This window comes from Trachurus japonicus, chromosome 11 (genome assembly GCF_045865225.1).
Source record: "Trachurus japonicus isolate A0001 chromosome 11, Traja_1.0".
NCBI lineage: Eukaryota > Metazoa > Chordata > Actinopteri > Carangiformes > Carangidae > Trachurus > Trachurus japonicus.
This window is the reverse complement of record NC_140917.1, coordinates 11,647,687-11,790,482: the sequence shown is the minus strand read 5'-3', so window position 1 is coordinate 11,790,482 and position 142,796 is coordinate 11,647,687. Positions and strand designations below refer to the sequence as shown.

Below are 142,796 nucleotides of genomic sequence, written 5' to 3'. Positions count from 1 at the left end.
CTTTCAAACTGAATCAAACTCAGCTAAATATGATAAAACAGAAATTACATCATTCAGGAGACGTGACGGTTTGTAGTCATGATTTATGGGACAAATACTGGGATTTCAAGTATTTTGGTTGGTATTTGCTGTGTATGGATATGTATATTCATGTGTATATGTGTAGGTGGTATGTATGCATGTACTGTATATGTATATATTTACATGTATGATTTAAAGGTTTAAAGGTTAGGGCATCTACAAGTTAGCTTCAGCCTCATGCACCTTTTTTTGTTTTTTTTCTGATAGTGTTCTTGGGCTTCCAATACAACTGATAAATGTTGCTGATCGAAATAAACTCAAACACTCAGGTGTGTGTGTGTGTGTGTTACCTTGCGTAGTTTGGGCAGCGACGGCAGTTTAGCCAGCGAGCTCAGACCCACGTTGACCATACTGAGGAACTCCAGCTCGGTGAACGCGTCCGTCAGACCCTCGACCTCGCCGTCCGCTGAGCGACTGTTGTCCAGCACCAGCTCCGCGATCTGCGAGGACGACAGAGCGAGCAGGAGGGGATGATGGGAAAAAAATTAATGAATGGACAGAATTACATTTCAATTTATGTATTCAAGCGTGTGTGATATGTTTTTTTTTTCTTTTCCACTTATGTAACTGAGCAGGTCCTGCTGCACCTCAGTGTGCAGACCCGTACTGTGTAACCAGTAAAGCTGACCTTGACCTAGAAGAGCTTTAACCTGTTGTTCCTCCAACGGCCACCAGATGATAATGATGAAGTCAATCAATAGGAAACTAATCGTTGAAAAAAAAAGGTCAAAACTCCTCTGATCTGATCTAACATCGGATGTTTTCAGGTTTTAAGATCAAATCTGGACGGAAAATGTGATTTTTTAAAGTGAATTTTTACCGCTTTTTTATTTTAACTAACCCTAAACAACTAATTTATTAATTCATAGAAAATAATTCATCCATTGTAGAAAAGCGATCTATTAAAATTATAAATATTTCTGATTCTCAGATGTTACATCACAATAAACTGACTGACCACAGTGAATAAATACTAGAAGTTATATTTAACAAGCTCTCTGACCTTTTAATAATCCAGAACAATCCAGAAAATAATCAACAGATTAATTGATAATGAACATAACCAATTCCTGTTTGCATTATCAATTAATAAATCCATATGATTTTTCTCAATAGTTGCTTATAAAGTGTCTTTTTCAGGTTTCCAACGGACCAAAATAGATTAATTTATTGTGATATAGGCTATAACACTGGTTTTAATCTGAATATTCACTTTTTTTCTTTTTTTTTTAACACAAAACATATGTGATAATACATAATTGCCAAATGATGAATAAATCATTGCAGGAGTTGTTCATTGCAGGGTGTCTGGTGTGAGATGCAGGTCTGTGGAGGACTTTGTTCAGACTGGTGGCTGCTTGTATTTCCCACAGTTCCTCTGGTTCCTGAGCTTATATAACCAGCAGAGTGTTATAGAGTGTATCAGAGCTTCAGGCCAACGGCTCCACCATTACTACACTGTGTATGTGTATGTGTGTGTGTGTGTGTGCGTGTGCTGGGGGTTTAACCTACTATAATCTACACACTGCTGTGACTGTGTGTGTGTGTGAGTGTGTGTTGGAGGGGGTTGGGGGGTGTTCCTCTGAGCCTCTACACACACACATACACACCATCTGCTCACACACCCTCCTCTTCCCTCCCTTCATAAAACATGACACCAGTAAGTTGTCTGCTGCTGAGTGAGTTTGTGAGTCTTTGTTGAAGTGAATGAAGTCGTGAGCAGGAGTGTGTGTTATTTAACTGAAGCCGGTTGGTCGGTTGGTTGGCAGTCCGGTTATATAACTCAATCACACACTTAAACACATACACACACACACAGTGGCGCTCTGCTGCTTTATAAGAAGACGAAGACGAGCAAGAAGAAGGTGGGGGACGAAAGAATCCGAACAACGCCGATGGAACCCTGAGTGTTCGAATCGCTACTGCGTTCCATCGTGTATGATTATGAATGAAAAGTGGACGGACGGTTGAACGGCGGCGAAAGGAGGAGGAGGAGGCCGATGTGTAAATTTTAAAAAAAAGAAAGAAAGAAAAAGAGAGAGAGAGAGGGAGGACATGATGAGATGTGGATCAGTTATCGTCCATTTTGATAAACATCCACACACACGCAGTTGTTTCTTCTCCTCCGCATGGTTACACTGAACGGCGGTAATCTGCCCTGGGTCGGGTAACGCCATTTTGAATCGTTACGTTACGACGCTGTTATATCCGTTATACACTTATAACGTATAACCCACCCACCCCCCCTCTCTCTCTCCGCGAGAACCAGGAGGTCAATGCGGTACAATAGCAGCCGACTCGCGCGGCGTCTGTTACGGTTCGTTTGGTTTGAATTTCAACGGTCAAAGTCAATGCAGAAAACAACCGTCGATAACGGCTGTGCGGCAGCAGCAGCTCCGCGGCGTCGAGTGAGTCGACTCCCGATAGCTAAACTAATCCGCTTCTGGTAACGGTAAGTCGGACGGTAACGCGTTACTACTACGGGAGAGCTCGAGCTCCCCCCACACTCAAAATGTCTGTGACCGACCTCCGCGCGCCCCGCGTTCACCACCGAGCACCAAAAACAAAACATCAACAACAACAAAAAACACCACAGCCAAAGAAAAAGACGACATATTTTCGCTCCTGAAGTCGATCTAACGACGCGCGGTTCAATAAAATGTCGGTTTGTACGATATTTCCGTCGAAGTTTAAGCCGTTGGCGACTTAAAATGTCCGCTCACAGAGAACCGAGTACCCGCCGCCGCCGACGTCGTTGTTGTTGAGGTCGATACGCAGTGTTGCTCCGCGGCGAGCCTCCGAAAACTCCCGCTCTGTCTGGGTATCAGTTAAATAATCGCATGTTTTAGTTCAAGTTATTTTATCGGTGCCTCGTATTCTCTGTTAAATTCTCCTCCGAGTTGCACCGAGCGAGCGGTCGGTGGCTGATTAAAAGTTTAACTTGCACCACGTCGTTATCCGTGAAGGTGTTTCGGATGAACCATCATAAAATACGCTTGAATGGGACGTAATAACTAAACCGCATGGGCGTTTTAGAAGAGGAAATGCGATAATTTGATGGTAGTAAACTCGTTCTGATATAATTTGAGTTGAGCCTCTCTCCGGGAGAGAGAGAAGGGATTTCACCGGAGAGGTGGTGGTGGTGGAGGAGGAGAAGGAGGAGGGGGCGGACGGACGGACAGGACTGAGCCGCGAGATGCTTCCACATCCATCCGGGATCGGTGCACTCTCGGTCGGGCTGCAGGCGGCGGTTAACCAGCCCCATAACCCGGTCTAATAACGCACCGACGGTCCCTCAGTTAAAGTTTCCGTTCAGAGTGCTATCGGTGGCGGACTCCCATGTGATGAGCGAGGCGGAGCAGCCAGCCTCAGCCGGGGCTCAGGCTCCGGTCGCACATCACCTCCCGGGCTATTTCAGGCAACAATTAAAATGTTATTAAAACCAAATAATAAGACTCACCTCCGCCGGGTTCCTGCTTCGCAGCTCTAGAGTGACCCTCTTCTTCATGTCCATGTTGGAAGTTATTTTTTCTTACGGGATGATTTTAAAAAAAAAGCGTCGGTAAACACTTGAGAAAGTCCCGGGGATCAGAGCGGGGGCTACTCTCCTCTGACGGCCACAGTTTGCCTACTGATCCTCCATGATACCTCCCGCCCTGCCCCCTCCGCCGAGGCCCCGCCCCCCGCCGCACGGGGTTGGCCGCGTGTCGCTGCGCCGCCGCTGATTGGACGACAGCCCCGTCAATCAGGACTGAGCGGCGATAATCCACGAGCTGGGCGGGAATATCCCAAAAGCCACTGGCAGCAGGGCGGACAAAGCCTCATGGGAGCTGTAGTTATTAAAACACCACCAAGCAACATAATCGTTACACACGTCTCATTAACGGGGGCTGTTAATATGTCTAAAGAAAACGATGTTTATGTCGTTTCCCCTCTCTCTTGATTGATAAGTGTTTCAGCCTACTGTTCCCCCAAATGTGCTCACTAGCCCCACCCCCCTCTCCATTTACAGCTCTTTTTTTTTTTTTTTACGGATGATTATTATCTTTACTGTCAATGAGATCTTCTTGATTGAACCATCAATCCCCCGTTCTGGAAAATACCCTACCACCACTGTAGGAAAGTGTTAACACGCATATCATCTTATTGCGTATATGCATCAAACGTGGTTGTTTAAATTGAATTATCAGCCAATCAATAACAGTAAATGTTGGTACATGTCAAACTAGGTTTGAGGTCATTTACAAAGTGTCTCCATTACAGAGCTGATCCACCAGAGAGCAGTGACAAGATGAGTTTTACATTGGAAAATGTCTGACTCACTTTGTATCTGGGTCAAACATCAAGTCTTTATATTCTGGCTGGTTGATGGCTGAGTCTGATCAATCATCGGAATGACTGCTGATTGATTTTCTCTGAACCAACTAATCCATTGATTGATGAACCAATTAAACTCTAATAAACAGCTGTCAGTATTTACAAGCAGCATCTCACAACAGGCTTAACTCATCTCTTGGTTATGAACTGTCTGTTTATCAAAGTGATGCATGAATATTTTATACATTTTGTGTGTGATAAAAAAACAAACATGTCTTCATTTTTGTTTTTCATTTTAAAAGTAGATAATTCACCTCTGCTCATTTTGCAATTGTCTCTCTAAACAAATAAGAAACTATGCGAGACTTAAAGTCTTTAACCCTGGAGGTGACAGTTTGTCCATTTAGTAGCATGTTGCTGTGGAGCTTTCTCTCACTGGTTGAGTTATATATTTTTAACTAAGAAACTGTGGCTAAAAGGATATTAAAAGGTGGTAAAAAAAAAAAAAGTAGTTGATAAAACAATCATTTTTAAGTTATTTCACACATATGCAACACCTTCTCCAGTGTGATTACTGTTGACTTTAAGTTGGTAAATGAAACGACTTAAGGTGTGGTTCTTGGCATTAGTTTGGCTCCTGAATGCCTCATGTAGCGTTCAGGTGTCACGGTGGGGGAAGCAAAAACACAACAGAGATGATCTTATTCAAAAAAACAAGTGTTTATATTTCAGATTACCAATGCAGGCAGCCATCATCATAATCATCAGCATCATCATCATCATCATCATCATTATTATGTTGAAGCATTCAGGTACAGTTAAAAAAATACAACTTTATATGTACATAGAAAAAGGTTGGCTTCGCTGAGCTTATAAAAATAACTATCATACTCAACTCAAATGACAGACTCACTGATCAGAGGAAGAAAGGGCAGGACAGACGTCTGAGAGGATACAGGGCGGTCTGAAGAGAAACATGGCGATCAGTAATAATCCATAACTGATTTTTGTTTTTTTTATATACTGTGGGACTTGACAGGATTGAACCAGGGCAGGAAAAACATGGCCAACAACAGTGGCGGTTTTAGATGTTTTTTTGTTTTGTTTTTATCTCCAACTACAGACTGTGTCGACTTCAAACTGTTTGTTCGTTCACTCTGAAGTTTTCCAACCGAGTTCCTTCCTTCTGTCGATTTCAGCGCGAGTTCTGCTTTTAATGTTTTAGAGCAAAAGAAAATTTTGAATTTGTTGGTTCTGAAAGGTAAAGTAAAAAAAAATAAAAATACAGCTGAGATGAGTTTGGTTCACATTTAACTTTACATTAATATTTTCTGCAGTTAAATAAAGCTTCTGTTTCTATCATGGTTAAATATGCGACGGGTTCAGCTTGGACTGAAATGTCAGAACAGTTTCATCCAGTGACAGAAAGAATTTAAATTTATGATCTTTGCTTATGCGACTATTTTAAGGAAATAACAAACAACACAACCATTGTCCAGATTTCACTTAGTTCTTTGAAAGTGAACTGAATCATTTCAGGTTTAGAGAATTAATAATAATCAAGAAGAAAATCACACTGGAGCTGCAACAATTAGTTGATTATTGAGTCTATTAGTCAAAGAGAGAAAACTGATTGGCAAATAACTCGATTGTCAAAAACACACCTAGGTTGCCATTGGTTTTTATGGCTTTATAGGTGTCACTAGTAGCATCATTATTAGTATTATGAGCAAAAATAAGAAAACTGCTGCAGTTTCTCTTAACATGAACATTTGAAGGTTTTCTTGAACTAAATGACACTGTGTCACATCAGGTCATTGATCCGCTCAGCTCTTAAAACGTTCACAGTGATACTTTGACCTGCTCGTACAAACTGAAATCTGCACAGAAGGAAAAGAGGAAATCAGAGGAACTGACGTGTGAAATATTCAACAGGATCTACAATAAACACAACACATAATTAAAGAGCTAAAAACACACAGAGTCCAATTTTAAAAACCAAACATGGTCCTGAAAGATAAAATCAGCTCTGCAGAGGAAAATGTGTTTTATCAGCACTTGGGAATTTAAGCATCATGATAACACGGTTATTAATTATCAATTGAAAGAGTTGGTAATCAAACAGTTAAGTCTTGAGCTGAGTGGAGCTGGAACCAATTCAACCAATTTATCAGTACCACACTCATCACAGAGTAATTGTTTGTAACCCACAACACAAACATTCAGTTTCCACCTTCTCAAATATGAACATTTGGATTTTTCCTCTTCTATGATGTCATTGTTATTGTCATTATTAACATTATTATATCTTTGGGTTGTGAACTGGTGGTCAAACATGCGGAAACTTCCAACTGTGGCAAACAGTGGTGGGTTTTTCTTCCATGTTATAGACTAAACTAGCAATATGTAATAAAACAACTGATGGATTATTCAATGATGAAAATAAGTCTCAGTTCTAGTTTACTCCCGTCAGCCACGTTTTAGACCCGAAGATGGAAAACAAAGCCGGTTTTAAAGAATAATCATAATTAGTGAATGACCGGTTCCCATGATGGATCTGGTTCTGTTCAGACTTGATCAAACTTGAACCCAGAGACGGGTTTTTTTTCTACATCACACGCTAGTCGGCTCATTGAGGAGTGGATGGAAACACACAGGACATTAGACACAGAAACTGTGTCCGAAAACCCATTTCCTTTAGAAAAAACTGCTCCAACCGTCACCATTTGGCTTCACCACTTGATAGGGGAATTAATATCGAAGCAAATGGGGAAAATTGAGTTTGTTTGTCCTGACACATGATGCATGTTAAGAGCCACGTGTGAAAACGAACGCCACCCCCCCTCCTCACAAAACAAAAACAATACGAGTCCAAGAACAAAAAAGCAAAAAGCAGGGAAACAGTTCAGAGTGAGTTACTGTAGTGTCCAGAAACCTTTCACAGCTCTCAGTCGTTGTCCGTGCTATTCTGAGGAAGCAAAATGGTGCAAAGCTACAGCAAAGGTCTCAGGAACTGGTTTTTTTTTTTCTTTTTCTTTTTAAATGGCAGCATGGTCCCAAATTTATCAGTAAGTACAGTTACGAAGGCGTTAGACAGAAAGCTATGTTAGTTCAATGATTTACCTGGTGAGACTGAAAATAAGTGAAACACAAATGGCTCCATTTGTGTCCAAAACATAATTAAAACAAAGTGAAACTCTCCTCCTGATAACGTTTCACTTGTTTTTGTAAACCAGCTGCCTTCAGTTCTTGTCACCCTGCATTTGCTTTGAGACCAGTTGGGGAAGCAAAAATGGTGCGTAAAGTGTTGCTATGGAGACGGACAGGGCTGCAGAACGAGGACTGACTTCCTAGATGACGACGTGTCATGATTTTTTTTGGTTTGGGATCACTGATTACGATTAAAACAAATAACAAAAAAAAGAAGAAAAAAAAAGAAACGCAAGGTCCCAACTTCTCCTGAGTTTTGTCATTTCGTTCATCCTGCTTCATTGACGCCGTTCTGCATCCTGATTCACTCCGGAGAACTTGTGGGGAAACTCAAAACGCTGTATGACTGCATCTCCCATTGTGTTTATGTGTTTGCGTGTGGTCTGTTTCTCTTGGGGGAAGTCGTTCTTGTTTGTCCTCTTTGACATACAGTGATCAATCAAATCTTTCAAAAAGATTCAAAAATGGTGTGTAACTAAAATCCTCCATCGTGGTCTTTCTTTCTTTCTATTTTGCTCCTGTTTATCGTTTTTAAAGGGAAGCCACTTGGTCTTCCTCTCTGAAGTGTGTGTCCAATCATTCGAGGATTCAAAACAATACACAGCTAAACTCCACTATCATGTTTGGTTAGTCGTCAACCCTTTTCTTTCTCCCTCCAACCTCTTTCCTGGGAGGGGAGAGTCTCCTCTCTCTGACATGTCGGCGTCCAATCGTTCAAAGATTCATGATTCAGATCCATCGTTGTGTTTGTGTTCAGGCCTCTTGTCAGTCTCGCCATTTTTTTTGTGTGTGTGTGGGGGGGAAAAACCATTTTGTGTTGTTACGAAATCATTCAGGGATTCAAAATGGCGCACGACTGAACTCCATCATCTTGTTTCTATTTAGTCTGTTTTTCAGTCTGTCGTTCTTTGTCCTGCTGTTTCAGGTGAAGCCATTTTGTCTCTCCTCTCCTCTCCTCTCGGCCGTATCGAATCTTTTCAGGGATTCAAAATGTTGTGAACTCGTCCCACAGCAACACAGCTCCTCTCCACTCCATCGCTCTCTCTTTAAACGGGACGCAAAACTGCGAGTCAAACCAACCTTCTCCTGTTATGACGTGTCTTTTCGTTGTGTCACCCCCCCTCTCCTCAGGTTTCCTCCTCCTCTTCCTCCTCCTCCTCCTCTCCCTCTCTGTTAGGAGCTGACCTCCGTCGCCTCTCCGCCCGTCTCCACTAGCGTCACCTGACCCTCCTCCCCCTCCATGATGATGCCTCCCTCCTGCAGCACCACCATCTCTCCCTCCTCCTCCACCACGCCGGCGGCCCCCTCCTCCTCGTCCTCCTCTCCCCCCACCACCTCCTCGGGGCTGGCCGCGGCGTTGGCGGCGTTGCTGGCGGCCGCGGCGGCGATGCTGGAGCTGTTGGCCTGACTCATGGCCTCCAGTTTGATGCGATACTCTTCTGCCTCCTGCTCCTTGCGCATCAGCTGCTGCCGGTACTCCTGTGCCTTCCTGTTGGCCTCCTGCAGCTGCCTCTGCAACAACTCCTGCAGGAGGAGAAGGAGGAGGAGGAGGAGCAGAGGGTCATGTCACAGTCAAGACAGCAATGAAGAGTCAAACAGGTTTGTTGCACAACCGTTCACACTGGAGCTGTAACAACTAGTTGGCGAGCTGACAGAAAATAAATCAGCAGCTTATTAACTGTGACAATGTCGTGGTTTCGTTCGTCTTTAACAACAGGAAAGAAACTGGGATTCAGACTTTTGGTCCAACAAGACGTGTAGACAATCACATTTAATTAAGTTTTATAGACAAAACTGTTAGAGCCAGATTTTGTGCTATTTGATTTATATTTTAAGATGAAAAGCACTTCCACAGATTATTGCAGAGTGCTTATTTAGACTAGTAAGGACCGCAGTTTTCTTTATTGGTGAAGGGGTATAATGTGACATATACTGTAGGTGTTTTGGTTAATTAAATGAAGCTATGGAGCTGAGAGAAAGCACTAGTTTTTAACCGTGTTTGCACCAGATTATTGTTCTTGTCAGCTTTACTGCACAGTTTCCATCTTGTAATAGAAAGAACGTTTTTTAGTTAACCATTCAAACGAAGAACACGGACATAGTAGACATGCATAGTCTTTTTTTTTTTTTTAAGCACGTGTCAGCTACATGCTCGGGCTTTACAGCTTTAGTGAGCATTTGCAGAAAAATAGACGGAGCCACACTAAATTAATTAGCATACCCAACGTATACTAGACTAGACTTTGGCGCTGCTTTCAGACATATCACGGTTACTTGTCTTCACTTTCATGTCTGGCTGCTGCCTGTTCTTGTAGTTGAATCTTGTTGTTATTCAAAATTTCAAGTTTGAGCAGATTTGAGACGACACCCGAGGGAAACACAACACGTACGGTGTCGGTGTTACATACATGAAATTGCTCCACTTGTCGGTGGAGCCCCCAGGTCACAAACTGGCAGGTGAGTGTGCAGATCTGAGTTACTTTATGTAAAACTCTTACGTTTCTACAGACTTGCGGCTCAGATACTCATACTGATGTGATTGTCCTCCCAGGACGGCGTTCATGTCCGGTGTCCTCCCATTAACACAACACCAGTTTACAGATGTTTCAATAGGGAATACCATGGATTTAACTGACGGCACAGTTTTAGGGCTCCCTCTGCTGGATCACGGCGCAAACTACTTGAAACAGTCCAGTGTGATTATACAGCGGCATCATGCAAAAGTTTGGGCACCACTGGTCAAACATTTCTGTTAATGTGAACAGTTAAGCAAGTAGAAGATGAAATAATCTCCAAAAGGTTCAACATGAAACACTCTTTTGCAAATAATCCAAGCAATATCAGTGTATTATTTATGTTTTCTACAGTTTTAGAGTGAAAAGGGGAAACAAAGCAGCAGCCTGCAAAAGAATGAGAAACCCCGGAGACTTGAGCTCTCAGATAACTTTGACCAAGGTATCAGACAAGAGGTTTACTATTTACACACTGTGGTAGTTTCCAAGGGGCGGGGCTACTAGGTACTAAAACTATGCAGGGTGGCCAAACCTTTGCTGTGGGCCCTTTTCCTTTTCTGACATTTTGAAAATGTAAAAGATGAAAAATATGTAAAAATATATTGATTAAAATATTTTTTTTAAAAAAAGGGAATGTGCCCAAACTTCTGCATGCCACTATAGACTAAATCTGAACGGATCATTACTGTGTGAATCCCAGGTTCACCCATGTCTGAATGTTTAACGGGATAGTTCAACATTTTGACAAATTGGCCCATTGCCATAATCCCTATAGTCTTAGCAGTAGGTTCGTTACCTTTAATTGTCGGTGCAAGCTATTTTTAGAACGGCAGAGCAGAGCCGCAAGCTGCTCAGAGCTACACTACAGAGACTAACGGGATTTCTTGGTTTGCCAAAATGTTGAATTATCCCTTTAACTCTCGAATAAAGCAACAGTTCAGTTTCTATATAATTGTAATAATCATTTTCTCCACTCACCGTCTCTCCTGTGTCGTTGTGGTTGTTGGTCACCTCCAGCTTCCTCTTCCTGGAGGGAGGAGGCTGCGGATCCTCTGTCACCACCTCCTCCGTCACCGTGTTGGCCGGCACCGCCAGCACTGAAAACAAACAAACAAACAAATAGATTCAGTATCAAAACAACAGATCTGACTCAGAAGAAGTTGGACTGGATGAAGGTTATTCTGTCGTACTCTGCTGTCCGTGCTGCATTGTGACGAAGAACGGCTGTGACATCCCTCCGGTGGTCTGCAGGTTGCCGTGTTGGTCTGTTACTATGGTGATTACTCTTTGACCCCCCTCGTTGACGACAGCAGCGTGCTGGATGTTGGAGTCCAGAGCGCTGGCCGCCATCGCCTCCTCTGAATCTCCTGAAACACAAACATCAAAAGATTTGAATTTTGAATTCCCACATGGCGTGTGGACTCGGTGTCGGATTTTAAATATATAAATAGATTTTTTAATTTTTATTGAAACAAAACATAAACAACATACAAGTGCGCTCTTTATTCACAAAGATATAAAAAAAGGAAGAAAAACAGACCACCATCCAAACCAAAATGACTTCGCTCATGACTGTCCTTACCCCAAAAGTAAAAGAAAAGACATCAGAAAAAGAAAAAAAGGGTCTAACTGTTGCATCAGTCATCATCATCTCTTAGTTTTACTTTACACCTTCTGTTTGAACTCTTTTATCCCATCTTTTCTTATATTATTGTATCTTATCTATTTTTATCATGTCTGTTTTATTTATTTTATCTAATCATCTGCATCCTGCATTTTAATTTGAGTCCTCCTGGTCTCAATTTGTTGTTGGGTTCTCATATCGCTTGGGTGTTGATGGTTTTATGGCATTTGTGACTTGTCTCTTACATGTTGTTTTGTGAAGCACTTTGTAACTTGTGATTTTAATAAAGTTATTATTATTATTATTATTATTATTATTATTATTATTATTATGTTTAACAGTTGGTAAAAGCTGTGTGTGTGTGTCTGTCTGTCTGTATGTGTGTGTTACCTGTGTTGGCCTTGTTGAGCAGCTCCGCCAGGTTGACCACGCCCCCCTGGATGCCAGGAATTCCCTGGATGATGAACTGCGGCTGGTTGGTGGTGGTGCTTGTCTCCACGTTCATGCTGACCTGGTTCATGTTCACCTGGTTCATATTCACCTGGTTCTGCATCCCCTCCTACACACACACACACACACACACACACACACACACACACACACACACACAGTTTTAATTACTCCCCTATAACATTAACTGATTATACTCAAACAGTAACAGTCCAGATGTTTCCACAGCTGTCAGCACGCCGTGTCTCACCTGCAGCTGCAGCATCAGCTCGGTGTTCTGGATGTCGACGGCGATGTCGAACGGCGTCTTGTCGAACTTGCTGAGCGCGTGCACGTCGGCTCCGTGTTTGATGAGGCACTCGGCCACGCCGTGGTGCCCGTGCTGAGCCGCCCAGTGCAGAGCCGTCATCTTCAGCATGTCTTTGGCGTTGATGTCTGCACCGCTCTGGAAAAGTATCAAATACAGACGCAACGATGAAAAATTAGAAAATGTGAAATCTATCTTTGGGTTTTGACAAAAAACAGTCCGGTGTGATTATACAGCGGCATCAAGCAAAAGTTTGGGCACCACTGGTCAAACATTTCTGTTAATGTGTGTAACAGTTAAGCAAGTGGAAGACAAAATGATCTCCAAAAGGCAAAGGGTTTAACATGAAACACTCTTCTGCAAATAATCTAATCAATATCAGTGTATTATTTTTGTTTTCTACAGCCTGCAAAAGAATGAGAAACCCAGGAGACATTTTGAAAATGTAAAAGATGACAATTAAAAAATATTGTTTAAAATGTAAAGGGAATGTGCACAACATTCTTCTGCATGCCACTATAGACGAAATCTGAACGGATCATTACTGTGCGAATCCCAGGTTCACCCATGTCTGAATGTTTAACGGGATAGTTCAACATTTTGACAAATTGGCCCATTGCCATAATCCCTATAGTCATAGCAGTAGGTTCGTTACCTTTATTTGTCGGTGCAAGCTATTTTTAGAACGGCGGAGCAGAGCCGTGAGCTGCTCAGAGCTACGCTACGGAGGCTAATGGGATTTCTTGGTTTCTTTGAGTTTTGACTTATTAGCCTGACAGAATAAAAATTAAAAACAAGTAAACTGGTCCTGTTTTAAAGTTGAGTATCTTCTCACCCGGACCAGCAGCTCGACGATGACAGTGTGTCCCTCAGCGGCGGCCATATGCAGCGGGGTCCGGTCCACTTTGGTGCGGGCATCTCTGCTGACGCCGGCTCTCAGCAGGACGTCTGCAGTGGAGTAATGACCGTGCTGAGCGGCCAGGTGGAGCGGGGACGTACCCAACTGCAGAGCACACAGACACCATCTTTACTATTAGCAGGGAAACATATGTTGTGACTGTGGAAAAAAAAAATCTATTCCCCGCAGGAAGCTCTGCATGTAAGAGACAATAAAAGGTCTGTGATGATTTACTTTCATGCAATAAAAACCAATGCGCAATGCAATCAAATGCTTCTCAGAAATCATCTCGGGGAAATTAAACTTCCTCTCACATGGTGAAGCAGCATTTAGCTGTTATGCTGCACACAACTGGAACAAACTACCAGCAGAACTGAAATCAGCCCCAACTGTGAGCACTTTTAAATCCAGGTTAAAATTTTCATGTGCTTATAGCTGAGCTCTTTTTAATAACTTTAAACTTTATCTATTTTCTTTTCTTTTACTTTTTATTCTTCTTTGCTCCAGCTTTTAACTCTGTGTTTTTTGTTTTTAATGCTGTTCTTCTTAAAAATAATGTTTTGTCTTTATGTAAAGCACACTGAGTTGCTTTGGTATGAAATGCGCTATATAAATGAAGATGCCTTGCCTTGCCTCGGCATTCAACAAGTGAGATACTTTGTTGTTTCCTTTATATAGTATATTGTTGCCTAAACTGTAAACATATTTAATAGTTTGAAAAAAAAAATTGGCAAGGGATTTTGTTTCTTTGGTGACGTCTGCATCAGATCATTCAAATAAAAATCATGGTTCATGATGAAACAGATGTAGAAGAGCAGAGCGAATGTTCGTTTCTCACCCAGTCGGTGGTGAAAGGAGCTCCATTGGCCATCAGGTTTCTGACCTCATCGTCCTGACCTTTACGAGCCGCCTCCAGCAGACGCTTCCCCAGGTCCACCAACGACATCTGACGCACACAAGACGGACACAGGCGTAAATGTTTGGTCACGTGATATCGTCGTCATATCAGTGTGTCCACCAGCTCCCATTCATTCATTCACTTTCAAGGGGATTTAAAAATGAACCAAAATGTGTTGTTTGCTGTATTGTACTAAACACTTTTACAATTTACACAAACATTCACATAAGACACAATGTTTGTTTGTTCGTTTGTGAGATTAACTTGTTTATTTTAAATGATAATTTTAACATTGAGCTGAGGCACAACAGTTGAGGAAAACCTATTTTATCATATTTGGGTTTTTTTTAAGTGACATTAATGCCTAAACATATCTCAGTGTAAAAATACACAAGTCTAAATGCAGTGAAAGAAGATGCTTGTGGCATTTTCATGACAAAATAAGTAACTGGCTGATGGAGAAAACATGTTAAAATAATTGTTGGATGCACATACAGGTTACAAAATCACAAATGTTAACAGTTACACTCGCAGAATAAAAATATCTGAAATCAAAGTTAATATTTCCATTATAAACTACTGTTATTTCCTGTGAGGATGCTACTTTATTTCTATTAGGGAGATTTACAAATCAGACATGTCTACAGTACCTCTGCAACAATTTGTAAATGTTTTTAACTGATTAATTGATATGTGTTTGGACAGAAGAATAAATCAATTTCTTTTCAAGTGAAGATAACAAATATTTCTTTTGACAAACTAATGAAATCAAAGATGATTGGATGCTTCTCTGTGTTGTACTTTACAGTAAAATCAATACTAAATTCATTTTCTCTGTTCTCTGCCATTTTGTAATCCAAAGATAAGTAAATAAAGAAAATACTCCTTATAATCTGCCTGTTGATTTTTGTTTATACTCTGATGATAAGTTATTATAATTTGCAGATGTTTTTAAAGCTGCAGCAGTAAAATGCCCCAAAACAATGGGGATGTGTCCGATAATGGACTCAAAGTTGAGTGTTGAGTGTTTTGGGCGCTAACGTCATTAGCATCCATGAGACACAAAACTAAACTAAACAATAACCACATGAATAATAATTAAATGGTGGCTGATTTTAAAACATGGGGGAATGGGCACGAGTGGGCGGTCGGTTCTTTTTTAATTATAATAGTTATTATTATTATTACTGGAAACAATAGTCTTCTTTTAGCGGGGGAGTGGGCAAAAAGAGCTAGGCAAAGTTAGCCCGTCGTCGGGCCGTCCGATAATGGAAACTGGCTTCCACCCGGCGCCTGTGATTGCGAAACAGCGGAGAAGGACGAAGATTTTCTCTCCGCGGCCGAGGAGCCATTTTACGCGCCTTCATGAACAGAAAGAGTCCGCCATGTGCCACGTTACCCCCGTGTCCCCCTCTCCTCTCTCTGCCCAGTTATTTTTTATTTTTAACCACCGCCACCGTTAAACACCGTAACCTCCTCCCTGCCTAAAAACATTTACAGTAACACCGACAGGAAACCGTTTGATATTAAGTTGTTGGTTTTCCGGGGGAAGTCAGAGAGAAATTTCCTATTTTACACACGGAGAAAAAACTACTTCCACATCCGGTTAACTAGCTTTCTTCAGCGCGCGTCGTCAAACGGCTTTACCGGAGACCCGTTCGGCTAAACATCCCCCTGATGCTTTTACTAATTTCTACCCGTGTTTAACGTGTAAAAACGTAAGATTAATATTGTTTTTATGTCCCGGTCAGGACGGCCGGGCCAGATACTTACCGCGTCCAGGTTTGTGAGGAGCCAGCCAGCGCTCCTCTCTGCTACTGTTAGCACGCTAGCCGCCGGCTAGCCAAACAAACAAACAGCCCCGCTGTGCGGACGTTTTATGCGGGCTAGAGTCGCCGCGGTGAGTAGAAACAGTTCAGCACTGTGCACACTTTTCATTCACAAGGCGCACAAATCGTGGGCTTTAGGCGCCACTGCAGCTTGTCGGGCTCCTCCGGACTTGTTTACTGCAGAAAGTTACCGAGAGGCGGCCGGTCCACACCCGGATGTGTCAGGGCTGGCTCTTCAAAATAAAAGCGTAAAGCGTTTTTTTAAACGTAAAAGTAGGCGAGGATTACTGTTAAACCGCATTGAAATTACACAACTCAGTGGAACAACGTTTATTGTATATATATCGTGGCTACTTAATAAGTTATGTCGCATTTTTTCGGCTCTACATACACAGCCCGCAGATACTTTGTCAGTTGGTGTTTTATGTTGCAAGTCACGACCGGAAGTGTGGTCGTCACTGCGTGGGATTGACGCTAGTTTGTAGCAGCTAGTCGTGTTAGCCGTTAGCCTGCGTGCATGCAGACTGTTAGCAAGTTAAACCGAAGCGGCTTTTACCTTCCTCCTTCGTGGATTCCCGCGATTTCACGTCTCCCGACGTAAATCAGACCCTGACAGGCGTTCACCTGCCAGTGAGGGGGTTTTAAAAACAGATATTTTTGTATTTTATCTGGTTACAAATATGGCGGCCCCGCGACACCGGAGGTGGAAGCCAGAGTGAGCGTTAACCTCCCTGTGGGCGGGCTCTGTGGCGGCGCCGAGGAACTGACCCCGGATCGGTTCAAACGACCGAGCTGCGGTCAGGCTGAGACACTGATGGACAGACCGCTGACCTCAGATCAACCGGAGAACAGCGCACTCCTGCCCGCAGAGCTCAGGCCTCGGGGTTGATCAGAAACAAGAATGGTAGGAATTGGTTGTTTGAAACTCCAACTGGTATAAAGCTAAAACTTAAAAAGGATATAATTCGCCTATATGATGACAAAAGGCTTAAGGGCAAATCCCTTTTTTTGGTGAATCTTTTAATTTTGTACGGGAAATCCTACATTCACAAATGTAAATGAATGGTCTTCAAAAAGACCAAAGATTCAGAGATACATAAGAGAGAAATCCGCTGCTACATTCAAACACTATGAAAGACAGAAAAGCTGTAAAAACATTAGACATTTACAAATCATAAAAAACCTCTGTATGATTACTTGAAAATGCAACCCCTGTTTTTAATTCAGTTGTGTAAATAGAAGTGTGTGTATACATATTTTGTTTGGTTGTGGTTTGGTTTATTTGTAGCCTATAAAATATAAAACAAACACTGTAAATGTATCAAACAGCTGAATTTCTATCAATATAATGAAACACAAATGTTAATCCTGAAATAAAGTCACTACTCCTTGAATTGTTGTTAGATCGAAGATTAGATTTAACTTTGCGTCAACTAGCCTACATAATATATAGTATGACTGTAAACATAAGCTGTATAATAAGCAGAAAACTTCCTGGTTACATCCATCTCTGTGAATCTGGTGTAGAATCAGTATGTACTATTAATCTTGATTAATTATATTGATGTGTGCAAGACTGCTCATTGTTATTTTTACCTTTTACGATGCAGATTGCTGGATGAAACAAAATGGGCTGTACATCTCATATTTGGTAATGTACTATATTTGAGATACAGCCCCATATAGTACTATGCATATTAAGCTAATGTGAGAGGGTTTAATTTAATGTTAACATGTGTAACTGCTGCATGGAATTTATTATTTTATTTTTCTAATTTATGTGGGCAAAAAGTGAGTAACGCCTGAAGAAGATCACAGAATGTGAATCTGTTTTAAATATCACAACAAACTCTTGTATTGTTCTGATTCATGCAATGTATGTATATGGTGTATTTCAACACAAATAAAAACTATTTATCCACCTATCAACTTTCCACTTGTCTTTATTCTAGAAAAAAACTAAAATAATGTTGATACATTTTCCTGGAAAGAAATGTGTAGGTATTCAAGCTCTAACTGTAACTTCAATGAAACAAGTGTTTTGATCAGAAAAAAGGACATTTTATTGTTGACTGGGTGTGCAGAACATTTCTGACAGGACATATTGATCCACAGAGTGTTTCTGACTTGTTGTGGCTCCAGTTTGAGGCCTGCTCATAGTGAAACAATAAAACAGCAGCATGAGAAATAAATACATCAATGATACAAGATTATGACAACAACTGTCAGCTCAGGGGGGAAAAAAAGGCACAAACAATAACAACCTCTGTCTCAACACTTCAATGATTCCTTCTGGTCTAATAAATCATATTCATTCATGCGACACAAAGGGACGGTTCTGTTTAAACTTAAATAATCTGATGAAAACTGGATGAATAATAACGAGATGCATTATATTCACCAAGAAAAGCCTTGTTTGACAACTGATCTGATAATTGAGAGCAAAGGTTTAGTGGTGGTTGTCTATCATCGGGCTTTTTGTCTGTCTGGTTGAGACGTTACTGCCTCTTGAGTGATGATGAATGGATTTATTATTATTATTTAGCTCAGAAGGGTGTGTTTGTTTCTACAGCTGGGGACAGATTAAAGAAATAAACCCCACAGTTACGTAATGATCCACCAGAACATCTTCGCTGCTCCTCCTCATACATTCTTCAGGTGTGTTGAACCCTGCAGGAGGAAGAGCCGGCGACATTCGTTCCTTCATTTAATGCTCTGATGGTGGTGCAAAATTTCATTCCTCAATGGTGTTCAACCACCTTTAATACCCTAAAGGCTCACTACAACCCCTCTGTGGGACTACCTTCATAATGAAAACAACCTAAAGGACCTCTAGATCCAGAGCCGTCCTATTATTGACCACATCCTAAAACAATCCTGAAAACCATCTTCAAGTTCTTGTTGTTTCCTGTAATCTGTCACCCAAACATTCACATAAATAGGCCTACTAATGTCGTTTTCAGTTGTGTAAACAGATGTGAACTCTTACAGCTTTATCTTGTTTTTGTTCACCTATAGGACCATTTAGAAACTGAATCTCAGTCTCAGCAGTGTAGCCGATCGTCAATATAACGACTCATGTAGGCTACATGATATTAAAACGAGCTGGTTTCCTCATATCTCAGTTTTCTGTCTCTCCTCCTTACATCACATGACGAGTCTCCAGATTTTCTGTGGTGAATGTAACACACCTCTGTGCAACACAATGAACGTGGTGTTTCTAACGTTTTGTCCACACATGGGGACAAACTGGACGGTTTATATCAGTTCAAATTCTCAGTGGGATCAGGATCTGGACTCTTATTAAAACGGAGAATCGTATCGTCTCAGACTACAGCCTTCAGATTTAATTCACAACGTTCACACGGGACGAGTCGGTCTTTGTGTGTTTTTTTTTTAAGGAAAAAACTAGTTCAGGATCAGAGAGTGTGTGTGTCTGCGTGTGTCTAATGTGAACCAGGACCAGTCTCTGTGGACCTCGTGTCCTGTGGGGACTGTTAGCGTGAAAATGTGTCCAGGGAGGGGGAAAAAAGCGAATCAGGCAGGATGGAGAGGAGGAGGAGGAGGAAGAGGCCTGCAGAGACTGATCCAGGGTCAGAGCTCAGGTGAGGCTGATCTCAGAGCAGCAGGTTGAGGTCGGCCAGCAGAGCGTCCACGTCGGCGATGGGAGTTTTCCAGTAGTTGAAGGAGGAGAACTCAGACAGCTCCTGGGAATAAAGAAAGAGACACAGTTCACGTCAGACCACCACCTGGGCCACAGCTCCCTCTGCTGGCCGAAGGACAACGTGTCTTAGTTGCTGCCTGTTACCCCTGACTACTACTTATTAGGCTTTGCACCAATCGGATCGGCCGATTTTTTTCTCATTTTATGCAATTTGTGAGATCGGCTGTAAGTCCGGTCGCTTTTCCGCTGTTTTGCTAACCCTCCTCTCGGCCGTGTGCATTTGTTTACAACAAAGCCGGCGAGAAATCAATCAATAGAGCGGTAGACAACGTTATATATCATAAAAGATGTTACAACTTGTGCAGTTTAATCTGTCATAAACAAGAGATTTCAGGTTATGGGGCACGTTTGTGTCCTTTACAATTACTCCAAAGCTGTTAAATTAAGGTAAAAATGTAGCAGAGTTAAGCTACATCCTGCGTAGTTCCTCTTTAATTCACCGATCCGATCAATGACGTCATTGTCGCGTTGAAACTTTTTGCAGTGTGTTTTATCTGTCTTTATTTAGCCTAATCCAAAGAAGTTCCTCGGCACCGACATGTTTGTTTGCTAGAGATGATGTTGCTAGCTAATGATTCAAGATTCAAAAAAACTTTATTCATTCGTCACATAATGACAGGGCTCAAACCATAAACACCACAAAATACATAAAACACACATTTAAACCCATGAGACGTGTTTGTTTGGCTTTAAACCAACAAACAAAGTGAAATAGACATGTCTCATTGTTGATACTCAGTAAATAATACATAAGTATATACAATAAATAAAGAAGTTATTTAAATAGACATTTTTCTCCCTCATGGGATCATTTATCGGTTTATTTAAACTCACTAATCGGCCTACTACTCATCGTCCTCTCACCTCGTCATCTTGACCCCTCAGTTTGGACATCTTGTCTTTTCCTTTGTAGCCGCTGGTCGGCTGACTGCCGCCCAGACCCAGGTCCTCCAGCTCGGACAGGTCGAGGGCAGGGATTGGCTGCCTCCAGAAGAGGAAGGAGTCGTATTGGCTGTTTGATTTCTCCATCATCTTTCACTCTGAAATGAAAACAGACGTTTAAAACAAGAGTTTTTTCTGGATGATCCAACGATCCAAACTGGAAACAATCCACCACCAACTGATCCATTTTTAGATTTGTCAAAATGACGGACTGCCGCCTCCTTGTTGACGGACGAGTCAAATGTCAACAGTTAGTAAACAATGTGGCGTTCACTGTTAGAAAACTGCAAAACCATAAAATAATCAGCCTGTAGGAGCTGAAACACAGTTTTTTTTGTTTTTTAATTTCCTCTAATGAATCAATCTTGTTTATTTTCCGTCAGCCAACTGTAAATAATTAATCAAAATTTCAGCTCCAATGTCTAAGTTTTTCTTTTTCCTGGGTCTTTCAGGTTATTTAGGCCCTGAACACGAAGCCCCAGGTTTTCTTTACCCTGCAGGTGAACTGAAGGGCCTCAAACTTAGTACAATAACTACATTAAACTATTTATTGTGCAGATCTTTCACAAGAGAAGTATCTATAAAAGTAAATCAGTTATGACACCGAGAGTCTGCACACAAAAACCAGTCATGAGTCTAAATCTGTATATTTTTCTATGGGCTCTTCTCGGTCTTTATACGTCGATCACTGACCTGAGTGCAGCTGAAGTCTGAGTCTGACTGACTTTAACCTTTAGTCTCTGAGTCTCGGCGCTGAGCGGAAGCAGCTTCGGTTTATTTTAAAGCTTGTTTTGGTTTTATTTTTAGTGTCTGCTGCTCCAACAGGCTATTTACAGGTCAGAGTAGGATGACAGTGGAGGAACTGAGGAAACCCGTCAGATATATATATTTTTGAGCTTTTTTGTTTTGTTTTACCATTTTTAGAAAAACTGGTTCCCTTTACCCAGATTGGTCTAAATTAAACCCTGTAGCATTTATAGCATTTAACATTTAACCTAAGATTTACAGTGAAGATGAAAAATTCTGAATATTGATTTTTCTGGTGTTTCTTTAAAAAGAAATATATTCCTGAAATAATTCAATTTAGTTCATTTGATAGGGACAATACATGTTAACATAGTAATTCTTCCACTTATTACAAACAAGTCAATGTGACTGATGTTCTGCATACAGAGATAGCTAATGCTAGTTTCCAACTCCCGTCCCTAGTTAGGCTTTTAGTAAAAGAAAGAAAAGTAAGAAAAAATACATCAAAATTACATACCATTACAATAAAATGTACAAAACATCTAAAATCATTCCAAGTCATGACCCATTAAAAGTGCATATACAGCTGTGATTTTGTTTCAGCTTGACTTTAACATTTTAATCCAGTTTATCTGTTGATTTTATATGTAGATGCTCTGCTGCAGATATAAAAACCAGAGAGTTAAATTAAAAGCTCCCATCAGCCTGACTGAGCTGTGTCCATGTAGAGAAACCTATTCACAGCTGAGCCTTTCCACTTATGACATGACACAGCCTTTTATAGCGCTGCAGGCTCCCATGGACCCTGAAGGCCTCTCAGCTGTTTTAAAAGGGGCAGTTTTTTCATGAATTAACCATGACTCATCCATCAGACTGACTCGGGGCGGGGCCGAGTGGTGCTGCATGCTTTGTTGTGACATCACAGAGTTACACTGGTCCTGACGGCTCATTTTAAAGCTCAGTTTCTGAAAACAGGCTGCGATTATTCATCTGGACTGAGCACTTTTATATTCCACAGTATTAATACAAAACCTTGACCTGCTTTATAATTAAAAATACACATAGAAATCTAAGTTTATACAACGTGGGGCCTTTAAATGATCAGCTGATTGATGTCAGACTGTGTCAGTGTTCACTGTTATAAGGGTGAGGATGAAGCAGGTGGTTTGATAAAAATAATAGTCTGGTTCCACTGTCGCTTCACCGACCTGTGATTATTATAACTGACGGACACCTGAGACTGTGTCAGTGAGTTTAGGTCGGAGCCTCCTCCTTCCTGGGTCAAGATCCGGTGTCACTCCTGGAACTGGAGCTTTATTTGTTGACATGTTTTTTTGTTTGTTTGTTTACTTGAACTGAGTGTTCAGTCATTTATTAGTCAAGAAAACAGCATCTGGTTTTGTTTATGTCATTGGAACTGAAGCAGCTGCAGACAGATGTTGTTTATAGCCTATTGTATAGACATTATATGGTGTTTTAACTTGATTGATGTTGGAGCAGCCTTTTTTCTTTTCTTTTTTTTAATCTAGGCTATGTTACATTAATTTACATTTCTGACTGGGTTTGAAGAGAATGAGTTCCTGCTGATATGTGAACCACACATGGGCCTGCATGCTGAGTCACTTCACATTTATTTATTGTGTCAGTCAGATGCTGAAGATTTTTTACTGTGAGTCTAAAAACTGAATCTGGGTCATCGCGCCTCAACGGACTGAAATAAACCTCGACACGTCGCTGACTCAGCAGCTTCTCACTGAGGAAATCACCTGCCACCAAACTCCATTCACATTTCATTTTATCCATTTTTTTTGTGCCTAATTCGGGGTTTATTGATCCTGACTGAGGCGTTGGCTCGAGCCTCAGATCTGATGACGACGAGACGAGACGACATGTAGCTACGCGACAGGAAAATTTCGGGACAAAAGCATCACTTTTATTACATTTTTTAAAGTCATCACGTGAGGATTGTTTTTTATATGGATAGGCCGATCGTTGTGTAATTGAAGGATTAATCTGCACATTTGCGTTTGAGGCGTTGTCCCGGTTTTCAGGCTCGCGGGAGGAGGAGGAGGAGGAGGAGGAGGAGGGGGTAGTAGCCTACTGATGATTGCACCGGTTACATCCACCGATTAAATCCACATTAACACGCTCCGTTTCTGACATGCATCTCATCACATTACAGCAAACACTCATGCTTTTTCATCTTTGTTTGTTGAGCATCATCATTTGTCGAGTTTGTATTAATTGCGCAGCCGGATTCATCCTCCTCCATCACCGGCCGGCACCGTCACGACCGACTAGACACTGGACACATCACCGTTAAACGCGGAGAGAAACAAAACGAGAAAATGTCAGGTGTAAATCAGGCGGTTTATTTGTTTTATCTTTACCTGTCCGTGTCTCCGTGTCTCCTCTGTGGTTCTTGTGTCTTTTGTTCTCTGGTTCTGGTCGCAGACGGATCAGGTGCCGCCTCTCTGCTGCTGCTGCTGCTGCAGGTTAAATGGTCTCAGCAGCTGCGTCAACGCACCCACATACACACAGGACACTTCCTGTTGGGCGTTGCAAAATAAAAGGACATTAAAAGAAAAATGATTAGGCTGTAGAATTAATCCCCCAGAGGGAAAATTGTTATGCAATGCAACACTGCTCGATTTCACGTGTACAAATATGATGAGGATGAGTATAAAAAGCAAAGACCCATATTCAAAATATAAAACATATTTTGTAGAAAGAAGTACTAGATTTAAAAACGTTTTGTTATTGTTCTCTGGATAAATTGATATTCACAATTAGCAACAATAACCAATGTAAAAAAAAAAGAAAAGAAGAAGCTATAGCAATAAAAACTCAATACTGGCACAGAAAAAGACAGAAATAGCCTATAGTTTGAGTAAAAAATACAATAATGGGAGTTATGGAGAAATCTGAGTAGGAGCTACTCAATAGAAAAGAAAATAGCAATGAAATAACAATGGGAAAAAAAATGTTATACAGAATATTGAAATAATGAAGGCAGTAGTCAATTGAATTATGTAATCAGTACCAAGATTACAGTTGTATGTGTACATTTACATGACTCATGTATGTTCTCTGATGTGATTTTTTATTATGAGTTCATATTTCTCCCACTTTTAGCATTAGTAATAATTGGTGTTCCCCTGGTTCATCACTGCCCACTGTAAATCAAAAACCGGTCTGTTTTGACCCATATACAGGACCTTTTTTTTTTTTTTTTTACATAACAAACACATACATTTTATTTTGAAATGTATCTTCCGGTATGGCCCTGTTCACGCTAGAAACTTGATGGTACCGGCTGCTGGCTGACAAGACACACACACACACACACACACACACACACACACACACACACACACACACACACACACACACACCATTGTCAGCACCGTTATGGTTTCTCAGGCTCTATAAAATTGCTGATTTGTTTACAACTGAGCCAAATGGTCATAAATCAATAAATCAGGTAATATGATAATAAAATACAAGTCAGTGAGGCTGTTTGGGAGAAGAAGAAAAAAGTTTAAAATTGAGGTGGTGGAAACTAACTAAACATGAATTTGCACCACTACAGCTTCAGGCACTGTTTATTTTTCTCATTCAGGTTTTACATAAAGAGATTATCATGGGCTTACAGCGCATTGTGTCCTTATAAAATCTGTGTTTATATAACAGGCATCAGTGTGCCAAGTTACAAATTATCCATCATTTCATTATTTCATGTGTTTGTCTTTCCCAGTGGAACAATAGTAGAATAAAATATCTAAATGTAAGTGATGCACCAGCTAATTCCTGTTAGGTCCTATAATTAATAAAGTAAATGATCTATTGTGTGTTTCTGTCAGATGTGAGGAGTCGTCTCCATCAGCAGGAGGAGCTGTTGGCCCGAGGAACCGGAGGAAGAAGGAAGGAGAACAAGTGAGCTCCTTTAGAAAAAAGGGGAGGATGGGTTTCCTGGTTGGAGCCACACCTCAGAGAGAGAGAGAGCAGAGAGAGAGAAAGAGAGACATTAACAGAGAAGTCAGAGCTGGTTAATGATCTCAGTGTGCAGTTTTCAGCCTCTCAGTCGCTGCGTTCGCTGCTGTCTGGTCGTCTCTCTGGTGAGTCTGCTGCTTCTTTTCTCTTAAACCTTCCTCACAGATTGGATCCACATGCAGGAAAACAGAAAAAAAAAAAATAAATGAATGAGAAACCTCAGTCCAGACACTGAGATCTGAGGTGGATTCAGCTGAAAACCTGTTGAAATGTTTCACGTCCAGATGTCAGCTGAAGTCAGAGAGCTCAATGACAGACTCAGGGTCTAACCTCCCTCCTCACTGGAGCATTTTTTTCTTTTCTTTCCTTTTTTTCCTGTAACGCTGATTGAATGTTCACAGATAAATGATTCAGAGGTGATTTTCATTGACCGGCTTTATGATGTGATTGAGTGTCTGTGCAGAAACCGAGGAGTGTTCAGGAATTTTTTTTTCCAGAAGAGGACGAGCAGTGTCCACATACTTATGGCCATAGGTAGCTATAGTCAGAGCTGAGACTAGCTGTCATTTTCACAATGAACTGATCAATGTTTTTGGTTTTACAGACAAAACAAGTAGGGAATTCATACATTTTATATGAGCACTGGTCTGGTCTGGTTGGTCTTGTCTAGTGTTGGGAGTCTTGTTTCCCTCAGGGTTCAGACTGGTTCAGGGTCTGTCTTTGAAGTGGTCATTTTGATATTTGACTTAAGATGATCTGAATTTCCTCTGTGTCAGATAAGTTTTACCTTTTGGGTCAAGAACAGAGACAGAGGACTGATCCAGGACTTGTGGTTTGCTTGGTGCACTGGAGTCAGAGTTACTACAGGAATTTAAACTCACTAATTTACAGCCTCAGTTAGCTTTCATAAAAGTCTCTCTGAGATTTTATGCTCTGTTTTATCGTCACAATCATCAAGCTGTGGTAACATTAGCATGAAAGCAGCTAACTAACATTAGATTTAGTGTCAGACTGTTGTTGATAGTGGGGTTCCCCAATAATCCAGGAGCTATTGGGGAATCCCAATGTTGAAACTTTGTGGAAAATGAATGAAATTAAATTCCCAATAGACCTCAGAGTCAGTTCACATTAAGCTCACATTTGTTATATGAAGCTGTCATGCCTGGTTGCCATAACTAACAAACCAACAGCCCAACATAGCCCCAATTAGAAAGTTGTATTTTTAGCTAATTTACTTTTTATCAGTGTTATAGATACGTTTTCTCTTTTTAGATTAACACAAATGTTAAAAGCAGGACCAAACAAAACAAAAAAAGCAAGAAAAAAATGCAGCAAATTGAATTTTCAGCCACAATTATCACAAATGCTGAATTGGCTAAGCAATGCTAACAATAGCTATAAAGCTAATCTGAATTTTCGACATGCCCCATCGATATCGAATTATTATAAATGTTGAATGTTTATTTCTTGACATGTTGACACGTTAAGCTAACAGACGTATAGGCCTATAACACTGGGACAAAAGCTACTAACAGCAATGAAGGCTACTGATACTAACAAGCTAGCTAGTGTGAATTTTCATGGGTTTATCAAGTAGGCTACAACATGTTTTGTTTTGTTTTTACCTTAACTTCTTAACTTATAGTTCACAAACCAGGGACTTTGGGTGCTAATGAGCTTCTTTTGACGTGGGCCCATTTACTCATGTTTCACTTTCTAATATTCTGTGGTTAACATCAGAGCTGACCTGTGGTGGTTTGCAGGTCAAAGGTCAAGATGTCACAGGGTTCAGGTAAACGCTGCTGCTGTTCTGCTGTTCTGCTGTAGCTGAGAAATGTTTCAGGAAAATCCTGAGCCAAAAATATCTCTCTGGTTCGTTCCCCTCGCTGCCCGGTGTTTACAGCATCTGTGACGTTGTCGGTTTGGTTTCTGGGGTTTTTCAGTGAGAAGATCTGGATCTGGAGCCAAGTTACAGGTCTGGAGTCAGTTTGGAGGAGCGAGCTGCTGAGTGTGGCGAAGGGGGTGGGAGGGGGAAAAAACACTGCACAGCTCTGTTCCCTCTCGCTGTTTTCAGTTGGATTTATGTGACCGTTACACTGCGTTCAAGGGGAAATTACGGGTAAACCCCCCTCATGATTTTCACAATAAAGTTGTATGATTGGACATTGTAAAGATCAGAGCGTTGCGAGTAAGAATTATTATTATATTGATTCATTTTTCGGCCATGTGTTGAGATTTGTGTTCTTTTATTGGACCAGAAACTCATCAGAAACTATTCAGTTTACTGTCGAGCGAAAAAACCACATCCTGTCATTTGAGAAGCTTTTGCAGCCGATTCATTTTCTTAACTAATCGATTAATTAAGCTTTTGCCTCAGTAATTTGCCGTGTTTTGGTTTGGACTGCATGTTTAGTGTATGTTGACTCAAAACTAGACCATAAATTTTCTTATTTCGACACTTTTTCCACTGTTTTTCAGCCTCTTTGACCTCCTTGTTTTGGTTTGTTTGTGTGAGTCTCAAGTAAATGGATGAGTCAGAGCACAGAAATGAGGACATTTTTTAAGAGGCTGCCCATGCAGTTGCACGTGAAACAGCAGATCACACGACAAGGCGCAGACAGACAGACAGACAGACAGACAGACAGACGGTGTGAAATGTGGAATAAAGAGACCATCAGACTCAAGAGTGACCCAGTTGTGACTTTGACCTCCTCGGAGATAACCCACTTTACTGCTGCTGCTGCTGCTGCTGGTTTAATTACAGTGTGTGAGTGTGTTGAACATCTTTTCTGGGTCTTGAGGGCCTCGATCGTCCAGAACGTGCTGCCAAGTTATTGTTAGTTGATTTCTGCTTCTGGATTATCTCTGTCAGTGTTCATCTGTGGCCGTCCTGCTGGTTGAATCCCTCCTGCAGGTGTTTTTTTTTTGTTTTATTTTATTTTTGGGAGGACTTTATTGTTCCAGAGGTTTTTATTCAGTCTTGTGTTGGAGTTGTGCTGTTGTCATGGAGAAGTGAACCCGTTGAACCGCGAATCGTTTTTGAGTTTTTTTTTTTTTTTTTACAGTTGCTTTGCTGTGCTGTACTTTTATGGCTATCTCAAATTTTCCAGATTTCGAAGTCCTCAGAGTTTTTTTTTTCCCTGCAGACGTTTTTCGGAGGAAGAGGAAGTGATTCAGAGCAGCAGCGACTCGTTCATGGCACCGTGTGGAGGCTGGACTCTGACCTCAGTGTTTGTTAGTGTGGATTTAACCTTCAGCCTCTGTGAACACACATACGGGGAAACATGATCAGCTGCCAAACTCTGCACACTTTACACTCATAATACAAGATAATACAATTACACTATTAAACCCTGTAATCCAGGTTTCTGTTGCTGAAATTAGCTGATTAGTTAACGCACTGTAAAGTTATCTTTAGTTAATTATCAGCCTCTGCACTTGAAATACTGGGCGGATGGATACACTGTTGAGAATAACAAAAAAATTACACAGCTTCATTTGTGCAGAAACTTTACAAGAATCAGATAAAGACATGCAAAATCACTGATAAGAAAAAAGAGAACAAACATTAAGAAAACTACTTGATTGTTATAATTGACTGTATGTTACCGGGCGGATTTGGTCCATACACTGAGCCAAACTAACCACGTCCTGTCTTGACTCACTTTAACCAAAAATACAAAAAAGCAGCATGTGGTCTCTGGTTTTTTAAGGTTTTTTTTTTCTTTTTCTTTTCTTTTCTCGAGACTCTGCTCAGGTCTCTGGGGTCTCTGATGGAGAAGTAAAACCAGTCAACTTTAAGGTGTGTTGGGTTTTAAATTTTCTGTGCGAGGCCCAGGATGTGAAAGTCTTCGTTGTGTTGGAGGAGGAGAGGCCGTTAAGTCAACGGTTAACCAGACGGAAAGTTTTTCCTTTAAATGTCTGAATGAAAAGAGCTCATTGTGGAGCTGCTCTCTCTCTCCGCTGACCCACTGGGCCTGATAGTCTCTCTATCGCTCTGACCTACTCTCTTACTCTCACCACCTACTCAGCCGTGTTATTTATCATGTTTTCAACAGTGAGACTGATACAGGATGAAGTCTGGAGTGTTTGTTTGTGTGGTTGGTTGGTTGGTTGGTTTGACGTTGGTTTGACAGCTGTCAATCAAACGATACCAAATAAAACACAGGCTCAATAAAGTATAATTATAAACCATGGCGACAGAAATATTAGAGAAGTAAAAGCATTTTTTAACAGATTTTAATTCAGCTCCTCATTAAGAAGTGGCTGTTCACACACTTTTCACACTTTACACGATGACTTGGTGCACAAAAACTAAATGTTTGACACTGTGGAGACTTGTTTTCTTCTTCTGGGCAGATGTTTACAGGTGTGTGAGGAGTCACTTTGTTCATCTGATGTGTTTAAAGGGATAGTTCACCCAAAATTCAAATTTCACTCATTATCTCGTTGTGAATGGGGCTCACTTTTCTTCGTCCAAAAAGACACACCAAAAAACATCCAAATACCTCCATACTGCTCGTCTGTAATGTCCCTCTTGTATTGAAGCCCCGACATGAGAAATTGTTCCGCCGGTCAATGCAAATCACGCGAGATTTTCACTGACACAGGAAGAGCAGTGAACTGAGACAATGGGAGCTTCCGCTACAAACAAGCTTAAAATATAAAGTTATTTAATTTCTTTCGGAACAATTCTCATGTCGGGGCTTCAATACAAGAGGGACATTACAGACGAGCAGCATGGAGGTATTTGGATGTTTTTTGGTGTGTCTTTTTGGACGAAGAAAAGTGAGCCCCATTCACAACCATTATATGGACAAATACTGCTGCACGGAGCCCCGCTGTAACTCAGAGAAGGCACGGAGGACTCTGAAACTTCTCACAGCTTTTAGTCGACATGAGGGTGAGTAGATAATGAGTGAAACTTGAATTTTGGGTGAACTATCCCTTTAAATAAAGGTTTTTTACTTCTCTTCTCCTCTCAGCTGATTGAACTGTCATCATGTGACTCTCTCTAGTCTGAAACCTCCGGGCCACCGTCCGTCCGTCTGTCCGTCTGAGCTCCACGTTCACTATCTGTGACAGAAACAGTCGCGTTGTTGTTCCCAGGTCTGATGAAGAAGACTCAGCTGATCATCACACCGCCGCCTCGCCAACACGTTCTCTCTCTGTTCTTACTTCTCTCTGTTCCTCTCGGTGTTCGCAGCTGTTTTCCTCTCTGCCGCTGCTGACGTGTTGTTTACGCCCGGACTCATGCGATCAAACCTGGAGCTTCAAAGACCTGGACAAAAAAAGGGCCGTAATAAATCAGCACCGTGTTAAGATGATTTGATCAAACCATGATCACTTCAGTTCAGTGTGCAGGACACTCTGTACCCTCCGTAACGAGGACCCGTCTAAGTGGATGGCCATTAAAGGGATAGTTCACCCAAAATTTAAAATTCACTTATTATCTACTCACCCTCATGTCGACTAAGAGCTGTGAGAAGTTTCAGGGTCCTCCGTGCCTTCTCGGAGTTACAGCGGGGCTCCGTGCAGCACTGCATGTCCATATGACGGTTGCGAACGGTGCTCACTTTTCTTCGTCCAAAAAGACACACCAAAAAACATACTGCTCGTCTGTAATGTCCCTCTTGTATTGAAGCCCCGACATGAGAAATTGTTCCTGAAAAAATTAAATAAGTCTATATTTTAAGCTTGTTTGTAGCGGAAGCTCCCAGTGTCTCAGTTCACTGCTCTTCCTGTGTCAGTGCAAATCTTGTGTGATTTGCACTGACCGGCGGAACAGTTTCTCCTGTTGGGGCTTCAATACAAGAGGGACATTACAGACGAGCAGTATGGAGGTATTTGGATGTTTTTTGGTGTGTCTTTTTGGACGAAGAAAAGTGAGCCCCATTCACAACCATTATATGGACAAATACTGCTGCACGGACCCCCTGTAACTCAGAGAAGGCACGGAGGACTCTGAAACTTCTCCCAGCCCTTAGTCGACATGAGGGTGAGTAGATAATGAGTGAAATTTGAATTTTGGGTGAACTATCCCTTTAATTAAGCAGCAGAGGAACAGTGATGCAGTGTGGTGTGATGTTTGGGGCCTGATTAAGACGATCCGTGGCGTTGACCCTCGCATGAGTCACTGTCAGTGAATCGCACAACAACAGAGACTGACTGACCCAATTTTGATGAACTCTTTCACTGCTGAACTTCCTCCAAACTTTATTTTTTCCTCCGATTAACAGACTCTCAGTTTCACTTCCTGAATTCAGACTAATAACTAACGAGACAATTTGCAGATAGAGAGGAGGGACCAGCAGGGAGGACCCGTTTGAGTTCAGTGGTGCAGGTTTATAGCTTTATCTTTAGGGTTTAGTGTAGGGTTGTGGTGCTGGGGTGGGGTTGGTTGTGGTGGTTAATGTGAGAGCGTATCATATGTCGATGTGTCCTCACAGCCTCACAGCTATAGAAACACCAGTGTGTGGTTCACAGTTCGTCGTCCTCACACTGACATCATGGGACAAATATTCTACACTCTCTCTCTCTTTCTCTCTCGCTCTCTTTCTCACACACACACACACACACACACACACACACACACACAGTCATGAGGTTCGAATAGAGTCAGGAAACTGCTGCAGGGAAGACGAGGGTCTAACACCCCTGACAGCGCCACCTACAGACCGAGCCGATCAACAAACCGGCAAAGGCGCTCACTCTAGATCCAGTTTTAAAGGGATAGTTCAACATTTTGGCAAACTGGCCCATTGACATAATCCCTATAGTCATAGCAGTAGGTACGAGACAGAGTCTGCCCTCATTTCTGTGAATTTGCCTCTTAAAACAACTCTGTCTCGTAATGTTCTGTTATTATCTCATAGCGTGGTGAACGTGCAGGTCACAACTTGTCCACCAGAGCGTTTTGGAGTTGTTGGATTGTGTATTTGATGAGTTTGATGAGGGAAACCAAGAAATCCCATTAGCCTCCGTAGTGTAGCGCTGAGCAGCTCGCCGCTCTGCTCTGTCACACTAAAAATAGCTTGCACCGACAATTAAAGGTAATGAACCTACTGCTATGACTATAGGGATTATGTAAATGGGCCAGTTTGCCAAAATGTTGAACTATCCCTTTAAAGGTTCAAGGTTTTTGTTTTTTTACCAGACCCAGGAGCTGTCGGTCTGCAGCAGCGTGTGGATATAAACATGATCCACCTCCACGGTCCAGACTGCGGAGTCCAGACTGTGGTTTCAGTCCTGAACGCTGCCGTGGAAACAAAAGATGGAGGCCGACCTCCATCATGATCGTGTCTCAGGAGAGTTTTACTGTTGAAACGACAAAAGCATCGATGCGAGGCTGTTGTCTCTGTGCATATATGAATTTGAATCAATCAAGAATGAGTTGTGTTATGTCTTGATGTTTTTTGTGTAGGACCCACTCGTAAACGAGTTGTTACAACTCAAGGGGCTTATCCTACTATAAATAAACAACTTCAAGGAAGAAAGAACAACATTTGATATGACTTTAAATCTAAACAGGGGTGTCAAACGTTCGGCCCGCGGACCAAAACCGGCCCACCAGAGGGTCCAGTCCGGCCCGCAGGATGAAGTAGCCAAGTGTGAAAATTACATAGAAGACAGAAGAGGCATAATAGTGTTGAAAGAAATTTCAACTTCTGTTCATGTTTTGTAAAAGGACAGCTCAGTGTTTTTCAACCTTGGGGTCGGGACCCCACGCGGGGTCGCCTGGAATTCAAATGGGGTCGCCTAAAATGTCTAGTAATCGATTAAAAAAATTACCGATGAAAATATTTTTTCAACTAATTATTATCCTTTTTAAATTTTACACCACACACAATCTTAAACAACTGTATGTATACTTTCACTTTCTCGAATATAAATCGAGTTCAAATGAAATGAAGCATGAAAATATCTGAGCTGGTGCATCTTGATTGACGGTCGCCAGAAATATGGGATGTCAAAATGGGGTCACGAGCCAAAAAAGGTTGGAAACCACTTGGATAGCTCATTAAATGTAAACATCTTAATAATGTACTCATATTTCTTTGCACTAAAACAAAGGTAAACATTAGGAGTTCTCGCTATTTATAGGTTAATATGCTGTTGTTTTACTGGTCCCGTCCACTGGAGATGAAAGTGCGCTGTATGTGGCCACTGAACTAAAAAGGTCCGAACCATTCTCTTATGTCAACTGATTACACAACTTATTGACAAACAGACTCCTCCTCAGTGAAGCTTCACTGCTCAGACAGGGTGGCGAGGACACACTGATCATCACTCATCTGTAGACGTCTCAGATGTGTCTCGTGACCTCCTCGGAGGGGTCCAGACTAGAGTAGACCCCCCAGGACAGGTCAGGTGGTCTGGTCTGGATTCCTTCAGTGGGACTGAGCGTCATTCTGATTAACGGACAGGCTGAAGTCCATGTTTGTCTCAGACTTTCTCTTTTGACTTTATAAACTGATTTTATATGAGTTTTATCACTTATAAAACTACATATCAATCCTTTATAACAGAAGAAGGGTTACATCGGCCCACTTTAGATGTTAGATATTAACTCTAAACAGCTGTAAATCATTTACACCACAGATGAAAACGATCCGTTGGTCGTGGATTAGTTATTGAGAAAAATCCAAGTTGCTTATCTCCGCTTTATATAACATGATTCCACAAATTAATTCGGACAACATTCATATTTCTGGTGTCTTCTTATCAGTCCTCCGGTGGCCTTTGAGTCCAAATGACAACAAACCAGATCAGGATCAGGATTAAAGGACAGGAGCTGTGTCACCATGGGCAACAGGTTAATAAACCCTTTTTTATCTCCGTAGCGAGAAGTGAAAGTTTCCTCTGCGGCTCATTCAGGATCAAACCTGCAGATTAAAGAAGTTATACTCCGGTTAAGTTCAGGCTGGTTCAGACTGAGTCCAGCTCCAACGGGGAAGTGCTGCTGATCCCGTCGTCCTCGCTCAGCTGAGACGCAGATGAGTGGATATCGGAGCCTGCAGGGCTGAATTCCTCTCTGCTGATAAGTGTTGGATGTAAAGCATGAAGCTACATGTTTCTGAGACTCTGGCCTCTCGCATTCTTTCTTTATCACATCTGCTGAAATGAGTTGGACAGACTCCAGAGGTTTTTGCTCCAGCACCAGCACCAGAACAGACTCAAAATAGAAACACAGGCAGGAGCTTAACCCCCTCATGTCAACGGGAAACGCTGTGGAGTGGACGATGCCATCATTCTGGCAGTCCACGACTCCACGCTCAGCTTTCCCTGCTTATAGAAGAAGAAGACGAAGAAGAATTTGGCAGCTGCAGAGGTTTGGGAGGAAAAACAGACGCAATGGAAAACTGACAGAAACAATCAAAGCACATAAACGTGGCGGCAGCGGTGGCGCTGATCGGTTTGGAGCTGCAGAAAACGTAAAAAAAACCCAACGACGACAACATGCTCCAATTGGAAGCAACTTTGGAAAAAATGATAATCTACATCTGAGGTGATGTTGTGCACCAAAATATCTGAAGGATCCTCCTCAACTATAGAGAACATGAGGCACAAAACAAACACCGAGGAACCTGTGGCATCTTAAACGCATCAAGAATGTGACGAGGAAGAAGGAAGAAGAAAGTGATGCGTTCAAGAATCTGAGCCATGTACACTGCAAAAATATTTGTCTTATTTCTAGTCAAAATGTTATTTCTAATCAAAACAAATCTCATTATACTTAAAATAAGACTCAACACATTAAAAAGTAGCTTGTTTTTAGACACTTTTTTTTACTTCTTTCAAGCCTATTTTCACATGAAATAAGTAGAAAAATCTGATAGTGGATCAAGTTTTTCTTTCTTATTACAAACACAAAAAACTTGCTTTCACTGGCAGATTTTTCTATTTATCTCAAGTGAAAATTTGTTTGAAACAAATGCTAATTATCTAAAAACAAGTTCATTTTTAAGGTGATGATTCTTATTTTGAGTGAAAAGAGTTTAGTTTTTACTAGAAATTTGACATTTTGGCAAGAAATAAGACAAATATTCTTGGAAAGATTTTGAGTTTTTGCAGTGTAGCTGTAAAACACACTACACCGCACTCACAGAGGTGCTTTCGGTTCCTCACCAGAGCTGCTATCTCGTCCATCTTAATGTCCAATTTCGTCACATTGGTGCCCGTGATGATATATTTAGTTAGGGTGGAGTTTAGAGAAGTTACATCTAAGACAACAGAAGCAGCAGAAAGAAACAAAGGAGCTGTTTAGCTCCAGTCTCCTGATTGTTTTATTCCAGTGGTCAGTTCTTAGTCTTTCCCTCTGTAAACATCTCACTGTACGGGGTCAAAGGTCAGCTGCATATGTGTGTGTGTGTGCGTCTTAAACTAAACATTTCCTGCTTGAGCCAACAGTTGTTGTTTAGTCTGACGCCTCAGGATCAGCTCAGTTCAGTTTGTTTCATCTGGAAACAACAAGAACAAAACATCCAGAAACACTCTTTAATTTCAGCTTTACAAGCCTGAGAGAGAGAGAGAGTGTATGTGTGTGTGTGTTCATATGTGTGTGTGTGTGTGGTGCTTCCTGTGCTGTGTTTGGACCACACCCAGTGTTTAGTCATACTTAATGTGTTCACTGTGTTGACGTCTCAGAGCTTCGGTTCCCATGCTGCTCAGAAAGTGAAGCTGTTCCCGTTCTTTTCTATCTTTGTGAGGACACGAGCTCAAGAGTTCTGAGGAACTTTTCTACGTCCTCAGAAAACGTCGGACTTTTCTTGGAAAATTAGGATGTTTTAGTAAGGGAGGACATATTTGGAAATGTTTATGTAGTGATCTCAGTTTTTTTGGGGGGGAAAACGACACTTGTACAGTAGACGGTTGGGATGCTCTTAAAGACTTTTGGTGTCTTTAGAAAGTGACAGGACACTTTTACTAAATGTGGAAACATGCTGTTTGTGGAAAAGTTTTCAGAAAGTCAGGATGTTTTAAAATTTGGCGATTCCTTTGTGAAGGGAAGATGTTTTAATGGATGTATAAACAGTTCAGGACGTTTTTAGAAAGCGGCAACAGGTTAATTTTAGCAAGTTGGGACACCGTTTGGAAAGTGACAATATTCTTTTTTCCTTTTCCCCAAAATGGTGGGATTTAGTTGCAAACTGTGACTTATTGGGACATTTGTGCCCTGTGAGGATATCTTGTCTGGGCAACACTTTGGTTTGGTTTGATTGGATCAAGTACGTAATTTGATTTAGTAATCAAGATTTCAGGAATTCTTCAAGAAAGTCCACCTCTGCTCATAAATCCAACGCTGGTTCATCTATTTCTGAAGAATTTTGTATTTTCCCGACAGTTTTCTCATGGAAACTTTTCAAGAAATAACAGGACGTATTAAACTAAACTGGTAGAAAACAAAATAACTCTCGGACATGTGCTATCCATTAGTTGATAAATGATCAAATAAATAGTTCAGAGAACATATTGTTTTGTGGTTTGTGTTTCCAGTGAAGTTTGAGTAGTCGAGAGATTTTGAGATTACGATTTTCAGTTGCGAGTGAAACTTCACGTATCAAAAACACTTTTGCTTGATTGCGAAAGATAACGTTTCACAACCAGCAGCAGGTTTCTTAATATGATAAATCACTTCCTTCTTATTCCTGTGAAGAAATGAGGCGTTTTCTTAAATAAACTGAGAAATAAGGGAAGCTGTGCAATCTTAAAAATCACAGAACAATATCATGCAAATCTAAATTTGATGAAATTTAATTTAATTCTTCTCTGTCTCCACAGATCAGACCTGGACCAATATTGGATTTGTTGTTTTTCATCTGGCTGCAGAAAAACCATCAGTGGATTCAACAGATCTGGGAGTTGGTCTTTTTTTTTTTTTTTTTTTTTGTTCCTCAAATTATTTCTGAGGATTCAGTAAATTAAACATTTTGATCCTTTTGGGTCAAGACTTGCGGATACTTTTGACTTTATTTGATATTTTCTCGGATCCAAACTCTCCTGGAGTCCAGTGTCCAGTCTGAGTCCAGCGGGGCAGTTTCAGGGTTTTGGTCGTCTGAGTGACAGTGTTGGTGCAGTTGTTCGTCTGAATGCCCCAGGATTACCCTCAGGCTGCAGTTCCTCCCCCGGCCTGCAGGGCAGCAGCAGAGAGCGGCGGCTGGCAGCTGGACAGACGAAGTGTCGGCATGAGTGACTTCTGGCACAAGATGGGCTGCTGCGTGGTGGCCAAACCCCCACCGGTGAGACACACACACACACACGAACATGACGAAATGACGACCACATGATGAAAACCACCTCATATGTCAGAAACATCCATCTTTAGGAGACAATCATCGTTTAGCTACTTTTGGGGACCTGAGAGATCCCATCATGTTTTTCCATTTTTTCCAGTTTTCTCATGTTTCTATCCCTTCAGAGTACTTTGCATTTCGGAAGTTTACCTTAACTCAAAGTATAATCTAAATTTCGCCTGAATTTAAGGAGGAACTATACAAGTCCGGTCACTTTTTCCACTGTTTTGCTAACCCTCCTCCTGGCCATGTGCATTTGTTTACAACGAAGCCGACAAGTAATCAATCAATAGAGTGGTGGATAACGTTAAATATCATATATGATGTTACGACGTGTATATTTGTGTAGTTTAATCTGTCATAAACAAGAGATTACGGGTTACGGGGCGCGTTTGTGTCGCAGTGCTGCAGAAATTAGAAAAACTAGGGACGGGAGTTAGAAAACTAGCATTAGCTATAATCTCTGTATGCAGAACATCAGTCACATTGACTTGTTTGTAACGAGTGGATGTGTTACTATGTTAACCTGCATTGTCCCTATCAAATAAACTAAATTAAATTAAGATTAAAATGAGAACTGGGACACCGGGTCGGAGGCTCTGATCTTGCAAAGTTGGTTTTCAGCCAAGAGACGCTAGGTGGAAGGCAGAAAGCCATTTATTAAACCATCACAATTACTCCAAAGCTGTTTAGGTAAAGATGTAGCGTCAGACATAGCAAGCAGGCAATGGGGCTGTACATACTTTGTACATACATCTCTGGCCAAAACAAAACAAAAAGTATCACTTAAACTGGGGAAGGACACGCTTCAGAAAGGCACCTAATTTATAAATAACTTTTTGTTTTATCTGACTGTTGTAACAAAATTAGTTTAAACATAGAAATACAAATCCTGCATAGTTCCTCTTTAACCCGGCTTTGAAACGTCAGTGGTGCTTACTTTTTTTTTTATATTGTTTTCCTGCAACGTAAGCAAAACTAGTACATAAAATACGCACTTTAACTTTACTCAGGAGTAAACAGGTGGTAGGACTTCCTGCTTCACCGTGAACTCTGACCTCCTGCAGCACAACACCCTCTTCCTTTTCTGGCAGCGGAGTTCCTTTTTTTTTTGCGGGGAAGGTGGGAGGGGTTAGGGTCAGTCCTTCAAATTAAAACGCAGCAGGATTACATAATCTATCTGTGTCCCATAAACGGGGAGAGATAAAATAAATCAGTCAAGTTTATATCTGTATATTGGAAAAGAAAGTTTCCAAACACAAACACCACTGTGGGTAGATAAAGGTTTATCTTATCTTACATAAATAGTTCATTCACACACGTAAAAGCTCTAAAAAACTTGAATATACCAAATATGTAGGATTATATAAGAAGAATCATTAGGACATAGAGCTGCTTTTATTCGTCTGGTGTCAAAATATTCATGTTGATCAAATGGATTCAAGACTCTCAAAGCAAAAATGTTGAAATGTTGTGGTTTCAAAGATGAAAGGATTTTATACTTAACTCCGTCACAAGTCACGGTTAATCTGAGCTCTGAGGAACTAGTTTTGTTAACGGTTAATCAATTAACGGGGAGAATAATCAGAGGATTAATCAGTGTGTGGACACGGAGAGCGTTCAGACTGACGAGGGGAAGTTCTGCCGCTGTGTTTCTGCAGCACAAGACTCCCTCCCTCCCTCCTTCCTCTGTCTGTATTTTTAGAGGTTTCTGTTTGTTCTATTGTGGCACTGCAACAATACACTTTTAATAAACACACACACACACATACACACATGCACACACGCCGATGCCAGTAGTGACTTCACTCTCAGGGAAGTTGAACTGAGCTTCCTTTGTGAAGCTCGTCTGTGAAACTCAGCAGGTTCAGACAGAGGAAAATAATTAAAAAAAGACTTTCCATACATATAAGTGTAAATGCCATGTTGGTGATGTAACCGCGCTGCTTTCTTTCTTTCTTTCTCTCTCTCCTTCCTTTGCGTTGGACACCTGACTGTGTCCGTTTTTAGTTAAAAACACCGTAAAGCGTTTATTTAATGAATCAAAGATGGAGGATCTAGTTAAAGTTTATGTCTGCAGATGATATTTGAGTTTGAAAAACCTCATCTCATTAAACTAACGGTCTTCATCTGTAAACGCCGGTGGACACACACACACACACACACACACACACTCTTCTCATTTTCCTGGATCTGTGATGTCATCGCCCAACCTCTCTTATTTTGAAATACCAGCCTGTTCGCCAGCTTTAATGATGATGATGATGATTCACTTATTACATGTTGATGATGTTGATGATGGTGGTGGTGGTGGTGCAGATCCGCTGTTTATCAGCTCAACACACTCGTTGCCAGGGGAGATTTTATTCTCCAGTGTTTGTTCAGTAAACGAGCAGCAGCAGCAGCAGCATGAGTGTTACATCACAAAACTGCTCTCAGATCAGTTTGGAGTCTCAGTCAGTCGTGTTACATCATGAACCACAGAGAGAAACAGGACGTTCACTTCGGTCCTGGAAATCCTGGAAGGTCAGGGAATTTTTTTTTTTCAAACCGAGAGAGAGAGAGAGAGAGAGAAGTCGGTGACTCTGATGAATCCTCTGGAAGAGTTTGGGGCTTTTTTCAGTCGGCGCTCAGGTCACATGATGGAGGGAAAAACACAAACAGCAGAAACAAGGAACAGAGAAGGAAACAAAACAGCTGCATGACACAGAAAACAGAGACATTACAAAAAGATATGATATCTATCTATCTATCTATCTATCTATCTATCTATCTATCTATCTATCTATCTATCTATCTATCTATCTATCTATCTATCTATCTATCTATCTATCTATCTATCTATCTATCTATCTATCTATCTATCTATCTATCTATCTATCTATCTATCTATCTATCTATCTATAGTCCAGGGGCCACAAGCGCAATTTGATCTCAAGTGGGCCGAACCAGTAAAATAATAGCATGATAACCTATAAATTAAAAGAACTTTGAATTTTTCCCTTTGTTTTAGTGCATTATTAAGACATTTACAGTTAATGAACTATCCTTTTACAAAACATATTTCGAGCAACCTGACACTTCTTGCTAAAAACACTTGCAATTTCAACAATGTCTTCTGTCTTCTATGTAATTTTCACACTTGGCAAATTCATCCTGAGGTCTGCACGTTTGACACCCCTGAACTATCTAGTGAGATAATAAATTTCCCTTCCGGGGATCAATAAAGTCATTATTATTCTTATCTTATTAACTCTAATATTGACTGTAAAATCAGTAATCACAGATTCAACAGAAGAGTAATCAATGACTAATACATTATTTAAGTTTTTTTTTTTTTTAAAGTATATTTGTTTGACAGTGTAGTTGAGAGAGATAGCCTCTGCCTGCTCTACCCACTGTGTCACACGGTGCCCCTTAAGTTAGTTTCATACGCCCCACGTCACAGACAACAGGGAGAACGTGACTGGATTTAGTTTCTGTAGGTCACCTCGACCTCTCTGTAACATCTGGAAGGAACTGTGTCACATCTGGCACCAGGAAAAAAAAAACCCTGAGAAAACCTGGGGAACCCCTTTTCTTGCTGTTTTTCATAAGAACTATGTTTTTAACTCAGCAGGTTGGTGGAGCAACACGACCACGAGTCAGGACTGTGAGATGTCACAGGCCAAACGCTTTAAGTAAATGATTAAATGATCAACGAATTAACTGAGAATGAAAATCCAGAGCCACCGTCCTGAACTCGTGACCTTTGACCCCTGACTGTTGCCACTTTCCCGTCGTTGCCGTGATAACACATCAGCCGTTGTGATTCAGCAGCAGCTGCTCGACCGCGGGATGCCAACACGTGAGAGTGTGTGAGGGCCAGTCTGGTGTGTGATGACGTGGAGGCTCCAGATGTTTATTGAACACACACACATGTGGATTGTTATTCATCGTTCAGAGCAACATATGAACTTGTTTATGGACGGTTATTGTCCACATTAGGATTTAATTACAAAACTTTTCACCATGAACTTCATTGTCAGAGATCTTTGGAGGAATGAGTGTGATGACTCAAAAGAGCAAACAGCAGAATGATCTTAAAGGGATAGTTAAACATTTTGACAAATTGGCCATAATTCCTATAGTCATAGCAGTAGGTTCGATACCTTTAATTAGGCAAATTCATACGTTACCTGGGGCACTTTTTCGGCAAGCAGTCTCTGCATTTGCCTCTAAAACAACTCTGTCTCGTATTATCTCATAGCGTGGTGAATGTGCAGGTCACAACTTGTCCACCAGAGCGTTTTGGAGTTGTTGGATTGTGAATTTGATGAGTTTGATGAGGGAAACCAAGAAATCCCATAAGCCTCCGTAGCGTAGCTCGGAGCAGCTCATGGCTCTGCTCCGCCGTTCTAAAAATAGCTTGCATCGATAATTAAAGGTAACAAACCTACTGCTATGACTATAAGGATTATGGCAATGGGCCAATTTGCCAAAATGTTGAACTATCCCTCTAATAAGTTGGTAATAGTGGGATCTGCAGTTCCTCTGCAGTTTCTCTGTCAAACACAGCTTTAACAGCAATAAGCATCTTATCTTTTATTAGGACAAAAAAAAGATGCATACAGATAAAACTGCACTATATTAGAGAAATGAAGTCGGACACAACTTTCCTTCACGTCTGAAACAAAACCTCAGGGTATGTCGAGGAGAGGCTGAACCCTTCATGCTTTAGTCACACCATTTGTTATTGGGTTGTTCCTCTGACTCACTGTGTGGACTTTCAGGTGACTTTTGCCTCAGTGTGACAATCAGCTGATGGTAACGTAGCTACTGCAGCCTGGGGCAATGAGTATAGACTGCACACTGCTGAATAAATGAACTAATTAGGCAGCGCAATTCATTTGTAAAGCCCATTTTTACAAACAATCTGCCTCAGAGGGATTCACACATAGCATCATTACAACATCCAACATTAGTCGCCATTACTAAACTGATGTTCACACCTAATGCAGCCAGTATCAAGCAGAGAGTTGTTACAATATTTGCTAAATATCACAGTTTGTTGGTCACTTTTTTTCTTTTTTGGGTGAGATTTTAACCGTATAGATGAGTTGCAATTATTGGTCCATTTATAGAAGCAACGTCTGTTTGTAAATCTGGTATCTGGATTTCACTGTAATGTGAACATCAGGGGTGCTGCAATGCATCATGGGGCAATTCAGTATGTCCACTACGTTCAAAGCACATGTACAGAAATTCTTGCAAATTAGTGTTGTGACGTTCATGAACGAACCGATTCTTTTCAACGGCTCGTTAACATGAACGATGGGAAGCTGCAGCGGTCTTAATATTTACAATGAATCCATCTCAGACTTAAAATCTAGTCCACACATGTCAAATGAGGTTCTAATTTCAGAACAATTCAAACTCAGATATTGGTGGGATATCTAATTTTGTATTATTTTGTTCCAAATCTCACCCCCTGCCAGTGATTATTTCCAAGATAAAATGAGTTACCACCAGGCTGGTTTCTTAAAACTTCATAAATATAAAAATGAGTCAGTTTTTTGAACGGTTCTTTGAAAGGAACGGCTCACCAAGATCCGGCTCCCCTTAAAAAGCCATAAATCCCATCTCAATCAAGTATAGGGTACATCAGGTTATTTCTCGTGGATATGAAAAATTCACTTACTGTGCATGCTGAACACGCTAGATACTTATTTTAATATCACACTTTATTTGAATAATATGTTCGTAGGCGGCCCTGAACGCAGCATGTGTCTGTTTCTACATGAATTCCTGCTCCTGACTATTAATCACCTTGATTTATGTGATGAGTCAACACTCAAGAGATCATAAATTCATAGGTATAAGTCGATAAGTATCTGTCGATAAATATCTATACTGACATTGAATCTCAAACTGTGACGGGGTCTTCTTACGGACACACAACACAGACAGATTATTGTGTAACAGCTCTGGTTTCACAACAAGACGCTGACGAACGCAAATTATGAAAAACGAGACGCTGACAGCCAAAAGGCACGTACACGTACGTCCTCCTGATGTTACAGCTCTGAGTAAGAAGAAACCTGGACCTGGTTTTGGAGTCGGAGGAGCCAGATTAAGCAGATCACAGCGTGTGAAATCAACGTGTCAGACTCAGTAAATCAAAATCTCTTTGCTCTTCTGCTCATCAAACACTGGATTTCTTGTGCTGTGCATGTGTCCGGCCCTCTTCGTTCAGTTCCCTCTGCTGCCCGTTGTTGCATAAGAGCTCTGAATAATCCAGAGGAAAATAATAATCCTCTTATGCACCAGATGAAGTGGTCGTGATTCTGGCTGAGATGTGTTCTGGATCAGCTTGTTTCCACACATCATGATTAACTCTGGGAGCAGCAGAGTGGGTTTTTAATGAGCTGCTCGCTGGGCGTTCGACAGAGGAGCGTCCCTGAACACAGCAGCACACAGTGTCCCTGAATGCAGCACTACCAGCCATCTGTGTGTGATCAGATGACACACACAAAATGATGCATAACTTCACCCGCTCCTTTTCTGCTGCTGAGTCACGAGTTCATGTTTTTTTGGACGTGTCTGAGGCTTTTATTCTGAAAGCTCTAAATCTCTAAGTACTGCTACTGTTGCTGCTGCAAGTATATGAGAATACTAAAGGAGCTAATGTTACTGCTGATACTTCTGTTGCATTTACTGAAACTACATACATCTAACACTACTAACAACTTGCTGCAACTCTTAACACTACATCTTCTACTGTGTCTGTCTGCTGTTATGTTTGTTTTACTTGAACTACACTGTACAAACATAATACACAAAACTAAATATTACAAAACAGACGAGATGAGTAGGAAAACTAAAGTTGTAAAGTATTTAACAATAAAAGAAAAAACAAAACAAATGCAAAAAAACAAAAATAGGACTGACAAAGACAAAAAGAACAAGAACGTATATGAAAATAAAAAGTAAATATAATTTAACTTCATATTGTTGACAAATTAATGTAGGAAAAGTAGAAACAAAATGTTAAACACAAACTTTAAGCTTCATGAAGTTGTCATCAACACCTATTTTATCCTGTTAATGATTAATCCAGGGTTAAAATCTCAACGGAAAACAGAAAATTAAAAGAAAAAAATGGGGGGAAAAAAGCAATAACCACATGTTTTTTCATACTTTTCTTATGCTATAACTTTTCTTTTCACTTTCACGTATTAATTTAAACTTTTTCATTTCTCTTTTCAGTTCCGTTTATTTTCCACTTTACTTTTATTTTCCGTTTGTTATTTAACAATATCATTGTTTCATTTCAGTATTTGAGTTTATTTGGTATTTTCTGTTTTTCATTTCCCGTTAACTCTTTTAATTCTCATTCTGCGTGAACTACGTCTCTATAATAACGACATCGAAACACCATCAATACGTGTTAAATGATGCCGTCATGTTGTGGTTTTATCAGCGCCTCGCTGTTAAGTGAAGGTGTGAACTGATGCCAGGGCGTTAACTCTCCTCCTCCTCCTCCTCCTCCTCCTCCCTCAGCTGCAGGTTTCTGTTCGTTCTCGTTTTTGTTTCTTTAATGTTGCGTCACATGTTTGTCTCCGCGGCTCTGACTGACTCTGATTCACCAACATGTCAGAAGCTGAGTTGAGATGATGCGAGTGTCAGACTATGTGGACGTGTAGAGGCACATCGGACGATCTGAGGCTCGACACGGTTTAGGGTCAGGGGAACATGCAGAGCTACAAACCCCCAGACCCCCAGACCCTCAGACCCTCAGACCCTCAGACCCCCCCCCAGACCTCCCACTTCTCCTCTCTGTTTCGTTCCCTCCACCGTGGAGTAGGTTCTAGGTTACCCAAGGGTAAACTAGTTTTGCAGTCGAGAGTTGAACAAGCAACAGAAAACGAACAACCAGAATCAGAACAGGACATTGAAAAGAACACATACACATAAAACAAGAAACAAATTAGACTCGACAGAAAGTGCTGCAATTCATGAAATAAATATAGAAATAGACTAGAGTAAATTCATATCAGTGGTTGAGACGCAGCAGTCGATGTGCTGATCATCATTTCACTCAACAGGTGGCAGATGTGTTCACGAAGGATTAACGATAGTAAATAAATAAACTGAATGTGAATGTTTGGCTTTGGTGGAATCAGAGTTCAAATGACACACACACGGTCCTGTCTGTGTTTCACCTGCCTACATGCTCACCTGTGTGTGTTTCTCTGTGTGTGTGTGTCTGTGTGTGTTTAGAAGAAGAAGAGGAGGAAGATTGATCGCACGATGATCGGAGAGCCGACAAACTTCATCCACCTCACACACATCGGATCTGGAGAGATGGCAGACGGCCTGCAGCCGGTGAGACACACACACACACACACACACACAGACACACACACACACACCTGTCTGTTAACCTGCTGTCTGTACTGTGACTGAATACTGTGTGTGTGACGGTTGACAGTGGAGAGATGAAAGGAAATGATGGGGAACAGTTTGAGTAGACGACCACAGGCTTCAGGCTGCAGCCACTAAAACTGTAAAGCAACAGATGTACAGCTGCATGTCGACACACAAAGCTCCGTTGATGTGAACTGCAGTCCTCTGTGTGTGTGTGTGTGTGTGTGTGTGTGTGTGTGTGTGTGTGTGTGTGTGTGTGTGTGTGTGTGACAGGAAGTGGCACACAGTGCGGCATCCTTCCTGCTTCTATTTTAGCTCCATTGCCTCACATCTCATCTGTTAGAGTTGGTTACAGTCTGAATCCACAGAGCTTCAGCTACACACACACACACACACACACACACACACACACACACACACACACACACACACACACACACACACACACACACACACACACGCTGACTGAACATACCGTGGATTAGGCTATAACAATGCACATGAACATAAACATTAGAACACATAATAAAATAATGCTGCGTTAGAGACGACTTGCAACTCTTTCTCAGTTGAAAACTCCGACTTCAAAGCGTTCGGGACGCACAACGCCAGAATAACCGAATAACCGACAACATGATAGACAAACGTTGCATTCAAAGTGCCTCACATAAGGCATAAAAACATTACAAAGGGCACAAAAACAATTCTTAAAAGAACGTTTTAATGTATTTTGCCATTTTAAATGCATTTTAATTGATGTTTTAGCGTTGAAGATTGTTTTTGACAACTAATTCTGTGAGAAGTCGGGGTAGATTTGTTTCTCCAGCTTCGCCAAGTCAGAGTTCAGACTTTAGGTGGCGTTTGATTGCGCTTTTTCAAGTCGGAGGTCGGAAATGTCCGAGTGTAACCGGTGTAACCTCTGTGTTGTGTTGTAGAGAAGTAAACCACCGTGCTGTTGTCTCAAACATCTTTATTATCTGACGGAGATGACAAAAAAATAATAAACAACTTATCCTCCTGGACACCAGCCGAGCCCCTACAAGAATGAACATAACATGAATATAATGCAAAACATTAAATGAAGGCCGAATAAAACGTAAAAGAACCCGGAGCAAAAGAAAACGCTCACCTGTCCCACAAGAAAAAAGAGAGAGTTTGGGCGGGACATGGCCATTTTATACCAAGACAGGGGGTTACCCCAGAAAGAACGCAGGGGCACACAGGACAAAACAAAAGCACCGTCCGAGGAGGAATATCCGTCGGGTAACTCAAATGAAAACAATTTTGTGTGATTATATATATGGGTACGGTACGGTATGACGCATAAGCCCTGTTACACGAGTTCCGACTTGCCTCGAATGCAGCATAACCTCTGACCTTTGATGATGTCAGAGGTCAGTGGTCAGATACATTGTTCCTCTTCCTCCTTTCTTCCTCACTTGACAATTCGTCAGTGTCTTTTATGAATTTTGATTCTATCTAATGTTCGTTCTTTGTGTGTGTGTGTGTGTTGGTTACAGTCGGGGTCGGTTCAGGAGCAGATGAGGTCCAAAGGGCCGAACATGAACGGCAGGAACAGCCTGTTATAGCTGGTAAAGACACACACACACACACACTTGAAATATTTATTCATGCCCACATAAAAAAAAAGTACAAGCGTTCTTGAACAAGGGACATAAATACTGCCAGTGCAGTTGACAACAGGAGTCGGTCAGATACAAAGCGTCTGGGTGGATGAACACAGTTACATATAAAACATCGTCTCCTCCAGACTGAGCGGCTTCCAATAATAGCCGATACTGAGCAGTACCTCGCTGACTGTTTAGCTCTTCTTTTAGGGAGGCCGGCCACCTGAAGGCCCCTCACAACCAACTTATGCACATGCCTCAGACTACCAAATATAAAAACTAAAAGTTAAAATTTGTAGCCTATAGCTGAGAGATGGTCTGCTTCAGCTGCTGAAGGCTGTACTCAAAGGTACAGCCGACCTCCAGAATGAACACCTCTCTGTGATTTTCATTAACAACAACAACAACATCAGGAGTATTAGCTGTTACATTAGCCTTCGTCTTGTGTCAGCTTTCCGCAACCATTTATGGTGCTCGCGTCAGTTTTGACCCGAGTCTTAAATCAGCTGTAAAACACACTAAAACAATTATTTATCATCCCATTTGTTTCTCATCTCTTGGTTACATTGTTCGGCTTCCTTATCCATGAAAAAGTTGGTTTTGCACTTATGATTTCAGTTTGAACTCTCATTATTGTTCTTATTGTTATAACCCGGTCAAAAGTGACCCGAACACCACAAATGTCATAATTTTAACCAGAGCATTTTAGAATTTTGTGAAAAAAGAAAAGTTTGTTTTCTTTTGTATAAATTGAGGTTCCTGACAAAAAAGCCTTGATGCTATAAACAAATTTATGTGGTACTTGTATGCATTTAAAACCTGAAAACGGGTCACTGGTGACCCGAACACCAGAGAAGGGTTAGAGAACAATGAAACATTATTACACAGGCTGAACATGCAGAATGCTCATACAGCACGATGGAGGACCTGAAAACAGTGACCAAACCCTGATCCTATGTGTTTCTGTTTTGTTTTTTCAGGGGTGACTCACATCAGCTCGGACCTCCTGACCGACCTCCTCTCTCCTCTGAACCTCTGACTCTTCTGTCCAGTATCTCACCCCCCCCTCCTCCTCCTCCTCACCCACCCACCCCCCACCGGAGGCCTCCGCCCCCTCCTGCCCTGCTGAAGTGTCCTTGAGCAAAGCACTGTCCCAAGCTGAGAGGGAGGGGGGTTGCTGTCCTGTCCTCACCTGAAGAGATCTCAGACAAACAAACAAACAACCCCCCCCCCCCCCTTCCTCGCCCCCTCCCCCTCCCAGAGGATCATCACTTTATCCAGGATGTCAAGGATGTCACTGCGCGTTTGTCTCTTCTCGTGCAAGAAGCAGAAGAATTAAAAGAAGAAAAAAAGAAAGAAAGAAAAGAACTGAGATTTAAAATGAGAAGTCGCATGCAAAAGCTCAAAATCTTTCCAAGAATATTTGTCTTATTTCTTGTCAAAATGTCTAATTTCTAGTCAAAACTAAACTCTTTTCACTCAAAATAAGAATCATCACCTAGAAATGAACTTGTTTTTAGATCATTTTCATTTGTTTAAAACTAATTTTCAAGTAAAAAAGTCTGCCAGTGAAAGCAGAAAGAAAAACTTGATCCACTATCAGGTTTTTCTACTTATTTCAAGTGAAAAATATGCTTGAAAGAAGTAAAAAGTGTCTAAAAAACAAACTACTTTTTTAATGCGTTGAATCTAATTTTAAGTATAATGACATTTGTTTTGACTAGAAATGACATTTTGACTAGAAATACGACAAATATTCTTGGTAAGATTTGGGGTTTTTGCAGTGCGCGATGTTTTAAAACAAAACGAGCCACATCTCAGGTCCAGTGAACCAGCAGCGAGGACTACATCCCCCAGAATCCCTTTCTGTTCAGGATATCTGCGAAATGACAGAATGTCTGTATTTTAAGAAAAAGAAAATTCCCAGATTACTACAACCACCCCCCCACCACCCCTCCAATAATCCCTCGTTTTAACCCACACGCTGGTGCAAAGTGCCCCCCTGCAGAGCTGCGCTGGAGTTTCTTCTGTGGACTTCAATTCCCAGGATGCCTCACTCTCTCTCTCTCTGTGCCCAGCTCCACTGCTGCTGGTGCTGAATGATTTAAGACTCTTGTTTTAGGAGATGGGAAAGTCCCGCAAATTCCTGCCTACACTGGACCGGACTGTGTGTGTGTGTGTGTGTGTTGTGTACATGTGTGTGTGGGAGCGAGTCTACGTCATATGGTCTTAATAATCCACCAGTTTAAATATAAATGCTGACTTCACTGAACTCTCAGAGGGGCCCGGACACACAGTTCAAAACTTCCTTAGGAAAACGACTAATGCTTTTTTTGTTTAAGTTGTTAAAGTCTGCTTTTGTGCAAATTAAGGTTTTATATTATGTCAGACTACTTCGACTGCAGCGTGCGTGGGGACAGCAGCGGGATGTTTGAGTTGTGTTTAGTTCAGTCCCCCCCCCCCCCTCTCCTAAAAGTGACACAGATGTTTTTAATTGTGGGTCCATGACGACATTTTAAACCTTTTTGTGTGTGTAAAACATCCTTTGGCTGCATCTGGTGAGAAGATTTATTAGTATTTAACTTGCTTTATATTTTCAGTATTTTAACAAAGACATTGTTTTGAATTTTCTGCTGTTGTTTTTTTCTTTTATTTCTTTTTTTTTTTTGTGTGATTTGCTGTAATGATTTCTCCTGATTTCACTGTTTTACCATTTTGTGTCCCGGCTACAACTGAACAACAGAAGCGAAGGGATGCAAAATGGTGAAGTGACGTCTGCAGGTCGTAGCTACACCGTCGGGGGCAGGGTTCATGTTCGGGGGTTGACGGTTTAGTCCGCATGTTATAGATTCATAGATTAAATGTGTTTTTAATATATTCTTGGTTAAAAATGAGCTCATGTTTGCAGCAGTGAGAGAAAACGTTTGGAAACGCTGCTGACTGAAGAGCTTTTTTTAAAATTCAGCTGCCATTTGGACAAAAAAACTGATGTAAACCTCAATTTAATGCAAAAAAAACCCCTAAATTCAAGCACTTTCTAAAAAAAAAAAGAAAGAGTAACTTAAATCCAGGTTTAAGATTTTAACATCACCGTGTGTCCTCCAACAGAACCCGACCCCTCAACCACAAATATTCACCCTTTATTTATTTGCATTGTGTGACAGTTGAACATGATGGTCTGTGTGTTTCAAAGCCTTTTCTAGCCTACTCTCTCTGACTAATTAACTAGCTAATTAACCAACTAACCAACTAACTGTAACTCAAGTTAATTTATTTCACTTTTAAAAGTTTTCAGCCTAAAACAAAACAGGATCAGACTTAAAAAATGTAAAAAAAAAAAAAAAATCCTCTTCAAAGCATTAAACCGGCACAATGTGCAGACACATGACTGAGAACATGATGTATGTTGTCGTTTGTAAAAGGAAATATGATCGGCGTGGGTCGACGGAAAAGAACTAGTGACACAATTCAAGGAAGTATTGATCAGTATTGACTGATCGGTAGTTACCGTAACCGTGTTTGTTGTTGCAAAACCAACATAAAAGGCCAAAGCAGAGCATAATAATGTGATGACATCTTTGTACACTCAGACTGTGCGGGGGGATCTCACTCAGCTGTTGTCTGGCGGTTGCTGTGGAAACCACTGAGTCACGGTGTTCCCCTCGCCGCCATGGTGACCGGCTACTTCCTCCCTGTGGCTGAGACTAAAGAAAGGGGCCAAAAACGTCTATTTAAGGAAAATCTGAGCTGCTCCTCTCAGTTTCCTCAGCTCAGGACAGTGTGGTGCGTTCACTGGACTCCTCGGAGCGTGGGAGGATTCACACTTCCTCTCCAACAAACTCCTCCGTCTAACACAGTTTTATCCGTTAACTCCTCCACGGTCCAACTTAGACCTGAATCTGCTGGTTAATTGCACTGTGTAGGAGCTGTAGATATACCACAACAACCTGAAACGCTGACTTTGTATCATGTGTCAGATCATGATCGATCAGCTGACTTAATTTACAGGCCGCCAATTACGTGATAAAGTCCCATTCTTTGTATAAATGCTGTAATGATGTAATTGTTGTAATAATTGTTTGATTTAATGTGGACCCCAGGAAGAATAGTCTTTATCTCTATGAAGACTAATGGGGATCCAAAGGATAGCCTACAATACAATAATCAATAATGTCAAGAAATAGCCAAGAAATGACGGTTAATTGCGTCGTAATGTCTGGAAATAGCTTAGAAATAACGGTCAATTTCATAGTAATGTTGAAAAATAGGCCTATAGCCAAGACATAACATTTGATTGCGTAGAAATAGCCCAGAAATAATTGATTGTAATTGACAATTGCAAAGACTTGGTGGAGAAAAATTCTGGCCTTTCCCAAAAAAATCAAAGCTAATCTTTTGCCTTTAAGAAAAACATGACATTACTATGAAACTGACTGTTATTTTTAGGCTATTTCTTGACATTACTACGCAATTACTTGTTATTTCTTGATATTATCATGGAATTAGCGGCTTATACTGTAAATTAAAGGGTCACCAACATGTTTAATCAGATTGTTTGGCTGCTCTGTAACAGCTACACACCTAGTGGTCGGACTCAGCGAGCTGCGCTACTAAAACACGACTGAACGGACAGCGCTACATTGACGTCACACATGATGTGTTCAAGTCAGTGCAATCCTGACGGCAAAACATCACTCAGAGCTTTTTACCTGTGCCACCTCAGACCTGCAGGTACAGGACTGTGACCCCCCTCCACTGGTCTCTTTTTCTCTTTTAACCTTTTAACCTTTAAAGTGTTTCAGTTTGTTATGTCTAACAACAGTTCATCTGCAAAAAGAAACAAAACACACAACCTCTCCATGACCTGTGCAAATACTGTAGAGTGAGAATTTAAAATATGTCGGCATTGGGAGGGAGGCGCGTCCATCAGATAGCTAGGCTACACTCTGGGCAGAAAATTCATTATCTGCTCATTCAGGCGTTTGAACTCAGTGACCACCGGCGGGGAAACAACCCGGCGTAGAGAGAATATCAGGGACTTTACTACAGCTTTAGTAAAATCCCCATTGTTGTTTTAAAACTGTGTCACATGGAGTTTGTCACTTCACATCCAAAGCAGCGTCAGTCAGTCAGTCAGTCAGTCAGTCAGTCAGTCAGTCAGTCAGTCAGTCAGTCAGTCAGGTGTGGGGGCGCAGTCTCTCCTCAGCCTTCAGGTTTGTTGTCGAAACCTCCTGACTCGTTTCCACTCTGATTCTTGGAAACTCAGACCTGTTCTCAGGATCAGTCATCGGCTGCCAAAGTCTGGCTCCTTATTTTTTGTTTTTTTTTGTTTATCGCAACCATAGTTCCTCTCTTCCTCTTCCTCTTCCCCTTCATCTCCTCCTCCTCCTCCTCCTCCTCCCTGCTTACAGTTTCAACAACACTGGAGAGCACTTTCCCCTCAGTCTCGCCTTCAGGCAGAAACAACACAACAAGATCTAGTGTTTTTCTACTTTGGCGAAATCAAGCTTTTTTCTTTATCGGTTTTATTTTTTAAATGCCTTTTTGTTGTCGTTCATCAAAGATGTTGTTGATGATTTTATTGAGTTGTTTGTATTATTGTACAATCTCTTTTCTGAACATGTGTTGCGTAGTTAGTATTGTATGAGTGCATCTATTATTAATAAGAGTATTGATCACAAAGCATTTCTGTGACTTTTGGCACCTTGAGCCTTCGTGGCTCCTGTTGATCACATCTGCAGGAGCAACAAATAAATAAAAAAAAAAAAGTCAACCAAGACGTTTTTATTTTTAGCAAAACGTTCTTTTCTTCTTCTTTTTCTTCTTGCTTTAAATAGACTTTAATCTGATTTGAACCAAACAACGACCTCCACAGCCCCAGTGTCGTCGAGTCTGTGGAGCTGCAGTAATGTAATAATATGTGTTGTTGTGTGAGGACGTGTGATGTGTGATTGACGGGCGCCTCAGCCTGTGGAGGCGGTTGTGGTCGTAATATAATTATTATTATTAACCTCCTGCTGTTTTAATGATAATCTGCCAACAGGCGAGATTTGAGAAACATAATGAACACAAACCTGATCCTGTTTTAGTTTCTTTTGGAGATGATTAACGCTAATGGTTTTCAATAGCATCAACAGTGGCCAATGGAAAAAAAAAATATTACAGCCATGTGAAAGACGACACATCCTGAGAAAAAAAAGTATGAGTATGAAGATTTTTGTGGAGACCGGATGTTGCGCACAAGATATTAGTATTAGATTTCCATCTTATGAACACAAGTTATAACAACACGTGTTAACACGAAGGAAAATAAATCGCCCTTTAGGACTGAGATTAAAGCAGATTTAGTTTTAGCACATCTAAATCCCGAATTTCCTCTCAGCTACTTTTTAACCTTTTTTTTTTTCATTACAAAAATGTACTCATAACTCAATTGTTTTTCACATGACCTTAAAATGTATTTTTCATTCAATACCAACAGCATCTTCTGTGACAACTTGAGTTAAAAAAATGACATGAATGTGTGATTTCTGAAAATATATTTTCTGGTGTTTGTCTTGTGTTTGGTTTTTTTTGTTATGTAACTTCCTCCTCCGCAGAAACAGAAATACAGATCGACTTTATTCCTCCTTGTTATGTAACATGTGTCTCATGGCGGCTGAATAAATCTGCTGTTTTCTCTCCAAAATGTGTCTGTATTCATCATGACCATTTACCTTAAAATAGACCCAGTGTGTTGAAGCATGTGGATGCTATCAGCGGTTCTGCCAGCACCAGAATTAAGTCATAATATTTCACAAATTAAGTTGCAGTGTTTCAAAAACAAAGTCCTACTGTTTCAAGAATAAAATCGCAATGTTGGACGAATAAAGTTGTAATAGATTTCAAGAATGAATTTATGATGTTTCAAGAATAAAATTGGTAATGGTTCAAGAACAAATTCAAAATGTTTCACATATAAATTTGCGGTGTTTCTACAACAAAATTGTAATGTTTCAGGAATAAAGTTGCGGTGTTTTATGAATAAAATCACAATGTTGGAGGGATAAAGTTATAATATTTCAAGAATAAATGATGACTTTTCCAGAAAGAAGTAATGGTTCAAGAACAAATACATAATGTTTCAAAAATGAAGCTGCTGTGTTTCTGGAATAGTAGTTATATTCAAGAACAAAATTGTAATGTTTTATGAATAAAATTGTAATGTTTCAAGAACAATCTCATAATTTGCTAAAGTGAAGTCGCAGTGTTTCAAGGGTAAAGTTGTACTGTTCAAGAATAGATTCATGAGAGAACAAAGTCACATTTTTTTAATGTAGAAACTCTTTGTTTCAAGAATGAAGCTGCATAATGTTAATAATGTTATGAGAGTCACAGTGTTCCATGAATTAAGTTGTGGTGTTTTGTGATTATTTATGACGTATTTCAATAATAATATTGTTATGTTTGAAGAACAAAGTTGTAATGTTTCATGACTAAAGTTGCAGTGTTAGAAGAATGAAATTCAGAGATAGCCTAATAATGTTTCCACAATAAAGGAAATGGTCACTATGATATAACACAAAATAATAAAAGTAAATGTATAATTAGCCAGATAAAACACCATGTGATGAGGATGACAGACAGTTCACTGGACCATCTTATATCACAGTGTGTTCAGTGTGTTCAGTGTGTGTGTGTGTGCGTGTGTCTGTGTGTGTGAGAGGGAAACATGTAGGCTAGAGAAGTAACATGTATGACCCGGTTCACATGTTCGCATGTGTTTCCCCTCCTACACTTCATCATCCTACACATCATGTGTTATTACAAGCAGCTGCACGGACGGAGACCACGGAGCTGAAATAATAATGGTGTGTGTGTGTGTGTGTGCGTGTGTGTGCGCGCGTGTGCATGCATGTGTGTTGCCATGGAAACCCCCAGTCCAGTACTGAGGGGGAGGAAACAACACAAGTGGAAAAATTAAAGACGTGGTCGGTCGCTGGTGGCTTGTTTTAAACTGAGTGTGTGGGAATGGCTTGTGTGTGTGTATGTGTGTGTCTCTGTGTGTGTGTGTGTGTGTGTGTGTGTGTGTGTGTGTGTGTGTGTGTGTGTGTGTGTGTTCTTGCATAACTAATGATGTGGGGACATTCTGTGGTGAGACTTGGAGTTTAGTCAGGGTTTAGCATCTAAGTCAGTGTAATGTCCCTGAAGTGATGGAAACATGAATGTGTGTGTGTCTGTGTGTGTGTGTGTGTGTGTGTGTGTGTGTGTGTGTGTGTGTGTATGTGTGTGTGTTCTTGCATAACTAATGATGTGGGGACATTCTGTGGTGAGACTTGGAGTTTAGTCAGGGTTTAGCATCTAAGTCAGTGTAATGTCCCTGAAGTGATGGAAACATGAATGTGTGTGTGTCTGTGTGTCTGTGTGTGTGTGTGTGTGTGTGTGTGTGTGTAGGCTATGTGTGTTTCTATTTTAAAACATAAACAACAACTGTATAAACAGAAGTGACTGGCAGCAGGTCGATGAGTCACTAGATGACGAGGCGACAGGTTCCCTCAAATCACTGCAGGCTAACGTCACGGCGGCTAACTAACATGCTAACAGGGTGACCGAATGGAAAATTAAAGAGTTGGATCATAAAGCAGAACAAACATCAGAGACACCAACTGATGATGTGATGAGGTCACATCACAGAAACAGTTCAACGCTAAAGTCGTTCCTGTTGTTTTTATGTTTACACTCTCACTGCAAAAAACTCAAAATCTTACCAAGAATATGTGTCGTATTTCTAGTCAAAATGTAGTTTTCTAGTCAAAACAAATCTCATTATACAATATGACTCAACACATTAAAAAGTAGCTTGTTTTTAACACTTTTTTTTTCTCACTTCTTTCAAGCATATTTTCACTTGAAATAGCCTAAGTAGAAAAATCTGATAGTGGATCAAGTTTTTCTTTCTTATTACAAGCACAAAAAACTTGCTTTCATTGGCGGATTTTTCTACTTAGGCCTATCTCTAGTGAAAATTTGTTTGAAACAAGTGAAACTGATCTATTTTTAGGTGATGATTCTTGAGTGAAAAGAGTTTAGTTTTGACTAGAAATTAGACATTTTGACAAGAGATAATAGCCTATTCTTGGAAAGATTTTGAGTTTTTGCAGTGCTCTTCTTAGCATAGCCTAAATTCTGGAAGTGGATGGAATTTAATGTCTTCATTTGTCTTTGTACACAAGTTGAAGAAGTGTATTTGTGTGTGTGTGTGTGTGTGTGTGTGTGTGTGTGTGTGTGTGTGTGTGTGTGTGTGTGTGTGTGTGTTGGGGGATTTTAGGGTTATGTCACCTCTTCATAGACTTGTAGTTCTCGAGACCGGTCTTGGTCTCGAGACCGGTCTCGAGACCGCTTTTTCGTGGTCTTGGTCTTGTCACGGCCTCGACAGTCTTTGGTCTCGGTCTTGTCTCGGTCTCGGGTCTCTCGGTCTCGCAATGTCTCGGACTGGCAGCGCGGTCTCGAAGGGAATGTAACCTATCCAGGCAGGCAAGGACAGTTTTTTTTTTAAATACAGATTTATACGCCCCCTTCAAGTACCAATCACATACATTTTGTGACACAGACGGCGGCGCTTGTCCTCTCACGCTTCCCCTCCCTCCTCCTCCCCCCTCCCCCCTCTGAAGCCTCTGAAGCACGGTCAAGATCTATGAAGGAGGACGCAAAATGTCGGCGAATTCGTCAGTCATCAGGTTCGGTTTTACAGACCATAAAGAGTTTGTTTGCCACACAACTAACAATTGTTATTTTGTTAGATGACTTTAGGACTATAGTCATGTCAGTCCTTAACAGCACTCAAGAGTCAATCCTCAAAGAGTGTAGTACGGTGTGGTCATGCAATTGCTACACATATTAGATTTTTAGTCAATTGATGAAAACATTTATAGTGAGTTCACACACAAGACATGTACTGTCACTGTATTATTGTGCCTGTAGTTGAAATAATACATTTCTCATACTAAGCAGCTGAACCCAATATGGTGCTTATGTTCTACAACTCATGCAAAATGGCAAAAACAACTTTTTTTTTGGTCTCGGTCTCGGTCTCGGTCTCGAGCTGAACTGGTCTTGGTCTTGACTTGGTCTGTCTTGGTCTTGGTCTTGGTAGTGTCTTGGTCTTGATACTGTCTGGTCTTGGTAGTGTCTTGGTCTCGGTTTAGGCGGTCTTGACTACAAGTCTACCTCTCCACAGACACAACAACATGACAATAGGCCTACTGGTTTGATGGTTGGTGTGTCAACAGCTGAGCATCATCATCATCACATGACGACACATTATCATCACCCACCCGCCCCCTCGTTCACACACACACACACACACACACACACACACACACACACACACACACACACCACAGACACACAGACACACACAGACAGTTTCAGTCTCCTGACAGAAGCTGCGGTGTTGGAGGAACAGTCGGATGATTCAGACCAGTCTCAGGTCCAGGATGTGGTTATAGCTTAGTTTAGCTTAGCTTAGCTTAGCACCCAGTCTGGGTTGGTTTCAGGGTCGATCCGGAAACCAACGGCTTGACAAAGAAATCTCCACAGTCACTGCGTAGTGTTAGCTGTAGGCTATTGTTGTTTCTGGTTGTTATAGTAACTACAAGAAACACTTAGGGCCTACACACACACAGTAAAAGAAAACAAAAACAGCCGACACACTGCAAAAACCCCAAATCTTTCCAATTTGTCTTATTTCTTGTCAAAATGTCTAATCTCTACACAATGCAACCATTTCCACTTAAATTTTTTTTAAGACTCATCACCTAAAAATGATCATTTTCACTTGTTTCAAACAAATTTTCACCTAAAATAAGTAGAAAAATCTGCCAGTGGAAGCAAGTTTTTTGTGCTTGTAATAAGAAAAACTTGCTCCACTATCAGATTTTTCTAGGTTAGGCTATTTCAGTGAAAATATGCTTGAAAGAGGTAAAAAAGTGTCTATAAATAAGCGACTTTTAAAGTGATTAGTCTTATTTTAAGTAGCTAGGCTATAATGAGATTGCTTCAACTAGAAATAAAAGACAAATGTTCTTGGTAAGAGTTTTAGTTTTTGCAGTGCAGGGTCCTATCACAGAAATACAACTTTAATCGCAATTCAATGATACATTTATCCCAGAGTCAGAGAGCCAGAGAAAGAAATTCAAAACCACACACACACATTCAAGCAGGCTGATAGTTACATACTGCAAGTAAATCAAACACACAAGACCCAGGGTGAAAAACAGGCTGAGGTGAGCTGACACACACACATACGCGCGCGCACACATACATAGGCTACACACACACACACACACACACACACACACACACACACACTGGTCTGTGTTCCTGTTTGTTGAGTTTCCTCAGCAGCTACCTCACTTCCTTCCTGTCAGGCTCCATTTCCTGACCAGCCGCTGGGTTTATACAGACCAGTCTGTCTGTCTCACACACACACACACACACACACACACACACACACACACACACACACACACACACACACACACACACACACACACACACACCGCAGACCATTTTCCTGTTCTGGTGTAAGAAATGACCACAGTGTTCCCTGTCACACACACATAATAAATGTCTTCACAGGTAACAACAAGTCTGTTCTGGTCTCTCATTGGCTGTTAGTCTGACGGCCGCCACCGCCACGTGACTGACGATTTCTATTTCTTCTGTCAACGATCAACAACAAACAAACACTTCAAACAGAACAAACAAACCGTGCATATGTGTGTGTGTGTGTGTGTGTGTGTGTGTGTGTGTGTGTGTTGGACCACTCTGTGCTGGTTTTAGTCCAAACAACATCCAGATGTGGATATAAATATAGGCTATATATATATAAAAAACAGTGATTCTGAGTCTGTCGTCTTCTCCTTTTGTCCTTTACAGATGTTCCTGTGGACAAAAGACCAAACACATCTGTCGTCTTGTCTTGTTGCTGCTGTGTGTGTGGACCAACACACGATCGCACATACCTGAGTGAGTCTCCTGTACCCGGCACCGGAGGCACCGCTCAGCCTCCTATCACCTGTTCATGACACCGAGCCTGTTTGCCTTCCTCCTCCTCCTCCTCCTCCTCCTCCTCCTCCTCAACTGGTTCAAAAGGTCATGTACATAAAGATGTGTCTCCATGGAAACACAACTCCATTCCTTACTTCAGCATTTTTCCTTCTTTCTTTCTTTTTTTTTTTTGGTAAAATCTGAAACTTTCCGCCCCCGTGCAGGAAGAACTGGACAAACTGGATGGAAACAATCAATCACAGTTTATCTCTGACTTCAGGTCGCCTCACACGGGAGAAAAGAAAAAACAAAACACAAACACACCAGATAAAGATGAAAATAACAGTGCATTGTGATTTTTTATTTTTATTTATTTTAATTCAGCACCAAAAACATGAACAAATACATCTGTTCTGATGCAAGGCACTGATCCCAGGCAGCGGCTGCTGGTTCAGCTGCTGGAAATACTGAAAGTGCAGAGTGAGTAAAAAACCTTCACCAGTTTCTCAAAAAACTTCAGATTGATTTCAAAACATTCCACATGAAAAAACATTTAGCAAAAAAACTAAACAGAAATAAAAACAAACACTTTTCACCTTTTGTATGTGTAAAAAAAGAAAAAAAGTTGACATGTCCAGAAAAAACTAAACCAGAAACCTGCAGAGTAAAGTAGATTTTTGTACGGTTTGTTCAGTTTTAAAGATGGTAATCATTTTTTATCCTGTTAAAACACGAGTTTGGCAAAAATAGAAATTAATAATACAATATAATACAATAATATTGAAATATTAATTTCACGATATCTTAGGTAACTTTTACCTTCCCTGAACAAATTATTTGAGAGTGAGACTGAAATGTTTGATCTAATGTTTAAGGTAAGACAGAAATGATGATGAAATCTATACTGAAATATTAATTTGTGATCACAATATAATAACTTTTTCCCTGAACTAATTATTTGAAAATGGGACTGAAATGTTTGATCTAATTTTTAAAGTAAAGCATAAATGATGATGATGATGATGATAAAATGTATTATGTATGAAAATAAAATTAATGGAAATGTTTTTTGTGTGATTACTTTTGGACAGGATTCTCCCTGATTACAGTAAAACTTAAAGTGCTGTAACACTGTTTACAAAGTGACCTGTGGGTGAAAAGAAAGAAAGCAGCCACGTTGTGATGGCGTCTCGCTGCTCTGCAGAGATCTGCTCACTGACACGGCAGCGGCAGCAGCAGCAGCATTAGTCCTTAAACACTGACTGGGTGTCACCGAGCAGGACACTGGTGGATCTCCACCTGCTGGATGTGGAGCGGAGCAGGTAGATAAGATGTAAAAAGGCCCAAGAAGAACTCCCAGTGGTTTGTGCATGTGTTTCTGAAGGATGCAAGTCCTCCTTTCAGCGGTTTCACCTGGATAAGGTCTGGTCGTACCTGCGCAAAGCAACAGAAATGATGAAATATTGAATTACAGGCTTATTTTGAACACGTTACACTGTCTCTTTGGGTTATTTTGTGTTGTGCGCTGACGACAGAAGAAGATGTTGAGGTGTCGAGAGGTTTAAACACTCACTCTTTGACACAGTCTGGTATCTGCACGTGCTCAGTGGGGATGAGATGAGACAGATACTCGAGGCTGTCGACAAACTGGAGCTTCCTGCTGAACTTAGAGCTGAGGAGGAGGAGGAGGATGGGGATGAGACAATTTAATTTAACTGGGTTTTGTTCGAAGGTTTTGTTTTGGTTTAGTTAGTTTGATTTGTTGGTTTTTAAGTCAGGCATGTCCATAGTCCGGCCCGGGGGCCAATTGCGGGCCATGTTCAAATTCCCACTGGCCCACAGCCTCTGTCATAAAATCAATAATATGCGGCCGCCAGCACATACAAAAAAAAAAACACGTTAAAAAAAAAGCTATTTTATATTTCACCAGAAGATGGCAACAGACCTGCAGCCCCACGCTAGCCGCGCGACCCTTGACCCTTTCCAGCCCATTTCTAAAATATAATATAATATAATATAATATAGGTATATAATATGCAATGTTTCAAATGAACCTAGACATGTTTAAGCTTCCTGAACGTTTTTTCTTTCCAGACCGACCTTTTCTTCATTTTATGTGGTCTTCAAATATGAAAAGCAGAGTGATGATTTTGGTAAAAACTTGTTTAAAATGTATTTATATTCTATGTGAGGAAATTAAAAGAATTCCATTTGCAATTTAAAAAAATGTATTAAATAGTTCATTTGCATTTAATGTTAATGGTTCAAAGGCTGTCAGGCTGAATGGTCGGCCCCCCACACATTATCACCTCACCAAATCTGGCCCTCTTTACAAAAAGTTTGGACACCCCTGGTTTAAATTAACTGGTTTGTTTTTCAAAATGAGATGTACGTGTTCAGGAAGGTCTCACGGTTCTGACTATATAAAATTTCTGCTCATGTCAGGTACAGATTTGTCGCATAGTGAGGGAGTTCAAGGGGTTCGTATAGCCCTTTCTCCCATACATTTCTATGTGTCCCTTTGTAAACAATAAGCATGTCAAAAATCACCATGGCATGACAGACAGACAGATGTAACATAATGTAAAGGTCTTTATTTTGTAACATTGGGAAGGCCCACCTCTAAAAAGGCGACATGTACATTGTGTACTGCTCTAAACATGAAGGGTGGCAGTAGTGAAAGAAATGTTGCTGATTGTTATTTTATAATTATAAGTGTGTAACACTGAAACATGCATGTTTCTCATGACAGGCAGCTATTATAATGTACATGGCTCTCTTTATGCTGACACAATCAGATTGTGTGAGTCAGGACATCTATACTGTTGGTATGTGACCTATGACAGAGTGAAACTTGGAAAAGACCTGCTCAGGGTGGTGGAGCAGGTCTGTTCCAAGATCTAGCCACATGTCTGTAAGAAGATATTATATCATCACATACAGTTTATACATCCTCTTTAAGAAGATATTTATACCAAATATGCACAGTCAAATATATTCATTTATTTATTTCTGTCAGCTATTTAACACATTTCCGTTTCAGATGCATCCAAATCTGAAAGGATGCAGTAAACTAACTCTCCCTTTGTTACAGGGACCCACCTCATTTAAAAAAAAAGGAGGTTTAGTTTTCTAGTTCAAGTGGCTGGTTTATTTAGCTGTTTTTGGGGGGTTTATCTGGGTTAAAGCAGAAGTAAGCGATCCGGTCGTTTTGGCTATGGAGTTAGCAGTCCCCGCCCTCGTCCCTACGTCACCACATTCACACGCATCCCTTGGCTGCACACACAGAGAGGACCGCCCCTTTATGCCGTTCTCTCTCCTCATTGGATAAAGGTTGTAGGATACAAGGAAAGTTTTCTCCTCGGCACGGCTTACAGCAGAGCAGAGTGACTGACAGACCCGTGTTTCAGACCAAACACTCTATGTAAGTGATTGCTGTCGGAAGATACAACTATTTAAGACTTATATTAACACAAATATTCCGCTTACTTCTGCTTTAATTTGCTGGTTTATTTACTTTACTTTATTTTCAGTAGCAGATAAAGTGAGTGATGAACTGACCTGATGAAGGGTTTGATGATAGTGATGAGGGCTTTGATGTACCAGGTGGGGTGAACCACGTAGAAACCCTTCAGGTTCTTCCTCAGTCTGCACAAACACAAACAGGTAAAAGTCAACCTCCTCATCGGTCTCTGCTAAAAAAAAACAACCCACTAAGAGTTGCTCCAGGTAGAAATCAGTGTGCACACAGAGGCCTCACAGATAACTGGGTCTGTCTTAAAGAATAAAGTCCAAGTTCAGACCCGGAGTTCAAACCGTGCAAAGTCAAAAGGTGGAGTCCAACCTTTCAAGGACAGGAGGACGACTGTGGACAACGGCAGCAGCTCGGCTCCAACGCACCTGTACATGACTGTACCTGACTGCACCTGAATGTATCTGGTCATTCCTGTCTGTGCTGTAACTGAATAATCAAGCTCAAAGTTCAAGGTAACTGACATTAAGTCTCAACCTGTGCCTTTGTTTGTTAATGCATTTCTTCAGTGAGAAAGAAAGAAAGAAAAAAAAAGAACAAATAAAACTGAGTGTAGCCTGATAAGGAAAAGGAAAGGCCTGCTGAGCGAAATGGAGACAGTTGATTGAAAACAGGATGTTAAGTAAATCACAGCTGGATTGTATAAAATTCACCAGAAACATCATCAAAATGGACATTTATTGTGACTTATAAAGATGTTCCAGCACACTGTGTTCAGAGCATGCAGCTAAAGTGACTCATTAAGGAAAGAGAAGCTGCAGAATAAAGATTTGTGTTTGAACAGTGAAGCTCTGATGCCACACGGTGGACACAGACCCAAACAACACTGATGTATAAAACAAAGCCAGACTGCATCAAGATGTGTGATATGTCCTTATACAATTTATGTTTAAAAAAATCAGTATCAAGTACGTATCAAGTAATCTGATACTGAGATGATCGTACCTCCTGTTGATGGTGGTGTAACACTCTTTGAGCCAGCCGATCCCTGGGAGTTTGTCGTTCTGACCTCCAGCGCACAGATAAACTATCACATAGTTTTCTGCAACCATCAGATCCAGAGTCCCGACTACATACCTGCAGACGGACAGGTGGACAGAGACGTTGGCACGTTAACATGTTGCACTTTGACTTCAGTCTCACAGAGGAGCTGACATGACTGCAGTTAGTTTTTTTTTTTTTATATATATAGAATTAATACTTAAAGGGGTAGTTTTACATTTTGGCAAATTGGCCCATTGCCATAATCCTATAGTTTTAGCAGTAGGTTTGTTACCTTTAATTGTCAGTGCAAGCTGTTTTTAGAACGGCGGAGCAGAGCCGCGAGCTGCTCAGAGCTATGCTACGGAGGCTCATGAAATTTCTTGGTTTCCCTCATCAAACTCATCAAATACACAATCCAACAACTCCAAAACGCTCCGGTGGACAAGTTGTGACCTGCACATTCACCACGCTATGAGATAATAACTGAAGGTTACGAGACAGAGTTGTTTTAGAGGCAAATTCATGCAAAACTGCTAAAGTGTGTTTCCATTGGGGGCAGTTTTTCAGCAAGCAGTCTCTGCATTTACCTCTAAAACAACTCTGTCTCATAACGTTCTGTTATTATCCCTTAGCGTGGTGAATGTGCAGGTCACAACTTGTCGTAACATCGTATACGATATATAACGTTATCTATCGCCCTGTCGATTGATTTCCCGCCGGCTTTGTTGTAAACAAATGCACATCGCCAAGAGGAGGGTCAGCAACACAGCGGATAAGCAACCGGACTTGCATAGTTGCCCTTTAAAGATTTTGATTTTAAACCATCACTGTGAGGACGCTTTACATTGGGAGGACATTGCGAATGTTTTTACCTGAACAGATTGTCCATCACATATTGGTAATTCTCCAAACTGTTCTGCGGCAGGTAACAGGAGGAAAACACGATGATGTCATTCATGCCGTCACCATAGTAACCTGAGAAGTGACAGGGAGAGGAAAAGCAGGTGTTAAAGATGAGACCAGGTAAAGCACCACGCTACAGTAACTACAGCGCTGTCGTACCTCCGTGGGACAGAACCCGTAGATACGGCTCCAGGACGCTCATGTTGACCCGGCACTCCTGTGGGGGTTCACCGGTGGAGAAAGAGCGCCACCTTGTGCCCAGATTGTCCACCATGTCCTCCCTCTCCAGAGCTCCGAGACTGCTGTGGTCCGGCCCCGGGGCAGAGGAGGTCTGACCGTCAGACCTCGGTCCGATGGGTCTGCGGCGGAAGGTCGCCACGCCGAGACGCCGCAAGTCATCTGCAAAACAGGTTCAAGTTAAAGCGATAGTTCACCCAAGATTGAAATTTCACTCATTATCTACTCACCCTCATGTTGACTAAGGGCTGGGAGAAGTTTCAGAGTCCTCCGTGGCTTCTCTGAGTTACAGGGGGTCTCGGCGTAGCAGTGCATGTCCATATAACGGTTGCAAATGGATACCAACTGTCTTCGTAACAAAAAGACACACCAAAAAACATCCAAATACCTCCATGCTGCTCGTATGTAATGTCCGTCTTGTATTGAAGCCCCGAAATGCGAAATTGTCCCGAAAAAAATTAAATAAGTCTATATTTCAAGCTTGTTTTGTAGCGGAAGCTTCTTGAAGCTCCTCTTCCCGGTTTGTCCAAATTTGACGAGCAGCATGGAGGTATTTGGATGTTTTTTGGTGTGTCTTTTTGTTACGAAGACAGTTGGTATCCATTTGCAACCGTTATATGGACATGCACTGCTACGCCGAGACCCCCTGTGACTCAGAGAAGCCACGGATGACTCTGAAACTTCTCCCAGCCCTTAGTCGACATGAGGGTGAGTAGATAATGAGTGAAATTTCAATTTTGGGTGAACTATCCCTTTAAATATCGTGCCCCGCACCCATTGCTCGACCTCTGACCTCTTACCTTCCACGTCCAGGTCGTACATGGGGAAGTGCAGCGATTCGGTGTCCGATGGCGTTTCTATAGCATCAAGGTCGAAATCGAGCCCCGTGTCATCATCGTCTTCAGGAGCAGGGGAGAGGAAGGCGGAGGGGAAGTCGTCAGAGATGGTCGACTCGCTGCGACCTGAGGATCGTCAACATCAACAGTTGATTAACTTTTAACTGGTTCTCTGTGTAAGAGTGAGTTCCTTGATAAATCTCCAATAGGACCTGAGGCGTTCCACCAGGACCACTTTTAGGGCCACTTCTTTTTAAAGGGACAACAAGGAGTTTGTATTTGGTTATAAAAAAGTCTCATATTAATGTGGATGAATCTACGTTACCCACACTTGTTAGGCTCCATTTTTGATAAATATATATCGTTTTGTCTTGATTGTTATTTTGTTATTATTGTTAGTGGTGGAAATGGTGGGCAAGCCGACCCTGCCCGGCGGGTCATGGTAATAACGCCGCCGAATCGCCGTTTATGGTCGGAACTACGACGGTATCTGATTGTCTTTGAACCTCTGACTTTCATTTTTGATGAATGAAAACATTGAAAACGGTCCAAGAATTTCACCGTGCGCGCGGAGGCTCATGGGAAATGTAGTGTGAAAACACTTTGCTTTCCAAAACTCCTCGTTGTCCCTTTAATCTACATGTGTTTACCCTCTTTGATGTCACAGTTATGCTGATGATACTCAACTTTATGAAGGAAGTTTGATCTTGAAACATCAAGTTTTGGCTCAGAGGTCGAGGTCTTATTTGTCTGAATTGTATAAACCGTTATTACCTAAAGACAGACTGAGAGTTGGAGCCACCAGGACTTTCTTCTTCATTGGCCGTGGCCCTGATAAGGCCAGACTGCTGGGAGGATCTGCAGACAGGAAGTGAGGACACGCACAAAACGTTATTGTACCATATAATATTTTTTCTCGATGTAGAGAAGTGACATAAATAAAACCGCTTCTGTTTTGTTGGTTGCTGGTCTGACAGTAATTATACCAATTATGCTGTAATTACAAAAATTATTTATCAGAAAAAAAAACTTGGTGTTCTGGTTGTACCTGGTCTTTCTCTGGTCGGGGTCGATGAGCTCTGCTGAGACTCGACTTCGTCTGTTGAGACAAGACAAAGACTGGAGATCAGAGAAGGAGAAGACAAGAAAAGGAAGAAGACCAAGAGGAAGAAGAAGAGGTTACCTGGTTCAAAAGCAAACACCTGCTCACCATCTTCTGCTGCAGAGAAGACGAGAGGAGGTGATGAGGACAGACAGACTTTAATCTGAGCAAGAGACGATGATGACGGACGACTTTTCTCACCTTCCTCATCTTCTGCTGTGTTTTTTTCCAGTGGCTCCTCTTCATCTTAAAAACAAAACAAAACAAAAAATCTCAAAGTGAACAAAGACAACAGGACCTCTTTGACACACAAAAAACAACATTTTCCCTTTTCCTGTTTACCTGCTGACTCAGCACCTGTTTCTGTCATGGCAACACTGTTTCCTTTCAGAAATTCACCTGTTTCCTCCTCGCCTGAGGGTGAAGATAAGAAATATTTAGAAACGACCGTTAGATAAATTGTACATTTGAGTTTTAAAGTCAAGGTTGCATGTGTTGTGATCTATGAGGATAAAAACCTTAGATATAATAACATGGACTCAAGACCAATAATATCACAATTTAAATCCTAAAAAAACAAAACTCACTTAAATGATTTTAAAGTCGGATGGCCCTCACTATCTACTAGGTGTGATCGACATTGGATTTTATTTATTTTTAAAGCTCTTACTGGTCTCTTACCATCTTATATTAACTCACTAGTATCTTTTAATGCAGTTCTCCATCATACACGCTCAAAAGACTGGCTCACACTGCAGGTTCTCTCTGTTAACACCGAACTTGGAAAGACCAGTTTCTCTTACTGTGCACCTACAACCTGGAACACTCTGCAAAATCATTTGAAACTTACCTCACTTTTATCAAAAGGACAATTTAAAACCATAACTACATCTTATTTTACCTCTAACTGCTCCTGCTTTTAACTATGTTTCAATTTATCCTAGTCACCTTTAAATTCTGGCATTCTGTTATGTTTTTGTATGTTTCAAATGTCTTGTCTTTTGTCCTTATATGTTTTGTGTTTCATCTCGGCTATATTGTAAATGAGGTTACTCCTCAATATATCTCCGGGTTTAAAAAAAGGTTATAAAAAAAAAAGAAGAAAAAAAAAGATAATATCCTGGGTCTTTAGACAACACCGTAATACCTGTTTGATCATCAGTGACTGAAGTATTACTAACAGCCTCAGTAGTGTTAGCAATGGACGCAGTATCAGTAGTACCAGTACCATCACAAGCACCAGTTGTATTAGTAGTGTCCGGGGGATCTGCGTCAGTAGTAGTTGGATCAGTATCGCCAGGTGGATCAATAGTATCAGTTGGATCGGTAGTAGCAGTAGTAGCAGTAGTATCTGCAGTATCTGTAGTTTCCATGCTGTTAGTCCTGATACTGTTAGTGGTGTTGATGTTCTCGGGGTCTTCAGCTGCCAGTAACGACCTGTTCACAGGAAAACATGGATATTTTAAAATCACACAGACTGGAGACATGAGAATAATTCAAGATTGTATTATGTCAGAAGAATTGATTTGATGTAGCAAGCGTCTACTTTTTTTTCTTTCATTTATTAGTTGATTTGTAATGGGACTCTGCATATTCATGAACATACAAAAAGTAATAATTTGTTATAAATATGCCAGATTTGACTCAAGAGCTAATTTCATAATTAATTATCACAATCTCTGTTTGCAGACAACTCTTTGCTTTTTCTCCAAGACTCCACTCGAGGTAACAGGTAGCCTTTACTTCCACATGCAATGCACTCTGATCTTTACTCATGTAAACAAAACCTTTCCACCTCCACCGATCTATAAGCTGAAACACTGTGCGACCGTTGAAGTGGTTTAATGTCAGTTTGCCCCAGGGCAACTGTGGCTACACACATACAGTAGCTTACCACCACCGATGTGAATGTGGTTTGAATGAATAATGGTTACTGTACGCGCTTTGGGTATTGGATATCAATACAAAAGCGATATATAAATGTAATCCATCATTATTATTATTACTAATAATGTGTTTTATGTGACCTGGGGGTGTCGTCCTCTTGTTCTTCCTCTCTGGACTCCATGTTGTTTCTGTTGCTGCTGCTGCTGGTGATGATGATGAAGATAAAAACATGATCAGAAGTTCATAATTAAAAGTTGCACATGTGTTTGTTAGTAGTAACCAGATCAGATGGTTTAATTGTCAGCAGAGCATGGGGTGGATTATTGACCAATTACTAAGACCCTTGCATTTTGTTATAGACACATTATAACAACCACAAATGGATCCAAACTCAACAAACCTAACAGAAATTTGATGAATCATTTTCTCTTGCATAAAAACCAGGACGAACTAACATATGATCTGACTCCACCCAAAACAGAAAGGACACACTGTGGACAACATTGCCTCTTCTTGATATGGGAGTTTATGAAGACTACACCTGAATTTACTGAACAAAAAGGTGCTATGAAAGAATCTAGATCTAATCAGTCCATTAAAAACAAAAAACACTGTTGGAGAATTATTTAACAAGATATCCGTTTGTCTGGCACTTGTTAAATGAAGCTGGAGAAGTCACCATTTGCTTTCCATACAGTCAAGAGGTTTAGTGTCTGAGACGGTTATAAACAAAGAGTGCACTAAACCAGTGTGAGTGAACGAAGTGCCACCATACTGTTGGCTACCGGTGTATGAACTTGACTTGATCTGATCGAGTCGTATCAAACTGCTGAAGCAAACTTTATTTAAACAGCCTGTTATCTTAAAGAAACAGTTCACAGAGGCATGTGAGGGGGAGAAGGTCGAACTACAAAATAAAGAGACAAACCAAAGAGGAAGTCGACAGAGACAGAAAGAGAGAAAATAAAACAAAAACTTACAACAGCAGGTGAAGGAAGGAGGTCGGTCGACGCTCTCTCTCTCACAACAGAGACAACAGAGTCACACTAGCAGCCAGGTCAGGTGAGACAGGTGAGACGGGTTCAGGACAAACAGTCAAGATCAGTGAGAAACCTGCTGCCGCTCACCTGGAGACTCACCTGATGACATCACGGAGGCTTTTTTATGAGTTTACAACTGGACTCTGACACCTCAGCTGCCTCTCTGCACCTCACCTCTCTCTCCTTCACCACCTCACCTCTACTTCTCTTTAACTGTCTGCACTGCCTCACCTCCCTCTCCCTCTCTCTCTCTGTACTTTCAACCTACCTGACGGAGGTGTGGCAGCAGGTTGCAGCAACGAGGGCCTGGCCCCCCCGTTGCCGTCGCAACCGTTGACTGTGCAAGCAAATGGTTGCAAGGGTGGAAAGAAACTGCAGCGTGCTTGTTCCTACCTGCACGAAATGATACAACTCACGTGTGTTTGTGCTATGAGGTTTTTTCTTTGGGCGTGTGTCAAAGTGGTTAATAGAATAGAACAGACCTGCAACTGCCACCAGGATAGAAAATGAATGGTTGAATAAATAAATGTAAAAAAAAAAAAATGTAAACATGTATTTGTTGTCATGTGTGTCTTGATGGTGTCTTTATGTGTCTATATATATGTAAAAAGGGGGATGGAAATCTATAAGTTATATATCAACTATATTTGTCGAAGGGCCAGAATTTTTCTCAACAGACACCCCGAGGGCCGGAAGGCCTAGATTGAAATTAAATTCACCTTTTTGCTTAATAATTTGATTGTTTATATTTTATATTTTTATTTCTCTTGTGCACATCATTTTTATTTATACACATCTTTGGTGTTTTGTATGATATATAATTACAAATCTTGACATATATATATCCTATGCTTTGTCCATCCCTTTTTCAGGCCAGGTGTTGTTGTTTTCTAACTGTGCTGTTGCTGTATTGGTATGTTGGTGTCTGTAGTTTGTTTTGTCTGGTTGCTGTGGTCTGATTTGAAATAAACTAGAAAAGAAATAATAATGATGATAAATGCCAATGACAACAACAGGTGGGATAATGAAAAAAAATGTGGGCGCAGAGCAGCAGTAATGTAGTTTCACAGCTTTTACTTTACACCAGAGAAACTCCACAGGATGAACATCAGCATCTCTAAAAGTTTTTATTTTATTTTTTTTTATTCATTTTATTGCCTTTCATGTCACTATGAAAAGAAAAACTAGAGAGAAAAAAAAACTCATGACAGCCTCCATCATGTCACTGTTTTATTTTGCAAAACAAAGTAGGCTACTTCTGGAGAATTCTTTTATTACCAATGCATGCTGGGAAGTGTGTGGGAATAAGCGAACAGTGTTAAATAATACTGTGTAGACATTACAGTACAACCACACACCAGAATGATACAACTTTAAACCACCAGGGGGCGACATGGTGCAGCGAGAGACACAATCCCAGACCATCAGACGATGACGGTGCCGTCGTATACACACGACATACGGTGTCATGCCTCCACAGCTTCTTTTCAATGTATGAAAAATTACAGAGGAAATATATTTTTAACATGACTTTTCTTTGATGCAGGGTGACGAGGGGTTAAATCATCTGGGGGCGTCTGATCAGATGGAGCTGAAACACTTGTAATAAAATCTTACAATCAATGAGAGAGCCGTCTGTCTGGCAGCGGGTGAAGGTCAGTGTGGAGCAGAGTGTAATACAACCTGACCTCAGACTGAAGACTCTGATGCTGAGGATGATGGAGGAGGTTTTTACTGAGGCCAGAACAGAAACAGCTTCACCGATCAAACAGGACGACCGTCTTTAAAAATGAATGAAATGAATGAATGAAACTACAGAGTTTTATTAATTTGTCTCAGCTGAAGAAGAGCTCATCAGTATGTCTGCTACATTAAGTCTTTGACCCACAGATTATTATTGTTGCTGGCGTGTGATTAAAATCAAAACCAATAGTTGATCAATAGGTTGTTAAAGAGGAACTATGCAAGTCCAGTCGCTTTCCTGCTGTTTTGCTAACCCTCCTTCCGGCCATGTGCATTTGTTTGCAAGGAAGCCGATGCAAAAACCCTCCATGGAGCGGTGGATAACGTTATTTATCATATGCGATGTGATATTTGTGTAATCTTATCTGTCATTAACAACAGGTTACGGGTTACAGGGAGTGTTTGTGTTGCGACGCTGGTCTTGCAAGGTTTTCGGCCAAGAGACGCTATAGCTGGAAGGCAGAGAGCCTCCATTCTCCCTCGTAAAAAGTTACAACTCATTCATTTAACCATCACAATTACTCTGAACCTGTTAAATTAAAGGGATAGTTCAACATGATGGCAAATTGGCCCATTGCCATAATCCCTATAGTTTTAGGAGTAAGTTCGTTACCTTTAATTGTCAGTGCAAGCTATGTTTAGAACGGTGGAGCAGAGCCACGAGCTGCTCAGAGCTACGCTACGGAGGCTAATGGGATTTCTTGGTTTCCCTCATCAAACTCATCAAATACACAATCCAACAACTCCAAAACGCTCTGGTGGACAAGTTGTGACCTGGACATTCATCACGCTATGAGATAATAACATAACGTTATGAGACAGAGTGGTTTTAGAGGGAAATTCATGCAAAACCACTGATGCGCGTTCCTGTCTGGGGCAGTTTTTCGGCAAGCAGTCTCTGCATTTACCTCGAAAACAACTCTGTCTCGTATCGTTCCGTTATTCTCTCATAGCGTGGTGAATTAAAGGACAATTAAAGGTAACAAACCTACCCCTAAGACTATAGGGATTATGGCAATGAGCCAATTTGGCAAAATGTTGAACTATCCCTAAAAAGGTAAATATGTAGCACAGTTTAGCTAAAAATGCATCATAATTCCTCTTTAACTAAACTACAAGTTTTAACCAGCAGGTGGCGTCTTTAGAGTTTATCCTCTGGGCACCAGGAAAGTCTGTTGAGATACTTCAGTCTGGACTCTGGAGTCAAATCCTTGAACAAACTTTTTGTGTTTCCACCCTCCTCCTCCTCCTCCTCCTCTCTAGTTTCCCCTCCCCACCTGCTCCTCCTCCGCTCTTCCCATCCTGCTGAACTTCTCCAGCAGAGCTTCCTGGTTGAAGCTGCCGTCCAGCGGGCAGCCGTCCACCAAACTGTTCATCGGCGGCGGCGGCGGCATCATCATCCTGCTGCCGTACTCCTCCTCCACATTCCCATAATCCTCCGCTCCCAGCTGCAGCCGCCGCCGGTGGTGGCGGCAGGCGGAGAGGACGTAGGGCGGCCGGTCGTTGTCGGGGAGATCGGCCGACTCTTTGGTGACGGGAAACGTGTCGTAGATCATCACGTCTGATTGGTCAAACTGGTCCTCCAGCTCCTCGCCGCCTGCCCCACAATGCACCTCTCTGTGCCACCAGCCGGACAGGATGTTCGTGAGCACAGGGAGCACGTTTCTACGAGAAGCCAGAGCGTTGCCCTGGTGATAAGCCAGGATGTCCTTATATGGGCTGCCGGCAGGAGACAGGCAGAGGGCGGGGCTACAAGTGTTCAAGAGGGCGTGGCTAATCTGGAGGGCGGAGCAGGAGAAAGCAACCTTTAAACAACTTCTTTGTCATTTCATTAATACTAATAAAAGGTAATTGGCAATTTAATCCTAATATGATCCACATTTTAAATCTAATCCTAATCCTAACCCCAGCCACCACACCTACCTCCTGCCTGTACGTTAGGGTGGAGCTGTAGACGGCCACCTGCCTCACAGGCTCCTCCGATTGGTCCCTGAAGGATATCGTCATGGCAACCAGAGCATCCAAATGATGCGATTGGCAAAAGTGGCAAAGCTCGTGCTGCAGGTTCTTCCTCCGCAGGAACGACTGCAGGCACAGACGAAGCCGTCACAACACAAAACTCCCAGAATTTTAGAAATTTAAACAAATTATTCAAATTAGTCAATGATGGAGTTGATATTTACGTCGAGACTCATGTAGACGACGCTAACAGCTGCTTTCAGGTTGCCACTGGCAACCGTCCTCATGTTGTTCAGGAGGAGCTGCTCTGTAGTGAAACCTGACACACACACGCAAACAAACAAACAAACAAACAATGACACTATTATTTCATAAAACATGATTCTTACGGCGTGTTCACACCGAATTTTTCACGCGATAAGATTACATACAAAGTCAATGTACAGACGCGAATGGACACGAATTTGTGGCAGCGGCGCGAATGACGCGAATGAAGCGAAAACGCGAAATTCGCCCGTTCGCTCGGGTTCAAAATATTGAACTCAAGTGAAATATTCGCACGAATGCCGCGAGTAAAAACAAATATTCCAGTGGGCAAACTCGAGCGAGTAGAGCGAGGCGAATATTTTACTCGCGTCCGGTGTGAACGCACCGTTAAAGCCGTTAAAACCACTAGTGGTAACATCATCACATGTTGTAACTGCAGGTACCATCTCTAAGATACCAGCCGACAGCGCCCCCTGTGAGTTTTACCTGACACGTCAAACTTTGCTGTGTTGAGAGCGGTGTGAAGAGCGCCCCTCTGTGGCAGGTCGGGGAACTGCGTCTGCAGCAGGTGGATCATCTGGACGTCTTTCACTGTCACTTTACCGACTGCAGGAGACAGATTCACACAGTCCACCACCATCACACCTGCAGCGAGGACACACAGGAGACACATTCAGTACGTTTACATGACACTTGAAAAACCGAATTATTGCCTTAATCCGACTGTAACTGGACAACTGAAGTGCATGTAAACGCGTTAGTCCTACTAATATCGGATGTATACGCCTTAATTGGAGTTTAACTGGACAACGCATGTGCGGTGCGCCTGCTCTACACCCTGCGCACTGGCGTAAGACCCTGGAACAAAAACATCCAAGAAAGCCGGTCGCAGAAGCGTTGTGGCGTTCTCGTCTGCCTCTGGAAATCATCATGACCAGCCACGAGGGATGGTGTGCACCTTATCTGCACAATAAGTAATGCGCACATTACGTTTGAGATGAACAAAGCTGCATGATTAACCATCTCGCTGTTGTTCAAAAACGCCGGTCTGCCACCGCCTGGCTAATAGGTCAACCGGTAAACGGGCCGTCTTAACTCGCTGGAACGACGCATTACGCCACCTGGTGTTGAGGAGGAGGACACGTTCCCGTCAGTTGTTCGATTTTCTCAGTTACATGTAAACTGGCACAAGGACAGAAGTCCGATTAGACGCCAAAATCGAATTTGTGACACGTCAGCGAGGACAGACAGGAGACACATTCACACCTCGGTCTGCGAGTCTGTGAGTCTCACCGTACAGCAGCAGAGCCAGCTGTTGGTCCAGGATCTCCGGGGCGCTGGACAGAATCCGCTCCAGCACTAACGCGGTGGTGGACATCGCCATCTCCATGGTGACAGGACAGGAGAAGGAGGCGGTCCTCTCCGGCTGGCGGTGGTCGACGACCTCCACGACCGCCGCCTCCAGGTGTCTGTCGCCGCTGAGGAACCAACAGGACAACAGCTTCAGATTAGCGTGAATGTGACCAGGAATCTTTGTGTCTGGATATTAAGGGATAATTTCCGTTTTTTACAACCTGGACCTTATTTCTAGCATAAAATACGATCATTTTACTCACCCAGACAACTTTGGTGTCATTTAGAGTCGCTTTGACGAAAATTAGCCCCAGTGGAGCGGCGCGTTGTATAATACGAGAACACGGAGCACCCAATGCAGCCTCTAAATAACACATTATCCGCTGCAAAACTCGTTCATTTCACCAATATTTTGTTATGATACACTACACTGTAAGAAAAAGCTGTGAATTTACAGCAGAATTATCATGTTGTATTTTTTGCATTGTGGGAAATTTAACCGAAACTACACATGTGAAGCCGGATCTGTTCCTCTCTTTGTCGACCCTTCATCCACCCCCATCTAGCAAATTATTTGGTGAGTAGCAGTTTTATTTCATTTGTAAATTGGTACAAAGTAAATTGGCAGTGTTTTCAGTTTGTTTTCATCAGCCTATTGCAAATGTGCATGTCATGACAGAATGATTCGGTAGCTAGCTAAATTTTCACAGATGATAGATGAAGTGAATTCATGAAGCATTCATATAATGCCTTAATGGTGTAACACACCACAACATAAGAGGTCTGTTCATTCTGAGGTATTCCAGATTTTAAATTTTAGCTCAGAAATTTAGTGCTTTAGTACTTTTTCTAGTCAGTATAAGACCACTGTTGTTGCTGTTGTTGTTACCATGTTTGCTGAGTTCTTTGAGCATCATTTACGGTACAGTTTTTGACATATTTCTTTGACATTACACATAGGCCTACTGAAGACTATTTGCTGCTGCGCTACTGATCACAGTAAGTATTTGTGAGTTGTTGTTCATATTGCACGGTGCTTCCTGTTTGTTGAATCATGGTCAAGTTTGCAATAATCTTTTCTTTGTCAGGTATATGCACCTCAGTTGCCTATGTGGGGTACATGAAAAGTCACAGCAATATTAGACCTGTAGTGTTGTCTGCCTGATTGCAAATTGCAAAAATGTGCAGGTGAAAGCAGTGAGCACATCTTAATTTACCAGGGCAATTCTTGGTCAAGTTTCAGGTAAACAACAGGAAACTTCAGCGCTGGATGGTCAGCATCGAGGGCCATGTCGTATGTGAGGGAATCCAACCCACCTTATTTTCCACCTTTTCCCACTGTCTGATGAGACACTATTAATTGCAGGTGCTTCATAAACCCTGAGAGGCACCAAAGGCTGGATGGGGCACCAGCACCACAAGCAAAAGGATGACAGCAGTCAAACCACATGTACTGTATCCACATGCTGAAAGACTCATGGAATTTCAGCAGGACTTCATTTAGGTGAGATTATTCAATCCCATAACACACACAGACCATCTTGTCTCATTGCTTTAATTCAATTTATGACTTATCTATTGCTCAATTGTCTGTAACTCAAATACAGTACAAAACTGTAGTTTTTAGTAACAGTAACAAATATGTAATTTTACAGTAGCATAATGGTAACCCAGCTGCCAGTTGTTTACTGTTTTTATAATAAAAAAACAGTCCCATATATCAACATCCGGCGCCTGTAGATTGACTACTAACCTCTGACCTGGATGATAATGTGTTATTTAGAGGCTGCATTGCGTGCCCCGTGTTCTCGCATTATACGGATATACGCGCCGCTCCACTGGGGCTAATTTCGTCAAAACGACTCCAAATGACACCAAAGTTGTCTGGGTGAGTAAAATGATCGTATTTTATGCTAGAAATAAGGTCCAGGTTGTAAAAAAAAGAAATTATCCTTTAACGACGTTCTCATGGTGTCTCTCTGAACCTCGGCAGGACGCTCTGGTCCACCAGCGTCAGCCTCAGCCTCCTGTCGCCATGGAGACGAGCCAGGTCCACCTCATCTCTGAACACCAGGGTCTCCGTGGCGACGCCGGCCTCTCTCAGCAGCAGCAGGACGTCGGCGCGCAGCTGGAGCCGCGACCGTGGGACGTTGAGGACCGGAAGAACCGGAGAACCGGAGGACGCCTGAGAGCGAGAAGAGACAAAGTGAAAGAATAGAAGAGAATAGAAAAATACTTTATTCATTCCCCTGGAGGGAAATGCAAGTCGTCCAGCAACAACACGTGACAAAATAGACAAAAACACACAAACACACAGCAATGAATAACCTAAAATCATATAAATATCATGAGAGTAAAAGAAGGAGGAAAAAGAAACTGTTGTCTGAACTTCGGGAATCGCTGCTCTCTCACCTTGGACAGGAAGTAGGCCATCGCCAGCGACGACACCACAGAATCCAGGTCACATGACTCACTGCTCAGGATGATGTGGACCCCCTGGTTACCATGGAAACCGGCCTGAGGGGAGGAGGAGAGTTTTTTTTGTTTGTGTGTGTGTGTTTTTTTAAAAAGTATTTTTGGGGCTTTTTGCCTTTAAAGGTTCAGTGTGTAATTATTGACAAGGTTTATTGGCAAAATCTGAATATACTACCCATGAATATATTTGTGTAAGTAATCGCAATAAAATAAAATATGTTTGGTTTTCGTAGCCTTTTATAATTATTCTTTTATATATACATATTGCTTTAGAGAGTGTCGCCATCTTACGCCGCCATGTTGCACGTTTTGCGTTCATAAATAAACCAAAGAAGAAGAAGGCAGAAGGAAACAAGAAGGAGAAGAAAAAAGCAGACATATCGACGGGAGGGGTGAGCGCAAGCGAGTGAGTGAGCGCTGCAAACTAGAATCTGAATGCTATAGATGTCACAGTTTTCCAGCCATTTTACACACTGGGCCTTTAATTGAAAGGACCGTTTAGAGTTGGGGTGTCAAACATGCGGCCTGCGGGCCAAAACCGGCCCGCCAGAGGGTCCAATCCGGCCCACAGGATAAATTTGCCAAGTGTGAAAATTACAAAGAAGACAGAAGAGGCATAATATTGTTGATGTATTTTTCTCAAGAAATTCCAGTTTGTTAAAAATATTTATTTCATTATCACTGTGATTGGTCTCATTGTGCTTGTCTAAAAATAATAATAATCATAGTAAAATGTATTTATAACGCACTTTTGCAAGTGTTCGAAAACTCTTACATAAGGAAAATTATAATACAGAACAATGTACAATTACTGATTCATTTTTACTTAACTTTTTGGTGACCCTTTAATTTACAGGTCGTTAAGTATGGGATAATGTCAAGAAGTAGCCAAGAAATAACAAGTAATTGCATAGTAATGTCAAGAAAAGCCTAGAAATAATGGTCAATTTCATTGTAATGTCATGTTTTTCATAAAGGCAAAAGACTACACATGCTTTTATTTTTTGGGAAAGGCCAGAATTTTTCTCCACCAAGTACAGTAACTGGCCGTCATTTCTAGGCTTTTTCTCTGCAATCAGTCGTTTCATTACTATGAAACTGACCATTATTTCTTTGCTACTTCTAGACATTATGATGCAATTACTTATTATTTCTTGACAGTATCACGTAATTAGCGGCCTGCAAATTAAAGGGTTACCAACTTTTCTTTAGGAGCATGTTCTCAGCACCAGCTGTTTTTAAATTGTCTCTATGAATGAATGAATGAATGAATGAATGAATAGGGGTTGACTGATTGAACTGAACTGAGTGTGAATGTGATCTAATGTTCGTGTTCAGACCGTCAGACCTTTAGACCAAACAGAGCAACGCTCACGTCAGTGTCACATATCAAATCCAAATATTTGAATTTCTGATTTTGGGTTCTTCCGTCTGAAGTTCACTGAGCTCGAGCAAACTGAAACAGCTGACACGTTTAAAACCGTGACGTCTTTTCATCACCTGAGCCGGCAGCAGCGTTCGACTTTCACATCGGGACGTGTGGCCTGTGATAGGCCGAGACGCCTGTCAATCAAGACGTGCCCTTCTTTAATCTTTAATGAAACAGAATATTGGACGGTCTCTCTCCACACAGAGCGGCTGATTAAATCTGCTTCTCCTCTGTGTGTGTGTGTGTGTGTCGGTCAATATTTGCCGTGTCCTGAATCCTCAGGTGAACAAACACGTCTGTGAGTCTCTCAGCTTTTAAACTCATGGAAACCAGAGTGAGCTGAAGAAATAATGAACATGAACATCAGCTTTGGTTTTTTTTGTCCAGTCTGTCTGACTCATCACCAGGGTTGTGGGTGTGTGATCGTTAGCTGAAAGTAAACAAACCTCAGACTCTGTGAAGCTGGTTTCAAAACTAGATCATGTGAAAAATAATCTCTGTATTATGTAATTTTCTGTTTTTAATTTCAACCCAGTTTGACTCAGCTCTGTGGGTTCAGGTCTAGAGACTTTGCAGGTCTTGGACATCATGTGACCCACCTATGATCAATAACTGAAGATATTCATTGGCTTCCTCACTTCTGAGTCTATCCAGGTCGTCCCCCTCCTGATGCGGATCAATGGAGTTTATTTACATTTACAGGAGCCATGGTAACAAGCAGGACACACACTCACACTCACATACACACACTCACACTGATAGTGCGCCTCAGGTTTATGATTAGCTCACATTAGCAGCAGCTGACTCCTCCGGACAACAACAGTCACACTCACAGGTTTTTTCGTTCACTGAAGGATTTAAAGAAAAAAAGAAAAGTCTAAATAAAGAAAAACTTTATCTCACTGTCTAACTGTGTTTTCCAGATAATTTCCTGGAAACGTTCCTCCTAATGTCCTAAAGATGTTCATTACTGAGATGTTTCCATGAGACACAGTTTGGCCCCGATCAGAAGGGAAATGTTTGTCTGACGCCTGTTTATCAAATATACTGCTTTTCACCTTCCTCCTCAGTTACAGTTACTGTTTTTCTTAATAAACTTTCTGCATTTCACTTCAGACCAAACTGTATCGACCTTTCTAGCAATTATCCTTTTGATTTACAGCTAAGTAACTCATCTTTGGGAGCATATAATGTAGCTAATAAAAATGCATAGAAATAAGAGTCATGACATTTAGTGAATGAAATAACTTGGATGCTGCAGTTTAATATGTGAATTTAAAATGTGACAAACTAAGAACAAAACCCTGAGGAACTCCACGAGTAACTACTGAGAGGAGGGTGTCGTCTGCTGGATGTGGAGGGAAGTTTAGGCCTCAACTGATGATCAATAATTCAGATTTTCTGCTGCCTCTGAGTCGAAGAGAGAATAAAGTAAAGCCAGTTTTAGTTGCAGCAGTTTGAGCTCATTTTGAGACTTTTCTCCCTCTGTACAGTGATAAAGTTGTTTCCTTCAGCTGCTCATGATTATCCGCCTGTTTTTTTTTAAAATGGTTTGTTTATCTAAAGAAGAAGTGGGATCGTTTTTTCAGCCCAAGAAGGAATTATGGGTAGTTATTCATTCCTTGATTCAATCAGAAGAACTCAAAATCACCAAATTTGGAGATTTCGTGCGACTCTGAAGTCAAAGCAAAGAGATTGGATGTTGGAAAAGAGCATTATGATAAACATATACAAACAAATCCACTTGTCTACTTAACCCCCTAACCAAAAGTAAGGACTGGTCAAACCTGGTCTTCACTATGTAGCCTGCAACTACACACACACATGCACATGCACACACACAGACAGGTTTGTGTTGACAGACCTTTGCTGCAGCTCTGCTCGTCACCAGCAGCTCGTCCATGTCGTCCAGCGTCTGTCAGTCAGATCAGACTCAGCTGACTGCTGCTCTCTCAACACTATAACACATCCACTGTCCCACCGTCACACCCCCACTGTTCAAACCCTCACCGCTTCCTGTCTCACCTATCAAAATAAAACCAACACACTCACTCACTCTCCCCTTCTATATAATAACAGGAGCTGAGCTTTCACTCTTCTCTCTGGCAGACAAAACAGACAACCAGGAAACACAAAAGCCCCATAATAATCACCTTAATAATTTATGTGTGCATGGTCTGGTTTTTAAACCTGAGGTGTGTTTTGGTTGTTACTCCTTTGTTGTTGTGTTTTTATCCAGCTGTTTAATCTTTTTATATTTCATGTTTGTGATGTAATGATAAGACCTGTGTACCAACCTTCATTATCAATACACCTGCCAGGTATTTTCTTTAATAACAATTGGTTGCTATACAAATAGAAAAATGTTACTGCCATCATTATTTCTAAAAGCTTTTTTTTAAATCTATTTCATTTTTTTTTTTTAACAATAATGTTTATTTTCATATAAAAACTGAGAAGAGATATGAGAATCCGAAACTTGAAAATGTTGGTATTTTTATTAAAGTTTTAAACAATAAAGCAGACATCAAACATGCTGCCATTAATTGCCTATCAATACACTAATCAATTTATCTATTTAAAGGTAAAGTTTTGTTTTTTGGTGAAAACAGCGATGAGATGTTTCCTTTCTGACACCGCCCGTCCCGGGTGGGCGGGGACTTCAACCATCCCTTCACTTGACAACAAACTTACCTCATTTGTTAATCTCATCTCATGACATCCAGAGTGTTAACATCACGCAGATACATTTATCAACCTTATTTAGGGCGTATCAATGATCGATAATCAGATTTTCTTTACGGGAGGACTGGTGGCGCCACCCGCCGGAGCTGCTCTATGAAACAAACCCAACACACCTGGCTGTGTCAGAAGGTACACGGAGTGAAAAGGTAAAAAGTCTTGTGTGCAACGTATTTGAGCCGTGGTAGTTTTAACCTCATATGACGTGAAGCTAGAAACTAAACCAAACAGAAGAAGCTTGGACAGAGACAGGTAAATAAATGAATGAATAACTAAATAAGAGTGTGTGAAGTAAAGTCAAGTGCTGCACCTGATATAAATGTCTTGAACCGACGCCAAATTACCATTCAAATTATACTGTGATTGTGCGTGTACGGCTGGAATATTTAATTTCCTAACAAATTAATTTCTTATTTACATTGTCTAAATAAAACTCTGTGCATGTCATGGTCTTTTTTTTCTTCTTCTTTTTTAAAAACTACAGCTATCGGGACATTAGAAAAAGTACATATTTAGTTTAAACATACACTATTCTGACATTATTTGTAGGCCGGATTCACATCTTTATTGTAATTAAGTGCTTAAAACAGTAAATACGCTATTAGATGGGTATAATTGTGCTGATAAGTTGCATTAATCTTATTCACATAGTATTTAAACGGAGTTCTGCATTGTCATTATGGAAGAGCGGGGCTAGCCGTGTGCTAGCAAACTTTCTTTACGTAAACGTATAAACATAATATAGACCGCAGTGTCAACTCAAGGCTCTAATTGTGTTTCTTTTACAGTATATTATATGTACCGTGATGGTATAAAGTTATAAACTTCTACAGTAATTACATTTAACAACAACAATCAAACTTTAGCGGCGGCTAACAGCTAACGCAGCCTTTTAAAGTTGGGCGGAAGTGACGTCACGTGGTGCTGTTTTGCTGCGTTCGGGAACTCGGAACTTTGAAATTCAAACTTAAACGCGTTCGAGACGCTCCACGCCAGAACCAAAAACATGGCGGACTGGGACAAACTTTGCATTCAGGCAATACAAACATTACAAAGAGCACAAAAACAGAAACGTTTTAATGTATTTTGGCATTTGGCAACGGATTCTCGAAAAAGTTAGGGTAGATCTTTTTTCTCTGACTTTGCAGAGTGGGAGCTCCAACTCGGCCCAAGGCATAAGTGAACTAAGCACCTGCCTAGGGCCCGATGACCACTTGGGGCCCCAAAGAGCAATTAACTTTTCAAAGCTATAGTGCGTAACTTCTGTGTAGAAAAAATCTGTGTAATTACTAGGGATGTGAACGTGTAGGTACTACGTGTAAACTGTGCAATGCTTTCCGTTTAAACGTGTACACGGTAGCAGCGTCCATTTCCGTCACATACGAGGACCGCAATTTCACACCATACAACAATCACAGCTTAATAAAAACGTATTTCACACAAAAATATGCATTAAAACCTCAACAAATAAATTAAAATGTCTAAATTCTAACCGTTTAAGACGAGGGCTGCCATGTTTTGATGTTGTCGTGGCGTCAAGTCGGAAAGTCGGAGCTCTGATATGATACCCGAGTTTCTGACCTGTAATTTCCGAGTTCGACGCCGTTCAATTCATTTTTTACAACTCGGAGCTCGTTTTTTTCCGGCTTCGGAGTTGTCTTGAACGCAGGTTTAGTCGCGTGTAAATCAACCGAAGGCCGCACTTTTACATTTAAAGCAGAAGTAAGCGATCCGGTCGTTTTCGCTAATGCTGCGTTCCAGACAGGCTTTTGAAATCGTAAATTACAGCTTCAAGTCACAACTTACGACTTTGTAGCGTTCCAGGCAACCCACTCGTGTTTTTCCGACCTGTTTTACCTGTGAAAAGTGCACTATAACGGCCACTCGTAACTTCCGACCCGTGAACTTGTACCAGATCAAACTGGTACAACTTCACAGTTCGGAAAAACAGGAGTTACGAGTTGCCTTGAACGCACCATAACAGTCCTCGTCCCTACTTCTCCCTTGGCTGCACACACAGCCCTGCATGCCGTTCTCTCTCCTCATTGGATAAAAACTGTAGGATACGATAAATGTTTTCTCCTCGGCTCAGAGCAGAGCAGAGTGACTGACAGACCCGTGTTTCAGACCAAACACTCTATGTAAGTGATTGCTGTCGGAAGATATAACTATTTAAGACTTATATTAACACAAATATATCACTTACTTCTGCTTTAAAGTAGGAGCGTAAATGATCTATAATCAGAATTATTGGCAGTAATAGAGGGCCCCAAAATAACATTTTTGCTTTTGATGGCGTTTAGTTCCATTGCACTTTCTCAACCAGGAGGTCGGAGTGTTCCGAGTTTCGAATTCCGAGTTGTCTCGAACGCAGCATTGAAGTTCGGCGGAAGTGACGTCACGCGGCGCTGCTTGTGGGCGGGGCCTGTGAGCGGAGAGGAATGTAAACAGCTAGCACGCCCGTTCACCCCGATCACAGCAGCAGCAGCAGCAGCAACAGCCGCAGCACAGTTAGCTCGGTCCAACCCAGACCAGAGCAGCGTGTCGTCGCCGCCGCTTCTCTTCGTGGAGGGATGTGGATGTCTTGGTCGGTGCCTCGTCACGGACAGACTTGACTTGACTCGGTGTCTCTGCGTGAAACCACAACAACAACAACTTAGCCTGAGTTAGCTTAGCCTCGGCTCGGCTAGAAAGCAGCTTAACGCGGAGCCGTGAGTCGAAGGTTTTTTTTTTTTTTTTTAAGGGTTTTTCTGTCCGGTTTCTCTGCTGAGCTGCGGGTGCGACAGGCCGGAGACCACCGACCGCAGTGAGTACACACAGTCACGTGTGTGTGTGTGTGTAGTTTCAGGGCGGTGAATCAGTGGTTTGTTGTGTCGTGGTGTTGTGTTGTGTGACTGAGCAGCGTTACGGGAAACTTAAGCACTTGTTTATCTAGGAGTTCACTCTCTCCTCCTCTTACTCAACCTCACAGCCTGCTGAACTCACACAGCCACATGTTCACACTTATTACACTCCCTGCTGCTGTAGCCACACAGTAATAATAGATAAAATATAAATAAATACCTGGCCTTGCTCTCCCAGCTGTGTGTGGTTTCAGCCCCCAGGAGGAGGAGGAGGAGGAGGATCAGGTGTGGCAAGGTCACCTGTGTACAGCATCAACACCCAGTGTATGTGGCTGGAGGACAGCAGCAGGCAGGCGGGCAGGGTAGCTGCTACCTCACGTGGATCTCTGAACAGGCCTGTGTCTGTGGCCCCCGGGGAGCAAACTCCTGAACCAAAGCCTCTGTGTGAAGTCAAAGTCACTGAAAAGACACAAAATGACCACATAAAGATGAGAAAAAAACAACCAGATAGGGAGAGAGTCTTGGCTGTGTCCTTGAAGGTCACTGTTTCTTTATTAGACCCATGATCCCCTCAGTATTTTACACTATTTTTATTCTATTTTATTGTTATGGTATTCTTTTTATTGTATGTTTCAACTCCTGGTGGGATTAATTCAGTTGTAATATGTTGATTGATTCTTTCTTGATTGATCGAATCCTTCCTTAGAAATATAAAACCCAGTCGTCTGTAAACGGGTGTAAAATAATCAGATGTGTCTTGACTTGTGTATAAGAGTCGAGCTCACTGCCTGTGTGTGTGTGTTTACAAACCGCCATCACGTGTTTCAGAGAAGTTTGAACCTGAGTATTGATCTGTACCCAAGTTTTATTTCCTCCTGTGTGAGATTAGTTTGACATAATGTGTGTGTGTGTGTGTGTGTTTTTTTAAAGATGAGTCACAAGATTTTAGCCTTTGGAGGCACAGACAGGTTTTTAATCTGGGATCTGTTCAGTCAGTCGATGACGGCGGTTAACGTTGGCGTCGGACCTGTTCTGTCAGAGTGAACTTATTGCATAGATACCGGCGCCGGGCTCTGAAATGTTTCACCAGTTTTATCTGACTTGTCTATTTTTTGAATGAAATGTCATATCGTTAATTGGAGTCATGCACAGTTGATGATGATGATGCCTTAGTGATGTCATCAGGATTGGAGAGGACAAACCTCTTAACGGTCTGTCCCCAGGCAGGCGATAATGAAAGATACCATCCAGGTGCATTGTGGGAAATGTAGGATCTTGTCCTCTGCTGCTCAGTTTCACCGAACAGAAATATACATTTTCCCTCCTCTGACGGCGCCGGTAACAGTTCCAGCTGTTAGAGACAGATGTTGGGAGACTCCTCCACTCAGAATGAGCTGATTTGAAGTTTGTAAACCGACAATTTAGGGTTTTATTCTTTCATTTATTGTATCTAGTTTTTACTTTTTTGTGTATTTTATCTGACAGACTGTGAGACGGTGGCAAACTTATATCCAGCTGTGAAATCAAAGCTTTCTCTAGTTTTGTAGGTCTTATTGCTCGTCGTTCACCATTCAGTGACTGGTGTGACTGCTTTGTCATCGTTTTTTGACTCGTATTTTATTTTTTTTTTACAGCTCAAATGATACATTGATCGCCATTTTGATAATCTATTAATCATTTTTAGTCATTTATGAAGCAGAGATAGTCAAATACTGCAGCGCTACACCCTGTGCAGTGTGATCTGGTGATGAGATCTGTTGTCCAGCAGCATCTTTTAACGTCTGATCCCTCTTGTCTCCTCCTCCTCAGGTGTAACGGGACGTCTGTGGCTGTTTAGACGACAAACTGAAATAATCCTCAAACTTAATCTGACAGTCTCGTCGACTCTGCCGCCGCCAACACAGACGGTTTCTCTTCATATTTTCTGTCTGGAACATCTGTTCATTTTTTTTTTTTTAAAGGATTTGACCTCCGCTGGAAACTGGTGTGTTTGTTTTCGTGTAAATCCTGAGCCGGCGGCGTCCTGGGGGCCATGTTAAAGCTGCAGCTGCGGCCTGTCAGCTCCTGCCTCACACCTTCATCGTAAAACGGCGCCAGTGAAGTTTGCGAGCTCGTGACAGACGGGAGCGGACGTCCCGACGCTGATGACGGCCGCGGCGTTCGTCCTGTGAAGCGTTGGACCTCCTTTCTCCAGCTCCGACCAGAGGATCAGCTGATGATGGCCGAGTCCAGCTCGAAGCCGGCGGCGGCGGCCGACCTGCTGATCGAACCCGCCCCGACTACGGAAACCGTCACCAAAGAATTGATAGTGACCACGGCAACAGAGGGGCCGGGGTCGGACGCCGGAGCGAAGGTCCAGAGCAGCAGCAGCAACGGGGACGCCGGCGGGCCTCTGCCGGGCAAAGATGTGAAGGAGGAGCCCACGCCGCCTCCAACCGAGTCCTCGCTGCTGTCGTCTGAGAACGGGACGTCGACCGCGGTCGCCACGGACAAACCCGTGTCGTCGCTGCTCAGACACATCGAGACGGAGGGAGGGAAGAACAGAGCAGGAGACCAAGGTGAGGAGAGACCAGGCGTCTGTTTGACGTGGACAGGTACATGTACATATGCAAACAGTTGTTTTAGAGGTAAATTCATGCAAAACCGCTGATGTACGTTGCCTTCAGGGGCAGTTTTTCAGCAAGCAGTCTCTGAATTTACCTCTAAAACAACTCTGTCTGGTAACGTTGTGTTATTATCTCATAGCGTGGTGAATGTGCAGGTCACAACTTGTCCTCCAGAGCGTTTTGGAGTTGTTGGATTGTGTATTTGATGAGTTTGATGAGAAGAAATCCCATTAGCCTCCGTAGCGTAGCTCTGAGCAGCTCGCGACTCTGCTCCGCCATTCTAAAAATAGCTTGCACCGACAATTATAGGTAACGAACCTACTGCTATGACTATAGGGATTATGGCAATGGGCCAGTTTGTCAAAATGTTGAACTATCCCTTTAATAGATAGATAGATATTGATCCCGTAGGAAGTTCAATTTCTCAGCTGCATCACATCTCACACAGTGCATAAAGTTCATAAAAACAGTGAAAAAGAAAGATAACAATAAATATTCATAGAGAGGTGGCACCAATAAATATTATAAGATTAAAAAAATGCAAATATGTTAGGAAATTGTTGATGTGTGACATGGTTTCTAGTCTCAGTGTGATGTTGAGTCAGGTAATAATGCATTATAATATTTATGTGATGTTACGTAGGAAACCCACAGAAACCAGTGACGGTGACAACGACCTCATGACCCGACCAGCCTCTATAACCTGAAAGACCCGTTTACATCAGTGGCTAAAACAACAACTCTGTCTGTACGTGACTAAAGACCGGTCATAAACATGTCCCTGACGGTCTGGATGTTGATGTGAGGTCAGTTTATAGATCAGCCCAGAGGGAGGCAGGGAGGTGTTGGTGTGACACAGCGACTGTAACTACAGTGTTAAAAGGTGTTGGTCGGAGTTGGAGTTCCAGTTGGAGATGTTGGTTCAGAGGCTTCGCTGTGTCGCGGCTGGTTAACATTCAGGAAGTGGAGAGACTGGAGCAGGGAAACGGGAGACGCCTTCAATCAGCCTTTGTTGTTCTGGGATGTGATTGGCTGCGGGCCAGGAGCGTGAGAGACGGCAGAGACTCCGCTTATTAACACGGTGTTCAGATATGATCACTGATCACGATGTTCGCGGTGTGATGTGAACGGTTTTATAGAGCAGGGGTTCTCAACTAGTCTCACTCTGGGACCCACATTTTCCCATGGTTATTAAGTCGCGACCCACTTTTATAGAATTCAAACCAAGATGTTTTTATTTTTAAAGCCTTTAAAAACTCATTTTGCTCTTCATTGAGCAAAGTGCATTTCAGAGCACATGAATGAAACTGAGGAGGACCATGACAACTGCATGTACGGAAGTGAATAAAAAAATATCAAACTGCACAAAATGGAGACCAACAAAATGATATATTTGACTTCTAATGCATCTCCGCATTCAGAGCATGTTCACAAAAGTGAATAAATATCAAATTGCACAAAATAAAGACCCACAAAACAAGATTCACTGCATTCAGGCCACATTAATAAGAAACTGATATCTTTGCATTCAGAGCAAATAATAAGAAAGTGAGGAGGAATGGACCATTACAACTGCATGTGTTCACGTGACGTGTGCCTTTCAATATACGTTATTTTTCAAAATAAAAGACATGTCCAACATCAGATGTGCATTAAATATTTACTTTTTTGACCAGTTGTCCGCGACCCATCCAGAACGGGTCCGCAACCCACTTTTGGGTCCCGACCCACCAGTTGAGAACCACTGTTATAGAGCCGGCGCATATTCTCATTTGCCCAGGTCATAGTATTTCAAAGGAGGTTGAATCGAAAGCAACTGGACTTAGTTATTTGTCTAGGAAGACGTTTCACCAGTCATCCAAGAGGCTTCATCAGCTCATGTAGCATCTGACCAGGCTGGGACTGGTCCAACTATCTGGTGTGGAGACTCACTATTTAGCCTCTTGTGTGGGCGTTCACAAGGGGGATGATGTCACTGTTATAGAGGACTCTGGTCTCTTCTGGTCTCTGCAGGTCTGGAGCTGGACGTGGAGGACAGCTCGTCTGTGGCCACGGCCGGCGGTTCGGAGGACCAGCGGGAGTCCACAGACTCGGCGTCGTTCTCCATCCCGAGCCTGGAGCTGTCGGACGGGGCCACGGCCACAGGAAACTCCCTGGACGTGGACGACGGCCTGTCCTCCACCTACTCCGCTCTGGGCGCCGAGGGCGGCTCTCTGTCCACCGACGTCCCCAGTCTGAAGGACGATGAGACGCCGGGGGCCGTAGGTGAGACGTCCTCTGCTGGTTTTTGACCTGATGTGACCTTTGGCTCCAATGCCGAGGTTATGGAAACAGTTACTCACACACAAATGAGAGTGTGTGTGTGTGTGTGTGTGTGTGTGTGTGTAGCTGCACAAAGTGAAGTCGGTGTTTAATGTGTCGGTTCAGTCTGTCTCCAGGAAGTTTGGTGTGAGGAGGAGGAAGCAGAACTTCAGAGTAATGTGCTGACACATTGACAGACAGAAACACAAACACACACACACACACACGGCAGTGACGTCAACGTTACTCACAGATTCTTCAGTGCAGCTGCAGAAAACATGGCTCAGTTTGACAAACAAGACTTACTGTAATCTGAGTTCACAGGGTCATGGATGTTTGTTTTTTTCATTTACTTTTTTATTTGTTTTCTTTTCGTAACATACCAGCTTGGCACAAAACACATGACATGACATAACATAACATAACATAACATAACAGTAAAACAACATAATCATGCATAAAAATACAAAGATTCTGCTTGAAACTAGGGGAAAACATTTTCTATTAAAGGGTTTGACTTTATCTTTGCCTTTATGTGAAGTGAGGTCTTACAATCGACACATAGCTGAGCCATTTTGACCAGTTCTCTTCAAAAATATCAGTTCCTTAGTTTCAATGCAATTCTCTCCACAGCATATTATATATTTGTAAATGATATCAATCCACTCATTTGTTGTTGGCTTGTCTTTTCTTAAGCCATTTTCTGGTCAAAGCCTTTTTACACCCCACTAACAACACACTCCAAAGGTATTTGTCCAGCTTTGTACATTCAAGACCATCCAGATCACACAGGTACACGACTTTGAGATTTAAAAACATTTTCCTTTAAAAAATAACTTTCAGGACCCCGAGAACCTCTCTCCATAATGGACGGTTGTTTTTGTAAGGAAACATGTCGGTGTCTTTTCACTTGAACAAACTGTTACCTGAAAGTCATCTAAGCACTAATATCCATTAATATCCATATTTCTGATTCTCTCACTGACACATCGGCCCTTGTTGATGTAACGAAGACAAATAAAACAGAGGTTTGTTGTCTGCTGTGTACGATGCGTCCTCGACCTGGCTCTAACCTCTATAACACACAGATCTCAGTTTGTCGCCTGAAGACGGAGCCAAACAAAAGCCGACATGATGCCTCCCTGTGTGTGTGTGTGTGTGTGTGTGTGTTTAGAGCATGGTGGCGTTCAGGCGTAACAACGATTCGTTGTAAAAAAAAAAAAAAGTGACAGTTGACTTCCTCCTCCGCCGGAACCACAACAATGGCCTCCTCATACTGCGTCTCCCTGTGGCAGAGTGAAGTCACGGCGCTCCTCCCTGTGTAAAAGGAGTTTGTGTACTTTGTGTTGAGTAAAGAGTAAAAATAACAGACTGTCTGTAGCTCCGCTGTGACTCATTGCTCGTTTACAGGCGTTAGTCTGATTAGTTTAAGCAGAAGATGGTGACAGTGACGGTGAGCAGAGGTGAATCACAGGCACAAGGTGGCTCGGTGAGATTAGAGAAAATTACAGGACCGAGGAACAGAAAACAGTGTTTCTGAAAACCGAGAAGTCAGAGGGAGGAAGACGAAGACAAAGAGTTTTTTGCTCTCATTGTGTTGATCAAAACTTTAACTTAATCGGTTCCTGAAACGAGCCACGTCACAGCAGCACGGAGAAAAACACAATGCTTTATTGAATTAGAGAGTAAGAGTCACATAAACATAATGAATATGTGCAGTAATATGATGTAGAAATAGTGAACAGGATTATAGGGGTTTCACACCAGCAGGGCTCCGTGCCGGCTCCGGTTCCTGAGCCCAAGTTTGAACCGGCCGGCGCATTCGCATTCAAACCAAAAAATAAAAGGTTCAGAACCTGAAAAGTCGATTCTCAAGGGAAAATAGTTGTTTTTTCCTTGGGAACTGTGACATCATCAATGGGCGTGTCCTATTCTGTGAAGTTGAGCAGGAAGGAGGAGAAGGCAGCGACTGACAACCTGGAGAAAAATTTGCAGTGGTCTGATGAAGAAACGAAATGTCTGGTGGTGATTTGGGCGTCCGGCGGGTCATGGGAATAACGCCACTGGATTGCTAGTTGGCATCGTTTATGGTCGGAACTATGACGGTATCTGATCGTCTTCGAACCTCCGACTTTCATTCTTGATTAATGAAAACATTCTTGGCAAATGTTTTCGCTTTCGTCCGTCTTGCGCCTGTCCAAGAATTTCACTGTGTGCGCGGAGGCTCATGAAACTCCTCGTAGTCACTTTGATAAAGTAATTATTATCTTTGAACTCTGCGGAGAGATGAAGGCTGGGTTCACTCCAACACCAGACCAAACAATTAATAAACTAAACTGAAGACGCATTACAGAGACGGCAAAAAACATTTGAGTAACACAGAGTAACGTCCTCCCACTTTGCTGCTGGTTCACCAGAAGCGCCGAGGTTCAGTCGCCCCTGTTGAAGTGTGTGTGTGACTGTAGTCTTCCTCTGGTCCACAGGGGGCGCTGTAGCTGCAGCCGCTCCTGCTCTCGTTGCTGCCGCTGCCGCTCCCTCCACCTCCGGTGCCGCCGCCTCCTCAGCGGCTGCAGCGGCTCAGGAGCCGCGGCCGTCCATGCCGGCGTATTACCTGGTGAAGTGGATCACCTGGAAGGAGAAGAAGACGCCCATCATCACTCAGAGCGAGAACGGACCCTGCCCCCTGCTGGCCATCATGAACACACTGTTCCTGCGCTGGAAGGTAACACACACACGCGCACACACACACGTATCACAGTGTTTTAAGTTCAGCCTCAGATGTGATGAGTCACCAGCAGCGTCATCATCAACTCTGAGTCTCTTTAATTACACTGATTATTGACTAAAGCCCCGTTCAGACACAAGGAACATCACAAAGCAGTGGGTGGGCGGAAGTGTGTGTGTGTGTGTCTATGTGTGTCTGTGTGTCTGTGTGTGTCTTCACTGTAACTTAACTCCTGACTCATGACGTCGTGACCCTGGTGTAACAACAGGATGTTTCCTGTAACAGACTCAGATGATAAAAACAATGAAAGTAATGAAATTAAACATTGTGCAGGAGAGGTGGAAGAATATGTTAAACCTCCATGTAATTTGTAGTAACTGTGTGTGTGTGTGTTTGTTCAGGCGAAGCTTCCTGCTCAGACCGAAGTGGTCACCACCGAGGACCTGATGGCTCACCTGGGTAAGATTCAGATTCACCTGATGGCTCACCTGGGTAAGATTCAGATTCAGATTCAGAATTACTTTATTCATCCCCGGAGGGAAACTTTTCTTTGTTACAAACTCCTGAATCAACACAAAGTGAGATTTACATGGATAAATTCATAAAAATGTTATTACCGTACTAGGGCTGCCCCCGACCAAAGATTTTCTTGGTCGACCTTGGTCTTGGTCTTGTCTTAGTCCTCATTCATGGTGATTAGTCGACTAACAGTGATACGTGCTTTCACGTCGGAGTCTCCAAACCAGAAACGTCTGTAACAACACCGGAGGAAGTCGCTTTTGACCAAAAAAAAGGGGGGACCTGCCGTGTTATAAAAACCTTTTGACAGCGAGTGAGTGTCACGACTTCCTGTATCTGGCCCTTCAAATTAAAAGCCCTATAGCCTTTCATATACAGTTCAGTCATATTGATTTTGACTTAATTTTGACAAGACGCGGCTGCTCTAGTTATTACTAAAATAAAAGCAGAATAAGAACAGAATAACAGAATAAAATACGACCTCACATGTACAGAGGTGTCAGCCAATCAGATGCTGTGTTTACCTGTCTGCTGGTTCAGACCGGTTCAGACCGGTTCAGACCGACTTGTCCGTCTGTCGCTGGTTCAACTCATCAACAACACGATGACATCACTTCCTGTGTCCTCTGGCGTCTGGTCCTCTATCTTTAGTGTCTGTACAGTAGCTCTCATGTTTTATTCATCGTGATCTTTATTGTTATTAACCAGCTCAGGCGTTGCTATGGAGACGGAGCTGTCAGATGTTTATTTGACACGATGACAATAGAGTGACACAGCGACGTGTGTGTTTGTTTGTTGTTGTGTAGGAGAGTGTGTGCTGTCCGTCACACCCAGAGAGAAAGCTGACGGGATGGAGCTCAACTTCCAGCAGGTATATGCACACACACACACTCACACACGCACACACACACACACACACACTCACACACGCACACACACACACACACACACTCACACACGCACACAGGAAACTTCTTTCTGCTTTCGACTTTCAAAATAAAGCTCGGACTCAAAATATGAAACATGTTCATCTGCAGAATGAAAAATCTTCAGTGAGCTTCGGTTTGTCAAACATGAACTCAACACTGACTGAAGAAAGAAGTAACTTTGGATCCATGAATGACCTGTCACCCTCTGTCTGTGTGTGTGTGTGTGTGTGTGTGTGTAGAACATGAGCGATGCCATGGCCGTCCTCCCTAAACTCTCCACAGGTCTGGATGTGAACGTACGTTTCACCGGAGTCACAGACTTTGAATACACACCCGAGTGCATCGCCTTCGACCTGCTGGACATCCCACTGTACCACGGCTGGCTGGTCGACCCACAGGTAACACACGCTACCCTGTGTGTGTGTGTGTGAAAATAATCTCTAGATTTTGATTTTTAAAACAATTTTCGTATTTTCCAGACTATAAGTCGTGCTTTTTTAAAGTAGTTTGGCTGTTCACGCCACCTATATTTCGAAGCGAAGATGCGCTTCAGACAAGACAGCTTCCAAAGTGGCAAATATTTTTAGCCACTTTGGTTGCTCATTACTAGGGATGGGTATTGATAAGAATTTAGCGATTCCGATTCCATTATCGATATTGCTTATCGATTCGATTCCTTATCGATTCTCATTGGGTGAGGGAATAAAAGAGAAATGGGTTTGTTTGCCTTAATGCAGTGGTTCCCAACCTTTTTTGGCTCATGACCCCTTTTGACATCACAAATTTCTGGTGACCCTCATTCAAGATGAGCAAGCTCAGATATTTGTATATGCTGCATTTTATTTGATCTTGATTTATATTCAAGAAAGTGGAATGTATAAAGAATATAGTTGTTTAACTCTTTCACTGCCAAAGACGAGTTATCTCGTCTTAGCGAATCCAAGCGTAGTCTGCCAAAGACGAGATAACTCGTCTTAGCGTTTTTTTAATGGCAACGCCATGCTGAATGTCTTGCCCTACTCCTCTGTGAAGATCAGACTTGTATCATCAAAATAAAGTGCAGAAAAACACATTTGGATTGAGAGATGTAAAAAATATAGCGTATCCCCCCCCCCCTCACGGAGCGGTGCGGGTGTCTGACTGCAGCGGCGCCGCTCCGTGACACTCTGGCCGCCGATGAGAGCTTAGGGGGCGGCGGCGAGGCTCATGGCGGCTCGGCAGCTCGTTGAAGCTCCGTGCAACTCCGTGATACAAAGCACAAACGTTAGTAACAACAACCCCGTCGATCGCTCGTCGTTAGTCGTCAAGAGCGTTTGGAAAGTCGCCAGATTTTGCGAGAAATCACTCAGATAGCAGCTTGAAAACCCCGCGATCTAGTGTGGATGAGGAACGGACGGCGCCGGCGAACGTGACGAGAGGTAAACGTGGTGGGAGTGTCTGTACTCTGTTGTGAGCGCACATGTCTGTGGCTGTGAGTTCAGGGGGCGTCAGCCAGAGCTGTCGGCTGTGTGTGTGTAGATGTGTGTGAGACAGAGAGAGTGAGTGAGACCGCTGCCTGCTGACCAGAGGAAGCTGGATCTGATCTAAAGCGCCGTGTTTCGGCTACAAAAACCTGTCGAACTGATCCGCGCGCGCACACACAGACACACACAGACACGCACACACAGACACACACACACACACACACACACACACACACGTATGCACACACGTATGCACACGCACACGTCACGTACGCACACACACTAAAAAAAAGGAAAGAAAAAGTTGTAACTCAAAGAAAAGAAAGAAAAAAGGCTGCAGAAGTGTGTGTCAGTAGCTAAATATTTTGTCTTTTGTCATCAAAAGTCATTTGTCAGTGTTGATTTAGTTGTTGTTTACAAGAGAACAACTGTACAGATGTTGAGGCGTCACTAAAGCAAAATATAAAGGAGCCAATTGTACTGGTTCACCTGAAAATGACAGCCGACACAAAAACCTCTTTTTCTCAAGATTTTGGTGCCAAAATGGCATTTTGGGCTAAACTAACCTATATTCAACCGCCAATTTCACAAGACTGGAACAAGATAGAAACAAACAGGTTTTTTTGCTGGAAACTAGAGACCCTCTTCTTTCCTTTGATGGGTTGAATGTGTATGTAGTAACAGTACATAATATTATGGTGGGTCTACGGAAATCAGTCAAAAAGCTGGAAAATGCCTGGCAAGCTGGAGGAAGCTGCTGTGAGAATGGCTGGCAGTCAAAGAGTTAAGATTGTGAAAAATAATTAGTTTATTTAAAAAAAAAAATGTAATCAATTACTAGACATTTAAGGCGATCCCATTTGAATTCCAGGTGACCCCACATGGGGTCCCAACCCCAAGGTTGAAAACACTGCATTAATGGCTCTAACATTAAAAAAGTTGACAGGACCGACCTGCCTGGACAGGTTAACACTAGACCACTGTGGCTGTGGGGCAGCTGTGCTCACAGGAGGAATTTAACAATGTTTCCATTACATGGTTTTTATGTATTCTTCGTTCTCACTAGTTATTGTTTTCATAACGTTCGTTTTTATGCGGAGTGAGTGAGCGAGCGAGCGAAAGAGAGAGAGCGCGCCAGAGAAAAGACACAGGGCGCACCGTTCACGTGGCTACGACGAAACCTGAAAGGAAGTGGTTATAATAAAGAGAGAAAAACACAAAGAATAGACATGTAGCCTGTTCAGGAGACGTTGTCCTGTCCTCACGACGTGAGGGAGGGAGGACCGGAGGGTGGCTCTGGCTCACAGGTTTAGTGATGAGGAAACGTCACTGTCAGCTGCATCTGTCAGCAGCTCCGCTCCACACAGACACGCCACTAACTTTATTTTGTGAGAACAAACGGTGACATGTGGATATAAACACTAAGCACCCTCATTTATAATGAAGATTGGTTTTAACGTAACGTCACGTAATTAATCAATTAATGCGCGAGTTTCTGAACCAAACGGAATCGATAAGGGAATCGTTAAAGCAGACACGCACACGATTCCAAGAATTGATCCAAGCTGGAACCGGTTCCGAAGAGGAACCGGTTTTCGATACCCGTCCCTACTCATTACGTAACTGATGTCAAAGTTTGATCGCGCTGGTCATTGGGGAGCCGAAGGACGTCTCTATTCTGACAGGTTGCTGCTGAACCGCGTCATAGCTAATTACCCTAAAGTTAACCAAGGCTCAACTTCTCGCTTTGGACGATCAGGTCGCCGGACTCTCATTGAAAATGAATTGACTTTCAGCGTTTTTGATGCTTTGGAAGCTTTTGGTGTGAACGCACAGTTATATATGTTTTTTTTCCTCTTCGCAACATATTTTTGGACAGATGCGACTTACACTCTGGTGCGACATATAGTCCGGAAAATACGGTAATCACAAGTACAGTTTCTTTTTTTAAGACTCTGCTCACTGTAGCTTCTGTTGGGGACTATTTTCAGTGGCGGATTGACCCACATTTGGCTCTGTAGTGAGAGATTCAATAGTGGGAGGATGATGTGTGTGAGTCAGAATAAGCTACTGTGTGTGTGTGTGTGTGTGTGGTGATGAGGGAACATGTGACACGGTGAGACTGACTCATGTTGATCAGATGAATCAGAGAAGAGTTTGATCCAAACTGTTAAAATCTGAAACAGTTTCTCTGTCAACAACGAGCCTCAAGTCGGCATTGTTTGTTGTAATAAACAAACTGCAGCGATCATCATCATCATTGTTGTTGTTGACTGTGTCTGATGAACCAGTGAAACCAGCGCAGCTCAGTCGGCCCATAAACAGGGATGGAAAATGCACAGTGGGTAATTTGTTGTTAATGATTCATTAGCAGAGATTGTGACCATGTTTAACATTCAGTGTGTGTGTGTGTGTGTGTGTGTGTGTGTTCGTCCAGAGTCCAGAGATGGTGGCTGCTGTGGGGAAACTGAGTTACAACCAGCTGGTGGAGAAAATCATCGACTACAAACACTCTGCTGACAGCAGCCGAGTCAGTGAAGGTAACACACACACACACACACACACACACACACACACACATATGAACACACAAACATGAGTGAACGCACAAACACACACAATCTGCAGACACTGACTGTACACAGAGGTCTGATGAATCACCAACACCTCTCACTCTGTGTGACTGTTTACTTATCTGTGTATGTGTGTGTGTGTGTGTGTGTGTGTGTGTTTTCTCCAGGTCTGGTAGCGGAGCAGTTTCTGGAGTCGACAGCGACCCAGTTGTCGTATCACGGTCTGTGTGAACTGAACACGACGGCCAAAGAGGGAGAGATCTCTGTGTTCTTCAGGAACAACCACTTCAGTACCATGATCAAACACAAGGTACACACACACACACACACACACACACACACACTGCAGCTGCTTGTGTTGAATACCTACGATACGATACGATACACTTTGTTGTCTCACTCAGGGAAATTTGTCTTGGACTCAGCAGCTGCTCCATAAATGCTTCATCAGCCACACCATCATTAACAGTTACATAACAGTATTGCACATATCCCATAATAACATAACACATGCACACACTACACATACATAATACATGCTAAAAGATCACCACAATGGAAGCTCAATTACTGCACAAACTTCGGCCTCAAGCAGCATTGTTTAGGGACTTGATGGAGGTTGGAACGAATGAATTCTTAAAGGGAAAGTTCAACATTTTGGCGAATTGGCCCATTGCCATAATCCCTATAGTCATAGCAGTAGGTTCGTTACCTTTAATTGTCGGTGCAAGCTATTTTTAGAACAGCGGAGCAGAGCCGCGAGCTGCTCAGGGCTACGCTACGGAGGCTCATGGGATTTCTTGGTTTCCCTCATCAAACTCGTCAAATACACATTCCAACAACTCCAAAATGCTCTGGTGGACAAGTTGTGACCTGCACATTCACCACGCTATGAGATAATAACACAACGTTACGAGACGGAGTTGTTTTAGAGGTAAATTCATGCAAAACCGCTGATTGGTGTTCCTGTCTGGGTTTTTTTCAGCAAGCAGTCTCTGCATTTACCTCTAAAACAACTCTGTCTGGTAACGTTCTGTTATTATCTCATAGCGTGGTGATTGTGCAGGTCACAACTTGTCCACCAGAGCGTTTTGGAGTTGTTGGATTGTGTATTTGATGAGTTTGATGAGGGAAACCAAGAAATCCCATGAGCCTCCGTAGCGTAGCTCTGAGCAGCTCACGGCTCTGCTCCGCCGTTCTAAAAATAGCTTGCAGCGACAATTAAAGGTAACGAAGCTACTGCTATGACTATAGCGATTATGGCAATGGGCCGAATTGCCAGAATGTCAAACTATCCTTTCAAAACGGTTGAGTTTATAGTGATGGTCAGGAGGTCATACTCTAAATAAGAATAAATGAAGAACCTGTTGTTAATAAAGTTGTATCGTCGCTCCGTCAGGGTCACCTGTACCTGCTGGTGACGGACCAGGGCTTCCTGCAGGAGGAAGGTCTGGTCTGGGAGTCGCTTCACAACGTCGAGGGCGACGGGAACTTCTGCGACTCCGAGTTCAGACTGTGTCATCAGAGAGCTCCGCCCGCCGCCGCCGCCCTGCCGCCGACCGCCCAGGACCAGCAGAGACAGATCGACCAGGTGAGACGGGACAGACGGTCCAGATGCAGGTGCTGATGGATCCAGTTATAACCGGTTATTTATTTATTTTTTTTAAATGTTTATTTAACAGGGACGATACATACAACATTGCCACAAAGAATGAAAAATGCGATGCATACAAGACGTCTAGCTTCAGCTAATTTGCAGTCTTTGTCCCTGGTCAGGCTAAAGAAAGATAAAAGATACTGAATACAATAAGTGCAATAATACAAATACAGTGAATAGTTATCATGAATAAATAAACACAGCTACAAAATTTAGATTAAGAAATTGCACAAATTAAATACATTAAACATTAGTAAAATGCTGTATTGACAGTGACTTGAGAGAAGTTAATGTTCACATTTCTGCTGCTGCTTAAGCCAATGTTTAGCTTTAGCACTAAACATCTTTAATTCTGTTTGGGATTTGATTTCTGGGGGTAAAGAATTCCATAGGTGTGTACCCAGCACTGAAAGGGATGATTGATTAAAACAGATAAAACAAATTGACCGAATGTTGTCCTGCATCTTCGAATTTTACAGTTTTACTTGCTCATGCTCCTTGTCAGTTGTCTGATTTAGTAAAAATCTGTGACATCGCTTGTTACTGACTGATTGATGTTGTTGTCAGGACTACCTGGTGGCGGTGTCGCTGCAGCAGCAGCAGGGCGGCGCCCCGGGGCCGCTCAGCGACCTGGAGTTGGCCCGGCAGCTGCAGCAGGAGGAATACCAGCAGCAGCAGCAGCAGCTCCAGCAGCAGCAACAACAACAACAGCAGCAGCCGCAGCAGCAGCAGCCGCAGGGATCAGTGCAGGCAGCACAGCAGGTAACAGCTGCACCTGAACGCACCACGAGTCACAGCAGACACAATGAGCTCCCAGGGATCAGACTACACGATTAAACCGTGTCAGATTAAACACTTAAAGGGACATAAAATCTTGACAAACTGTCATCAAGGCTACCGTAGTGCTGTGTGTGATGCTAGTGGTCTTTTGCTCAGACACAAAAACGATCGTGGACGCATTCCTGGGTCTTGTCCTTCACAGAGAACATGAGGAACGTTAACGAATGTGTCAACCTCAAAACCAAAATCGCTGTTAGTTATGTTACACCACGCGGCCGTTCGTCGTTCAAGAAGTTCATAATCTGACGCTGGAAATGTGTCGGTGTCGACGACAAAATGGTGTAAAAATTGACCTGAATTTGTGTAGTCTGATCCTGGCATAAGTTAAAGGGATAGTTCAACATTTTGGCAAATTGTCCCATTGCCATAATCCCTATAGTTTTAGGAGTAGGTTCGTTACCTATAATTGTCGGTCCATGCTATTTTTAGAACGGCAGAGCAGAGCCGCGAGCTGCACATTCACCACGCTATGAGATAACAACAGAACGTTACGAGACGGAGTTGTTTTAGAGGTAAATTCATGCAAAACCCCTGATGTGCATTCCCATCAGGGGGAATTTTTCTGCAAACAGTCTCTGCATTTGCCCCGAAAACAACTCAGTCTCGTAACGTTCTGTTATTATCTCATAGCGTGGTGAATGTGCAGGTCACTCACAACTTGTCCACCAGAGCATTTGGAGTCGTTGGATTGTATATTTGATGAGTTTGATGAGGGAAACCAAGAAATCCCATTAGCCTCCGTAGAGTAGCTCTGAGCAGCTCATGGATCTGCTCCGCCGTTCTAAAAATAGCTTGCACCGACAAATACAGGTAACTAACCTACTGCTATGACTATAGGGACTATGGCAATGGGCCAGTTTGCCAAAATGTTGAACTATCCCTTTAAAGAAAGATGCTGTCTTCACAATATTTGTGGTTCTGAAGTCATAAAGCATGAAAATGAACCGGGCTTCGTCCAGAGAGATAAACGCACACGACTCCACACCGAGGAACCGACCAGTCACAATCTTCCATGTTTTTAAGTTTTGTTAAGCGTCACAATGATCCAGTGATCCAGTTATCTATTCATCCGTGGTGCAGCACACACAGGACAGGAGCTGCTGTTAAAGCAACAGTTTGACTCCATGGAAACAGACACAGCTGCCTCACTGACTCACCGCTTGTTTTTCTGCAGCCTGCAGCCTGTTCCTGTCAACACATGACGCGACTCTGTTCTCTCTGTTGCAGGTCAGAGGCCAGGGATCACAGCAAGCCAGGAGGAGAGACAAGGACTCGGACTGTGTCCTCCTATAGACTCTTCATCATCTGTACCACCAAACAACCACACAGAGATACACACAGACACACACACACACACACACACACACTCTGTCAGCTCGATGCCAAACCCCAGTGCTTTGTTCCACAGGCGACAGTTTTGGATTCCAGGTTTGGGAACGTTTGTAAATTTGTAAGAAAAGACTATGGAGTCTGGTAAGATCACACAGGTACAAACTGTAACTGTCTTTATAAAGTGTTTATTACTAAAAATGTCTTTATCAACTGTCAAGAAAAATGATTTACTGCTGTTAAATCGATCCGTTATAAACCATAATAATTCACAAAGAGTCTAGAGCTGAAACTTAAGTTACAGAAGTGAAGTCGCTAGTTGAAGGTCTGTGGTTTTAAATGTTAATCAGCAGTAAGTTTTAAAAAAAAAAGAGAGAAAAAGGTCGGGTCCTGATCTTTTCGCAGAAGGTCAAAGGTTAAATTAATTAGTTTCAAAATAAAAGAAATACGTTTTTCTCAATGACAGTTTATAGCTGTTCTATAAAGCTTTAAAAAAAAAAAAGATTATTAACCTTGAATAAAGTCATTAGTTTTAACTGTTGACTTTTTCAGTGGCACCAAAAGATGATGAAGGAAAACTGGTGTGAATCAGTTAATTTAATCTGTTAATTTGTCTTTTATTGACCTGAATGACATGAACAGTGTTTTTTTTTTTTTTCCCCTGATGAGACTGGTTTCGTGAAAAAGCAAAGGTCACGCTTCTACTTTTGTTTAATTTTGTCCTGTAGTTCTTTCTCCTCTCTGGAAACTTGAATTTAGACTTCATGTGAGTGCTTTAACCCTAAACTGAAGTGCATTTACAACCAGGAAAGAAAATCTGTTTCTTTTCTCTCCAGATTCCACTTCTGTATTTTTAACTTTAATTTCCCACTCTCTGTGAACGCTCCGCTAAAGTTAACGTAAAAAAAAAAAAAAAAAAATCATGTTCTTATGTGACCTTCCTTCATAAAAATCGATCCTTTTCCATTAATCACTGCAGATAAAACTGAACTTTAAAGTAGGATGTCAGCAGAAACAAAACAAACGAGTCCCAACACAAAACTCCAGATTACCATTTCCGTTAATACAGAAAATAAGCTCTAATGTTCAATAAAGTTTTCCATTTTGAATAATGAATATTGGTTTATTTTGGGTTCCAGTTACAGAGGAAGCTCCTTTTTTTTAAGCCCATGTCATTTTCTATCCATTTATTACTGGAAATAATATTCAAATATGAATGTGAGACAGGAAATGTTTCATTTCCAGTTCACGTTCAGACTCTTAGTTTGAAATTTAAACAAGAAGTTAATGCTGAACTTCCCCAAAAATTAGAACCAAAGTAAAACACAAATTATCCTGTAAAAATAAAGGGTTACATCCAGTTTGTTGTTTTGATCTTATTCTTTTTTTTACCTATTCTCATTAGAAAACATTAAATTACAGCAGGTTATTTTTTATGTTGGTGCCAACTTGAACCATTTTTATTCTGACGCTAGAACAACACTTGTTTCTAAAACGTATATCAACCTTATATATAAACGTCACATCTGCACCAAAACAAAATTGAGGACTCGAATGGTAAATGTGTGATCACAGCCTGAGTCGGGACTGAAATCTGACGACGTGTTCGCTGCCACCTGTTGGTGCTCATCTGTTCTCAGTTTGCTCACATGTGTTGACTGCAGAGCTTATTTTTGTTTTGTTTCTATTTGTCCAAAATGAGCAGAACTTTGATCTTTATGGAAGTTTGAACCTGCCAGGAAAAATAAACCGATAACAGAAACAATACAAGAATGATAAAATCTTTCAAGGCAATATTTTGTATACAAATATAGATAAAAATTCTGCTTTAATAACAGATTTTTAACTCATCACATGCATGGTCACAAGTAAACATTGTGTTTATCTGTAGTAATATTATATTTAATGAATCAATTTTATTTTTATTTCAATAAGTTCATATTGAAGAATTATTATCATTTTGTCAAAGTAAAAAGAATGACTTTTGATGTCAGATTTGTGACTTCAATTACATTTAGATTTATATATTTCTGACTCTGTATCAATGTAATTAAGATTTTCAATGGACCCACATTAAAAATCTTCAGACCAAGTCAGAATTTTAATGTATCTTTGAAAAAAAAATGGAATTTGGATTGAATATATAATCATAATTATTCTTAACTTAGCTGTATTTATATCTATACATTTTGTCTGAAGTCAAAATGTTGACTTATCCTTTGTATTATTTATCTGGTAAATATCTGTGAAGCACAAATTATGATAAATTAAACAGTTGACTCATTGTCATTATCACAGCTTTGACCCAATAATGTGACCTTTTTTTTTTTTTACTATTGATGACTTATTGCCTCAAAATTATGATTTACAATTTAAGAATTGTGATCTATAATCTTAATTTCCATCCAGATGTTTAATATGTTTGTCTTTTCCTGGCAGCTTCAAGCTTCTATACCTTTAAATCTGTTGTAGAGACAAACTGGACGAGATAAAACACACAAGCTTTGGACTAAATCGATGTTAATTCTGCTGCTGATTCACAGTCCTGGTGTTGAATCATGAACTAAAACCAGGAAAGTTCAGTAACACACTGATCCTGATTTAAACAACTTCTTAAAGCCACGTTGAATAAAATGTTGAACGTAGAAGAGTTCTCTAATCTGATGTTGTTGGCAGGTTTCAGAGAAGAAGACTTACACTTACAACTTTCCCATCATGCCTCTGTGAGTGTTTTCAGGGCATCGTTGTTTCTTTCTTTCTGTTTGTCGTTTGGTATTTTTCAAACTTTTGTTTTTCTCTGGTGTGATTGTTGAGCTTCAGTCTTCAGTGTGTCCGACTGCCGCCATGCTCCGTTCAGCTTTGTATTTAATTTGTCATGTCAAATTGTCAATAAAAACAAAACCAAGCTCTGAGGTGTGGACTCTTAATAACTCAAATATTGCTCTTTAATTTGTAAATTTACTTAAAAAAAATAAAAATAAAATATTATTACTAAGTTTGAAAAAATATGACTCTTAATTACGTGACAATAAATTGTAAAAATTTTGATAAAGTAGCTTTAATTTAAATATATGCTTCTGCTAAAGGTTTGCAATTTATATTCAAGAAGATCATCATATACAAGTAAATAAATACATATTAGTAATATATTAAGTTATATACTGTATATAACCTTGATTTCTAAGATAGTAGAAAATCAGACATCTTTCTATCTGATTTACTTTTATTTCAATTTTCAGTTAATATCTGTCAAAATCAACTTGCAGAGAAATACATTTGGTCTAATTTAGTTCAAAACTCTAATAGTTTAACATCATTGTAGTCAATGCTAAAAAAAAAAAAAACTAATGCAGATTTTGCAGGAAAAATAAAAATGGTGATATTGTAATAGTAAAGTTACGATTTTTCAAAAGTAGGGTACAATAAAAAGTATAACTTCAATAAAAAGGGAGAGGAAACATAAGGTGCTTATTCATTTTCTGTTCAGTTAATTGACTAATCATTGCATTGAATCTGCATCAAAGTTCTTACAGTAATTGCCCAAGCGTCCTTGAACACACCACCAAAAAACTGCTCCTTCTCCAATAAGACACAGCTCCACAGCGGTTAGGAAACAGGCTTCAGGTTTATTGAATGAGTTGCCATGCAGTTTAGTGAGGACACGTGACAAACTGTAAGATGTGTGCGTTGGTTCTGTACATGATTGAAATTCAGCAGACACACAAACGGAACTGATCAATGCCTCCGATCAACAGCTGCTGTGGAACAAACTCGAAGGAAAAGGATCTTAATTAACGGACAAAACTAGGTGGACGTTTACAGGTTTACATTCTGAGTCTGTGGGAGGAGGAAGAGGAGGGTGGAGCTGAAGGAGAGACTTTCTAGTTTTGTTTTCAGTAAATATGAACTGTGTCTGAACTTGTTTCCGGGAGCAGGATATCAGAGAAATTCACTGTATTCATGCAGGTTGGAGAGAATACAGACATAATAAATATAGATTTTAAAAAGACAAAACTGTATCTTATGATGTGAAGGAGTTTTGTTCTTTATCTTGTAATTATAAGAAATGTTTATCTGAATAAAGAAATCTCTTTCCTTCTTTCTTCTTTCACTTATAAAATTTTAATTAATTTGACAAAAAAGCTTGTTACTGCAAGATTTGTGTCTTATTGATATTGAGAGCCACATAATCTTGACGAGAAAAAAGGATTTTTATCCCATCAATACAAAAATACTAAATTACATTTAAATACCCCATTATTATATCAGTTTTTGTAGAATAAGATGTTTCAGTTGATAACAAAATTTATTGATCACAATGACAAGACAAAGATCTAATAAGCTAAGCATGAGTTATCTCAGTTACTTGTAATTTAGACCTTTTTGTATTTCGTTATTGCAACTGAAGAGATTAAAGTTATAGGTTTTATGTGTACCATAGTTACAAGGAAAGATCTTTTGATTACAAGATTAGATTAGTAACTTTATCTGCTGTGAAATCAACATCTTGTTAATTACAAGATTAAGAGCTCTTGATCATTTTTATAGTCGCTTTTCTCATCTCATAATGTTGACTGTCGTATTTTCTAACCGCACTCCTAATACAGACCTAAGACCAGTGAAGTCAGATCAGTTCGCAGAAACTTTAATCGGGATTTATGAATTTAAAAAATCCTTCAAAACAAGACTTCCTGCTGTAAATGTTTCCTTCAGTGATCAATTAAATTCAGCTCGGCCTCCTCGTCCTCTGCCTCATTATGAGATGATGCTGTTTTGTAAAAAAAGACAAATACCTCAGAAATCACACTGAAATCCAAAGTGTTTCCATCTTGCTTATTTTCTTCACACAGTGAAAAAATAAAGTTTTTACTTGAGCCTTGAGTCAGTTTGTCTCACATGACATGACGTTAGCATCATGAGCATTTCCCACTGAAATCAACACAACTAAAAAAAAAAACCTCCCTGTGTTGTTCAGATTGATTTCAATAGAAACTCAATGGATGCCTCGGTAGAATCAAACAAAATAAGCTGTTTTTAATGGATTTAGTGTTGAACGTTTAGTACCAAAACAAAATTAAAAACAACAAGGAATTCTTTACAAATGACAGGGAGAACTTTTTTCATTCAGGATAAATGCACTTAAAGAGTTTTTCACATCGAAATTCTTGAATGTGTTCAGAGCTGATGGAAGGAAGAAAGAAGGCAATGAAAGGTTTTTAGTAGCAGGGACGAGTTTCAACGATCGGCAATGTCGTCGTCCTCTCCGAAGTCACCAGACTTCACCCAGAAAATTAACAATTTTAGCAGCTTTTAATGTTAAGTTCATAAGAAAATGCTTTTATGTGCCTTTATTTGATAGTAACAAGGTAAACAACAAGCAAGCATTAGGCCTACTTCTTGATTTAAATGTCGAGTGTCAATTTGGATATTGAAAATGTTACTTTCTTCAAATTGTGACCTCAATTACAAATGAATGCTTTTTCCATAATGACTGATGGAGAAGAAGACGACATAAAAGTGTTGAAACTCGTCTCTGAAGTGGTCAAACGTCTGATAGAAAAGCACTTCTCAGGTCGGAGACCCGAACACCTTCGTCCCTCCTGTTGCATTGATAAAGAGTTTGTACCTTCTGTACGTCTCAAGGCATCTGTTTTTCTCACAGGAAAACTAACTCAGTTCATTTACATACATACATATTCACAAATGAATGAGAGAGAGAGAGAGAGAGAACAAGAAAGAGTATTTGCTATTTAAGTTGCTTATCAGGTAAACTTTAGTCACAGCTGCATCTTTGTCAAGCGCGGTTGCGTAGTATAAAGGAGCAGGCTAACAGTTAGCAGAAGGTAACATGATGCTGCTTTTACAATAACAGATCTGTGCTTCTCCTTCAATAGTGGTCAAAACACACAAACACAAAAAACAGCAGAACAGCTGTACAGATGTAAATTATATGACAGTAACACAGAACAACAGCTTTATTCCAGTGAAAGTTTTTTTTTTTTTTTTTTAGTGGCTTCACAGGCTAAAAAGTTAAAGTATATCTATTGCCAACTTGTTTTTCCTGTTACAATTCAGGACACATTGACGCACAAGGACAAAACTTTAGTTTAAATACAGGCCAGGGGGAAAAAAGTGTGCTTGTTGTGCAAGCTTCAAAACCAGCTGGCACATGTGAGCTAACACGTACAGCTGCGTTAGTTCTTGGTTTAACTTGTCGTTCCTTTGGCTGTAGTTAATGACACTCTAAATTTCTAACAAAAAAAATAAAAATAAAACTGAATTTAAAAATAAAATAAAATCCCAGTCCAGCAGATTGTGGAGGAGAGTGAACAGAAAAACCAAACAAACTAGCAAAAAGCAGCAGCAACCTGGTGCTAAAGCTAAAGCTAATGGTGGCACACCGTTCTTGGCCAGAGATAGTTAGCAACATTAGCATTAATAATGTGTTGCTTCAAAGTGGAGAAACACAGACCGTCTATACATATATAAAAATTCAAAAGTGTTTTAAATTTAATTTTCAATCTAGAAACAAAAAATAATAGTGTTTATCAGTCATTAACGCAAAATTTTACAAATGTTTGCTGGCCCTATGAATGTTTGGTCTGTTTTCAAACGTCTTGTTTTATCGGGGAGGCTGTAAATTCACTATTGTTTCTATTAGAAATACAAAATTTGTGATGAATAATATGGGCAATACAAGAATTGACAAACTAATAGCCAGTTAGTTTGTGAACTAGCCTCTCTGCTTGTCTACCCCATTTTAGTTTATACCTGCAGACGAACATGCAAGTGGTTAAAGACCTGAACAATGAATTCAGTGACACTTAATCTATCGTGGCTGCCCATTGAATTAGCAAGATAATTTACCAAAATGGACAAACAAAAATTAATCTCAAGAGAGGAAATAATCTCATTGCCTTCTCAAAAGCAGAAATGCAGTATTTTTTTTATGTACAAATATCATTACACAGGTGTTAAACACTGGAATAAAGCCACTGTAAAATGTTACCAACATTAGTAACAACATTATCATAAGTGTTAAAGTACAGACAAGAAACATTTGCTCGTCAATACTGAGAACACGTCTGTTTCAGTTTTAGTGGACGGTTTTTAAAAAAAAACTAACAAAAAAAATTCACATATCCAGGAAACTGATCATTATCGATCTCCTTGGAAACCAGGGAACTGGTCATTGTTGATCTCCTTGGAAACATAGAACCAGAGTCCGATGCTCTCGTTTATCTCGAGTTAATCACAGGAATGTATCTTGTGTTGAGCGTTTGTTAAATATGCACAACATCGTTATCAGACAGTTAGTTATACACACACATGTACAGATTGTGGAACAGGGACAATCATGATGATAATAATGTTGTTGTTGTTGCAGAAATCTGTTGCAGATGAATCATTTCACCAGTGACAGCTCAGACTGGACGGGTCCAGTTCGTCTGCTTCCATCTAAATGCTCCTTTTGAATTTACTGCTGTAGAGTTTTGATGTCATTGGCATCTTTAGCATGTTTGCAAGTGACTGTTTGACAGAAACTCATCTAAATAATTACGTAAAACTTTCCTCTGAAATTCATCTCGGACCTTCCCAGACCTGGATTAATCCAGTTAAATAAACTGATGATCTGACACGATCAATTTTAATTCGTTCTTTTTTTTTCCTTCCCACTATAGTTTCTCAAGTTTCATCTTGTTCAGGAACATTCAGTCTTAAAAGCTCTTAAAATGTAGGAAGGGCGTTATTATGAACACTGCGCAGTACATGCGATTAAAATAGTCACTTTACGTTAAATCCCAGCTTCATTAATGCTGCCTGTAAAACAGTATTAGTTCTGCCAAAAATATTCATCTTGTACCAAAACAAGGGTTAGAAGAACCTCTTAATTTCAACAACTACACATTAAACGCGCTAATCGGCTGATCGAAGCTCCTGCAGAGTTCGAAACCAGGCGGTAAAATGGCGACGACGTTGGTTATCTTGCAGGCCGACGAGGATTCAGTCATTAGTCTAAACTTTTGTCCATAAATCTGAACAAAAAAGTAGAATTAGTTTTAATGTTTGTGATAAATATCTGGTGAAAACAACAATTACAACTCAACATGTCCGAGGGTTAGGGAGAAGAACTGATCATTTCTAAACCGTTTAGTTTCGTCCACAGAACAAAGAAAACAGCTGTAAACAACACAGAGTTCACGTTGTGCTTTCTTTCTTTTTTCTTTTTTCTCTCAGCGTTCTGTTCTTTAAAGGACAAGCAGACGACAGAACCGACTGTCACAGATGTTCACAGATGTTCTCCGTTCATCAGGAGGAGAACGTCCTGCTGGTGTTTGTTTGTGGTACAGTAGAGTTGTAGAGACCGCGTTTTGGTTTCAGTCGGACGAGAGCAGGAGAGGAGCGTCTGAAACAAGCTGCTGTCACACACACAGGGCTGACCTGGGGTCTGTGGGTTCGTGCTCGCTACGTCTTCAAGAGGAATGTTTCACTCATTCACCGAAATAAAGTAAACATGGATCTCAAAATGGATCTCACAATGAAAGAGATGCATCTGGTCTGATGGGACCAGAACTCAGAGGTACAAGGAGCTTAAAGACAAAGAGGTTTCCTTTTTTTTTTAAATGTGATGGAAAGATATTTGTTCATGAATCTGCAAGAGCAAAGACGCTGAAACGATCCTGTTTGTACAAGATTTTAGTGTCTAATGATAACAAGCTGAAATGTTTTCATCTGAACATCAGATCTGCAGGTTTTGTACTCGACTCGTTCGTCCTTTCAGCAGCAGTTGAACGTCTAGAACGGATCCAAACACTGACGACGGCTTCATTCATGTTCGTGTTTCCTCTCCTGCCATCTGAACGCTGGTTGATGCTGGTTCAGAGTTAAAATCCAGTAAAAGTGTGTGTGTGTGTTAGTGTTTGAATGATTTTTTTTTTTGTGTCTCAGGCAGCAAAACAATAAACCAGGATCCTGGACTGTGCAGTTCTCTCCTGATCCAGTTGTTTAATGTCTGTCCAAGTCGCTGCGGTTTCCCAGCTGCACATGAACATCACTGAAATCTTGTATTTGGGGAAAAAAAAAAATCCTAAATACAAGGGATTTTTCTGGAGTTCCTCAAAAACAAACAACAAAAAAAAATCAATGAGTAACTCCAGAGACAGAAACAGAAGAAGAAAATCACATCCAGTGAATCTGCTCGGCTCCTCGGCTCTGAAAGGTACGAGGTCGACTCTGGGGGAGTTCAGTCGGCGGTTTTTCGGTCACATGATGCCGTTGGTGACGTACTGGAAGGAGTCGTAGAGTTTGGTGGTGATGGAGCGCATGGAGCCGTCCACCAGCTGCTCCACCAGCAGCTGCAGCTGCTCCTCCGTCAGGGACATGTGGAACCGCTCCTTCAGGCCGCGGATGGTGCTGGAGCCGTGGAAGCAGGGGAGGTGGGAACCTGGAGAGAGAAAGAGAGAGAGAGAGAAAGAGAGAGAAGTGAGACTCACCTCAACCTCCACCTGAGAGATTTGGTTATTTATTAGGATCCCCATTACCCATTATTATATAGCCATCATTTTATGAGCAATGGCTGTTCTTCCTGTGGTCCAGCACATACAATTACAAATATAGTAGCAAACGACCCCGACTGAGTTGACCAGTGATAAGAAATATTTCTTAATACACAAGATTTCTATTTCTTTCCTAGCTCAGACCACTACTACTACTTATTGATGTATGGTTATATGCATTGTTGATACGTAAATTCTGAAAATAAAATAAAATCTGATCATTAAAAACATATATACTGTATTTATAGTAAAAACACGCAAAGTAAAAACAACATTAAAAAACAAACCAAAACCACACTAACTATTTCTTTCATTATCTGGATAATTGTAAACAGTTTAAAGATTTGCAAGTACAACACAATAGTTAATACAGTGTTATTCAACCTTGGGGTCGGGACCCCACATGGGGTCGCCTAGAATTCAAATGGGGTCGCCTCAAATGTCTAGTATTTGAAAAAAAAAATTACTGATAAAAATATGTTTTTTAAGTAATTATTATTCTTTTTAAAATTATAATTAAAAACACCACACGCAATCTTAAAATTATTCTATACTTTCACTTTCTCGAATATAAATCGAGTTCAAATAAAATGCAGCATATAAATCGCGGGGTCGCCAGGAATTTGTGATATCAAAATGGGGTCACAAGCCAGAAAAGGTTGGGAACCACTGAGATCAGGATGAGAGAGAGAGAGTGTGTGTGTGTGTGTGTGTGTGTGTGTGTGTGTGTGTCACCTTGTTGCATGATCTCCACTATCTGCAGCACCTTCTCCATGTGTTTCCTGGCAGCGATCAAACCCTGAAGCATCAGCATCTTGTAGTAGATGAACATGTCTCCGTCCAGGCCGCCCATCACCTGAAACAACAACAACAACATCAACATCAACCTCCATCAGCTGCTTCCTGCGGCTGGTCAAACCTCCTCACCAGGAGACAGCTGGAACAGGAGTTTACTCACATCGACGAACTCTGACGTGAGTTTGAAGGCGGACGTCTCGAAGCCCAGGTTGCGAGGAGAGCTGGAGAGGATGAAGCCGAAGTCGATGTGGATGATGTGGCCTTCAGAGTCCAGGAGGATGTTCCCGTTGTGTCTGGAAAAACACAAAGAGTGCAGCTACGTTAGCCGAGCTTAGCGCCGAGACAGGAAGCAGGGCTGCTGAGAGCGGAGCATCCAGCGTGTCTCACCTGTCTTTGACCTGCAGCAGGTAACAGATGAGGCTGTAGCCGGCGCAGCTCTGGACGAAGTTCCTCTGAGCGGTGAGGAAGGCCTCGGTGGTGTAGCTGCCGTGTTCCTGCAGGAAGTAGTCGAGCAGAGACAGCTGGCTCTGTTTACGCACCTGAGGAGATGAGAGACACACACACACACAGGACACATGTTAAGAGGTTTTATTGATTATTAAAATGAAATTTCTTCATTGTAAAATGGAGGAGAAGTAAAAACTGTGGTTTCTGCCGTAGCAATCCGCTAAACATCAAGCTGGACGATTTTAGAGATCTTGTTTAATTTCAACTCGTACTGTAAGAGCCATAGTTTGTGGATGAAAATTAAGTTTAGATTGTTTAGGTTTTAATTTCATAACTTCATAGTTTTGTATTTTTAGTCTATATATGGATGTAATTGATTTTTCTTTCAGTAAACCTTTATTTTTTGAAATGTAAACATCTCTTTATTCATTCTTGTTAGAGCACCAACCTTTCACGCCTCTAATGTGGCTTTGACAACACGAAGGAAAGCCACAACTCGTACTGTGTGCTTAATGTGCCCACGCTTTTATCTTTTTTAATTTCTCAGAGAAATCTTTTTTTTAATCTCTTTATTCTTATCATTGTTATTTATTCTGCTCTCAGCATTCTTTTATTATTGCACTTTATTGACAATTGCCTTGTGTATTACGGGTTTTTATTTATATATATATGAGTTTTATTTGTACATTCCTATGTCCCATCATGCTACCTGTGTGTGATTAACTGTATGTGTATGGTCATGGTGGACTGTAGAAACCAGATCAATAAAGTCTTCTGTATCTGTATCTTTATCTTAATGATAAAAACATAAATACCCACAACCGCTGTGGCTCTAAACAATTGTCAATAAAGATTTGTTTAAAAGGCATTTGTTTGTTTGTCAGACAGACGATCGGTCGTTGGTCCCCTCCAAACGCCGAGTGACAGACGGCGTCCGATGAGGCTGATATTCGACCTGACTTTAAAAAAATGAGTTGCGTGGCTCAACAAGACCGGCTGAAGTCGTTCAGTGTTACAAGCAGCTTAAGATTTCCCACAATCCCCCTGGGTACCTGGTGCAGGGAGACGGCGTTGAGGACGGGCTCGATCATCCCGCTGTCCGATGACATCACCAGGATCTTGTACGGTTTGATCCACAGGGGAACTCGCTCCTGCTGCCAGATCGACTGGACACACACACACACACAGACACACACATACACGGACACACACACACGGGTCAGTGACAGGTTTCACTCGCACCTCCTCGCCACATGTGGACAGATGTGGACGTCCTCACCTGCAGCTGTCGGAGCACCTGATAGGCCAGCAGCTCCTGTCGCAGGTCGTCGCCGCACTTCACGATGACCGACAGTAACCTCCAGTTCAGCATGTGACCGTACGGAGAACCTTCTCTGATCCGCCTGGTGGGACGGAAACAGACGGACAAGGGAAACTGTTTAGTGTTGCCACGGCAACTGAGGAACACTTCTGTGACACCTGTCTGTCTGTGACGCTCACCTGACTTTCTCCTCCCAGGGTTCTTTGAGGGCGACGGCCGACGGATCCTCGGGGTCTCTCCTGAACGTGGTCGGGGTGTGAGCGAGGTTCTCCGACAGCCGACGCCTGAACAACCACACACACACACGATGGAGACAGAGGTCAGCTGCTAGAGCCGGACAGAGTGTGTGTGATGCAGTGTTAAAGGGATAGTTCATCATTTTGGCAAATAGGCCCATTGCCATAATCCCTATAGTCATAGCAGTAGGTTTGTTACCTTTATTGTCGGTGCAAGCTGTTTTTAGAACGGCGGAGCAGAGCCACGAGCTGCTCAGAGCTACGCTACGGAGGCTAATTGGATTTCTTGATTTCCCTCATCAAATACACAATCCAACAACTCCAAAACGCTCTGGTGGACAAGTTGTGACAATAATAACGGAACGTTATGAGACAGAGTTGTTTTAGAGGTAAATTCATGCAAAACCACTGATGCGCGTTGCCTTCAGGGACAGTTTTTCGGCAAGCAGTCTCTGCATTTACCTCTAAAACAACTTAGTCTTGTATCGTTCTGTTATTATCTCATAGCGTGGTGAATGTGCAGGTCACAACTTGTCCACAAAAGCGTTTTGGAGTTGTTGGACTGTGTATTTGATGAAGGAAACCAATAAATCCCATTAGCCTCCGTAGCGTAGCTCTGAGCAGCTCACGGCTCTGCTCCGCCGTTCTAAAAATAGCTAATTGAAGGTAACAAACCTACTGTTATGACTATAGGGATTATAGCAATGGGCCAATTTGCCAAAATGTTGAACTATCCCTTTAACATTACTGTCAATCTGCTTCCTGTAAAAAGACTATTGACTAAAACAAGACTTTTCGTCGACTAAAATGTGACTAAACAAAAAAGAATACAAGTTGACTAAATATGACTAAAACTTTGTAATGAGGGCATTTGACACAAGACTAAAACTAAATTGAAGAATAGCCGACAAAATTAAAACTGGATGTGTGTGTGATGTGTATGTACCTGATGTCTCCCGCGGCGATGAACACCGGCTCTTTACTCTCCAGACTCGTGATGCTGTCGACTGAAAACTGACTGATGTTATCGCTGCTGCTGGTCTGAGCCTCCGCCTGCCACACACACACACACACACACACACAGGCGTTAGTTCACCTGTGACGGCGACAGCTCTGACCTGTCCGACCCGTCCGACGCGATGTCTCACCTCCACCTGCAGCTGTCCGATGTCGTCCGTGGCCCACGCCTCGTCGTCGTTGTCGTAGTTGGGGACGGTGGAGAAACTTCCCGCTCTGTGCTCCGACGTCATCCCGTTGGTGTTCGCCGTTGCGACGCTGCCGACGCCGCAGTCCAGGCTCTCTGCCGAACGCGCCGAGCGGATCCTGGTCTCCGGGATGCGCACGGGAACGGGAGACGTCTCGAAGCTCTGGCACTCCAGAACCTCCACATAGATGATGTAGGGAGCCTGAGGAGGAGGAGGAGGAGGAGGAGGAGGAGGAAGAGGAGAGTTTCAGAATAAGAGCCTGGAGACAGGAACGATCAGTACGTTTATATGGACTTGAGTATCCCGTTAAGTTTAGACTAGGAGGTCATAGTTTAAGTAAATATAATGACACAGCTTCACTTTGGCCTACCCTCTTTATATATTTTCCGCTGTTATTCCCATAATATATATATTATATCCCCAGTAGTAATTTTATTTGTACATTAATTTCATCCACCATAACCTCAAGCTCCTACCTTGAAAAGTTTCTGCATCTCTTTTTGTCCGTCTCCATGGTTAGTGAGTGACTGAAGGTTAAAACGCAAACTATATGTATATGTTGTTTGTTTGCGCCTGCAATACAATGCAGTGACATATTTAATAAGTTCTTAAGTAGGAAAAATAAGAAATTTGTAAGAAATTACTGTTCATAAGAAAATATTGAGGAATTGCACTTAAAAACTTTCTTATTAACTTCTTAATTTTAGATCTTAAGACATTTCTTAAGATCTTTCATAAGAACATATTGGTGAATCCAGCCACAGGTTTCTCTGTGTGCATTAGGGGTGTACAGCTAGTGCACTATTTGTATTCGGATTCGGGCTTTTAATAAAAACTTCAGATTCGGAATCGTATTCAGGAAGAAACTGGAAGTGGGTGCACTGACTTCAGTCGAGCTAGTGCTACGCTACGCCGAGCTAGCCGGCTAACTTCTGCTTTAGCTCTCGGCTAACTAGAACGGGAATAAAATAATTTAATCGTGCGGCTCTTCTAGACTTTCCAAACGTAATCGGACTGAAAGGATCAAGGTAGTGAAACGAGTCGTTTCACGGGGGTTGTGACACTCAAAAAAAATTATCCACTGTTTTATAGCCGCTTCTTTTCCCATTATTGTCTATGAGAAAAATGCTAAGTTGTTGAACGGTGACCCTGGAAGTATTGGTGAGTACTTCCTGTCTACTGTAATGCAATGCATGCTGGGAGTTGCTGTTTCGGGTACAACCCTAGTGTGCATGTAAACGCAGTATCCCTAATATGATCATAAAGAAGATATTGCTTGTAACCACGGTACTTAAGTCCTGCAGCTCAGGTCTGTGTGGCGTTACCTTGTCTTTGGAGTTGAGGACGACGGCCTGTGTGTGTGGGATCCTGCAGACGTGGTGCTGGTGCTCGGCCGTGGGCAGCCACACCCGCGCCGGCAGCTTGTGGTTGAGCAGCGACAGTTCTGAGATCAGCCGCTGGGTCTTCTGCTCCTTGGTGGGCAGCGTGGCCAGTCGCTTCCCGATGCCCAGCAGAGACTTGACGAACTCCCTCTGAGGACGGAGACGCTCCGGCTGCGGAGAAAAAAACAACACCTCACTTTAAAGGAGACATATTACGACCCTTTCCCACAAATTAAAATAGTTCCCAGGGGTCTTAAAGACAAAATACCCCAAGGATCAAACATCACAGCTCTCTTTATCTGCTCAAAACAGCCCTGTTCAGAACGGCTGGTTTCAGTGCCTGTCCCTTTAAATGCAAATGAACCACTGCTTGCCCCGCCCCTTCTACTGGTACCAGGTGGGGTGGGATTATGCAAATTCAAAACCTAGTTACATCACTGGAAGACAACTGAGGGAACAGCTCGTAAAACTACGTGGATTTCAACCTAGGGAGCCTGAACATTACAGATTTTTTTTGTCAATTCTCACAATTTGGGGGCCGAAAGGCAAGTTAAACACCCAAATACATGTTAAAGAGCCTTAAAAAAAGTGATATTTCCATAATACTTCCCCTTTAAACTCAGGTCTCAGTTCCCATCATGCATTGTGAAGAGACAAAGGCAACACACAACACATCTTACGGCAAGTATTGTCTTTTTTAAAGTATATTTTTGGACTTTATTTGATAAAATAAGGAAACAGGGAGGCATAGAAAGAGGTAATGGCCATAAGATTTGGGATTCGAACCGGGGGCTGGCTGCAGCGAGGCCTGTCGCCTCAGCCTTCAGATTATCTTTCAGTTTTTTAATCCAATTTATCCGGGATTTAAACTACAATGTTGGTTAACACTGACAAACAGCTGATTTTACAGACTCATTCATTAATTTATAATCTAATCTGCCAATGATCAGCTGCTTTAGGTTCATCAGTACAGAAACACAGCACTAGAGAGGAGCTGTAGTTCACCCGTCTGTCCACCAGGGGGCAGAGCGGCTCCACCTCCGACTCTCAGCTCCAGTCACCTTTACTGCTCAAACCACCACCACCACCTCCCTGCTGTCTCCATGGTGACCGGCCGTGGCAGAGAGAGGTGCTGGTGAGCAAGGCAGCAGAGAGTCTGACTCAACATGAGCACAAGTTACTGTTGATAAATGACTGATTGATAGATTATTTATTGACGACCGTGTGGAGCATTGTTTGACCCCGTGGCTTCATAAACAGCAAAATAAAAGAAAAAAGAAGCTGTAGTCATGTGATCGGAGCTGGTTTGAGGACAGAAACAGTCCAGATTGATTGATTCCTGATCGTTTTCAGTCACATGACCAGTCGACCAGACACGTGTAGTCGTCTTTTCTCCACTTCTGAAGTCTCTTCTGAAGTATTTGCTCAAACTCTGACGTCTGGGTCATATAAACTATTTCTGTCACATGACTGAGCTGCTGCTACACAGACGTTTCAGCATCATGTGGTTTAAATCCCCCTTCCCCTGTGTGTGCACCTCCCCTCCCCACCATCAGGGAGGAGAAAGAGGAGGAGGAGGAGGAGGAGGAGGAGGAGGAGGAGGAGGAGGAGGAGGAGGAGGGGGGAGCCGGGGTCGTCCAGCTCTGCCGGCCAACAACACATGGAAACATTTCAGAGACGGGAGGGAAGGTTAAGATGTTTACATGACCCAGATTCAACACGACCAAAATCCTCTGTGACACAGAAACCTCCGACAGACGGAAGAGTTCAGCTCCAGTTGAGTCTGAGGGCCCCGCCCGCCCCACGCCACGCCGCCGCCACCACCCCAAATACAGAGCTTAATGAAGATAAAGGACAGTTTTGCCATTTAAAAAAAAAAGAAAAGTAAAAAAAAGTGAAGTTGACTGCTCTGCCCTACGAAGGCAAAGTGCGGTGTCTGTAAAAATGCCAAACTGAGAAAAACAGCTTTTTGTGTTTTTCATTGTCAGGTTTAAGCATCAAATTATGAATAACTATCAAGTCTATAATTAATTAGATAAAGGTGGACTGAATTAAAGTATTTTGTAGTTTGTCTTTCTGACCAATTTTGACCGTTTTATGGCAGATGCTGCACTTTTGCCTTGGTATTAGCTGCAGATACTAAATTATAGAATGTAGGGAGTACAGTACTCTTTGCAGATACTGCACTTTGCCTTGGTTTCACAGTGCTTTTTTGGATGGACAGCAAAATAAAAAGCCCAATAACTCTGGAAATTTTTAGCAGTACCAATATCAAATTCTACCAGATTGAAGAGAATATGCCACACTTTTGATTGGTCAAAATTTTTTTTTTTTTTTTTTTTAAATGCAGATACTGCACTTTGCCTTTGTAGGGCAGTGCAGCTGAAAAGAGATCAGACACTTTATACCCTGAATTTCTCCCTGCTCCTTTTTCCAATCAGGAAATTAGAAAGTGTTGCGCTTCAGTTGGATTATGGGGAAAGTCATGGAATTACCTTGGCTAGAACTAATTAAAATAAATAAATAAATTGTCAGCTTGAGCTTTTTGTTGATTGGAGAACTGATGAGCTGCAGCAGGAACGGTTCAAAACCAGTTCAACCTAAACAAGGAAGTCCAAGAACAAAGAAACGTGTCCAGACTCGACATCTCGCCACATTTAACCTGAAATCTCACTTTAGTTCTTTCCTTTTGAAAAGTTTTGACTCAAAACTTCTGAGTTTATCATTTCATTACTTTAATTTGCCACAATTAGATAAAGATTATTTTCATGTCACATCATTTTTACTGCCATTATTACTAATGTGCAGCTAAACATATAAAACCCCCTTAAATATAAATAAAGCTTCCATCCATCCATCTTTTCTCTATTGGTTGTTTGTTTGATCTTTAAAAAGTTTCATTTTTTTGTTGTAAATGTAAAAACGTTCACCGTCAACTCAGCAGGTTCTCACTGATCAATCAATAATCGATCAGTTGTTCCTGGTCCAAACTGAGCAGAGAAACACTTGGTGGTCCGGTCCGGTCCCGTTCTCTGTCATTTAGATTTTAATTTGAATATATTTGTAATCCCCTCCGTCTGCCGGTGCTGTTGTGTAATCTCTGTGCTGTCTTTGGCTGTAAACCAACTCTCCCACCCTCCTCCCCTCCTCTGTCCATCCTCCTCCTCCATCCTCCATCCCCACCCCTTTCGTCACCACGGCAACCCCCCACCTCCACTAGAACGAGGAAGAGTCGTATATCAGTTCCTGTTTGGTCTCTTCCTCCGTTTTCTCTGAACTCCTCTGTTGTTTTTAATAAAGTCCCCTCTGACCTGCTGCCTCGTCGTTTTTTTTTATCGTAAAAAGTATATAAAAATATAAAATGTGCAGTTTGTCCTGAGGTTGAACATCGTAATAACTTTGTGTTAGTTTAGTTTAGTTTATTGGTGTAAATATAGCCTACAGAGACAATGCACATTAATAAACATTTCTGTAAACATGCCGGTTTAGCCAAGTTGGCTCATTTTCAACCGTAGTCTCTGGGGCAGGTGACTTGAGCACTACAATAATTAAAAGTCATTAAAAAAGAAACAAGAAAACAAAAACAATACAGTGGATGATCAACACTTGTATGTACCTCTGTTGTAACAGAGGGGCGACAGAGGGGTCAACATGAAGGTGACAGATCTAACAGAGGGCCGACGAAGTGCCGACAAAGTGCCGACAGAGGGGCCGTAGGGGCTTCCACTGCTTATTGAACACAAACGGTGTTTAGTCTGACGTGTTTGTCTGGACTCTGCTGATCTGTCTGACAGGTTTATTCCCAAACACTGAAATATTTACTTCCTCATCTGCATGAATTCTTTGGCCCGAGCCGACTGAACTGGTTGTTGTGAAGTGTGTGTGAAGTTAACGCTCAACAGTTATTCGGAGCGATGAAAACAATAACAGTAGAGTTTATTTAGTCAGGGACAGCGCTGAGGGACCGTTACTCCGGTTTGTGCTGCTTTTCTACGTTGTTGTTTTTACTGCAAAGCAACAAAACATCCACCTGTTAATATAATAAATATCTGAAGTGAGTCATTTAAGTTTTATAAAAAGCAGGAAACAGAATAAATCACTGACATAATTAACAACCGGCTCAGTTACAAACATTTCTGCCTGTCTTTAATGTAAATCAATGTGTTCCTTAAAACAAAAGCTCCTACAGTAACCTGTTGTATCATTTCCTGTTTCAACACACCCATGTTAACACACCATCACAGCACCGACAGATATTTCCTCCTGTTTCAAAGACTCAGAAACGTCCTGACAGTGGCGAAGCAGGACTTTAACTTCCCCTCATTTTTAGTTTTCTGTTTGTATTTCTATGTGCGGCTGAATGAAAAACCCCTTATCTCAAACCTTTTCCCCATGCAGCTTCATATTCACAAGTTATCGTAGTAGCTTTATTCTGCTGGAAACGATAAACCCCGCAGCGTTTTCTTTTCTTCTATCAGGAGGTCAGAAGTTGAGCAGCGTTAAATAAAGGTCAGCTCCAGCTTTTTCTCCTCGTCTCCTCCCAGTCTGTTCTAGTTTTTTCCACTGAAGCTTCTCTCTCTCTCTCTCTCTCTCTCTCCCTCTCTGCTCTTAAAAATAAAAACAAGTGGAAAATATGATCAAACATCAGCCGAGTCCAAAACGAGCAGGAAGAGGAGAAAAGCAGAGAGCTTTACACTCCTCTCCGCTTCATCTCTCCATCGCTCTAATTGTCTGTTTTCCTTTTGCAGGATGATGAAAGGAGAGAACAGAAGTCGGCCAATGGAAAGCCTCGGTCCGCACGTGACCGAGCTGCCGGGCCAAGAATGCGGCAACGATTCAACAACAGCACGGACGTGAAAACACACTCTGCACCTCTTCTCTCTCTCTCCCTTCTTTACAAAACACATATTTTCCACTCATCCTCCAGAGTCACAGACCGGACATCGGTTCGGTCTCACGTTACAGCTGCTGGAAGAGGAAAAAATGCACAAATCCGACTGACACACGGATCACAGTCAGTGCTGCCAGGGTTTACTGACAAACAGCCAATCAGAGCCTCCAACCTGCTCAGTCATCATAAAACCAAACCAAGTTTTTTTTTTTCACATTATGGAGGATGAAGCAGCTGAATCAGCTGATCGGCCTTTTTAAAAAGACAGATCACGGATCACTGTGATACAGTTAAAAAGGTATTATTTCAGTAGTTTCTATTCACCGTGTGCAGAATAAAACTCAAAAATCTTTCCTGACCTGCCCACATTACAGAGAAAACTGTCTGACGAGGAAACACTGAGACCAAAACCAGCTCACAGCAACAGAACCAACCACACATGGAGACTGTTTCCACCAGCTGTTGCAGATGTTTTTAGTGTTTGACTGTCACGATGGAGCAGAAACCTCAAAAGTACAGACTGAACCACGGCAGACCTAAACGTAGAGTCCACGACTGTTCATGTAGCAAAACAACATATTTGATCAGCAGCTTCTGATTGTGCGTGAAGAAATTTTGAGACTTTAAAGAGGAACTAAGCAGGATTTCTCCCGTGGATATTATACCTTAATTAAAAAGCTCTGGACTAATTGTGATAGTTGTGATAGTTAACTACATGACTTGTTACAAGTGAGAGTGGAGGTTCTCTGTCTTCCACCTGGCATCTCACGGCTGAAAACCAACCTTGCAACATCAGTGTAGTGACTCGGTCGCCGCCCCGGTGTCCCAGCTCTCGTCTCTGCGGCACCGTGATACAAACGCGCTCCGTAACCAGCAATCTTTTGTGTAAGACTACACGAATACACACGTTGTAACGTCATATACATATGTTATATTACGTTATCCACCGCTCCATGTTTTGATTTCTCACCGACTTCATTGTAAATAAATGCACATGGCCAAGAGGAGGGTTAGCAAAACAAGCGGAAAACGACCGGACTTGCATAGTTCCTCTTTAACACAGATAGTTAAGGATAGCTCTTCACAAAACCACGGCTAATTTTTGTTTTCCTTCAGGTTTTTAACACTTGGACCCATCCAAATGTCCAACTGAAGCTGAGGATCTTGAATATTCACAGTGGGTTTTGTACCGTGAAGTAAGGCGTTGTTGAACTCAATCTTAGAAACCAAACAAATAATCGAACAGTGAATCTGGTCCTCACCTCCTCGTGAACCGCCTCCACCTTTGGGTTGCTGCCGGTCCGTCGGAGGCTCGTACCGGGCCCGCTGCTCACCAAGGTGGCGTCCGACTTGGATCTCTGGTGTGTCCTTCTGGACGGGGACGCGAAGACCTCCTCCTCTTTGGGCAGAGGGCCGTCTGGGGCGGTGGAGGCCTCCATGTTGCTGCTGTTGTGCCTGCGGTGGCCGCGCCGGTGGGAAGGCGACGACACCGGGCTTTCGGAGACAGAAGCCGACATCGGTCTGGGAGCGTCGGACGAAGGGGCAGAAGAAGGTTTGAGTTCGTCAGACAGGATGAGTTTTCGCAGTTTGGTCCCTCTGGAGTGACGCTGGGTGGAGATGTGCATGTCGGAGGAGTAGGCGCCCAACAACCAGGCGGTCAGCAGGGAAAAGGTGATACCGCCTCTGCAGCGATAGATCTGAGAGAGAGAGGAAGGAAGACGGTTGAACATCATCATCACACATCCAGCAGGGGAGGAGTGTCAGAACTTGATGCTTTTGGTAACATCTACTTAAATAATGATGTTCAACACAGACAAATCATGTTGTTATCAATCTGCAGCTGCAAGATCCTGTAGCTTCACTTCTCTTTAGCAAAGATGAGTTCAAACCAGGAGCTCAGATGTATGTGCTGATTACCTCAAAGTAGGTTGGTTGGGTTCAGGAGTTCCTCCCAAACAATCAACACAACCATCACTAAAGGTCAGCATGGACAAGGTCTTGATACCCCTTACTCCAATACTTGAGAATTGGTAGTCTTTAAAGGGATAGTTGAACATTTTGGCAAATTGGTCCATTGCCATAATCCCTATAGTCATAGCAGTAGGTTCATTACCTTTAATTGTCGGTGCAAGCTATTTTTAGAACGGCGGAGCAGAGTCGCAAGCTGCTCAGAGCTACGCTACGGAAGTGATTTCTTGGTTTCCCTCATCAAACTCATGAAATTCACAATCCAAAAACTCCAAAACGCTCTCGTAGACAAGTTGTGACCTGCACATTCACCACGCTATGAGATAATAACAGAACGTTATGAGACGGAGTTGTTTGAGGCAAATTTATGCAAAACAGCTGAACAACTAAAACAACTCTGTCTCGTTCCGTTCCGTTCTTATCTCATAGCGTGGTGAATGTGCAGGTCACAACTTCACCACGACAGCGTTTTGGAGTTGTTGGATTGTGTATTTGATGAGGGAACCCAAGAAATCCGTTCTAAAAATAGGTTGCACAGACAATTAAAGGTAACAAACCTACTGCTATGACTATAGGGATTATGGCAATGGGCCAATTTGCCAAAATGTTGAACTATCCCTTTAAGACTTGAGTGGACAGTGGCAAGTTCAACTGTATCTAGTTGGTGCCGATTCCCTTCTTGCACAAACTCCAACACCTGACCAGAACATCTGGAGCTACCTGTGAGCCTGGTTTCACCTTCTTTCAGGTGTTGAAAGATGTGATTGACAATGACATGTGGCTTATTCTAATCCTCTGCATGAGATGTAAATGTAAAACTCTCAGGTGCCTGAGGACTCACCAGGTAAGGTCTGATGGCGTCTCCCACCTCCGTGTCCATGTGCACGTACATGTTGAGCAGCTGTGGCAGGTAGAAGTCCACCTCGCTATCGGGGAAGCTGAAGAGTCTGTTCCCGATGTAGGCCTGCACACCCGGCTCCTTTGACTTGTACAGGTAGGAGATTGCCATGGAAACGTCAAACAGCTTGGATTCAAAGAGCCGCAACAGCCAGGACTGTTTCGACGATGACGACGCTGCCGCTGACGGCAGAGATGAAGACTCCGGCTGGGCTGACGGAGGCGCGGTTTGCTGAGAGGTACAAGCTTGTTTTTGTGCCTCTTTCTCAGAACTACCCTCCTCCTCTTCCTCCTCCTCCTCATCTTCCTCTTTGATGGAGCTGGTGTCTGGGCTGATGTGCCACTGAGGGCTGGTACGCTCTGCTAAGTGTGTGTTGTGTTGTTGCTGTTGTTGTTGTTGTTGCGGTTGGTCATCGTCCTGTTGGTGTTTGTTGTCAAGATGCTGCTGCTCAGGCACCTCTCTGTTCTGCAGCTTGACCTTCAGCAGAACTTCCTGACAAGCCTTCAGAGCCACTTCAGGGTCGATCACTGGAGGCAGAGGAGGAGAAGAGTCAGACTGATAACCACTAGACAGTCTGCAAAGACCAACAACAACTCAACACACCTAAAGCTGTTGGATAGTGATGATTTGCCTCTCAACATGGATGGGTTTTTGACCATTAGACCCTTGGATCTTGGGTAAAGCTCTTTGGATCATGTCTCCAAAGACAAACTGGACCCAAGTAAGAGGCCAATCTAAAGAAATGTATCTTCTCATTGCACCCCTGATCCTACCTGTTTCCCCATCAAATCTCTACCTCTGGGATTAAGCGACCCTATGTAGATTAGAGATACCAGGACTGGGTATAGAACCTATTCATGACCTGGATGATGAATGGAGATCGGCAACATGAGCCAGTGGAGGCCATGGTGGCAAGGGTGGGAATACAGATTGATTCGGCATCGGCCTTGATAGGTCCTGACTGCCAAATTATTCTAGAGGCCTTTATTGTCCAGAAGGACCTAAGATCATTGCGGGAAAAGGACTATCTAGATAGAGCTAAAACCTGGTACACACATGAAGATAATCTGTCGGATTTTCTCCCTTCCGACCAAGGACAGAAAACGCCCAATTATCTGATGGCTCTAAAGATTATCCTACGTGATTATCCTGTGGTGTGAGGTGTTAAGAGTCAATTTCTCCCAAAGATACGCTCGGAAAATGGTTGAGGCCGACAATCGTAAACGTTAAACCTGTTCAATATTTACGATCGTCTGCCCCGACCGTTAAGTCCTTGTGTGTGTGGGGAAGCCGACAATCCTCGGATTGTGACGTGGAATTGAATGTAGCCAATAAAGAAGCGAGCTGACTGACTGAAACCAGTATGGCTGCCATCTCCATGGCTACCATCAACAAAGTGAAACTCAAAGTACGTCAGATAATGTTTGATCGTAAGAGATTTCTGGCTTGGAGGGACGAGACTCTAGTGGGTCGTAAAACAGATTTCTATGTGTGTGGTGTGCTGCATTGGGAATATTGGAGCACATCACCCAAAATACGATCAAAACTGTTCAATCAAAGATTTTTTATCTTCATGTGTGGCCTCTCACTGATGAAAAAATCTGTTTCAATTCAATACCAGGCTTAACCCTAACTATCTCTGGGACCAAATGTGTGGCCTTGCACTGGGTGGATTTTCTGAAAGGACCTAAATGAATGTGGACAGAGTATAGGAACAAGAACCCATTTGTTTCCTCCACCTGCAGCGACTCTATCCGTGGTTACCTTGGTCGACTCCTAGGTCCATCTCCATGGCGTCTTCTGAGATGACATCTAGCGGCGGACTCGGCCCTCGCAGGTCACCGCCACTCGACACGCCGCTGCTGCCGATGCCCTCGCTGGCGCTGCTGCTGCTGCCGAGGCTGCCGGAGCTGCCGATGCTCCCGCTGGGGCTGGAGCTGCGGGGGCTGGCGCTCGGGGAGGACGGCTGCTCGCTGTTGGAGGGCGGGGGCATCTGCAGCTGAGGCCGGGGGTGATGGTGGTGGTGATGATGATGGTGGTGGTGATGGTGATGATGGTTGGGGCAATCTGAGGAGCTCTCAGAGCAGGAGGAGGAGGAGGAAGAAGAGGAGGAAGAGGAGGCACTGGAGGGGGAAGAAGGGCAGGAGAAAGTGGTGGGAGAGGAGGAAGGTGGTGGAGGGGGCGGGGCAGAGTGGGAGGGGCTAAGGTGGAGCGGCCGCAGAGCCGGGGACAGGGAGACCTCGGCGTCGGCCATTTTGGAAGAGCAGGCCTAAAGACAGGAGATGGAGAGAGAAAATTAATTTTAAGTCCAACAATTCGTCGAATTGAATGAGGAGCTGACGAGCAAACTCGTTTCTGCAGCTTTTATCCATGATGTCATTCTACTAAACAAATTAAATTAAATTATCAACATGTCAATGTAGTGTTTGGGTTCTGCTACAAGACGTTTCAGCAGCAAAGTCGCTAAATGTACGCCATAACTGAGCATTTTAGATTTGAAAATGCAGTTTCAAAGCCAGAGTCTGAAAAAGTTGGTTGGAGTCAGTTTTTCAGCACCCGGTGACACTCACGCAAGTCATAACTCATTTGCATACTCATGAATATCCATAGAACCGGGATTTTTCAATGAGGGAGAAATAGTAGACGTGTTTTTAGCCTCTTGGAAAGTTTTTTTTTAAACAACTTTCTTGTGGGAAAGCTATTTTTAATCAAAAAATAGTCATAGCAGAGCATTTTTACAAATTTTAAAATGCCTCTTTAGGGGGACTTTAAACAAAACACAACTCCACCCACACCAGTACATCTTTCCCAGAATGAGGGAATAAATTAGCTCCATAAAATGCTTCTTTGTAAAAGAAAAATAGATATTTATATGACTGTACACCTTCAGTCAATGTTCATAATCTCAAGTGAACTAACAGATAAATCAAAGATGTTGCCTTCAGCTCCATCTTCATCATAATGACCACGCACACCGCCGCCATCACTGCTGACGCTGCACCACCCTGCCTGTCGACCTCATTCGCTCTTCAAAAAACCCCTGGGATTGTTAAAAATCCTTAAGGCAGCAGCTCGGAGAGAGAGAGAGAGAGAACGACGACCTCATCAAAACACTCACCCACCCACCACAGGATGTTTTCAGACGTCACCTTTTGATTTATAGACGAGAACAGTTAATCACAGGAATAATCCTCAGATTAAACCGACAGCGGAGACGTGACGACCAGCTGCTCCGTCAGGAAACAGCTCGTCCTCCACACACATGTACAGTCCGTGTGTTTAGCTGCACTGAACCATGTTGTGTTTACATGTTCATGTGAATCCCGCCCACACCCCACAGTGTAGCGTTTGTGTGCACATGTATTTGTGTGTTTATGTGTGTGTGTGTGTTATGTAACGCCCTCCTGCCAGTGATCACAGCTGAATACTGGACGTCTCCGATCACAAAACCTGCAACGCTTCCTGTTGAACCTCTCAGGACATTCATGTTCATGTTCATGCTCTTTTACGCTGTGATATTTATATGGATATTAGCGATTAACTATTTGTGCCTATGTTCCCACAGCCCTATGTTCCCTCAGCCCTATGTTCCCTCTGGACTCTCTCTACCTATCTGGACTCTATCTATCTGGCCTGTCTAGCCTCTACCTGGTCTTTTTACTAAACTTAACCAACTCCTTTCTTCATTGCCTAAACCCAACCAATGGTGGGACCAAAGGGCTGAGGGAACATAGGGCCTAATTTTCAGTGACAACAAAAGTTAGAAATGAGGGAACATAGGGCTGAGGGAACATAGGGCTGTGGGAACATAGGCATGACCCCCTTTCGAAGTATATTGTTACTTTTAATGATCTTGATGATACAAATAAATTGTGTGTAACTTTAGCTGGTAAACACTGCATCAATGAATGTGCCAAAGAGAGGTCCAACTGTTTTGTGTTTTGTCTTTATGGTACCATAATGTACGTTTTTATCTTTTTCATGACTTTTTAGTTGGTGTCTCACAACTCTTTTTTTTGAGTGGTCTGCCAACATTTTTAATTTTGTCAAGGGGGAGGGGGGAAATTTGTAATGATGAATACTGTATTTTTATATTGTCTCTGTATTTGTAATGTGTCTATCTATCTATCTATCTATCTATCTATCTATCTATCTATCTATCTATCTATCTATCTATCTATCTATCTATCTATCTATCTATCTATCTATCTATCTATCTATCTATCTATAGTGTATCTATCCATTTTAAGTCTAATATATTCTTTTTTTTTTTTTAGAAATCAATTTGTATCACAGTTTGTGGTTGTGTTGCAGGAGCTGCACGTTGTGGAGGAGTGAGGAGGGAAGCCTCAGAGGAAACTACCCTGATTGTGTGCTATTTGTGTGTTGTCAGTCATCAACATCATCACCATCATCATCATCTTGAGCGTGTGTCGTGTACGGAGGAGGAAGAGGATGTTTCTATTTTGGTTTTGTGTCCGATTCAGACTCTGTGATCCAACTTCCTGACAATGAACTCCCGTCTCCAGGACGATTCCTTTTGAAAAAGAAAGATGATGTTACCGTGACGATGCCTCCATAACGACTGGATCTTCTGCTGCTGCTGCACAGGAACGACAGCAGCTGCCTCCGGTCTTTGTGCTAAGCTAAAGGCTACGTCAGGAAGCCGTCCAATCACAGCAGGTTATCTATAAACTAATCGATTAACCGTTGTAGTTCCGAACATAAACGATGCCAACTAGCGATCCGGCGGCATTATTCCCATGACCCGCCAGCCAGCGTCCGGGAAACCGAAACTAGGAAATGCTGGGTGAGCCGAACACTAAATAATAATATCAAAATAACTATAGACAAAACAATATATTTATCGAAAATGGGCCCATTAACAAGTGTGGATAATGTAGATTAATCTACGTACATTAATATGAGATTCTTTTATAACCAAAAGCAAACTCCTCGTTGTCCCTTTAAACCTTTATAAATCAGTTAAAGTTACAGTAAGTCTTCGATTAATCGGCTGATGGTTTCAGCTGCACCGTCCTGGTCCGGGGTCGAAATGACACCGACGTGAGAAGTTGGGGGCCAACAACGTGTCTTTAACAAAATCCCCCGATGACATCATCACGAGGACACGCTGATCACACACAGCTGAGAATGATGTCATCATAGCAGAGCATATGCGTGTGTATGTGTGTGTGTAAGTGAGATAGTTTCCAGATGTGAGGTTTCTGGAGCATCCAAGCGTGGGTGGAAGTCAGCTGCACACACACACACACACACACACACACACAGATACAGGTCTTTCTGTAGTAGTGAGGACGCCCAGTAACATGTAGGCTATGTGTTCCCTGTCACTCTCACCTAAACCTGGTTCTACCTTGTACCTGGATTAACACAGTAACAGATTAAATCGATCAGTCCATTGAAAAATAAGTTAGTATCAATTTATAGGAAGCAAAAATGTCAAATATAAATAACTTTTTATCAGGTTTGAAAATGCCATATCCAATACCCTACATCAATTGTATTTTATTTAATGACATTTATGTCAAAGATACAGGAGAGTGATAATACTGACATAGCAGCCGATAAAATCTGTTGTTCAATATCTCATGACTGATGAAAAATTTGCCGTGTTGTGTGCAGTAGAATTTTGATGCATCGTAGAATCGAATCGAATCGTTACCTGGTGAATCATAATCGATTTGAATCGTGAGGGCAGTGCCAATGCACACCCCTAATTTATAACAATGATAAATAACATGTCATTTGTGCAGAGACACCATTTTTAAAAAGCTATTTTTCAGCATTATGCGACAGTTTGTGTTATTCTATGGTTTGCTGCTGGAAATGTAAAACTGCAACTAGTGATTATTGTAAGTGATCAATTCATCCAATGATCATTTTCTCCTCTTGTCACTAAAATGTCAGAAAACACTGACGAATGTTTGTTGCACTTTCATCTGTTGACGGTGACATAATCACCCTCCTAACCTGTAACCTACACAGATTCAGTCTGATATTGTGACAAAAATTCTGCGAAACCAGAACCAAAGAATTTGTGATTTTAAATGACTGATCGATCGATTGATTGTTGAAACCTATATATCAATACTCAGGGTGACGTCATCAAACGTGGCGGATATACTGTATGTGTCGTTTTTAGATTCAGCAGTGGAGAGGAATGTGAGTCTGAACGTGTGGAGGTGGAGTTTGGAGCGACGCCACGTCACCGTTTGACCTCTGACCTGCTGAAGGGTCGACCGGTCGTCACTGCAGATCAATAGAAAACAGATTAACGAGTGTTAACCTGTGTGTATGTGTGTGTGTGTGTGTGTTTGTCCTTAACGGGAACCAAGCTGAGTCCTGGGAAGCTGCTGATTTCTGGCTCGGTTTATATTCAGGGAGTGAAACATGTCAATGAGAGTCCTCATAAGTTCTGTAACTTCTGTGTGTGTGTGTGTGTGTGTGTGGTGATGAGTCAGTGTGGGGGAGGATGAAGATGAGGATGATGAGGATATCATGCTGTGTTCGACTGTCATTTGAACCGAAGCCTAGATAGAAAAACACTCACACACACAATCAGTGTTGTGTGACCGACTGTGGGTTTTTAATAATCACAGCGCGGCCTGAGGTCTGCTCTGTTTTTGTTGCCGACACGCTCGGGCTCAGGCTCAGGTTCAGGTTCAGGATCAAGGTCGGGTTTCAGGTTTCTGATCTGATAGGAAGTTTCCAGAAAGACGACACTCTGCTCCCGATCAGATTAGACCTGACGTCCGTCTCTCATCACCAGCGTCCTCACGTGTGAACTTCACCAGCAACAAAAATATATAGAGAGAAATACTGTAAATAAAACAATGAAACCTCCATCTCTAAGGTGGCAATGAATTGTGGGTACTGTAGTGGTAATAGAGGATTTTTTTTCAGTTAATAATCAACGCACGGTGTCTTCATTAACGTTTAATCTGTTCATGGTTTAGTGTTAATTGAACTTTAGTCTATTAAATGTGAGAGAAGAGAAACTTTTCTGCAACAGAGAGAAAAAATTCAAAGTTTTTAAAACATGTAAAGCCGAGGAAAAGCTTCAAATCCTCAAATTTAAGCCGATCGGATCAACTGATTTATCAGTTCATCGATTCATTGACTTTATTAGTTGCAGCTGATGTGAACAGAGTGACAGTGAACGCAGCGCAGGTCTGTGATGTGTGCAGTTCAGGGCAAAGTGTGAAGTTTATCACCATAACAACACACACACACACACAGACCATAACCCCCCTCTCCCCCACACACACACACAGACTAAACTCTATTAACACTGTAATAAGCACCACAACATTATCTCTACCAGCCTCAGTCACTGTTAAACTTTGCCCCGTTATTAAATTTCCTGAGGTCATCTGAGGCTAATTAATTTATACTGTGTAATAATGTCCCTTTAATATCCAGACACAAAAAAACTGAAACTTAATTACAACTTTTTTTGATTGTTCATCAATGATTTGTCACTATTCAAAAGAAAAACTTTATTATTCAACCTTTGAAATCCATTGTCACACCCCTGGGAGTGGGCCGGGTGGTTTGGTCACAAACTCTACTCTATCTACTCTGTGTGGAAGTTGTTTTTATTTATTCATTCCTCTTTTTACTGCTCCCCTTCCTCTGTTGTCTCGCTTAAATGTTCCTGATTTTGTTTGTCTGAGTGTAAAATTATTAAATCCTTTAAAAATCAAAGTTAAAGTAAGTCTTAATAATCTTTTTAGATGTGTTTTGTGCAGAAATCAAAAGTAAAAACGCCTAAATGTTCCCTGAAAACACATCTAACATCATTTTAAAACATAAAAACCATCTCCATTGTGATAGCTGTCATTGTTTTAGCAGAAATCATCTCCATACAGCACATCTACAACATGCATCAGGTCAGGCTGGGCGTGTGTGAGCTGGTGTAAACAAGAAGCTGTTGCTTAATTGTGCAAAGATATCACAAACATGTTAATTCGTGTTCTGATAACAATCAGAGAGCAGGAGGACGGGGCTGCTGTCTGGGCCATGAGGTCTTGGTTTGTACCCGTCTAGAGTACAACACAACGCTGAAGCGTCAAACCAACAACGTTTCTGAAAGTTTCCCTTTTTTAAAGACTAGCGACTCTTTAGAGCTGCAACAATGCTCCAATAAGTGGACATGCATTGGCCGGTGTAAATAGGAAGCTGCTGCTTAGTTGCACAAAATATTACAAACACAGACAGTTGTAGCATTAAAATACAAAGTTTAGGGATGCATGATAGTTATCGGTGGAAGAAAAAGAGCCATCTGCTTCGTATAACCGATGCCGATAACATTTTTATAATAATAACAGTTTATATACGGTATGCAGTATGCAGCACCTGAGCGAAAGGCTATGATGAATTTAACATTATAGCTCTGCCTCTGACTTAATATAATTGACATCACTACTGTAATCACAACAAATACAACAGTTATGACTCAATAATCAACATTTGTTATCATTTCAAATCAACTTAGGGCTGAAAATGAGCAAAATCAAGGTGTTGGCTAATTGGCTCTATAGTGATATACAAAATAATGTCATTATTGGACTTATCTGTGTATTTTGACCGATAATTACCTAGATAATTATCTCTCCCGATACTTATGGTGCATCCCAAACAAAATCCACCTAAACTGCAGCTGCAAGCAAAGACAACGAGGTCAGTACGGCCTGTGACTCACTGTGCATTTCGCTGAGGCGGTAAGAACCAATCAGGGACCATGGTTCCTTCAGTTTCTACCAGTCTGGTCACTACAACACCAAACAGCTCTGGAGTCTCAACCCAACACAGGTCCAACATAGTTTCTGACAGTCTCTGGGCCTTGTCCACACGGAAACGAAGCTTCACCCAAAATGATCTTTTTCTTGTTTGTTTTGAAAAAGTTCCCCATAAACACAGCATCGTTTTAAGAAATATCTGTGTACATGGATCCCACTATTCACTCAACAATAAGCGTTTAATTTAAAACTTTAAAATCCTACCAAACCAACGGTAGATGCTACAGTGTTGAAAGCCACAATGTAGCCTCAATACTGCTGAACGTCACTTAAACTCATTACAAATTATGAAGTCCATCACTCTGTTTTCAAACTCTAAACTTTTAAATGTATCCTCCCACAATTTTTGCTCAATTGTCACCAAACTTGCTACAGAGCATCTCCAGACTGTACAAAACTTGTTCTCGGATTTTGATTAAGCAAAAATTGAGCCTACAGTGCATGAAAACGTTTGACTGTAAACAGTACTGTAAACATATACCATCAAATTCTTGCTAAATACATTTTCAAACTTCCTGAAAAAAATTAGAATATTTTGGAGTCATGGTTAATGAAGTTTGGCAAATATCAGAATTTTAATTCAAAAACTGAATTTTTGAGAACATTTTGAATTCTGCTCTCATGGGAACAACTGCAGCCAATGTGAGTGTGGAATTTTTAAACATCAGATTTTCTCTTATGAAGCAAAACACTTATCATTAAAAACAAATCACCAACATTTTCATGCTGTCAAGATGCAATTTATGTATTATCAGATTTTTGTTTAGATGACTGAATTTCTGAAATTTTGACCATTTCATCACAACAGCTGCCCGGGCACTGACTCACCTGAGTGGATAAATGAAGCTACACAGCAGGTCTCACTACCAGCCAATTAGCTCAGCGGGTTAGGAGCTGGTTCTTGGTGTCAGAGGTTGTGGGTTCGAGACCCAGCAAGGGTGATGATGATGATGATGATGATGATGACAGATCAAAATGTCACATGTCCTCAAGCTGTTTTGCTGTCTAAATGCAATTTATGTATTAACAGATTTTTGTTTAGATAACATAATTTCTGACTTTTTGACCATTTTTGAAATCTGCCTTTACAACAGCTGCCCGGGCACTGGCTCACCTGAGTGGATAAATGAAGCTACACAGCAGGTCTCACTACAAGCCAATTAGCTTAGCCAGTTAGGAGCTGGTTCTTGGTGTCAGAGGCTGTGGGTTCGAGTCCCAGCAAGGGTGATGATGATGATGATGACAGATCAAAATGTCAGTTGTCCTCAACACGAAACACAAGACAATTGTCAATGGTGGCACCACAGCAAGCTTCTAAGTTTAAAAATCCAATAGCTTGGACTGGACGATTTTTCTTTTACTGTGGTTTCAAATCTGCTTTTTTGGTTCAGTTGTGGTTCAACAACTGGTCCAAATTGGACATTATAAGGACAACTGTTTAGTCTTTTATTTTTGTGGAATTGCCTAAATTTGGCTATAATTTGGTCTTAGTCTTTCAGGTTTTAGGAGAAAGCCTCTGTGAGACCTCTGAAGATAAACCTTTAAGTTTGTAGGATTTTTCCCTTTTAGTTGCATCCCATAATGTTCCCATCAGTCCTCACCACATTACATTCACTCTTATCTACCTGTGGGTCGCACTCGAACTTTCTTCCTTCTTCTATTCGACTTTCTTCCTGCAACTTTAGCATCTCTAAGAAAACTAAAACTAAGCTGATGCTATCTGCAATTCAGTTAAGTTTAAGTTAGTTTTGCATTGTTCATTGCAGTTTTTATTTAGTTCTTGTTTTTGGGAAAACATTGTCATTTTTATTTTAATTTCAGTTCACTACATTATTTTTTCACTTTTAGTCTTAGTTTTAGTTAACTATAATAACCCTGAACCGGATTGATTGGCTCTGCAAGTATCATTCATCTCTCAGCCAGGAAGCTAGAAAGAAGTCCAGCTGTGCTCGATTCAACTCAATCCAGGATGACAACTATAAGTAATCAGAACTAAAACAAAAAAAAGAGGGAGAGAAAAAACATAACAGAAACAGAAATTACCATGAAAAGATATAATAAACCAGTGGTGGTGTCTGCAGCCTACAGAGGAGGGGTCGGGGGGCCTTCTGCCTCTCTGTGCCCAGGGGAATCATTTTCCCTTGATGCGCCCATGACAAACCACAAGCAAAATGAAGCTAAAACGACTTAAAAAGGGGGAAAAAACTACAGGTAAACTGACGGTGAAGGAGTCTAAATTAAACGTTGTAAAAGAGGAAAGGAGGATGTTTAAAGGGATGTTATGGAGGAGTCAGGGGGGGAGCAGAGCAGAGCAGGGCAGAGCCGCTCCCTCCTGATGAAAACAAACCGGGGGAAGGAGGAGCGGAGCGGGGCTGCAGCAGGCCCACATCCCGGCGATTCACCTCCGGATCACGGCAGCAACAGACAGCGGTGAACGACAACTCTATAACTCTAAACCTCGCCGGGGCCACGACCAAACTAAAACGGCGAGAAAAGGAAAGGAGAAGTGAAAAAGAAAAGGGGGAAAACCAGCCGGAGGAGGAGAAGGGCACCTACCCGGTCACTGACGCGTCCTCTCTCCGGTGTAAATGCTCCGAGGCTCGAGGTTTTTTAATCCGGTTTTTGTCCCGGGAGTTCCCGTCGTGTTGGATCCAGGTGTTTTAGTCCGGGTTTTTAGTCCGGGTTTCCTGGTCCTGGTTTTCAGGATCTAAGGTGGTCCATCTGGTCCTCGGTTTGTGGCCTTTTTACTCTGCTCGGATCGGCTCGACTCTGTCTGCTTTAAAGCAGCTGTGACGCACATCCGTCAAGTCGACGGCACTCTGAGCCAACACACACTTCCGGTTACCCTTCCACAATAAAAGCATAGAGGAATTTAAGGTTGTTGTTTTTTTTTTGGCATAACTTTCTCCAACTACACTAATGTTTACCATTTGTTCATCAATCAGCATGCATACACTGAAAGCAAGCCACAGAAATTGTTTTTTTTATTTATCTTTATCTTAAAGAGGAACTATGCAGTATATTTATCTTAACTTAAGTCATTTGTATGTGTCTGATAGAGTGCCAACCTGTGAGGCACTCTTAAGACAGTTAAGTTTAGTTTTATGTGTCGCCTCCACAAATCAGAGAATCACATAATTGAGGCTCTAGTAAGCCCATTGAAAAGCTGCTACTGATTCACTTCTAGGCTAAGGTGGCATTGGTGCAATAGCCTGTATATTTTATGAAATGCACACTCCTCTTGTAGCCTATTTTTTGTACTTTCTTTTTATTTTTGTACTATTTATATTGTTTGACTTGTTATATGGACCTGTGTCTGAAATAAAGCTTATATATGCTGCATTTTTTTTACCTTAATTAAACAGTTTCAGAGTAATTGTGGTGGTTAAATAAATTACTTGTAACTTGTTACAGGGAGAGTGGAGGCTCTCTGCCTTCCAACCAACCATGTAAGATCAGACCACCCGACCCGGTGTCCAAGCTCTTGTCTCTGCTCACAGCAACACAAATGCGCCCGTAATCTCTTGTTTATGACAGATAAGACTACACAAATATACACATCATCATATATGATGTTACAATGTGTAGTATATTCATCCATGGAGCGGTGGACCGAGGAGGGTTAGCAACACAGAGGAAAAGAGACTGGACTTGCATAGTTCCTCTGACAAAATTAGAAATTGATGTATTGATAAACTGAATTAAAGCAGGAAAAGCTTACTGCCTGGGGCTTCTCAGGTGATTGATTTTATAATGATATTCTATTGCATTTTGGTTGATCGATCGCTCAGAATAAAGATGTCGGGATGCCTCCCTTGATAATTTCATACAAAAAAGGTAATCTTTAGATTCATCATTAACGAATAACAATAATAGGTTCCAGTCCACGTGAAGTCACTTCCGCGTTGGCTTCACTTTTCAGACTGGAGGCCTACGTCCACTTTTTATACAGTCGAGGGCTCCAGTTTGGTGTGTAAATAAAGACTCATTCAAACAGCCACACAGTGATGGGTTCAAATATGAGTTGAGTTTTTAAAAAAAGTCTCTTTGTACAGTAAATAACACATAGCACAAACAGTGTATTTACCATAAATGTTTGTTGGTAGGTAATCAGGGGAAAAAATGTGTTTACCTTGATACTAAAACAAAAATGCTTTATTTAAAAGCTTTTATTTTGAAAACATGATTGTACCAGTTCCGGAGCTGCTGGTTTTGGTTCTGTTTCCGTTTGGAACAAAAATATTCAGCTCCCACGTTTCCTGAAATAAACTATTTTCAATGACGACTGTCGCTGGATCGTCAGGACTCTGTCGTCAGGTTTTGTTTTATATTTTCAACTCCACGGACTGATTTTTAAACATTATCATTATTATAATTATTGGTCTCAGACTACCTGTCTAAAATTTATATTTAACATTTATTTTGAATGTAAAAACAAAACAAACAAAAGATAGATTGAACAATTTTCTTGACAAATGAAAAAAAAAATCAATCAAATTATCTTTATCTCCATTATTTTAGTGTGTATTCTTACATATTTTTTGTGTATTACACCTTACTTAAATATTTATATTATAATAACCCTATATAAATTTGAAAATAGCGTCAAACTGTATTACTGTACAATTCCTCTTTTATCTTAATGTATATCATGCATAGAGCTTCTAAATATCTCTTCTGGGGCTCTGTCATATTTATTTCTTTTTCTTTCCATTCAATTCAAACTTTAACATCCAACCTGAAGCAGGAAATTATGACAAAAAACACTTGTTTTATTACAGCACCTCCTGGTGACTGAAAGAGAGAACAACAGAGGAAGGAGGAAACCAAACCAAACAGTAGGAGGAAGAAAAAGGATAAGAAAAGTGAAGGAAAGGGAATTACGTGAAAGAGGAGAGAGGGCAAAGAAAGAGGAAGTGAAATGAGTGAGGAAGAGGAAAGAAAAATAAATCGACCCAGAATCAGAATCAGTGTTTTTCTGCCAGTGAATGTCACATCCTTTATTCCAGTCAGTCAGCGTAGGAAAATAGATTCACATTAATATTCTGAGTCTGTCCTCCGTCACAACAAACAGCAGAAACACACAAACAAACAAAACAAACTCACACAGTTAAAAGTAAAGGTGCATTTCACTGATTTGGTTTCCAAACCAAAATGGGCAAAAGGAGGGAAGGTTTATATTTCTTTTTCACCGTTGGATCGACATTGACCTCCCACTTCAATGAGGATTTTCTGAAGTGAAGTGCAAACAAACAAACAAACAAAAAAAGGCCAGCAGGTTACAGGAGAAAGAAAACCAACATTTCTCCAAACTTTTAAAGTTAATAATACAAAAACAGACGAGTCACAGGAAAAACCATGCAGGAAGCCGCTGTGTCTTCCACAAAGCAAACATAGATTTAAAAGGTCTTAACAGCAACATATATAATAATAATAATAATAAAATCTGCACATCAACAAGCTGTACAACTGTATGAAAGAGCAATGACAGACGGCAACAGGAAACAAAACAGATAAATTAACAAAAAGAAAAACTCTTACTTGATTCATAAAAACACTGACAGCAAAACAAGTTGATTGAAATGAAAATCAGAGTGAACAGAAAATCACAGCATGAAGCTCCAAGCGCTGCTGTTCGATGTCAGAGTCCCACTCAGTTGGACACAAAACTGGAACGCAATCTCCAAACCGGTCTGGAGGACTGTTGAGGACTACATTACCCAGAGTTCCTGAGCCTACGAGGTAGCAGCACCTGTAAGGCTGTGCTCAGGGAATAATACGGACAACTACAACAACACCACCACTGTCCCCTTAATTCGTGACTCAGAAAATGAGCAGGAGAAACAACTGCTCCAGTGAATTCAGTTATAAAGCTCTGACTGGGTCTCTGACAGACGACAGGACCACTTTCAGCTCAGACTGGGACTTCACCACCACCACCACCACCACAGTAACCGCAGCGTTTGACCAGGATCAGCTTATCGTACAAACGTCTCGTCATCTCGTCACTAAAAACAAAACAAAACTGTTGACTCACCTTCAGTCTACTCATCAGACTTCATCTGTGTCACATTTTTACAACTTTTGTTGCAACGAATAAAAAATAAATTTAAAAAAGTGAAGTGAATTCAGTTTCACTTCCCTTTGAGGAAGAATTTCTTGTTTTATATCTTATAAGACATTGCTCTCACTTCTCCTGGGTTGTTCACATGTTGATGTCACTGCTGAGTGACATGACCGACCATGTGACATCAAATTAATCAAGCTGTGAACAGGAACTGAGAGCACAGACGGATTAACTGGACTCTGATGACTCTCACATGACTGAAAGACTTCAGTGCCTCTCTAAAGGATGAAGACCCAGAAGATCTGAGGTCTTCTGACAACTGGACATAAAAGAACTTTGTGTAAGTGATGAGGCACAAAATCCACTCTGCCATATCCTATATAATCTGAAGATGTTCACTGGAGCGGACATCCATGTTTCTTCCCCTGGAACATGACAGGGAAACAAAAAGAGAAGCTTTCCTGAGTCTGTGGAGTGACTTTTAAATGTCTTTAAGATACAAAACAACAAATCTCTGATTTCCTTTGTATCTCTACAGATGATCTGCATGATTGAGAATCATTCTACCTATGAACCTGCATGATGTTTTCTGGTTGAGAGGAACCACTCTTTTTAGGGAATAAAAACATCTTTCAAATCTCTGTGCCTTTAAAATCAATAAGAAAAATGGAACATTTGTGAAATAATAGTGACATGACATTGGATGAAGGTATGATCAAATGTTAACTGTGTATCACAAAAAGATCTGGTACAGGAAGTGACGTCAGAAGACGTTGTGCTGTTAAGTCTGATCCTTTAAGGTCAACACACTGCTACCCGAATCCCGATCCTTTTATCTTTGATTATCTGACCCGTTTCTGCTTTTTTTTTTGAGCGACATGGCTCCACAGTGAAAGATTCCAACAACCACCACCACTGCCTTCAAACCCGAGTTCCCAGTGCAGGGCCAAACTGAGCCAAAATGGACTTTTCTAATCTTTCCTGACTTAACTAACTCCTTTCAGATACCAACAGCCACAACACTATTCAATGTGCAGACCTTTAACACATTTTTACATGGACTCCAAAGGGAAATCGACATCCAGTTGCCAAAGGGCGATGGCCAAACTTAGGCTTCAGGTCATGTCTGACTTCCTATTGTCCATATCTGAAAGTCCTTTTGGATCATTACTTTCCGAGTGTTGCCGGTCTTAGGCTTCTTCCAATTCACAAAAATGGAAGGAATCTACCTGGTGCAATCTTTACAAACTAAGAGCTAAACTGAGCCAAACTGAGGCTTCTTTGCCTGGTTCGCTCACCAAAGTCTCACTAGTGACTTCGAAGGGACCGCTTCAAGCTCTACTGAAAGTTGACTTCTAAGAGCGATGCCGGTCATTCGGACCACTGGATTTATTGCTCACATGGACTTGCACTTTTTCAAACTTTCTTAAGAACTTGACTTTTACAAAGCAGCTGATCTTATGCTGTATGTGGAACTCCAGCCATCTAGTTAACCGGGTCCTATCTCTGACTTTCTGTGAACCATTTCTCGTTGCATACTGTAGTCCACTAGTTCAAGACCAAAACCGGGCAAAACCAGGATTTTACCCCATTCAACCTCTCTTGCAATATTTCAGTTCCAGAAACTTTGGAAAGGGACTTCATGATGGAGTCATCCTCCATCGCTCTGTACGTTCACATGACTAAATCTAGACTTTTAAAATGCACATCCACGTATTAGTCCATTTTAAATCAAGCTATAAACCCTTGCTTGACTTAACTGTGCATGTAAACGTACTGACTGACCATATTGAACCCTTTATTGAGCTCCTGACCAAAGTCAAGAAGCTTTAGCCCAGTAGGTCCTGCAGAGGGAACACAGCTTTCTCTCTGAACCTTTTACATTGATGACATTGATGATTTCTAACAAGATGCTAAAAGCAACATTTCACTTTTGATAGTGGGTCTGGGATACATCTGATCTGCTTTCTGTGTGAATATTGTCCATGTTATAGTCCAGTTCAATGAAACTGTAAACCTCTCATGGGGCATAAGTGTGCCAAGTTGAAATTATCAGCTCATTTATTGGACCCTACAGGACTGAAGAGGAATCAATGCCTCTGTATCTTTGATACATGTAGTTGAGTCTTTTGATAATCACACATCAACATGTCTAAACCAAAAAGTCTCAAGTCAAGACCAACAAGTCCGAAGTCTAGGCCTACGCATCCCAAGTCAAGACTTAAAAGTCCAACGTCATCACTAACAAGTCAAGGCCAACAAGTCCCAGGTAATCTCTTGTAAGTGAGTACCACCAAAGTCCAAGTCAAGAACAGTTCCAAGTTAAGTCCTGAGACAAAACCAACAAATCCAATGTCAAATTATCCAAGAAGTCAAAAACAAATCCTTATCAAAGTCCCAAGTTATGACTAACAAGTCACGACTGAAAACCAACAGTACCCAAGTCAAGTCACAAGTTAAACGTCAATTATAAGTCCCGAGTCATTCCAAGTCAACAAGAACTGGTCATTAGTCAAGTCCTAAGTACAGACCATTAGGATATGAGTCAAATCCTAAAGTCCAAAACCTTGTGTTTTAAGTTCTAAACAAGCTACAATTTGCCAGCAGATCTGACTTCCGATCATGCTTATGCGACGTGATACTCACTGTCAATATTGATTTACATTTACCTACATTTAAATCTTTGGGTTTTGTGAAAGATAACAGGTCCAAGAGAGGTCATGAGACACATGTTGTGGAAATATGTCATAGAAGTTAGTTCGATTCAAGCAACATCTCCCATCAAGTGAAATGTTGCTTTAGTTTTGCATCTAGTTTTGTCTCTCCAGTTACTGCAACTTTTATATAACAGAATGTATTCCCTTTTATTCATACTACTAAATTCTTTACTGAACAATTAAAAAAAGGAGTATTATCTTGACCAAATTCTTGCAATAAAAATAAAGCCGACTGCGTGGTCGGTCTCTAGCTGAGTGCAAGCATAAAGCAGAACATTACATCACTCATAAATACTTGATGTATTTTCTCAATGCAT

General features: G+C 41.7%; 8 protein-coding genes across 14 annotated transcripts in view; 2 read left to right on the top strand and 6 right to left on the bottom strand.

Annotated features, from left to right (window-relative positions):
* Positions 1–3,795, bottom strand: part of anp32e (acidic (leucine-rich) nuclear phosphoprotein 32 family, member E) — an 8,356-nt gene extending 4,561 nt beyond the window's left edge. For all 3 annotated transcript variants that reach the window (XM_085791049.1, XM_085791048.1, XM_085791046.1), the window contains exons 1-2: positions 3,542–3,795; positions 372–521 (exon numbers count right to left, since the gene is read on the bottom strand). In XM_085791049.1, coding sequence (XP_085647175.1) covers positions 372–521; positions 3,542–3,595 — 204 coding nt within the window. In that variant the 5' untranslated portion in view covers positions 3,596–3,795. The remainder of the gene's footprint in view (positions 1–371; positions 522–3,541) is intronic.
* Positions 3,796–8,398: 4,603 nt separating this feature from the next.
* Positions 8,399–16,872, bottom strand: gabpb2a (GA binding protein transcription factor subunit beta 2a). Of its 2 annotated transcripts, none has more exons than XM_085790975.1 (8): positions 16,072–16,303; positions 14,239–14,346; positions 13,338–13,505; positions 12,446–12,640; positions 12,136–12,304; positions 11,312–11,488; positions 11,100–11,218; positions 8,399–9,132 (listed from the first exon to the last, which is right to left on the bottom strand). In XM_085790975.1, the coding sequence occupies exons 2-8, from the start codon at positions 14,344–14,346 to the stop codon at positions 8,782–8,784; spliced, it is 1,287 nt and encodes a 428-aa protein (XP_085647101.1). In that variant the 5' UTR covers positions 16,072–16,303; the 3' UTR covers positions 8,399–8,781. The 2 variants fall into 2 exon arrangements, with proteins under 2 accessions (XP_085647101.1, XP_085647102.1); XM_085790976.1 differs by lacking the exon at positions 16,072–16,303 and adding an exon at positions 16,684–16,872 and having other exon boundaries at positions 8,765–9,132.
* Positions 16,873–18,176: 1,304 nt separating this feature from the next.
* mllt11 (MLLT11 transcription factor 7 cofactor) lies at positions 18,177–24,072 on the bottom strand. 2 transcript variants are annotated; one of them, XM_085790973.1, is made up of 3 exons: positions 23,931–24,072; positions 20,716–20,891; positions 18,177–19,834 (listed from the first exon to the last, which is right to left on the bottom strand). In XM_085790973.1, the coding sequence occupies exons 2-3, from the start codon at positions 20,881–20,883 to the stop codon at positions 19,745–19,747; spliced, it is 258 nt and encodes an 85-aa protein (XP_085647099.1). In that variant the 5' UTR covers positions 20,884–20,891; positions 23,931–24,072; the 3' UTR covers positions 18,177–19,744. The 2 variants fall into 2 exon arrangements, with proteins under 2 accessions (XP_085647099.1, XP_085647100.1); XM_085790974.1 differs by lacking the exon at positions 23,931–24,072 and adding an exon at positions 21,487–21,629.
* Positions 24,073–25,580: 1,508 nt separating this feature from the next.
* On the top strand, positions 25,581–49,246 carry cdc42se1 (CDC42 small effector 1). Its single transcript, XM_085790972.1, has 5 exons — positions 25,581–25,658; positions 37,315–37,772; positions 46,089–46,193; positions 47,756–47,827; positions 48,844–49,246. Exons 2-4 carry the CDS (start codon positions 37,623–37,625, stop codon positions 47,822–47,824), a joined length of 324 nt encoding a protein of 107 aa, XP_085647098.1. The 5' UTR covers positions 25,581–25,658; positions 37,315–37,622; the 3' UTR covers positions 47,825–47,827; positions 48,844–49,246.
* Positions 49,247–60,973: 11,727 nt separating this feature from the next.
* On the bottom strand, positions 60,974–69,572 carry LOC146978289 (BCL2/adenovirus E1B 19 kDa protein-interacting protein 2-like). Its single transcript, XM_085790969.1, has 14 exons — positions 69,515–69,572; positions 68,635–68,924; positions 67,830–67,901; positions 67,689–67,733; positions 67,569–67,604; positions 67,434–67,484; positions 67,160–67,243; positions 66,350–66,511; positions 65,472–65,711; positions 65,282–65,384; positions 64,371–64,502; positions 63,455–63,541; positions 61,467–61,565; positions 60,974–61,327 (listed from the first exon to the last, which is right to left on the bottom strand). Exons 1-14 carry the CDS (start codon positions 69,553–69,555, stop codon positions 61,303–61,305), a joined length of 1,467 nt encoding a protein of 488 aa, XP_085647095.1. The 5' UTR covers positions 69,556–69,572; the 3' UTR covers positions 60,974–61,302.
* A 2,057-nt stretch (positions 69,573–71,629) lies between these two features.
* Positions 71,630–81,571, bottom strand: LOC146978288 (exopolyphosphatase PRUNE1-like). The gene is made up of 8 exons (XM_085790971.1): positions 81,505–81,571; positions 78,149–78,253; positions 77,722–77,921; positions 75,677–75,861; positions 74,870–75,028; positions 74,341–74,435; positions 74,081–74,242; positions 71,630–73,935 (listed from the first exon to the last, which is right to left on the bottom strand). Exons 1-8 carry the CDS (start codon positions 81,541–81,543, stop codon positions 73,417–73,419), a joined length of 1,464 nt encoding a protein of 487 aa, XP_085647097.1. The 5' UTR covers positions 81,544–81,571; the 3' UTR covers positions 71,630–73,416.
* Positions 81,572–82,536: 965 nt separating this feature from the next.
* On the top strand, positions 82,537–105,073 carry mindy1 (MINDY lysine 48 deubiquitinase 1). 3 transcript variants are annotated; one of them, XM_085790966.1, is made up of 12 exons: positions 82,537–82,634; positions 87,035–87,783; positions 89,845–90,096; positions 92,616–92,854; positions 93,259–93,316; positions 94,183–94,247; positions 94,545–94,703; positions 98,206–98,308; positions 98,509–98,651; positions 99,741–99,932; positions 100,566–100,760; positions 102,066–105,073. In XM_085790966.1, exons 2-12 carry the CDS (start codon positions 87,441–87,443, stop codon positions 102,129–102,131), a joined length of 1,815 nt encoding a protein of 604 aa, XP_085647092.1. In that variant the 5' UTR covers positions 82,537–82,634; positions 87,035–87,440; the 3' UTR covers positions 102,132–105,073. The 3 variants fall into 3 exon arrangements, with proteins under 3 accessions (XP_085647092.1, XP_085647094.1, XP_085647093.1); XM_085790968.1 differs by lacking the exon at positions 82,537–82,634 and adding an exon at positions 84,878–85,188; XM_085790967.1 differs by lacking the exon at positions 82,537–82,634 and adding an exon at positions 84,879–85,192.
* A 5,427-nt stretch (positions 105,074–110,500) lies between these two features.
* LOC146978286 (phosphatidylinositol 4-kinase beta-like) lies at positions 110,501–136,470 on the bottom strand. Its single transcript, XM_085790965.1, has 14 exons — positions 136,252–136,470; positions 126,635–127,139; positions 124,814–125,397; positions 123,267–123,701; positions 117,057–117,284; positions 115,675–115,932; positions 115,473–115,579; positions 114,470–114,574; positions 114,249–114,372; positions 114,022–114,135; positions 112,910–113,061; positions 112,683–112,815; positions 112,460–112,580; positions 110,501–111,612 (listed from the first exon to the last, which is right to left on the bottom strand). The coding sequence occupies exons 2-14, from the start codon at positions 127,122–127,124 to the stop codon at positions 111,431–111,433; spliced, it is 3,033 nt and encodes a 1,010-aa protein (XP_085647091.1). The 5' UTR covers positions 127,125–127,139; positions 136,252–136,470; the 3' UTR covers positions 110,501–111,430.
* Between the last annotated feature and the right edge of the window lie 6,326 nt (positions 136,471–142,796).

Coding starts and splice junctions, on each gene's coding strand:
- mllt11 (XM_085790973.1), bottom strand. CDS start 20,883: ATGATGGAGAAATCAAACAGCCAATACGACTCCTTCCTCTTCTGGAGG. Junction 19,835..20,715: donor TGAGGGGTCAAGATGACGAG/GTGAGAGGACGA, acceptor CTTTATTCCCAG/GAGCTGTCTGAGTTCTCCTC.
- mindy1 (XM_085790966.1), top strand. CDS start 87,441: ATGATGGCCGAGTCCAGCTCGAAGCCGGCGGCGGCGGCCGACCTGCTG. Junction 98,309..98,508: donor CAGCAGCCGAGTCAGTGAAG/GTAACACACACA, acceptor TGTTTTCTCCAG/GTCTGGTAGCGGAGCAGTTT. Junction 100,761..102,065: donor CAGTGCAGGCAGCACAGCAG/GTAACAGCTGCA, acceptor TCTCTGTTGCAG/GTCAGAGGCCAGGGATCACA.
- gabpb2a (XM_085790976.1), bottom strand. CDS start 14,346: ATGTCGTTGGTGGACCTGGGGAAGCGTCTGCTGGAGGCGGCTCGTAAA. Junction 13,506..14,238: donor CTCCTTTCACCACCGACTGG/GTGAGAAACGAA, acceptor TGTGCTCTGCAG/TTGGGTACGTCCCCGCTCCA. Junction 9,133..11,099: donor ACAACGACACAGGAGAGACG/GTGAGTGGAGAA, acceptor CTCCTCCTGCAG/GAGTTGTTGCAGAGGCAGCT.
- cdc42se1 (XM_085790972.1), top strand. CDS start 37,623: ATGCCCCAGGATTACCCTCAGGCTGCAGTTCCTCCCCCGGCCTGCAGG. Junction 37,773..46,088: donor TGGTGGCCAAACCCCCACCG/GTGAGACACACA, acceptor GTGTGTGTTTAG/AAGAAGAAGAGGAGGAAGAT. Junction 46,194..47,755: donor TGGCAGACGGCCTGCAGCCG/GTGAGACACACA, acceptor TGTTGGTTACAG/TCGGGGTCGGTTCAGGAGCA.
- LOC146978288 (XM_085790971.1), bottom strand. CDS start 81,543: ATGGACGAGCTGCTGGTGACGAGCAGAGCTGCAGCAAAG. Junction 78,254..81,504: donor CGAGCAGAGCTGCAGCAAAG/GTCTGTCAACAC, acceptor TCCTCCCCTCAG/GCCGGTTTCCATGGTAACCA. Junction 75,862..77,721: donor GACCAGAGCGTCCTGCCGAG/GTTCAGAGAGAC, acceptor TTGGTTCCTCAG/CGGCGACAGACACCTGGAGG.
- LOC146978289 (XM_085790969.1), bottom strand. CDS start 69,555: ATGGAGTCCAGAGAGGAAGAACAAGAGGACGACACCCCCAG. Junction 68,925..69,514: donor CAAGAGGACGACACCCCCAG/GTCACATAAAAC, acceptor TCCTGTGAACAG/GTCGTTACTGGCAGCTGAAG. Junction 66,512..67,159: donor AACTCTCAGTCTGTCTTTAG/GTAATAACGGTT, acceptor GACGATCCTCAG/GTCGCAGCGAGTCGACCATC.
- LOC146978286 (XM_085790965.1), bottom strand. CDS start 127,124: ATGGCCGACGCCGAGGTCTCCCTGTCCCCGGCTCTGCGGCCGCTCCAC. Junction 114,136..114,248: donor AGGTGCTCCGACAGCTGCAG/GTGAGGACGTCC, acceptor GTGTGTGTCCAG/TCGATCTGGCAGCAGGAGCG. Junction 112,816..112,909: donor CTGCTGCAGGTCAAAGACAG/GTGAGACACGCT, acceptor GTGTTTTTCCAG/ACACAACGGGAACATCCTCC.